Raw genomic sequence first — 144179 nt, forward strand, 5'->3', positions numbered from 1 at the left:
CAACATTTAGCTTGGTCAGTGCTACCAGCCTAAATAATCGAAGAAGGTGAAATCAGTCCTGTATCAAAGAGTAGAAGCTAACATTGTCAGATTTCATCCTGTCATATAACCCTTCTTTCCTGTCCTGCCGTGTTCTTGTGTCTCTCAGGGTGTCTGACCTGCGGCACTTTGTGGTGGCGGCCCGGCCCGCCATGGCTGCCAGAGAGTTCGTCCTGATGACCACCTTTCCCAACAAGGAGCTGATGGATGAGAGCCAGACGCTGCAGCAAGCCAACCTCCTCAATGCTGTAATCGTCCAGCGGCTAAAGTGAGGATGAGAGAGGAAGATCAGCCCCATGAACCCTCTCCCTGTCCCCCTCCTCCAGCTGCCCTCCCCCCTCTTCCACTCCTCCCTCTCCCTGTGGTGTGGCTAAGCAGCTCTTTGAAACCTGCTGCCCTATCGAGGGTGGAGAGAAAACAGACTTATGTATGGACTTCTAATTTCTCAGTTTTGTTTTTCTAAAGTGAAACTTAACACTCTGCTTCACAGCCCTGTCCCCCCAAATTCTCCCCCCTCTCCCTGTCTGTGAAAGACGGTAACGGGGACGAAACTAAAAATCTTCCAGACTGGAACAGAGTTCATGTAAGAGCCTGTCGGAGCCTGAAGATGCAGTCTGAACGACAGTTTAGTTATAAAGGTGTTCACTAAAGATTTGTTTGTTTTCCATTAACCCATCTTTTCTTTTTCTATAGACCTTAACTCAGCCCATCAGCTGTCAGTAGCCGGTGCTTTGGCAGATCCACACCGTGACAGATTCTCACTTTGATTCTGTCTCAACAGCACAGACCAGAATCACATAACCAAAGCCAGTTTATTATCGCATGATGACGTGGCTTTGTACAAGTTTCCATTTCTCTCCACACATTCATGTTGGAGAGAAATGGGTGATGATGTAACAAAACATCAAGGATTTTTCTCTCTCCAAACAAACCTGTACCAGTAGCCTTACTCTTCTTTACGCATCTCCACAATCACACCTGTCCATTTGTTTAAATGAAGATGGAATAATTTTTTTTAAATCAACTCCTTTTATCACTTCCTTCTCTTTTTTTTTTTTTTTTTTCACGCCGATTGTAAGATTGTCCCAGTTAGACAGAGGCATTTTGATATATGAACACCAATTACACATGGCTTTATTATTAAACCAATGGTCGAGCAAAAGAACATTTAGATTGTAAACACTGGTTTGTGTTAGCGGAAGTTGAATTCTTAAGATACACTGACATCTTCTATGCATCCTGGGGCAACACAAAAATATGTTTGGACCTCTGGTGAAATAAATCCATTTTATGGTTGATGTATAAAGAAATGATGGTCTTGTGTTTTTGTTATTGTTAGTGGGATATCTGCTGCTTTTATAAAGTGAGAAAACATGAATTATAATATGCTAGATAATGTTAGCATTTCACCTGGGGGACATCAGTGAGTTTATCAGTGACGTAACCACATTTCATGTTGGTTTTCTAATGTGTAAATCCCTCCATTTGTCAGACTTCCCAAAAGAAATTACACATGGACCCAGCAAAGGTGTGTATACACCTTATTGCCAAATACCGCCATTTCCATTGTCAGTCTGGCACACAGACTGTATCTAAAAGAAGGATGTTGTCACAGGTACGTCGCCCTTCTGGATGTTTTGGCTGTCAGAATATTTGGTTTGTTTTCAGGAGTGACCATATTTGGACAAGAGGCTGGAAGCCTAAGTTATTGCATGCTAGCATGTTTGGTTAATAAGGTGCATCAATGAACTGCATGAATGCAACATTAAACACACATCTGCTAGCAACTACTAAGTAGCAGACTTATCAAATACTAAGACTGAACTCACCAAAACTGAAGCAAACAGATTCTCTGCATCTGGCAGCAGGTTTTATTGTTTGTCCAACTGTAATTAGCAGAGGTAAAGCTTGGCACACAGCTGCCGGCTATTCAAAGTGGCTACCTTCCTTAACAAAACAAAGGCATTCTAAAAATATTTACCCACTGTATAGCACTTCTTAAGAAAATATCTGTAGAGTCTTGGTTTCTGATTATTTCTGCTGTGAGGTTGAAAATTTTAAAATGTAAGAATTGAGAGGAAGGCAGATGATGTGGTTTCTAATCTAGGGGTCCTCCTTGGATTTGGGCATGCCAAAAGGGAGGGAGACGATCCCAGCTGGACATGAGATTGTCAGTTGTGTCTCTTGGCTGGCTTCGTTCCTAGCCTCTTAGTGCCCCTTTGGAGAGTGTTGTGTGGGAAGAGGGAGGTCTGAGCAATCTGCAACACATGGTAGATGGATTTATGGAAGTGTCAAGCTTTGTGTAATATCTGACTATTGATCAGATCTGATGGGCCCCCTTTGTTCTAATAGTGTTTTATTGTTTGTCTTACGTGACTCACTGTATAGTGTTTAGATCTAAGAAACCTAAAATCATTCTCATGAATAAAAAAAGCTTCCACTTTAAATATTTCCTTTCCTGTTCTCACATACAGTTTAAGCTTACTGTATTCTGAATTAAGATGAATTAAGATCTCAGAGGCCACACACACACATCCACGTGGACTCGGTTGGCATGCAAATATTTTATAGTGACTTTAGCATAACAGTCTCAACTACTGCGCTACAGTTTAACGATAATAATAATAATAATACATTTTATTTATAGGTGCCTTTAAGACCCTCAAGGTCACCGTAAAATAGTACAAGAACAATAGCAACAATAAAATAATATTTTAATAATAATATAATAAACATGGCAAGATAAAATTTAGACATAAGGTTGAAAAAAATGAACCATGGAGAATGAAAAAACCTAAGAAGCAGGTCAGTTCTGATTCTTCTTTCAGTCAGAAATGAATGGCACGTAACTTTTTTAATTTCTTGCTACGTTGTGCTTTTGCATTTAAGGAGCACTTGCTGGTGCCCAGAGTAAACCCAGTGCGCTGTGATCGGTTTTTCCTTTTTGAAGGCCTGTTTTTCTGTTATTTGCAAACTTTTTTAATCTTGATTTTTTTTAAATCACAAGATAATATCTGAACAATATATTATTCACTTTTAAAACTGATTTTATTTATTCTAATAACATTCATCTAAATATGAAAACGGGTGGCCTGTGGCCGCCAGGGGTCCGTTCCAGTGATTTAGATTGGGTTTTGCGGAAGTGTTGATGTGAGCCATTGACGCTAGTGTGTGTGTGTGTGTGTGTGTGTGTGTGTGTGTGTGTGTGTGTGTGTGTGTGTGTGTGTGTGTGTGTGTGTGTGAGAGAGAGAGAGTGAGTGAGTGAGTGAGTGAGAGAGAGAGAGAGAGAGAGAGATGTGGAACATCCGCCGGAGGAGCGCGCAGACAGACTGACTGCGGGAGGAGTGTTGCCGTGTTCAGGGACAGCAGCAGCAGCTCCAGGACGCACAGCGCTGAAATGGGAGTCGAAATCGAGACCATCACCCCCGGTGACGGTAAAGCCTGCTGTACATTTTAACGTGCTTGCGTGCAGCCATAGAAACAGCGCCTTAATTGCGTCATGAGCATGTTATGTTGAGCTCCCTTTTGGCTTCTCCACAGGACGGACTTTCCCCAAAAAAGGACAGACGTGTGTGGTGCATTATGTCGGTGAGTTTGACGTGACAAACTTAAACTGTACGTGCACGGACACACTGTACACGTTAGGCACACCGGCGGGTTCACGGGAAGGCCGTCCGAGTGGAGTAACGGCTGTGGGCACTGTGTCCTACACCCGTTCTGAAAAATAGCTCAGCGTGATAATCCTGAAAGTATCGCAGGAGATGATGAGAATCCTCGCAGGGACGCTGTGAGGGTTGGATTAAGAGCAACGTGCAGCCGGACAAAGTGTGCACAGCAGACATATTTTGTGCCTCAGACCTTTCCAGGCAGTGATTTCTCAGTAGGGCAAAGAGGTATTACTGTCAGTCACCGACCGAGCTGCGTGGAAATTTAACCCCTTCGTCGCGTTTCTACTCCCCGCACATTCGGTGTGTTGGGTAGGTGAAAACGTGCAAAGCAGCATCAGCAACAGTAGGTGGAGTTGGTGGTGGAGGTGGTGGTGTGTCCCGGGGACGGTGCTCTAGATTCACCACTGCGTAAAATAATGCGCGCCTCAGTCTGGGGCCGACCGCTCCATTACAGCCTCATGAAGATCACTGGATGAATGTGGTCATTTGTCTTGTCTGGATAATTAACAAATGAGGAGGTGGAGGGGGGACGCAGACTGATTCCGCCGCAGGGTTCACTCAGAGGACCAGACAGACAGACCAGAGGAGCCCAGACAGCACGGTTTTAAATCCCGTCTGATTTCCAGCGCTTTTCTGTCTTTGTTGGAGTTTCTCTGGGGTCGTTGGGGGGTTGGGGGTTGGTGGCGTTTAGCTGAGCCGATTATAACCGTCTGGCTGACTGTAATAATAGCAGGCTTAATCCTCTACTATTTTCTGGAGAATTGCACGTTATGTGAACAACACTGAATGTTGGTCACTTCGTCACTCTGAACAAGAGTTAGCAATATCAGTCACATCTTTTATTTTTAACCCCTCCTTTGTGCCACCAGGATAGAGCTGTAGGACTGATGTACAGCACAGTCTGTGGCTAAGACTTATTTTCTGTGTTAATTAATATCTCAGTTGTCTTTTGGTGGGGTTTTTTTGTGTTTTTTTTAAGAAAAAATGTTTAGAAAGGAAGAAGCTTATTACAGTTCACTGGAGTCAACTTGGATGGCAGCATAAAATGTTTTGTTGTCTAACTAATAATCCAAAGCCACAGGGTGCAGATGAAGACTGAAATGGTTCAATTTATTTAAGTTTTAATTATATAGTGCCAAATCGCAACAGCAGTTGCCCCAAGGTACTTTATATTGAAAGATAATGATCCTTTAATATTAGAGTAAAACCCAACAATAGAACAACCCCTTATGAGCAAGCACTTGGCGACAGTGGGAAGGAAAAACTCCCTTTTAACAGGAAAAAACCTCCGGCAGAACCAGGCTCAGGGAGGAGTTGGGTTGAAATTGAACATCATACTGTGTTAAAAAAAGTCTAAAGTAGTGACTGGGGCGATCGTGGCTCAAGAGTTGGCAGTTTGTCTTGTAACTGGAAGGTTGCCGGTTCAAGCTCTGGCTTGGACAGTCTCGGTCATTGTGTCCTTGGGCAAGACACTTCACCTCCACCAGTGTGTGAATGAATAGTGGAATTGTAAAGCGCTTTGAGGGCCCGAAAAGCGCTATATAAATGCAATCCATTATTATTATTGATAGCATAACTGATTGGCAAAAACAATAGTGGATAAAGAAGGATTATCCAAAATATGAACACTCGTCCATGACAAATTGTCGACATTAGCAAATTGGTAGCACCGTTTAATTGACTAATGACGTATACTTGACCTATTAATATTAACAAGCCTATGAGTATAGAGTTATTAACTAATAAGCACGGGGTTTCACAGTCAGATCCAGCCCTCACTCGTCACATCTGGTTTCAATACACTGGTGATAGAGAAAAGTGACTAACTATCCAGTGAGTGACTGTGTCCATCTTTTATACTGGCTCTCATTTAAACAGACTAAGTTTTGGCAACATATACCCCCCAACCCCCATTAATCTCTAGTTGCCGATCAAGTCACACATCACTTACTAGATCCTTCTCACTTACAAATCCCTCCATACGCTGGCCTTCAGTATCTGTCTGACCTCCTTCACCCGTGCACACCGTCTCAGATCCTACGATCTTCAGCCATGGGTCTGTCCCTCGCTCTAACCTCTGTACCGCTGAGCTTTCAATGTGGCAGCCCTACCCTCTGGACTCCTCTCCCATCTGAGCTCCGCAACGCTAGCAATGCAATGCTAAAACCGTATGTTGAGGTTTAGCAGTCGGTTGTGTGCATGCTAGCAGAATTTGTGCAATCAAATTTGTGGCTTTTTCTATTGCCAAAGTTTTGCATAAATTAAAATTCTCCTCAGATAGTGCTATATGAAAAACTAATTTATTACAAGCCACTCATAGTGGAGCATGAAGTTTGTGGATCAGCAAAGTCATTGAGAGTTTTCTTGTGGAAATTGCACACTACTTCATGGAAATCCTTCCTCGTGTTGCTGTTGAGACGTAAAAGCAGTGGACAGACTGACAGATATCATTAGCATGCTTTGCAGTGTATTAAAAGGGAGTAACATGTAGATCATGTCGTGCAGTTCCCAGCATACTAGACTACATATTTGTCTGCACCTGTTTTTAGTTTGGCAAAGCGTGTTGCCTGGTGAGACAGACATAACTCACCCTGTAACACAAGCCTCTTTGCTTCGAGATTATGTAACATGAAGTCAGAGCTCATTTGGGCTTTGCAAGGCAAAGCATATTTTTTAAAACTTGTTTTTAGGCTTGAGACTGCATTCTCTCCTTTTTAATAACCCACAATCTGCAGGATTTCCTCTCTGAGCCGTCTCCCTTCCTGCAAGCCTACAAAGTTATCTTGACATGAAACAGGATATTCCGTTACACAAGCGAGTCTTTTTTTGATGCAGACATCTGTATGAAGATCAAAACTTGGTCTGTCTGGGAGCAGCTCTGCATCCAGGAAATGATCAGCGTGTGAGAAAGTCATTATTGGGTTCTTTGCACTGCAGTGCTCGGATCGAATGGGACCTTTAGCTTGTCCAGATAATCTGATATCTAGATTTCCAGAAGAGGACAGGACACCCCACCGTGCCGCTGGGATTACAGGCTGCATCTTACCAGCTCGCCTCCTGATCTGCGTATCGATATGTGTTATGTTGCATCAAGCAACCACACACACAGACACACACCCTTCCACGGTGGTGGTAATAACAGTAATAACGATGGCGGAAATGGTATTGGAGGGCTGCTATTCTGTGCACCCATGCCTGCATCTTCCTGACTCACATTCAAACCCACCATGCAGACAGCTGCAGCTTCTATTTCTGAGATGCTGAGAATCCCTTTATTTGTGCGCTCTGTATAAACACAGCAGAGATGATGGATGCCAGAGAAGCTTGGAAGACATCACTGTTTGCAATGGTTTTATGAAACAACTTGTACACGTTAGATATTAGCCGGCCTGAACATTCTGTGAGTGATTAGTCCTGTAATTGTTCATGTTCAGGGGTAATGGCTGGCTTTTTCAACAGCAGGATGAGGGTGTGCACCAGCAGCTGTTTCTGTTTCTCTCACACACTGTACTTCCATCTTACCGTTTCCTTGTTTGCAGGCTCTCTCACAGACGGACGGAAGTTTGACTCTTCTCGTGACAGAGACAAGCCTTTCCGGTTCAAGATTGGCAAGCAGGAAGTGATCCGAGGCTGGGAAGAGGGTGTAGTGCAGGTAGGCTGGAGAACTTTGGGAAAAGGTAAAAAGGTTATTATTAGTAGCGTTACATTTTTCCATCATAGACTTTACATGGTGGGTTAGCACGTTTTAGTTTTATATATTCATCCCTCCAGTGATACCCACCTTCAGTTTACTAGGCCATAATCTTCTCACTTTTATTTGGGAAGTTAATTTGCTGCTAACCATTTTGTATTTTCCCTACTAGCTGAGTCACTGGGTAGGTTACTGTTGTGGCGGTCTTCAATATCCATCTGCTGCTTTGTAGGAAGGATCTAGTCCTGTGGTTGGAAAGATTCCAACTCCACTATCTTGGACTGCTGCTGGTGTTCATACTCCTTACTGGAGATCTTCTGCAAGCTGGAAGGCCACCAAACTGGCTCATGTGCTGCAGTTCTAAGCTGTACAACAGAAGAAAGCTTACTTCACCAGCTGCAGTCCAAGATGGTGGAATTTAACTACAACATTCACTGAAGTTGATGATGATTCAATAAAACATGGATACATCTATGCTCATTCAGCCTATTTTCAGTCAGGTTAACAACCATCGACTCTGCTGAGAAGATGGAAATAACAAAGCTGACGTGTTCCACTGGTTTTGTAGTTCTTTTGGAGCCGGAAATAATAATGGATTGCATTTATATAGCGCTTTTCGGGCCCTCAAAGCGCTTTACAATTCCACTATTCATTCACTCTCACACACTGGTGGAGGCAAGCTACAGTTGTAGCCTGGGGCAGACTGACAGAAGCGAGGCTGCCATATCGCACCATTGGCCATCACCAGTAGGCGGAGTGTCTTGCCCAAGGACACAACAACCGAGACTGTCCAAGCCAGGGCTCGAACCAGCAACCTTGCGATTATAACACGAACTGCCAACTCTTGAGCCACGATCGCCACGAGAAGTGACCATATTTACAGCCGAGGATGGTGTGCTAAGTTATCACCATATGCTAGCTAGTTTGGTTAGCAGACATGCTGTTGCTAATTAGTCTGAACACTAAAAAAAAAAAAACAAAGAATTTCAATCAACAGTTCAGGGACTCTGATTAACTGTCTGCTAAGCGGCGCATGGGCTGGACACAAAAACAAAAGAAAAAAACAGTTTGACCATGAAAGCAGATATATGAAAAGAGGTAGTGCGAAGTAAAATTCTTACCGGGCAAAAAATGAAAACTGAGATTGCATTTTGCAAAATGTCTTTTGACTTCCGCTTAGGCTATTTGCAGACTTGCAGTCTAACAGATTCATTCACGATTAGCCAAAATGACCCAGACTAAAAACAGCCTAAAAAAACTGACTTTAGAAAGGCTCCAGGACCAAAAATCGTGCCCTTTAGAGTTTGCTTGTTCAGACGTGTTCATTGTTTCCTGTTTATAAACAGTATCATTATACCTGGAGCAAATGCCATAAATGCCATAGTTTCTGCTACTTGTCTGGTTCCAGGTCATGTAACTAGTTAGTTGTATTACTGTCAATTATGAAATTCAGCTGGTTAAAATGAGGTGGTGATGTCAGTGATATCAATGTACCCGCTCATGTGCTTTGTAAATACAGTGGGGCAAAAAAGTATTTAGTCAGCCACCGATTGTGCAAGTTCCCCCACTTAAAATGATGACAGAGGTCAGTAATTTGCACCAGAGGTACACTTCAACTGTGAGAGACAGAATGTGAAAAAAAAAATCCATGAATCCACATGGTAGGATTTGTAAAGACTTTATTCGTAAATTAGGGTGGAAAATAAGTATTTGGTCACCTCAAACAAGGAAAATCTCTGGCTCTCACAGACCTGTAACGTCTTCTGTAAGAAGCTTTTCTGTCCCCCACTCGTTACCTGTATGAATGGCACCTGTTTGAACTCATCATCTGTATAAAAGACACCTGTCCACAGCCTCAAACAGTCAGACTCCAAACTCCGCCATGGCCAAGACCAAAGAGCTTTCGAAGGACACCAGGAAAAGTATTGTAGACCTGCACCAGACTGGGAAGAGTGAATCTACAATAGGCAAGCAGCTTGGTGTGAAAAAAAATCAACTGTGGGAGCAATCATCAGAAAATGGAAGACATACAAGACCACTGATAATCTCCCTCGATCTGGGGCTCCACGCAAGATCTCATCCCGTGGGGTCAAAATGATCATGAGAACGGTGAGCAAAGATCCCAGAACCACACGGGGGGACCTGGTGAATGACCTGCAGAGAGCTGGGACCAAAGTAACAAAGGTCACCATCAGTAACACACTACAACGGCAGGGAATCAAATCCCGCAGTGCCAGACGTGTTCCGCTGCTGAAGCCAGTGCATGTCCAGGCCCGTCTGAAGTTTGCCAGAGAGCACATGGATGATACAGCAGAGGATTGGGAGAATGTCATGTGGTCAGATGAAACCAAAGTAGAACTTTTTGGTATAAACTCAACTCATCGTGTTTGGAGGAAGAAGAATACTGAGTTGCATTCCAAGAACACCATACCTACTGTGAAGCATGGGGGTGGAAACATCATGCTATGGGGCTGTTTTTCTGCCAAGGGGACAGGACGACTGATCCGTGTTAAGGACAGAATGAATGGGGCCATGTATCGTGAGATTTTGAGCCAAAACCTCCTTCCATCAGTGAGAACTTTGAAGATGAAACGAGGCTGGGTCTTCCAACATGACAATGATCCAAAACACACCGCCCAGGCAACAAAGGAGTGGCTCCGTAAGAAGCATTTGAAAGTCCTGGAGTGGCCTAGCCAGTCTCCAGACCTCAACCCCATAGAAAATCTGTGGCGGGAGTTGAAAGTCTGTGTTGCTCGGCGACAGCCCCAAAGCATCACTGCTCTCGAGAAGATCTGCATGGAGGAATGGGCCAAAATACCAGCTACTGTGTGTGCAAACCTGGTAAAGACCTATAGTAAACGTTTGACCTCTGTTATTGCCAACAAAGGTTGTGTTACAAAGTATTGAGTTGTATTTTTGTTATTGACCAAATACTTATTTTCCACCCTGATTTACGAATAAATTCTTTACAAATCCTACCATGTGGATTCATGGATTTTTTTTTTCACATTCTGTCTCTCACAGTTGAAGTGTACCTCTGGTGCAAATTACTGACCTCTGTCATCATTTTAGGTGGGGGAACTTGCACAATCGGTGGCTGACTAAATACTATTTTGCCCCACTGTAAGTGCTGAGCTTATTGTTCCCACTGGTTTTACATTGGACTGACTTGATTGCAGAAAGGAAATAAACATTTTATTATGTGTCTTAAACAGTCTTAAATTTGTATCTAGTACCCCATACGGAAACCCCAATACAGCACATATAAAATAATGATCAAGCAATGAAGCTAAAGCTGGTCTATAAGCTGTGTGAATTTATTCAGATGTCCTCAGAGGACATTCTGCAGTGTATTGTATGCCACTGGATCAGATTCTGGGGGAAAAGTCATAAAGCTCGGCAGCTTCAGCAGTCATGATTTAGAGGCAAATGTAACTGGGATGGTTTCAAAGAAGATGTATTTTGCTTCTGTAACACATAAATTTATTGACATGGTTCCATTATCGAGTTTTCACTTACCAAGCTCTCCATTAACTCTGTTCCTCTGTGCACCAACACAGCAAGGACACAGCTCCATATCTCACCCGCTCAGCCGTGCAGCATTTAGATGAGGTGGCTGGTGCTGCCTGTGTGGACATCCTGTATTTTTAATGGTAGCAACTTCAAGTTCTCTGTGTGCTCAGTGTGATCTTTAATATACCCACAGGGCATTTAGATTGATTTGCTATTGTGCAGTAAAGCAGTCAGAGTAGATGCACTGTGGATAAGATTGAGGAAAACTGAAGCATCATTAGTAAACAAGATATTTTTACTGTCCCCTGTGGCTTATTATCTAACTTCCACTGCAGAGACTACATTATGATCCAATTAACTGTATTTTCTAGCAGAACAAGTGCTCAATAACAATCCATTGCCTTTGTCCTGTTTCTGTCTCCTCCTCTTCATCCTCCTGCATCTAGATGAGTGTTGGTCAGAGGGCCAAGCTGACCTGTTCGCCTGACTACGCTTACGGAAACAAAGGCCATCCGGGCATCATCCCACCTAATGCCACCCTCATCTTTGATGTAGAGCTGCTGGGTTTGGAGTGAAACAAACCCGCTGGCTTTATTTATTTTTTTTAATGTTGTGTAAGTAGTCTGTAAAAAGTCACAGTCTGATATACATTTAGCTAGCTTACATATTAAACACAGGGCAGCACAGCAAGTGATGAATGGACTGGTTCTCGTATCATGCATTTCGACTCTACTTGAGCACTTGGAATGCTTTATACCCATTCATGCAAGCACTTTTTTCCTACACTTAATTGCTTTCCATCTAAACACACACATTCATACTCTGACGAACACCCTGGAGAGCAACTTGGTGTTGCCCAAGGATTCAAATAAAAAATCAGCCACCCAAAAGCCCCATAAACTCATAAGGCTAGAATACAAGGGTTGTTGTTATTGAGAAAATAACTGGTAGCACACTCACAAGTTCAGGCTGTCCTAGAGCTTTCCTCTCACCACAGATGAGCTGTTGTTGTTGTACCTTTGTCATTTTAATTTTTTTCTTTTTGTCCTGACAGGACACAACTAGCCTACTTTAACACAGTACCATAGCATAACAGTTGGCTAGCTTCTTCAGTAGCTAGTTTATTATTTCACATTACATGACATATTGTAGCTGCAGCATGTATTGAATTCACTCACTACCTATTATTATAGCATTTCATTATGTTACAGAACTAACATATTCACACATGAATATGAACTGGCTAAATTTGGGTTAAAAACTGAGCTAATGTAGCTATAGTTATAATGTAGCTAGTTATGGCTACATTCTAACTTTCTTTCTGGGCTCTGTTAGCATTGTTTTCTTCTACTTCAGTGGGTGTTTTTTTTTTTCTAGCTTTAGTTTTTAGCTGACATTCAAAAGCTTGGTTTACAATCTCCTAAAACTCTACAGGTATAACACAAAGACATAGATACCCCATAATTAGTGTAATTAATACTAAAAAAATAGAATTTAATGACAGTGAATCAGCTTAGTGGATGTGACACCAGACAGCTTTGGGCCACTCCCCTAACTTTAAGTGTTATTAATGTGGAAATTAGCTATAAAGAACAAAACCATTTCTCCAGGTTGTAATGTTACAGCTAAAGCTCTGTTTGTAGCCAGTTTATACTGGCCATTAGAGGAAATGAAGTTTTTGGCTTTTAATTCTGTAACCTAGAAGTTGATACTTGTTTTTAATGTTCATATATATCCTATATTCCAAGTTACCGTCTCAGTTAAATCCAGTTTGGATCCCAGAAGTGCACCTATTCAAATATGTTTCACAGCATCCATTTAGCATTTATGCTTAATTGACTTCCTACACTCCTTGTTTTTACCCATACCCCTGAATTGGTCGTGGCAGGAAGTTTCATCCTGTTTAAAGGGAGTGTTTCCTTCCCAGTTGCCAAATAGGCGATTGTCTGGTTGATGTGGGGGGTTATCTTATTCCATTAAGTGCCCTGAGTGTATATACTGCTGTTAAACACTTAAGCTTGATAAGATGACTCTTAAATCTCAATCCAAACTAAAGTGTCAGAGGTATCTCCATCTGTACATCCTAAAATGTTTTTAAACAAGATGTTCTCCTTCATGTTGTCATCACAGGGGACTTCCTACACGGGCGACCAGGAGAGAAGCTAGGAGAGTCTGCACTTGAGGCTCAAGTCAATATTCCACTACTTATTTCATCAAACTATGACAGTTTGTGTTATTTTGTCTCTGTGACTGAGTTGATTCTGTTTTTCCATCTTATTCTTCCTCCTAGAAAAACCATGGGTCATAGCCTTAAAAACCTCCATGTTCTTAATCTTAAAATGCTAATTGAATTGCTTTTCTTTGTGTTTTAGAAATGTTGTGCATGGTTACGCTGAAAAGTACATAACCAATGAACCACTAGCCGAAACATTCATCTTTATAAGTCCAACCCATACTGATGTTATATGTTTGACAGCTTGTTGTATTCCAAAAAAAAATAAAGGAAAAAAAAAAAAAAAAGTACAAAAACATATTAAAAGCACACATTTTTATCCCTGCCCAGCTTCAAATTGGGTTAAATAGGCATAAGGTTAAATTTAATGGCTACTTGTTGTGAAAGTCAGGGAAGGCCTTAATGGTGCGACACAGGAACGTAGTTTCTGTAAAACACCACTGTGTTTACTTTTTCATTGAACTTGCGAATTTAAGCTGGCACAAAAGAGAACAAGTAACAGTTGTAGATAGCTCTCATGTGTGCCTAAATCTTCTCACCAGATACACGGTTACTACTTTACCCTATCTGCATGTTGTAGGCCTGATGGAAACTTAGTGCGTACATGCTGAAAGCTTTGCATCTGATTTTATTATTACTGCCTTCTCATCTTGCCAAGTCTTTAAACCCCATTTAAAGCCATACACAGGTCGAACGGTGCAACAACGGGATTTGTGGGAGCACGTGTCAATTGGAAGTTTGGTTATTTTTGTCTTATAAAAATAGGATGGAAATGTTTGAAATCAAGGGGAGGGTGTCAGTCAAATTGCAACCTCCCTGATTTATTTTGTGGATCAATTACAATTGTGTATTTTTTCAGATGCTCACTTTCTATCTCTAGAATCAACATGGCTGATGTTCAACCTATGACGATAAATTTTCTTCTTTTTTTAGTTATATTTTATTTTTTTGCCACTGTTAAGTACCACACTGCCTAACTGAAGTCTGTGTTGTCATAAAAAAAGTTGCTGACACACAGGCGTCCTTGTGGTTTTTGTATCTAAAAAAAAAGTAGTAGTTTTAAATGGAGTTTAAATGAAGGGATTTGCTGGCCTGGCTGTCTGATATTGACTGTTGATGTTGCACATTGGCCAAGCTGCAACTGGTGTGACAGCAGTCCACCTATGTACTGTGTAGTTCTGTGCTGATGCATTACTGTATGCAGGCTAAACCAATGAAGACATATTTAAAATAAAAGAAGTACTCTCCACATGCCTATGAAGTTTATTTTTGGCTTTTTTTTTTCTACTCCACTGTATTTGATTTATTACCATTTGGGGCGTGACAAAGTGCAGACCAATCATCATGCTTCAGAGGCTGCCTCTGTTTATTGACTGCTGCTCACTGACCTGCAAGCCAAGGGTGGGGTAACCTAGACAACTAAACTGATGAGCAGCTTATATAATAAATTGTATTAACATTAGATAAACACTTTAAAAATCAATAACTTGTGAAACTATTTTACCACAAGTGCCTACAAGCTAATCATAAATACCAGCTTAAATAAAAGCTTTTGTGCATATTTTTTATCTCTCCTAGAATTCCACTTGGTGCCATCTGGAACCTTTAAAAGGTGCTCAGGATGCATGAGCTTACTGGGGGGGAAAGTAAAAATGTGCTGCTTCAAGCTGACTGGAACTCTGTATGAGTTACTGCACTGCAAAAAGACCACTTGGATTAATACTGGATGAATACACATACATTGTTGGCTTAACCTTGTTATAACTGCTTTCATCTAGACAGCAAGCAATACCATGTTCTTAAAATCTTTGAAGACAAATAATGAATTAACGCCTGAATTCATGTTAAGTAAACCTTTTGCCTTCTGTGTTTCTGGTTATAGTTATTATTGACAACATATAGGCATATAGGGAATATAGAAGGATTCTAAGTATCACATTACTTCTAAAGGTCAAATAAGTTAAATCTTTAATAAAATGTCTTTTATCTTTAAAACTATGCTTAAAATGCTGCTACCTTTGTATTAGCAACATTCAGGAAATGACACAGGAATATGGGGATTCAAAATATCATGTTCTAGTTTGCGTCTAAGTATCATGTCACCTCTGACCTCAATTTTAAATTTCACATCTGTGTGGAGTTTGCATGGTTTGGGGTTATGTAAATAGGTAATTCTAAATTGCCCATAGGTGCGAATGGTTGTCTGTCTCTATGTGTTAGCCCTGCGACAAACTGGCGACCTGTCAGGATAGGCTTCAGCCCCCTGCAACCCTCACATGGATAAGCAGAAGAGAATGGATGGACAGTTCTGATCTTTACTATGCAAATTACAGATTCTTTACTCTTTTCAGTCTGGTTTTCAAAAGTACTCCAATGAGACTGCTTTCTTGAAGATCTATAATGATCTTTAAATAGCTTCTGATGCAGGGAATTATTCTGTAATAATTTTGCTTGATCTCAGTGCAGCCTTTGATACCATTGACCATAAAATCCTACTTAATACGCTTAAAGTTTTCACTTGTGTATTTTGGTTTTTCCTTAGGCTGGGTTTCTACTTATCTCAGGGCTGCCCAATCCCAGTCCACAAGAGCTACTATCCTGCAGCTTTTAGATGCATCCCTACTCTAACACAGCTGAATCAAATGGTTTGATTGCCAAACATGATGGCATGCTGAAGAGGTAAAGGCCTGATAACAAGCCATTCATTTGATTCAGGTGTGTGGGAACAAGGATGCAAAGCTGCAGGACGGTAGCTCTCGAGGACCGGGATTGGGCACCCCTGACTTATCTGATAGGACCTTCACTGTTAGAGCAAACAAGTTCACCTCCCTGACCTGCAGGTTAGAGTTCAGTTTTGGATCCATTATTATTTTCTTTCTACATGCATTCTCTAGTTGGCATTATTCAATCTTTTAATAACATTTCTTATCATTTCTATGCCGATGACAATCAGCAGTATATGTCTTTTAAGCTTCATCACCTAAACATCACCGAATTTAGGATCTTCTTGCTGTGAGGCAACAGTGCTAATCACCGAGCCATGGTGCTGCCCAAGAACTAATTTTCTACAATTGCTTTGTAATAATTTATAATAATTTGCTTCTACATGGCAATTTTGAAATAGGCAAATAATTACCAGTAGAACTTGCATCAAGATTCTGTTTCTTCAGAATCTGTTACTTCACAGTTACCTTGCCTCAGTATTAATGAGTCACTGTTAATGACAGACAGCAATGTGGGACCATTGCTGGTGAGTCCCAGAAAGGACAGAAGGAGGTAATATATCTAAGGATATTATGACAAGGATTTCATTTGACCTGTTACTGAAGTTAAACCATTCATTGTAATTGGAGAAAAAGAAGTAGATGATCCAGGGCACCAAGGACCATTTTCATGAGGGGAGCCATTTGAGGAGATTTTTGATCTCAAGTCCATCAACTTATTTACAAAGTGATTGAGAAATGTATTGCAATCATCATCATCAGACAGCTGAGTTGGAGAATAAACAATACTGTTGATAATCTCAAATAATACCCTTGGATTATTCTTATGACAATTTACGAGATTATTGAAATAAGAGTATTTAGCCTCTTTCACTGACTTATTACACTCAACAAAAATATAAACGCAACACCTTTGTTACTGCTCCCATTCCCCATGGGATGGACGTAGAGACCTAAAATTCATTCCAGATACACAATATAACCATCCCTCCCAAACAGTGGTCACAAATCAGTCCAAATGTGTGGTAGTGGGCACATCTGCTATATTGAGATAATCCATCCCACCTCACAGGTGTGCCACATCAGGATGCTGATCTGACATCATGAGTAGTGCACAGGTGTACCTCAGACTGCCCACAACAAAAGGCCACCCTGGAATGTGCAGTTTTTTGTTCTATTGGGGGTCTGGGGACCCAGAACCGGTCAGTATCTGGTGTGACCACCATTTGCCTCATGCAGTGCAACACATCGTCGCATGGAGTCTATCAGATTGTCAATTATGGCCTGTGGAATGTTGGTCCACTCCACTTCAATGGCTGTGCGAGGTTGTTGGATATTCGTGGGAACTGGTACACGCTGTCGTATACGCCGGTCAAGCACATCCCGAACATGCTCAATGGGTGACATGTCCGGTGAGTATGCTGGCTATGCAAGAACTGGGACATTCTCAGCTGCCATCTGCTCTGAACAATGTGAACCATGATTCATCCGTGAAGCGCACACCTCTCCAACGTGCCAGACGCCATCGAATGTGAGCATTTGCCCACACAAGTCTGTTACGGCGACGAGCTGGAGTCAGGTCAAGACCCCGATGAGGACGACGGGCATGCAGTTGAGCGTCCCTGAGATGGTTTCTGACAGTTTGTGCAGAAATTGTTTGGTTGTGCAAACCAATTGTTCCAGCAGCTGTCTGGGTGGCTGGTCTCAGACGATCTTGGAGGTGAACCTGCTGGATGTGGAGGTCCTGGGCTGGTGTGGTTACACGAGGTCTGCGGTTGTGAGGCCGGTTGGATGTGCTGCCATATTCTCTGAAACGCCTGTGGAGACGGCTTATGGTTGAGAAATGAACATTCAATGCACGGGCGACAGATCTGGTTGACATTCCTGCTGTCAGCATGCCAATTGCACGCTCCCTCATTGCTTGTGGCATCTGTGGCATTTTGCTGTGAGACAAAACTGCACATTCCAGGGTGGCCTTTTGTTGTGGGCAGTCTGAGGTACACCTGTGCAGTACTCATGTCAGATCAGCATCCTGATGTGGCACACCTGTGAGGTGGGATGGATTATCTCAATATAGCAGATGTGCCCACTACCACACATTTGGACTGATTTGTGACCACTGTTTGGGAGGGATGGTTATATTGTGTATCTGGAATGAATTTTAGGTCTCTACGTCCATCCCATGGGGAATGAGAGCAGTAACAAAGGTGTTGCGTTTATATTTTTGTTGAGTGTATATAAGCCAAGAATCTCTGAATTATTGCAAGATGAATATGAGTAGGCCCTGATACATGTTGAACAAAGTTAAAAGAGTCTGTAATGCTCAGGAATTCCTTAGTGATACTATTTGATGGATCTTCTGCATGAATATAAGTCCCTAACAGTGATGACCATGCCAAACCTAATAGTGGGAGTTAAAAAGACTTGAAATACTGACAGAAAAGATTAAGCAGACCCAGGAGGTGGAAGATAAATTAAAATATCATACATGAGCTGATCTCTTCCAATTTTGATCATAATCATCTCGAAAGAGCTGTAAAAGCTCGAAGAGATCACCTGGTATAAAAATGTATTGCGGGGCATAGCTATAAAAGATAAAGATGAAGCTGACGAAGTAGTACAAGGAAACCGTCTCTCTTCCCCCGCTGCCTCCGATGAGTCCTCCAAAGCAAAGGTGGAATGACCGGCAAGAGTGGAGATATGCTGGGTGCTGCGACGCACTCAAGCATTCTGTGCTGGCACGCGATGGCGCTAAACATGTTTAAGACATTTATAGCACTTATTTAATTCAGCTTCACAGACAGAGTTACATCTATGTCAGTTTTTGAGAGTAGGATTTTGTAGTGTAAATTAGCCCTTATACTAATAGTATAATGCAAATAAATAAATCAGCGATCTTTTACAATATATACAAAAAGAATCATGTTTTATACTGATCCAGAGTCAGGGTCAGCAGCAGACATGTACTAGCAACCTACTTTTTCAAGGGGCATTTAAGTCACCTTGCTTTTCAATATTTACAACCATATAGGCACACTACATCACAGAGAAATGTAGTCACAGTAGTCAAAAAATGGTCTTAAATTGCAGAGCGAAGGCAGGAGCCAAACAGGAGACATTTTATAAGTAGAGAATGAACTTATTATACACTAGAACAGTTGACTGTGAGCACACAATATCGCCAACACATTTCCAATTTCTTTGCAATTTTCATGCTTTGGGGGGGGGGGGGGTCATGCTTAAAAACTACATGCAAACGCAGAAGAATGTCCTCTTTTTAGTTTCAAAGATTCATGAGGGGTACTCCCCAAAGTCTGACCTGAATATGAGATATATATATATATATATATATATATATATATATATATATATATATATATATATATATATATATATATATATATATATATATATATATATATATATATATATATATATATATATATATATATATATATATATATATATATATATATAGTTGTTTAACTAACTAGTGATAGTATGTCAAGAGTGAGCGAGACGTCGATTCACTGATCCACACTACTAGAATTTACAGCAATGACCTCTGAATGTTCATGTCACGAGATGGTAAATAAGAGAGGGAAAGTAGTCAGAACTGAGGGAATGCACTCCCAGGAGGCAACATTGCAGACATCGAGGACAGCTACAAATATCTGGGAACCCAGGGACTAAGCATTTAGTATTGCTCCACTCTTTCCCTGACTCACAAAGCATCACATGATGTCACAAAATGTTATTGATCAGTTGCAATGATGGTCTTAGAACAGTATTAATCAAGATATTGTTAGAATAACACCAACACGGGGATAGCTGACTGTTAGCGGGACATCCATTCGGTAATTCCTCTGGCACGTTTGTCCTTCTTATTAAAGTCAGCTGCTGAGAGCTCACACTGTTCTCTGTGTACAAATCAGCCTGACTCGCCAGATGTTTGGATCCATATTTGACTATTAAGCACATTTTGGCTATAATGTTTGGTCTTCTGTAAAGTGTCAGCTACCTTTGTAGCTTATCTATGACATGTTGTCATTTATTTGACACAATGTAGCTCCATGGTTGACCAGCACTTTAAGAAGTTGTGCAACTTGTTACTAAAATGTTCTCTTTTTATGTTGGGGCCCCTTATTATTTATCTTAATTTTTTTACAGTGCACAGCGATCCAGCCAGATAAAAAGACAGCCTCATGGCACTGTGACGTTAAGCTCCACTGATCTCCCCTACACCCCTTTGATGCATATTTGCTTTGTGCTTAAAATATGGCACTCATTAAATTATAAATTCTACCCTTCCTGTGCATCACTTTAGGTATAAATTCAAATGGTTATTATCTCTTGGCATAAGCACATTTGCAATACTAATCTATCATCGAATTCCCAGGGCCTCCATCTGTACCAGCTGAGAGGCTGCCAACAAGGACAAACCAGTCAATAAAAACAAAAAAAACAAAAAAAAAAAAAAAACCCCATAAACATTTTAGTGCATTCTTTTATCTTTACAGTGCCCCCCCCCAAAAAAAATAAAGCCCACAAAATGCGCAGGGTACCAGGAAAACACTCCCAAAACAGTTCAGGGGGCCGGCCTTGAGGTCGACGGCCCAAGAGTCCAGAAAACAGCTCAGGGGGTTGACCATGAAGCCAGCGGCGGCGACGGAGCAGGTCTTAACAGTCTTTGATTTAACAGTTTTCACAGTCTCAGACTTTACGTGGCCAGGTTTAGAAAAAACAGACTTGGCAAAAGTGAGTTTTAGCTTATTTCCACCACGATGAACAGTCTTAGGACTAAAAATCTCAGAGGAATGTATATTGTCATTAACTAGCTCGTGAGGAGCTAAACCAAAACTGGCCTCCCAATCCAAATCATCATCGAGAAAAGAGATCCCGAAGGTGTCTGAGGTGAGATTATAGTCATTTCTGTTTATTGGCTCAGGAGTGTGGGAAATGTAGTCATTTCGACTCACCACCACAAGTTGCTCAGAATTGTCCTTATGACGGCAGCGTGGGCACCGCTTTCCTCGGGAGGAGCAACGCTGTGGCTCCAGCAAGGAATGTGTGTCCGAAGTTAAACGAAGACCTCCCACTTGTAGTGTAGGTAGCACAAGTGCAGGCGAAGCAGCAGGTGAAGCAGCATGGCAACTCCGGGCACCCCCCAGAGCTTAACGAGTCCCATGAAAAATGTGCCCATAGTGGGGGTGAGCCATGGCCTCCACCGGAGCTCCTCCTCTAGCTGGGAGAGAGCTACCTGTCGGCGCTCGTGCAGTTCAACGTCTGCTGGGTCCATGTTCTGGTCGCGATCTTCTGTTATGAAACGGCTGTGTGCAGGCAGGAGTGGTGATATGAAAGACCCAAAATGCAGACTCACGGAAATCAAAGGTGAAGTTAAATACAGCTTTAATGCTGAACTCCACAAAAATGTAACAAAACTGAGACTCCAAGGTAAACTTTACACAGACAGAACACACAGCAAAACAAGGGTAGATCACAACACGGACACAGAGAAACACAGGGCTTAAATACACAAATGGAGCAATCAGGGAATAGGTAACAGGAGGGAAACAGCTGGGGCAAATCAGGCCTAACGAGACAAAGGAAGCAAAACCAGACACATTTACATGAGACACGGACTTTCAAAGTAAAACAGAAAACATAACACAGACTGAACTTACAGACTCACAGGCAGGCACTACAACAGAGGGAACAGAGACGTGGGACCAGGGCAGACAGACACTGACTGGACACGGGGATATAGCAGACAGGGGAGACTGCAACTAAAGATTACACAGAGACATAAACCATAAGACAGAGCTCTAACAAAGAAACCAAAGACTAGAAATGATAAATAATATAATAAACTCAAAAACCCTGGGTCAATGACCCAGGCATCCTAACAAATATACATTATGCACACCGTAGATTTATTCATGTCATAAGTGTAGACACTTCTGAGACCCTGTGTTTTAACCTATGGCATAACCTGATCTGTACCTCCAGTGCAGAAAGCCAGTAAAAATAATAACAAACTGTGTATTCATTACAGACTGTTGAGGACATTGTACTGTGATGTTTGATGTGTGTTGGCTCTCCTGCACGCAGTAATAAATAGCTTGACCACAGCTCTTTCTGTGTTGCAGACTTTTTTTTTTTTTTTTTTTTACAAAATTCCACGACAGTAGACACACATTTTTCCCATACCTAAGGACTCTCCAGCTAACACTTCAGTGAAAAAATTTGGGTAAGACACTGAAACTAGACTAGACTAGCAGATTAGCCAAAGATTGAACCACCAACCTTCCAATTAGAAGAAGCCCTGCGCTACCTCCTAAGCCACAGGTTCCACCAGTCACAGGGTGCTCCGGTTAGCATTTAATTGGAAAGTTGAATTAAAGAAGAAAATGTGGTACAGTAGGAACATTATTGACAGGGCCCACCAGTAAAGTCCCTGTGCTCCCTCAGCTGAATTCTACTGATACACTAATTCATGCAGTATGGTAATGAAAAATTTAAATACCCATATCACTGTTAATGTATTGAAATGCAAGCTCAATTTAATTATTTAGTTCACAGTAGTTTAGTGCTTCTGCAGCATAAATGGGAACCAGCATGAATGAGGGGGACACTGAATGGATGGGCCTGTGCAGGTCAGTCTTTGAAAAGTACTCACCATGAGTCTTTCAAACTAAAAAGAGGTCATCTACACATCACTTTGTGCATTTAGTTTTAAAGCATGGCCCTATTGGAAAACTGCAAAATAAATGGAAACGTGTTGATGATATTGTCTGCTTACAGTCAAATGTTCAAGATTGTGATGAGTTCATTGAGCCAGAGAAAATGTCTCCCCATTTGTCAGTTGGTTTGCTTCTAGAATCTAAGACATATACTTTTGCACATTTATAACTATGGTTACATTCCTCTGAGTGTACAGTCTATGCCTTTGTAAATATGCATAGCATTTGCTAATTATTTATTTCATCATCATCATCATCATCATCGTTTATTTATATAGCACTTTAAAAACGCACCAGGCAGACCAAAGTGCTGAACAACACAAAAACAAAGAAAAGCAAAACATAGTATAAAATAATAGGAGGGATGTCAGTTTCCCGCAGAGTTAAAAGCCAGGGAATAAAAATAGGTTTTCAATCTGGACTTAAAGAGCTGCACTGAAGACGCTTGTCTAATATGAAGGGGAAGGCTGTTCCAAAGCTTCGGAGCCGCAATTGAGAAAGCTCAATCTCCTCTGAGTTTCAGCTGCGACTTAGGGACTGGCAACAGCAATTGATCAGCTGAACGGAGCAAGCGAGTAGGAACATGAGGCTTCACCAAATCGGATAAATAAACAGGGGCCAGACCGTTTAAAGATTTAAAAAAAACGGATCCTAAAAACAATAGGAAGCCAATGTAGTGAAGCCAGAACCAGAGTGATGCGGTCAAATTTCCTTCTACCAGTTAAAAAACGTGCCGCCGCATTTTGCACTAATTGCAAGCGTGACAGGGTGCCTAACCCAACCCCAATTAAAAGGGAATTGCAATAGTCCAAATGTGAGGTAATAAAGGCATCAATAAGAGTTTCCAAACTGTGTTTGGAAAGGAAAGGCTGGACCTTCGCTAGGTGTCTGAGGTGATAAAAAGCCAATTTTACCACCCCATTTACATGACCATCAAAGGTAATAATAATGGATTGGATTTATATAGTGCTTTTCTAGGCACCCAAAGCACTTTACAATACCACTATTCATTCACTCTCACATTCATACACTGGTGGAGGCAAGCTACAGTTGTAGCCACAGCTGCCCTGGGGCAGACTGACAGAAGCGAAGCTGCCATCGGCCCCTCTGGCCAACACTAGTAGGCAAGTAGGGTAAAGTGTCTTGCCCAACGACACAACGACCAGGACAGAGAGCCCAGGGATCGAACCGGCGACCTTCCGGTTACAGATGCGATTCCCAACCCCCTGAGCCACAGTCGCCACGGTAAGTGCGGAATCAAAATTCACACCAAGATTTACGATTGAACTTTTCAGATAGGAGGTCAAAACACCAAAATGAGCATCTGGAGAAACAATAGAGCAATGCGGGCCAAATAAAATTGCTCCCGTTTTATGATCATTAAAATTTAAAAAGTTATTTGCCATCCACACTTTAACTTCACTGAGACAGTCAAGTAAAGATTGACAGGGAGAAGTAACCAGGTGGCTAAAAGGTAAATAAAGCTGACAATCATCAGCATACAAGTGAAAAGATACTTTATGTTTTCGAAATATCGCACCAAGAGGGAGTAAATACAGCGAAAAGAGTAATGGCCCAAGGATAGATCCCTGGGGCACACCCCAATGCAGAGGAGCCACAGAAGATGCAGCTAACCCCAGCTTAACACAGAAACCTCTGTCAGAAAGGTATGACTTTATCCATATCCAGTTAAATATATCTTATAGGAGACACACACAGTGATATTTGAGAAGTGAAATGAAGTTTATTGGATTTACAGAAAGTGTGCAATAATTGTTTAAACAAAATCAGGCAGGTGCATAAATATGGGCACTGTTGTCATTTTATTGATTCCAAAACCTTTAGAACTAATTATTGGAACTCAAATTGGCTTGGTGACCCCTGACCTACATACACAGGTGAATCCAATAATGAGATAATTTAAGGGGGTCAATTGTAAGTTTCCCTCCTCTTTTAATTTTCTCTGAAGAGTAGCAACATGGGGGTCTCAAAACAACTCTCAAATGACCTGAAGACAAAGATTGTTCACCATCATGGTTTAGGGGAAGGATACAGAAAGCTGTCTCAGAGATTTAAGCTGTCTGTTTCCACAGTTAGGAACATATTGAGAAAATGGAAGACCACAGGCTCAGTTCAAGTTAAGGCTTGAAGTGGCAGACCAAGAAAAATCTCGGATAAGCAGAAGCAACGAATGGTGAGAAGAGTCAGAGTCAACCCACAGACCAGCAAAGACCTACAACATCATCTTGCAGCAGATGGAGTCACTGTGCATCCTTCAACCATTCGGCGCACTTTACACAAGGAGATGCTGTATGCGAGAGTGATACAGAGGAAGCCTTTTCTCCGCCCACAGCACAAATAGAGCTGCTTGAGGTATGCTAAAGTACATTTGGACAAGCCAGCTTCATTCTGGAATAAGGTGCTGTGGACTGATGAAACTAAAATTGAGTTATTTGGGCATAACAAGGGGCGTTATGCATGGAGGGAAAAGAACACAGCATTCCAAGAAAAACACCTGCTACCTACAGTAAAATATGGTGGTGGTTCCACCATGCTGTGGGGCTGTGTGGCCAGTGCAGGGACTGGGAATCTTGTCAAAGTTGAGGGACACATGGATTCCACTCGGTATCAGCAGATTCTGGAGACCAAATGTCCAGGAATCAGTGACAAAGCTGAAGCTGCGCCGGGGCTGGATATTTCAACAAGACAATGACCCGAAACACTGCTTAAAATCCACTAAGGCATTCATGGAGAGGAACAAGTACAACGTTCTGGAACGGCCATCTCAGTCCCCAGACCTGAATATTATTGAAAATCTGTGGTGTGAGTTAAAGAGAGCTGTCCATGCTCAGAAGCCATCAAACCTGAATGAACTAGATGTTTTATAAAGAGGAATGGTCCAAAATACCTTCAACCACAATCCAGACTCTCATTGGAACCTACAGGAAGCGTTTAGAGGCTGTAATTTCTGTAAAAGGCGGATCTACTAAATATGGATTTCATTTCTTTTTTTGTGGTGCCCAAATTTATGCACCTGCCTGATTTTGTTTAAACAATTATTGCACACTTTCTATGAATCCAATAAATTTCATTTCACTTTTCAAATATCACTGTGTGTGTCTGCTATATGATATATTTAACTGACATTTTTTTTTATTGTAACAACCAATGATTTATATAGGAAAATGATAACTATTAATAAGGTTGCCCAAACCTTTGCATCCCACTGTACATCCATTTCTGCAGCATGGTCAGGCCTATATGGTAACCCAACCACAATCATAAGAAAGGCTGCTGATTTGACAGTTGTTGATCATGAACAACCTCCACAAATTGGGTAGGCCATTGAAGGACCTTCAGGACTGGCTCTTACATAGTGCTTTTCTACTCTGCGTGAGCCATCAAAGCACTTCATAATACAAACATTAATCACACACATTTTTCCTATACCTAAGTGCTCTCCATCTAACACGTCAATGGAACAACTTGGGTAAGATACTGAAACTGCAACTCCTTGGAGACTAGAGCAGCCAGAGATTGAACCACCAACCTTCCAATTAGAGGATGACCAAAAGAGAGTGTGATCCACCAGTCTATATCTGCTGTGATTACAGCCCGGTACAGGTATAAATCCACAAAAGCACCACGAGGTTCCCGCACAAACTAATGAATCAGATCTAGCTGCTAATCGTTAGCGTCACGGCTAATTCACATCGCTACCAATAACTTATATACTAATGACACATAGTGGGGATCAACGGCCAACTTTCCCACATTCTCTGCAACCCCGTGGACTCATCTGTAGATACATTTTAAGTTATTTACCATCTTGTATCTGCTTACCTGCAAATATATATATATTGACATAGCACAACGTTACACACTTATCAAGTCTCACACAACTCTCACACAACACACAACTCAAGGCGCACATTATATAACATTATATATATACATTATATATATATATATTATATATATATATGTATATATATATATACTATGCATGTGTATATATATATATATATATATATATATATATATATATATATATATATATATATATATATATATATATATATATATAATGTTTTTCCTCTACACCCCCCCCCCCCCCCCCCCCCCCCAATTTTTTTGCACATGTCGAGGAGCGTGTCAGGCTACATTTCACTGTGTGTTATACTTGTATAACTATGCATGTGACAAATAAAGAACCTTGACCTTGGGGGGTGCCCTGTTTTGTCCATAATGTCTTTCTTGTCCTTACACCTGTATTACCTCCTAAGGCACAGGTCCCAGCTTTGAATTTTGTTCCAAACAAAAATAAAACAAAATGATGAAAAGAAGATTGGACTCTTTGCCCTTAATACCAAGAGTCATGTCTGGAGGAAACAGGCACTGCTCATCACCTGACCAATACCATCCCTAAAATAAAGCATGGTGGTAGCAGCACCAAGCGCCAAGCAATTTTTCTTCAGCAGGAATTAGAAGACTAGTTGGGTTTGATTCAGGAATTTATAGAGACATGCTTGATGATAATCTGCTCCAGAGTGCTCTGGATGTCAGACTTGGTCAAAGGACAAAAACCCAAAGCACACAGCCAAGATAACAAAGCAGTGGCTTCAGCACTCTGTGAATATCCCTGAGTGTTCCAGGCAGAGCCCAGACTTAAAACCTCTGCAGAGATCTTAAAATGGCTGTGCACTGACACTCCCCATCCAACCGAGGTCTTCAAAGTCAGCTTAACTAATTCAAAATTCAAAATTCAAAACTAGTTCAAAATTCAACAAAAGTGCCTTATAACTTAGAAACTATGATTCTTACAGCATATGATTCTTAAAGCATGTTGTGTATTGTCAATATGTAGAACATACTGTATAGAAGTTTAAAACATCATTGTCACATTTGACCTCTGACCTCTCCTTAACATGGATGTATTGACAGCAAGAATGACAGACAGAATTTTAAATTCTACAAACGATATTTTAAGTGTCCAAAAAGGACTGGATTGATTATGATGTAGAACACAGAGTATGTTTAAAACTGCTGAGTCATAAAGCCTCTTGCAAACCAGGTGATTTCTTTATTTGATATATTCTGCTGACTACAGGCTATTTACGGACATAAGGAAAGATATCAGACATAAAAAACACATAGAAACATTGTAAAATCACTTTTTTTGGCTGATGATTACTGTTTGGCCCTCCCTCACTTTGTACTCTGGTAGCAATAAGTCTGACTCCTCTTCTACAACTATGAGTAAAGTCCTTCCTTCCTCACTCTGCCCTCAGCTTACTTAAATATTGACATGGGTGGAGGTATTAGTAAGACTTGTTGTCCACTACAAAGGACACTGAGTGAACGTTTAGTTTTGAAAGAAATGCCTGTAACCTGAAGTTAAGAGTGTCATACTGAAGAAGAAGTTTGCAACATAATCACTTAACCTCCTTTTTTTCCTATGAGCTACAATGACGTCGCTCTGAAAACAAAGTCCATGTTGTCTTTTAGCTTAACCCAGCATGGCCTCTTCACAGTACAGTAGGATTCATTTATACTGAATTGCGCTTGAGTTAAAAGTCTTAGACTCATGTTCCCCAAAGAGAACAAAAATGAACAGTTGTCTTATCATTAATTACCGATGATCACAATGTTTTCGTATAATTATGGTCCTGGTGAGTTAATATTCATGTGACCGGTACTGGGCGTGGCTTACAACGTCAATACTGATTGACGTGGTTGGCACGACCAGGAAGCCAGGAGTGACATCACTTTCCAGAAGTCCCCTTCAGGTTTGATCGGCGGAGAGCCACAGCGAAGCAGAGACAAGAAAAAAAAAGGCGTTCGCTGCTATCTGAAATTCAGGAGCGTTTAAGCTGACTTTTCAACCAAAAATTTAAAAGGTAAGACGGCATTTACCAAATTGTTGTAGCAAAGCCTTCCTAGTATTAACTGTTACATCCTGACTTCGTGTACCTTACAAGCTAACGTCGTTACGGCTAGCTCTCTGCGTTCCTGCTGTTTATGTCGGAACAAAGGGGGTCTGCTTCTCGGCTCCTCCGCTGCTTTTCTCTTGATATGCACACCTCCCAGTGTGTTCTCATTTCAGCTATTTTTTTTTAGCAGCGTTATGACTGCCCAAAATGTACCCGTCGTCTTAAAGCACCTCATTAATATTTAATGGCTGTGCGGTAAGGTTAGCTAACGGTTATTCGCAACACTTTAGTGTCGTAAAACTTAATGATTGTCATATGATTTAGACGCAACTGAACGACCTCATTAAAGTCATAAAGACGCTTAGCCATTATTAGAGTATTATGGCAATGGCGAACCTGATATTACTAACCAGTCGTCTGAAAAATGCAGTTCCTGTGTTGTTATAGCGTTAAAACAACAGCCTAAAGCATAACGGTATGCTAGCTATCTTAAGTCCTGTAATGTAACGTGGTACAGATAAATAGGGCACATTAGCAAGGGTGTGGGCTTTTTTTTTTTTTTTTTTACCTTTTCAGTCCTTCTCCCTCCCTCTTTCGTTTTCCCAGCCATGTCAGTAGACCGGAATAAGCTGCCAGGAAGACCACATTCTTAGATCGAACCAATTCGTTCAGGCTTACTGAAGTTGGCCTTCTCTTTTCTTTCCACTATCCATCCAAGCTTTTTGCTTCGCTGGCTCCATATTATCAGGCTGAATAGAAGTGATGAAAAGTGCTTTAATTCAGTATTTTAGTTTTTGGGGAACTTGGACTTTGCTTGCACTCTTCTATTCGATCCTGCTTCACACTCCCAGGACAGAGTTATTGTTGTTTTGTCTATTTTGTCTGTTTTCGTTTTAATTTCTTTTCTTTTTAAATATTTTCTTAGTTTCCACAGTGGGTCTGCTCTTTAGTTTTGTGCTTTTTTTTTTTAAAAATATACTTTTACTAGTATTGTATTAGTTTAGTTTTTATTCATAATAAGTGAAGGGTTGAGGGAGCATATTTATCAAGTGCAAGTCATAACAAATATATAAGGTATAACAATAATATAAATGTAAAATAATGTAAAAGATGGCTGCTGCTACTGTAAAGCCACCTACTGTCATGCTTAGTCATTCTGTAAAGAATACGCTGCTTTATCCAACTTCTTGATTCATTTGGGGACCATAATTTCCAAAATAAACATTGTATTTTATTCAAAACTAGTAATATAGAACATGGATTCAGGAAATAGGAAAGTGTTTATTGAGGTCATGGATTAGGTCAGCAGTACGGTTATTTTCCATGGACTAGATCGACCATCGACTAGATGTTTGTTTTTATTGTGAGGAATCTCCCCCTGCAGACGATTAGAGACATTTCAGGTCTCAGGCACTCCTGATTTGGCTTCACTTTTCAGACTTCAAAGGTACAGCTGTTTTTTATATGCAGTCTGTGTACAATACATGCCACCTTTGACTTTCAGTTATGACCAGTTTCAAAAAACATAGTTAGTTTTACATGCCCACAAGTTAATAATAAAAGACAAATTACTTAAAATTAAACTTTTTTTTATTACCTGCTTGTAGTTGTGTTTTTTGTGAACTATAATAAGCTTTGTTCCTGGCCATGTCTTATTCTAGTGTATGCAGATGAAGATTTGCTTTAAAGCCATGTGATATGGACTTTTTGTGTTGTGTAAGTTTTCTTTGAAATGGTTGCCTAGTCACAGCCCTGTAGGTTTCAGATGAATGTCTGAGCTATTTCCCCTTTGGCTTTTTTTCCCCACAGGGTTTCTTTATTTCGAAATTATCTTAAGATCCCAAAAAAGCAGAGTAAAAAAAAGAAAGAAGTTTTGTGAATTGTGAAACTTTCACAATACAGGCTGGGGAAATGCTCCTCACAAGGGTTATAATCTAACAATCTTAGATTATAACCAGCCACAGACAACCTGCAGTATAAATGCTTTTACTTTAGCGCATTTAGCTGATGGAAATATCAGCTGCCCACTTCTTTTAAGCTGCAGATGCAGAAATGAGTCAATGATGGGATTGTGTCATGGCAAAAGTTGGTCAGACTCTCCTTTTTTTCCACCACGGTTACTCCCTTATACCTAAAACCTGCAGATATGAAGGAGGGATATAAGGAGAGCAAACAAACAGAGCTGAAAAGTAAACAGTAGAAGGTACAAGAATGTGCCTCTGTATCCACTGGCACAATGATGCACTTGTATGTGAGGACTGGGAGGAAGAGAATAGAGTATTGGCTGGAGTAGCTGAGAGAGTGAGATGTTATTGTGGTCAAGTGATTTGCTTACTTTACGGGCTGAGTTCAAGTTTTATTCACTGGTGTTAAGCTCGGTGTCTGACTGCATGTCTTGCCACAGGATTGTGATATATCGCACATATTAGTACAATAATTTGGTAATGCATCATACAGCGAGTTACAAAGCATTTACCATGTAATGTTTGGTATTTAAAAATACTCACAATACATTTTACATTTACAAGTATTTTAGGTACTGCAAAGTAGTTTCAGGTACTGAAAATATAACCCTTATTTCAGAAGAATCATATGACATATGGACATTACACCACAAGTCATGTGCTGTATTACGAGTTGCTAACAACAGGGTTTTTTTTGATTGGCTATATTTGCCTCAGTATGTGGATAAGCTTTCTTTGGGAAGTTGTTTGTGATGGGTGCATTAGCAGGATGGAGAGCAAGTCATTATTTTTTTAACTTGACTCCATTTAGTTTTTCCATTTTGTTGTCTTTCTTGCTGAACTCTGTTATTCAGCTTCAGTTTTGGTCCTAGTTTGGTCCTAGTTGTCCTTTATCCTCCTCACCAATTTCCTGTTTTGTTTTGATAAATATGTGTCCAGATGTCTTGTGATCATGACACGCAGTTAGCTGTCACGATGTGACAACTGAGCTTGTAGAGAAGTAGAAAGTCCAGAGTTTGTTTAACATTAGCACTGCTAGCACCAATAGCCTTGGGTTTTTCCATGTTAACGTCTACATCCTGGTGCAGAATATGGTTACACGTCTCTTCAAATGCTTCGTTATTTTCCAGTTTATTCTGACAAAGCCTACATAGAGTCGCTCTTTTTTATTTATTTTTTTATTAATTCATTTTCATTTAACGTCAAAGGTTTGCAGAACAGCACTGCTTAGCACAGCTGTCATATATTTACTTTCCTCTTTGCTCATTTACAGCTCACATTCATAAAGAGCAAGAGAGAGAGATAAGGGTGCCTCGATCTGCAGCCCCAGGTAGTGAATGTTGGCCTTTTAATATCAATGAACCATTAACTGCCATTGCACATTCATAAAATAAAAATAATTTATAGAGCCAGATAGAGCATGGCGATATGGCCAAAAATATTTATCACGATATATATTTGAAAATTTGCGATAACGATATAACCGACGATATAATTGATGCGAGACAAAATACAACTCCACAACATTACTAGCGCAAAAAGACAACCTTCCATTTATTTTCACTTAAACAAGAAGCTGGTTTTTATGTACATTAAAGCTTTATAAAAATGTAACAGTGCAAATGCAAATTCCTTGCTGAAAGTTTAACCAAAAGGCATTTCCAGTAGAAATGGGCTGACATATCCTGAGCATAACCATGTATAATATCCACTGAAGTTAAAAAGAGGTGCTTTGCAACATTAAACTGCAGTGTGCAGTACGCATTTTTCGGACCATAAGGTGCACGGGATTATAAGGCACATTAAGCGAAACAAAGCAGTCAGATAAATCAAACTTTATTAAACTCATTCTTCTTGCTTCCTCCACTTCTGTACCATTGATTCATTAATGTTGAATTCTCTGGCAGCTGCTCTATTCCCATGTTGTTGCAGTATATTAATGACTAACCTCGTATTGTGGATGGATTATCTCAGTTGTTCTCCTGACTGAAGTTTGGTCCGTTTACAGCATCCTGCCATGTGATTGCATTTGTCTCTAACCATGAAGAACCTTCACGTTAACTTTTATAAGTGGAAAAGTGTTAGTGTTCGTCCTCCAGCTTCACTGTTTATGTTATGCTAACATAGCTGTGTCGGTAGCGATCACGTAGCACATCATTATATACCAGCTAGCCCAACTTCAGTAACCCTACAAACGTCACTGCTGTTTAGTTTCCTGTCTTCATTTATGTTGGAAGTGATAGCAGAGCTGTACGTTTGATTTTTTTCAGAAATCTCTCAGTCAGAACATGCTATATCATGCTTAGGTAACTAGCTAAACTAGCGAGCTAACTTCCGCTAGCTTCCTGCTAACTTCTAACTCCGTTAAATGTAATAACTTTTGTTTTCATGGATGCCTGGAAGTTAAACTTCATAGTTACAACCTGGTAAAGCAGCAATGCTGATCGTTTTATTAAAGATGAAAGAATTTAGACAGTTTTTAACTCTCAGTGATGCTGCAGTGTTGTTTGACCTGAAGAATACGGAGTTTAGGACCCAGATTACTCCCAGATTTAAGAGCATCTTAGTCCGACAAATACGACAATAACAACGGCCGCTTGCATGTTCTGCAAAAAAATGTGCTTTGTTGTGTATCTGACGGACAAACACCAAACCAGTTCCACATCACGGAAGTTGCACCATTTTTACAAACCAATTCTGGTTCATCTGTTTCACTCAACAATCGGCCATGTGCGTATGAAAACAAAGACACTGCGCATGCGCGTTTTACTCCCATTCTATCGCGATATTTCATTTTCCTATCGTTGCCTAACATTATACCGGTATTACCGTGAACGGTATAATATGGCCCAGCCCTAGAGCCAGATAGTGTTTTGGTAGTTGAGAGCAGTGGGTATTTAGTAAAAAAAAATGTATTCATATTATGGAAACCAAGAAATCTTCATTAGGAAAAAAAACAAAATTCTGTTGAAGTCTTTGAGCTCTTCAACACATTACAGTCTTTCAACTGAATTAGAATGTATTTTTATTGCCAGGAGGGGCATTGACGCACACCACTGCTTTTATGAATACAATTATAAACTGTAATATATTTATCATTTGTAGCAGTAAATAATCAATAGTGAGCTGCCTCTCCAGTCAGTTATTCATCCTGTCCATGGACGCAGACTCCAAGATCTTGGACCAGCAGCTTCTGTGAACTTAGTGTGGCGGCACCTGAACCAGTTCTCCAGCTGCTGGAGGTTCTGATCACTGTGGTTGTCTAACTTGCAGCGGGTTTCCAGAGTATAACAAGGATTACTGTCACCAGCTGCTGTCGACAGCAGTACAGTTGAAGTACGTCTCACTACAGGATGACGGATTCTCCAAAGATAAATTATCTAATAGCTGGTCATAACAGTGACCTCATCAGCTTGCTGCTGGGGGAGATACAAGACTGGAATTGTAAAAGTACAACTACCTTTGAAAAGGTGTCCAGTGCAAGATTTATGTCACAAGAGATAAACACCTTTCATTCCTGTCAGTAAATGCCATCTTAGTGTTGATGTCATAAACAAGACTTTTTCCATTATGTAATGGTACATATTTGATAATATCCGTGATACATAAATAGCTACCAAACTAAAAAGAAAAAGATCATCATGTTGTACATCCATGAAAGTCTTTGAAAGCCTCTCATGAAATACAGTAACAATTAAAAAAGTAATTTTCACAAAGTAGTTGGGTATATGCCACGAGTGCCCTCTGTGTGTGAGTGCATGATTGCCTATCACAGGCAATCATGCACTGTAGCTGGAAAATGAAGAGGTTTAAAAAGTTCATCCATTGCAACATGTTCCATTTGTAATGCGCTCTGCTTTTCCCGGTTCTTTGCTGCTTGTTACCTTTCATGTATGAAGTCTGCAGATTGTTATCTGGAAACTAAACAACAACAAAACATCACAAGCTGAAAAGCTTAATTGTTGTGTAGTGCAGCGGTCCCCAACCTCCGGGCCTCGGACTGGTACCGGGCCGCGAGAGTTGAGGCTCAGGTGTGAAATGTATGGTTTTCCATGTTTTTATCGGTTTTCAGCGTTATTTTGTTATATCGTTTACTCGGTTTTCCTGGGTTTTTTCACGTGTGTTATGAATAAATCTTCTTTTTTTCGGTACCAGTACTAGTTTTATTTTGTTGTATTTATCCGCGACACCTTAAAGGCCGGTCCGTGAAAATATTGTTGGGCATAAACCGGTCCGTGGCGCAAAAAAGGTTGGAGACCGCTGGTGTAGTGTACACCTCAACACAATGTGGGGCAAAGAAGTTTTATTTTCAAAAAAGGATATCTGTGCTTTTCCTTAGTGTTCAGATACAGTGGTCATATTCAGTAAAACTGATTTACTTCCACCTTCCACACTTCTTTTTTACTGCTCACCTTTTCCAGCTACTAATGATAAACTATCGATTAAAAAGAGATAGTTTATGAAGTTTGCAATATAGATCCATGATTACGTTTGCCCTCATGCAACTGGGGCTGAACCAGTGTGGGAGGGGTTTTGTGGACCAAGAATAAAATATGAAGTGAAACTAAGGTAAATATGAGGATATGGATTTTGTATGGAAACCAGGCTTTGCTATTGCTGTGGTATTGACATTTATAGTCATTTTTTAGATCAATACTTTTGGTGTATGTGGCAGCAAATCAGCTGCTGAAGTGGGCAGATAAAGTTTATGAAGCTCCGCTTTTCACTATTATATATTCCCACGTGGTAATGTGTGGGTAAGTGTGTGTTTTCTTTTTTCTTTTTTGTTTTGGGATTTGGTCAAGTACAGTGGAGTTGTTGCAGAGTTCTCTGGGTTATTTAAAGAATGCAAGACCAACAAAGGTGGGGTTTTCCAGGGTCAGAATGGGCTGCTGAGCAGTGACCATAAATAGAATTAGTGAATATACAGTTCCAGCAGTGAGTCTGTCACAAATTCCAATTAAGAAATCTCGTTAGCAGATTGTTTTTATTACAGAATGAATGATTGGTTTTGGATAAAATCTCTTTGAGAAAAATTGTGCCTAACAAGAAAAGTAGATTATGATGTTAATATTACTAAGAAGAAGATATAAAACTGTTTTCAGGAAAAATAGCAATTACAGTTAGCTATTATTTATAAAACCAGTTTTGCAAGAAACATTTGGACAGATGTTCAGGTTTCAACTTATACAAGTATCTTTTGCTTTTAGGATGCTATGATCAGGGGTGCACATAAGTTGTCCGCACGTGTGCATGCACTGTCAAAATAAAAGATGCGCACCAGATAAGAAGTTGCAACGCGTGTTTGCGTGCATAAGATTTTCTGGAGGAGGACAGACATGATGGGAATATGCACCACATCTCTGCGTTCATCATTTGTTTGAAGGCAGCTCACTTCCTGCAACCACTTTTCCGAGAATATGCCCTTCTTTTGCGGTTCGGACTCCTTCTGACATTTCTTTGGAGGTGGAGGAACACCAAAGTAATCGCTTAAAGGAGCTTGCTTCTTCGACATCTTTAAGAGTTCTAAACAAATGTCTGTCCTCCCCTGGCTATGACAGTAAACTGAAAAGAATGGGTCAAAAATGGAGTCTGGTTGATATACGGTGAAGGTCAGCACTTAATTCAATAATGATAATAATAATTGTCAATAGAAAATTGTACTTGGTAGTCAGTATAATCTTTTAATAATATAAGTTTACATATGGTAGTGATAGGATGTGCGATCCTCAATAGTCTGCAAAGGCTTTGTGTGCATTCCAGAGTGCTCTGGCATTCACACCCACATCCTGGGAGCATGGGAAAGGTTGTACCTTCTTTTATTGTTTTACGGTAGGATAAACGTAGCTATGTCAGTATTAGTCTAAGTGCCTTTTTTACATATAGATGAACTGTTGAATTTTCCAGACCAGCAGGTTTAGGGAAGTCGTTTATGGGGTCACACTCTGACACACGCACGCACACACACACACACACACACACACACACACACACACACACACACACACACACACACACACACACACACACACACACACACACACACACACACACACACACACACACACACAGACACCTCCACATTCCAATGTAAGGAACAAACACCCACTGATGTATAAATAAAGACCAGGGCAGTCTCAGAGCTGCGAGTCTCAGAGCTCTCACTCTCAGTGCGAGTGCTCTGTACTGCCCTTGCATGCAAGTAAAACTGTGTGTTTCTCCTCTCTGATTCTCAGCTGAAGAAGTGTTTTAGAATACATCTCTTGACAACAATAATAATAAGAATTATAATAATAATAACAATACATTTTATTTAAGAAAGCGCTTTTCAAAACACTCAAGGACACTGTACACAAGCAATAACAACAACAAACATAACAATTTGCAAAATAATAAGGATAAAACGTTGAGCAAATAGATAAAATAAATTAAAGTAGCAGGAAACTCTTGAGAATCTGTTTTGTGACAATGTCCTGGTGAGATGAATCAGCATGGGAACCCAAAGAAACCTGCTGGTTTGAAGCCAGGACCTGAGTCAACATGCTACCTGAGCATGTTACCAGAGGATGCTATAGTTTATTTTACATAAACTTTGGACAACCAACTTTTTTTTTACATAAGGTGTTGTCCTGTAGAAGCATCCATGAACTTTCTGTTGTGTCAGATTACCAGGCACCAGAGTACAGGAAAACATGAGCATTATTGTATAACAAAGCAAATGAGCGAGCAGGTTCTACAGTAACATACACCAGATGCAGACATGCTTCCTTGTAATGCGTAACCATGCCACTGCATGTCTTAGCCTGTTCTGCTGGACTGTTGACTGTCTACTACCTCTCATTTCCTCTTCCTGTTGCACCCAGCTGTTTGTTTGTGTTCATGATAATGTCTTCTGGCCTGAATTTTGTTTAGACTAAAACCGCAAAGGAGTCCAGGTTGCATTATAATGGTTTTTGCCATTGTAGGATGCTGAGAGCTAATACTCTCTGCTTATGTGTTTCTCCATAAGTCTTTTTTCCTCCACCTGTGTTGACTCAATATTATGTTGTGTGGCAAGCCGCATGTGCTCTGTACAACTCATTTATATTTACAGACCTGAGTGTTATTCAGTGCAATGTTGTTGAACCTTAGCAGAGACCTTCATCATTACCACAGTTCAGAGGAGATGATTAAAAGACTTTCTTATATATTGTCCTACTTTTGTGCACTGTACACATTCTACCAAAATACCTTGTGTCATGTCTACTTTGTCCAGAATACGTCATTTACGGTAATGTGAGTTCAAAGTCAGCACACACATGTGCACACCTTCATTCATCCAGTGTTAAAACAAGACTGAAGAAGATAACTGTGTCCCTAGGTGACACACATTGGAATAAGTGACCTTGTTTTTTCTATGGTCCTTTACATATATTGACAGTGCCTGTGTGTTCACCTGGCCATTCGTTGCCAGGTTCTTCATTTCTGGAGCTTTGCTGCTAATGTTAAACTATGGAAAACTGTTCCATGTACTGTCTGGACAAAAGGTCACCTTAGCTTGGATTTATTCACCGCCTAACACAGATTTAGAAACACAGATTTAGAAATAGCCAAATGCTATTTCTAAATCTGTGTTAATGTGCTTACGGTTTGGCAATACAATAATAATACAAAGTGAGAGGTTGCTAAACAGTTATTTTCTGAGGGTGAAGAAAATGTATTTGATTTGATTTATTTCATCTCGATATACAGCGACAGTTGAATTAGTTGCTAGAAGAAGTCTTTAAAACATGTAAAAAGCTCACTGAGTGTGCCGAGGTGGAGACCAACCACAAGATGAGGGACTCAATGGAAAAGCAGCTGGTTATTAGAGCAGGGCGATATGACCAAAAATATTTATCACGATATACATTTGAAAATTTGCGATAACGATATAACTGACGATATAATTGACACTAGACAAAATACTTTACATCTCCACAACTTTATTAGTGCAAAAAAACCCATCAACGTATTTTCACTTAAACAAGCAGCTGTTTTTTTTGTGCATTAAAGCTATATAAAAATTAACAGTGCAAATGTAAATTCCTTGCTGACAGTTTAACCAAAAGGCATTTCCAGTGGAAATTGGCCGACATATCCTCAGCATAACCATGCATAATATCCACAAAACTTAAAAAGAGGTTATACACACACAATACGGTAATTGAAGCACAGTACGTATCACTCCGCGACGCTCCTGCCTACGATAGCCGTAATGCTCCGACAATCCATCAAGCGGTGCGGGTTCGTAGCTTAGCAAAGTCATACTGAAACATTTGACAGATTTTCGAGCGCCATGTAGGGCTGCTCGATTATGGTAAAAATGATAATCACGATTATTTTCACTGAAATTGAGATCACGATTATTTGACGATATTTATTTAACCCTTTAAGACCTACTATAGAACCATATTTCTACTTGGAGAAGTTTAAGAGGTTTATCCCTCAAAACTTTAAATACAATAAAGTTGCAAAAAATAGTTTCCCACCACAGGAAATTTATTTTGAGTGTCTTCATAGTTTTATTTTGGAGATACAGCAATTTTTATATACTGCAGGAAAAACAAAAAACAATCCTATGATGCAAATTTGCAAAGAAAACAGCATGTGCATCATTTCACTGTGGGAAGTGTTACGAACAGCTGATAGGAACGGCAAAGCGTGTTTCTGGAATATTATGTTTTTGTTGCTGCAAGCGCTTTTTATGCAGTTTTTGCAAAGCTATATGTGGAACGAAACCGTGACCGAGGACAAGCTGATGGCATCAGATGTAAGTACAACTCCTCCGGTTTCATATGCAAAACAAATTATTGCGCTAGCTTACACGGTTCAGGTTCTACAGGGATTTAAAAATAGTTACGCAAAACGGAGCGTGCTGCTCTGACCGGCTTTAAAGGGTTAACAATGACTTTAAAAAAATAATATAAAATAGTGTGCAACACCACTGAAGTTTTTTTTTTTTTTTTTAACTCTTTTCAACCAACGGCAGTCACTCTCCAAATAACTTCTGCTTAGCTTTCCGAGCTTCCCTCGGGTCCTCTTAATCAGCGGTCTCCACCCTTTTTTGCGCCACGGACTGGTTTATGCCCGACAATATTTTCACGGACCGGCCTTTAAGGTGTCGCGGATAAATGAGGGAGGGGCTAATAATCGGCTCAGTCATTTTTAATGATCGTTGAAAGCCCAGATCGTAATCGTGATTAAAATTCGATTAATTGAGCAGCCCTAGCGCCATGTACCACATAAAATCAATTCGAGGTCAGTAAACACAACCAGAATTCATACATAAGGCACACGGGATTATAAGGGGCACTGTCGATTTTCAGAAAAATCAAAGGATTGATTTTAAGTGTGCCATATTTTCCAAAAAACACGGTAATAACGACGGCCCGCTAGCATGCTCTACCAAAAATAGTGCTTTGTTGTGTATCTGACGGACAAAAGCTAAACCAGTTCCACACCACTGAAGTTGCAGCATTTTTACAAACCAATTCTGCTTCATCCGTTTCATTCAACGATCCGCTTTCGCCCTTCTCATTCTCCGTTGCCGCCATGCTTTTTCCGCCATGTGTGTATGAAAACAAAGGCACTGCACATGTGTGTTTTAGCCATATTCTATCGCGATATTTCATTTTCTTATCGTTGCCCAACATTATAACGGTTTTACTGTGAACGGTATGATATGACACTTACTGGTTATTGTGCAATTATTTACTATTTTATGTGCTTCTAACTATCTGTAGTGTTGTTTTAGTTCATTATTTTAGAAAGCATGGATTTTGCTCCTATTGCCCATGCACACACACATGCCATGTTGCCCCAGAAAGTTGCCAGAAATACAGTTTTACTCAGTGGTGAAGTGCACAAGAGCAGATGAACACACCCAAAACTCTGGCTGATTGGGACCCACGCCCAGTTTCCCACCTTGGCTCAGGCGATTAGAGGATCATCAGGGGGTCCTTTTGTCCCTCTGTGGGGGGTCACTCCCACTAGGTTTATATCTGGGACTCCCCACCATTTGACCTTAGAACTGAAGAAGCTTCTCGGATGAGAGGTGAAACGTCTTCAAGCAACTTAAAGAAGTCCAGACGCTTTTCTTTGCAAGCTCCTTTGACTACGATGACCTGGATGACTGAGAACCTTCACAGACAAGAGCAGAGTTTCTTACTTTGGCTTTCTGAGTGTTTGACTGTGTGCATCATTCACTCTTAATCTGTGTTATTACTCTTCGTTTCAAACACTAGCATCGAAATTACATTAGAGAGTTGTAATGGATGACATGAAGACAGTTTTCGTCTGGAGCTGGTGATGCTTATCTGGTTGGGTTGTTATCTTGTTATTTCCACTCACAGTTGGTTGTGTTATCTCCACAGCATGTCTCTGTACCCATCACTCGAGGACCTTAAGGTCGACAAGGTCATTAAGGTAAGGGTTTTGAAGTGAATCTATATTAAATGTGGTGCTGGCTTTGTAAGTAACAGGTCATGTAAAATATACAAATATGTTCCCAATGTGGTTTTCATTTTCAAAATGAGAAGTCTTACTGATGTTGTAGAGCCTCTTTGGAAACTCACTTTAGTCACCATAGCTTCTAAAGCAGTGAATGGGACCTTTTTGGAGGTAATTTAATAAAATGGTTTGTAAAACTTGTCCCTCCTCAGGAGGTTTGGATATTCACCAACCTTTAACCTATCCTTTGTGCCTCTGACTTTAATTTAACTCGGTACTTGAATCAGAGAGAACAGAAAACATAATAATAATAAACATATAACACTCACATGGCATCGCAATCACTGAGTGCTAAATAACTTTGTGATATCAGTATCAAACCTGCCTGCCACAGAAGATGTTCAGGGCAGTGTAAAAGTTTAAGAACCCCTGGTCAAAATTTCTGTTAAGGTTGTTGAAAATGGTATAAGCCTTAAAATTAATAATTCTTTTTAACTTTTTTGAGTTAGCAGGAATAGCAGAGGTCAAGCTGAGCTGTATAGCCCAGTAATACCACATTAAGTTTGAACATTGTAAGAAATCAGGAAATTAACTACTTACAGTAATGGAAATTTTTGCACTCCAAAGCCATTGATATTTGTTGTAGGCAAAGAAATCCTTCAGTCAGTCTCCTTACCAGCAGTAAAATACTTATGTATTGGTTTGAGCCCAGTTATCTCTAATTCAGTATTTAAAAATCACTGTGTGTTTGATTGCTTTTTAGGCCCAGGCCCAGTTCGCCCAGACTACCACACCCATGCCAGCCATCACTGAGGGAACCTACCAGCCCCAGGCTGCCACTGCTGGGATGCCAGGATCAAGTGAGTGTCACTTACACTGTTAAAAATCTTTAGAAAGTGTTTTTGTTTTGTCACCTAAAAACCTTCACCACCACCTTTTTTTCTTTGTCTTTTGGTTTCTCTTTCTCTTGTTTCTGTTGCTTGGTGTTTGTGTCTCTGTGTGGGGGGCCTGTGTTTCGGAGCTTTTAGTTAAGAACTTTGCAGTTGTATAAGGGAAAGATAAAGGACTGGGATTGGTGTTAGGAGTTATTTAGGAAAATAACTAGAGTAAAGGGGCCTCACACATTCTATTATTTGTCTTTTTGTGACTTGTTTCTGTTTTGTTGTGCATTTGTTTTTGTTTCTCTGTGTTTTTGTCTGCACGGAAGCCTGAACTGTGCAGTGGGTTGGATTTAGATGGAAGCAAGGCGAGAGAAATGACGACCCCACAAAAGATTAAAAGTGGGCAAAAGGGCCTTTGGAGATTAGAGAAAACCACTTATTTTCACTCCCCCTTATCCCATTCTCCCACTCATTCAATTTCTTCTTTCTCTGCTTGGATGCAAAGTCCTGTGGGCTTTTCCGTCTTTTGTTTTTACCTCAGCATAGCTGTCTATGAGTCACCATGGAGACTGGCTCTGGCAGTTGTGGTGGGACAGGGCATGAAGGGAAAAGGGAGAGGAGGAGGCGGAGTTGAAAAGGAGGGAGGAAGAGGAGGAGGTGAAAAGGGGGCAGTATGATCGACATAAGCCTAGTTGGATATACTCATTTTGTTCAATAACAATATCAGGGTGTCTTGTCATTTCGATTGAACAAACTGAACAGAAACAGTTCAGTTCAATGTAGTTTTATTACTATACTGCGGAATCACAACAATTCCCTGAAGGTTTTTTATATTCTAAGGAAAAGACCGTACAATAATAGCCAGAAACCCCCAACAATCAGATGACCTCTTTTGAGCTAGCATATTTATATTAATAGTAATTACTATTAGTAATAACTAATATTAAATGAGAATGAAAAGAGGTGAGTGAAGAAAAAGTGCTCAGTGCATCATGGGAAGCCCTAAACAGCCTAGGCCTATTGCAGCATAACTGCAGGGTTCAGGGTCACCTGATCCAACCCTAACTATGTGCTTTAGCAAAAAGGGAAGTTTTAAGACTAATCTTAAAGGTAGGGAAGGTGTCTGTCTCCCAAATCCAGATTGGAAGCTGATTCCACAGAAGAGGAGTCTGAAAGCTGAAGGCTCTGCCTCCCATTCTACTCTTCAAATAACCAAGTAACAGACTGATTATTTTTCAAGCGCTTATATGTGAAGAGACAGATTTTAAATTCGATTCTGAATTTAATAGGATGCTCTCTCTTTCTAGTCCCTATCCCTATTACAGTAGTCAATCCTAGATGTTATAAATGCATAGAATAGTTTTTCAGCTTCTCTCTAAGACAGGAGATTTCTAGTTCTAGTAAAACAGGACATCCTTCATGCTCATCCTAATCATCCCTGGGAGTGTGGAGATTTGAATTCAGGTCCTTGTTTACAGAGCTCACAGGTTGTTACTGTTGATACTTCACCCCAGTAGTCTTTTCTTTGCTTTGCTAATTTGAGAGGACAACGGAACATCATTGAATAAAAAAGGAGAAATCATTATCATTCCTAATACTTGCCCGTGTGGGAGCATGTGAAGCAGGCATGTGTGGGAGAGGTGAACCAAAGAGATAAAATAAGAGAGCATAGGAAGATAGACCAGGAAAGCAGAGAGGACAGGCCAACTGTTATGACAAAGTATTCTCATTTTCTGATATAGCAGAGCACATTCAGTGATTTTAATTAGGACCTATTGTAGGATTGCACTTTGAATTAGCATATTTTGTTGTTTGCTTAAGGCTTGACCAACGAGTTGTGGGTGCTTCTCTGTCTCTATGCTTCTCTTCCATACCATGATCAGACCTGCCATTTATTAGTGTGCCTTGGGGGATTTCTGAGTGTGTAGGTGGAGTGTATATTTTATTAAAATGGCATATTCAGATCATGTTAAAATAAGAATATGATACTAAGATTTTGTCTCAGTGATGTATTAATAGATCAGAATCATTAAACTACTCCCTCCTGCTGTCCTGTCATACTCTCTGGTGCGCTCAACATATACCACCTATCTACTGCTTAGTTTGTTTCATTTCCACTTTTGTCCTCAGTAAACCGACCTCACTGGTTTTCAAAAAAGTTTCTGTGATTATAAAACAGGAAGTCAGAATCCAATAGCAACAACCTTTCACAGAAAAGGTAAAAAAGCAATGAGTTCCTGTCAGACCTTCCTGATAAATTATAGGGTCAAACACAACTGGTCACAGACCATTATTTAAAAGAAAAAAAGCCACTTGCCCCCACACAGGCAGTACAGTTTAAATCTCTTTAATCACTTCCTTATTGAAGCTGTAGCTTTTCTGGTAACTGCGGGTAACATGTCAGCAGTGAGTAAATTACTTCAAGAATTACACCACCAGCTACCAGTTGTTCATTATTTTCCTGTTTAATCTACTAATAATTTTAGCTACAGAACAGGTAGACATATGACTTAATTTGCTGGCAATCCATTCTGGGTGTGGTTGCATGTGCTTTCAAAGTACATAAGAACATCATACATGGGGATTAACTTGTAATTAAATGGCTTTCATTCTTACTTTCATAGGTGTTTAGCAACTTGGCTGATACCTATTTCCCTCCTCTGAATACTACCATACACATTCTTCCTTTTGCTTTTTCCAAAATAAAGAAATTCAGGCAGGCATGTATCATCACTTTGCATGAAACTACATGGTTATATTTTTATATCTTTGGGATATTTACGTAGGCAAAACAAGAACACACAATGGACACATACAAGCAACAAGCAAACCTTTCCATAGCAGGTTATAGAGGGCTTGATGTCATAACACGGAGCTCAGTGCTGATGTCTGAATGGTTGTACTGCACAGCAACACAGGCCGCTCATTATCAAATTTCTTCAGCGGAAAGCTTAATAGCTCAGGCTGTGCCCTTGTAGTGATGGATGGCATGAATAAAATATAAAGTGTTGGAAAGAAGGTGGTCGGCTAAACAAACTTAAATCGTTTAAAAACCTGTGACTGCGGGAAACCTGTCTTCATTGTTATGTTTAGAGGTAGCACTTCTTTACCTTCTTTACTTCTTTTGCATTAATTAGAAAAATATTAAAATGTATTTGTATGGGATTTCATCAAAACCAGTGCTACAAAACACAGTGCACATTATAATCATTTCAATCACTTCAAGGATAAGTTACCAGTGTCTCAGCAAGAGTCAAGTGCAATGTCCAGAATAAATTATAGTGGGACTCAGCAGTCAACAATAAAATAACCTAAAAAAGTGTAAATAATTTAGAAGCAGGTCTGCTCCTAAGTCGTTAAAAGGGGATTTTAAAAAAAGATACAGATGAAGCGAGCTGGAGTATGCCAGGCACATCATTCTGCAACTGAGAAGCATGAAGTGGGAGAAATTAGCAGACTGTACACTGGTGGGTACAGGGACAGCAATTCCAGTATAGTGTAGTCTGGGTCCAGGCATTCAAGGGCCTTAAAAGCACTAAGATAGAGTAAAATTGAGGTATTATGTGCACTCTTCCTGGTCCTCCTAGATTTTGCTGCCACGTTTTGGGCAATGTAGAATTCACTAATTGATTTCTAATCGATACCTGTTAAAAGGCTATTACAATAATCTAACTGAGAGGAAAGCACGAATGATCTTGAGTGTGACACTAAAACTTTTTATTGATTGTATTGCAGCAATCTTCCCTCAGTGTTCTTGTTTGTGTGTTTCTCAGAAGTGAGATCCATATCATACCAAACAGACTTCGGACCACTGATTGAACATTAATTTCTAAATGAGGACCAAATGAGGTCCCAATGCTAGGATCTTTCAGAACCACTAACATCTTCATTTTGAGTTTTATCACACAACATTACCAGATTTGTGTTGGTGGTCATAGAGGTGTGGTCACAGACATACCAGTGGATCAAGATGATATTTCTCTATATACTGTGGCTAAGTGGTAGCATATTATGTAGAAAGCTCGTTTTTTCCTTCCTACTCACCACATCAACCTCCTTCTACCTGCTCTGTCTGCCTCCAACTGCTCCCTTTATTTCAGTTCCTTCTTGACCTTGTTTTTCACCCACTCACCTCCTTCTCTGTCCCGCCTGTTCTCCCAGGCCTGTACCCAAATCTGGAGGAACTGGGAGACTACATGGGGCTGGCCCTCAACAGCGATGAAGTGCAGAAGAACTTGGCCCTGGTGCCTGTTGCTGACAATGTAAGCATTATAACTGTGTGTGTTTTGATCTTCATGCTACCCCATTATGTGTGGATATATGGCATGTTTCGTTTTTTATTTATTAACAGTTGTGACTAAAAGATATAATAATAGGCATTTTGGCATTTTATTTACACTAAATTCTGGTCACATTTAATTTAAAACTTCATAATTAATCTCACATCAAACCAGCAACATTTAAAGACTCAAAACCTGCTTTTATTGGATGTAGGAGTTGTGAGAGTGCAACAGTACTGTGTTCCTGGAGCTCCACATTACTAAATGACTCACTGCAGGCCTGGAGCACTGTGTGGGAGGGTGTGAGCTCTTCACTCCCCTCCAACACTGTGTGTGTGTGTGTGTGTGTGTGTGTGTGTGTGTGTGTGTGTGTGTGTGTGTGTGTGTGTGTGTGTGTGTGTGTGTGTGGAGGAGCGGGGGGGCGACGACACATTCCGCTCAGTTTTGTCACCTGGCATTTAACCATCTGAGTTCTTTGCCATTTGCTGCTTCTCTGCACCTCCACTGTTATTTTCCTGCTTTTTAAAAAATTAATTTCAAAGCATATTAACGACAGAAGTTTTTGAAAGAAAAGCCTAAAGCGTGTCATTCTCTGGTGGAGGAGGAGATGAAACCGAATCCTCCCACTCTATGTGATACAGCTTTCCTTTTTATGTTGACTTGAATATTAATGTAGCCTTGCTCTTAAATCTGTTTTAAATCACCCCTGCTAGTTCTCTTTTTTTTTTTAACCCACGTCTTTCAACCTTTTCACCTTCCTCGCTGTTTGCCCTTTCCAGCAAGTGGCACTGCCCTCTGGCTCAGGTGTTGGAGGGATGGTGCGGCCGGTTACCGGAGCAGACATTGGCATCAGGAGGGCAGAAATCCGCCCAGGACTGCGGGAGATCATCCTCTGCAAAGACCAGGACAAGAAGGTTGGACTCCGGCTCAGGGCCATCGACAATGTGAGTCAACAGCCAAAAGCCAACTCCTTCATGAATTATTCAGCACAGGCTGACTGTCATTAACAGCCCTTTGAAACCATACCAGTGACTGAGGAAATCCACACTAACATCTTGCGTTCTTAAGCACAGGATCACAGTTGTGATGTGGGTCAAACTGTCTGAAACATCTTTTCTTCCAGCGAATAGATCACTAGTGTCAGCTGTTTGATCTACTTAAACTAGAGCAGAGCTTATTCAGGGACAGTGTAACTCTGAATATTTTTATAGCAGATGTCCCCTAAGTGTGCCACATGCAGGCACTCATAAATAGTGTTTTGAATAGAGGAAAGCTGTAAGGAAATGCTTGCTGAATGCTTGTTTGTGTGTTAAAAATGTGGCTGTGCCAAAATCTGCATGGAGCCATAAAACATAAGGTGTAAGCTTATCTTATAGTAGTATGTTTATGTCCTTTAAGGTGTTATTTGGCTAAACAGAGAGGTACAGAACCTACACAAACTTGCGTGTAGTTCATGCAGATGATGCTGCATGTAGAAGACAGCCTGCAAAGCTGTAAGTCAGCTCAGCTTAGGAACATCCCAAAAGCACGAAGGCCAAAATAATGAAGGGTGACAGCTTATAAGTATAAATAAACTTAGCAACATTACTAGTGAAAACGGGTTGAAATAATGACTTTAGCTAACTTTTAATTTCAAGTAATATCTACATAAAATATTTAAATGAATAATTACGCTTTTACCATGTGACTACTCTGCAGTGGGCTATTTTTGTTGTTGTTGTTTTTCTACCCTTTTCTGCATTTATTTTTTCATGTAAACATGTTTATAGCCAGATTGGAAAACCCTGGCTGAAGTGCCCTTTTTTAGGGTAAGTGAAGCCGCATGGGGAAAAGATATCCTTGGTTTGTTGGGCTTGCTTTGTAATACAGACCCTTCTCTGAGAGAACATTGTGAGGCTTATCAAGATTTTTTTAGGTCAGGTTGAAGGTCAGTGTTGACACTGTATGATTGAATGGAAAATAATTATTATAGGTTCAAAAGAACAAGGTCCTGTTCTCTGCCCAAGTAATATGAATTGATAAGAAGAGGTAATTATAGAATTCTGCAGCATGGCAGAGGGAAATGTTTGAATTGCTCTTACCTTGCAGGGGCCCATAGAGCAGGGTTGTGTGATACTTTGCATCAGAAAAATAACTGAACACGTCAGTGAGTAACACAGAGATGATAGTGTCGGTCATCTGAGCGTGTTTATGAAGCTGTCATATGAGTCTTGTGTTGACATCAGCTCTATGATACAGAATAAACTGGTGCCTTGTGTCTGTTGGGTAATACTGTTATTGTGCTGATTTCTTTTAGTCTGGTGTTACAGTTCTTTTAAAAATTATAGGTTCGTATTTCTTTTTAAGGTCTAGTTACACATTTACTTTGTAAGTGTGGCTGTGCTACCTGAAATCATATGAGTAACTTACTACTGGGCACAGCATTTATGTGTTTTGACAAAACTCATAAAGCCTCTATTGGAACCACCTGCTTTTGTGCTTGTTTCATTTTTAAGACAGAACCATTTTTATGGGCATGATGGGATGCCGTGAGTGAATTATTAGAATATCTAAACCTAAAAAAAAGTCAGCAACAAACCACAGATGGAGTGTCAGCTCAGGTAGCTTGAAAGTGCTAACAGGCTCCTAATGTAGTTAAGTTATCATGTACTTTGTGTTCTGATACAATGAGCCCTATGTGAAGTAAGCTGAAATAAGTGTGTTGGGGATCATTGTGGACCTGAAATTAAGCACTCTTGATTTCTTTCTGCACCAAGGAGTATAGTCAGCTTTGCATTCAGGTTAACATAGAATCCAGAGAAGAGACCTAAGAATAGAGATTATCAAATGTATTTTTATATCGCAGATCCATCAAACAAAACATTTTCATTGGATAGTTAGAACATAAACATCCTGTTTACCTTTTTATGGCCCATTTCTGTGTCCTTGTCACCTTCTTTTGTATTCTTTCCACTACCTGCATCTGTTTTCTGTCTCTTCCTCCATTCCTCACACTTTGAATGTTTTATCTGTTTCTCTCAGGGAGTGTTTGTCCAGCTGGTGCAGGCTAACTCCCCCGCTGCCCTGGCTGGGCTGCGCTTTGGGGACCAGGTCTTGCAGATCAACGGGCAGAACTCTGCTGGATGGAGTGCGGACAAGGCCCACAAAGCTCTGAAGGCTGCGTCTGAGACCCGCATTGAGCTGGTGGTCAGGGACAGGTGAGGGGACTTGTAGTGTGCAGCAGGGCTTGTCAAACCTTATATCAGGACTTGATGCTTCAAACATAACAGATGTCATACAGCTGGTCCATATTCTGTCCATGGTTGTGTTTAGCTTAAGTGGAGTGCTTTTCTATATAAATGTGCATGTCGGTCGTGAAGCCATGAAGCCAGCGCCTTACACCTGCATTCTTTCTGTAGGCCACCAGATGGCAATAGCTGTAGTTGAAAAAGACTTCTGGTCTCATAGACCTGCGGAGTTCTCTGCTACCCATTTTCCAAGAGCAGAAATCCTGAACTCAAGCATTACATTTAACTGTGAATTTGAAATAATAATAATATGGAGCTGGAGTTGAGCAGACTCTGTCCATTTTAAGCTAGCATCTACAGTGTGCTGTTGGTTCTCACAAGATCTCCAGTAACTGTTTGAATAATAAGCTTTTCATGAAATGTTTTTCTTGTCATAGTTTTTCTGTTCGTCCAACTTTGACTTTCAAGGGTGCTCATTAAGTTTCAGTGTTCATCATAAGATGACTTTTTATTTGGTTTCAGTCTCAGTTTTGTTTCAGAAATGAGAGTCACCAAAAATTCATTTTCGACTGTGGTAAAACGGTTGGACACCTATGTTTGTGAATGTGATAACTTGAGAATGAGGCGACGTAGCATTTTGAAATTGATACCATAAGTGTATCCTACGGTGTTCCTATAGGAGGCTAAGTGGTAGCACCATTGGTTTAAGAACAAATTGTTGCGAACGTCTTAATTTCTCTGCGGGCTTGCAAATTATAAATATTACAGTGCACATTAAAACTAGACACATCAGAACAGAACAGACACAAAAAGGATCAAAGGATCTCTGACTACTCGGCCGATGTATTATTACCTTGCCTTTTATACAGAAGTGCTACACTTTGGATTTTGAATCTGTAACAGGATGTGTTCGGTGATATCGATGTGTGAGCAGATTTCCAATGTAAAACTGTAAAATATTTAAACTGCTGGGGTATTGTTGCAGTATCATAGCCTCTGTGGAGCTGAGATCTTTGGCTCCCTCTTCTGACTGTTTCACACATGTCATCTCTCCTCTTAGTTTCTGTTTTTTCGACTGTTATGAAATGCTTTTTTCTGAGTCACAGTTCTGTGATGACAGGCATGTTGTATGCTGCTTTATAGCAAAAGCTCTAAGACTTTCTGCATATGGATTATTGATGTTTTCCTGTGTGTGTCTCTAGGCCATTTCAGCGCACCGTCACCATGCACAAAGATAGCTCTGGTCACGTGGGCTTCATCTACAAGAATGGGAAAATCACCTCATTGGTCAAAGATGGCTCAGCCGCCCGCAATGGCCTGCTGACTGAACATTACATCTGTGAAATCAATGGACAGAATGTCATCGGACTCAAGGTCAGACTCTCACTCGTGCAAATATCAGGCTTTTCATCTAATAGTTTGGTAGGATATTTTGTCATATTGTGTGTGTTGTGGAATCTGTATTATGATAGATGAAGTTCAGTATAGAGAATACCATGGACCGAAAATGACAGTGACTTCAGAACGTTTGCAATGCTCATCAGATGTTTGGTGACTGATTTTAAAGATTGCACTGAGATGGCTGCTTCCATAATAGGAGAACGTAATAAAACACAGGGACGCCCAGCAGTGTTAAGTAAGTGCAGTGCTCCCCAGCTCTGAGGTGTTTAATAAGTGTTGAGTAGTTTGCTTCCAGTGGGTGCGTAGTTTCTGTCTACCCTGTGATGCAGGTTTGCAACATGTTCTTATCTCGGGTTTGTTTGCACATCGATTTGATGCACCTTTGCAGTGCTCACGGTTATGGAAGCATTCACTTTGCTTTTGAAAATTTCTGGCTTTCTGCACCACTTGACCTTTCATAGAACCATGATTCACCATGTGAGAGTATCCAATGAGATCACGGCAAGTTGGTTCTGTGGATGTTTTAAAAAATAAATAAAAAAACAAACAAGCTGTAGTAAAATGTGAATAAAAGCTGGCAAATTTCATACAGTATATAAAAGACAGATGTAGCATACAGGTCTGAAAGGTCTTTGGGAGAATAGCCTTCAGCTCCCCTGATATGTCTATGTGACTGCAGTAAACACTTCAGTGATGAGCTAATGAGTTTAGTTTGTAGTTTAAAGTCTGGTCATTTAATAAATAAAGATAAATAAAGACCTAGATCAGGTCATGCTTTATCATGGGATTGATAAGCTGCTAGTCCTTGAGCATGCAGCATCACGTTATGCGGTTCCTCAGTTTTATCTGCCCCTCACACCAGTGTTAAAACAAGATGATGATGACAAAAAAACTCAGATTGAAGCATCACTCATTTGTGGAAGATGTCACAATGCAGTGTTCATCTTTCATGAGTAATTCAATTTGATTTATATAGCGCCAAATCACAACAAAAGTCGCCTCAAGGCCCTACAATAATACATACAGAGAAAAACCCAGCAATCATATGACCCCCTATGAGCAAGCACTTTGGCGACAGTGGGAAGGAAAAACTCCCTTTTAACAGGAAGAAACCTCCAGCAGAACCAGACTCAGGGAGGAGCGGGGCCATCTGTTGCAACCAGTTGGGGTGAGAGAAGGAAGACAGGATGACAGACATGCTGTGGAAGAGACCCAGAGATTTATAAGTATGAATCAATGGAGAGAGGTCTATTAACACATAGTGGGTGAGAAAGGTGACTGAAGAAGAAATACATAATGCATTATTTAAGACCTTGTATGTGAGGAGCAGGATTTTGAATTCAATTTTGGATTTAACAGGGAGCCAATGAAGGGAAACCAATATCGGAGGAATCTGTACAGACAGTTTTAGCTATCCTGGAAAGTAACTAGATTTTACTGACCAGATCTTATTACATTCTGATTTTTCAATGTAAACCCCCCCCCCCAAAGCAAAATATGTGACAGTGTGGCAAACAAATTAAGACAGTGACCTACACATCTGAATGTCCACTAGCAGCCAGCTGCCAATTACAAGACCATTTATGATGAACACAATGCCTTATGTAGTGACTGGGCTTGAGCCTAAGTTCATCTAATGAGTAGCTTAGCTCAGCAGAGCAGCAGCATGTGCTGTGCCTGCATCCCTTGACTCTGGTAGAACAAATATGTAAACCCCTGTATGTAACGAGTCATCTATTGCATTCAACTTGTAGGTTGTTTTTAAAGGTCTGAAAATGACAAAGCGTAAAGGCAAAGTTTCCTGTCGCACTTGTATACCTGGTAGTTGTTTGGTAGTCTTGAAACAACAAACCCCAATTTCTCAGCTACTCCTGTGTTTGTGTTGCTTCCCTCGGCCTTCGTAGAGCAGTTGTGCTGTATTTCAGACCATTTTTTGTTTGTTTGTTTTCTTGTTTCCTGGAATACGTCTAAACAACAGAGTGAAACTGTGAAGCGAGTGTGTTTGTTTTGCACTGATTACACAAAGCCTTTACATGTGCCTCTGCCTGTGTGGAAATTTCCAGGACTCTCAGATCAAAGACATCCTGACCACCTCTCCGACAACCATGACCATCACCATCATGCCTAAGTTTGTCTACGAGCACATGGTTAAGAGGTAGGACTGCAGCAGAGACTTTTTCTGTCCATGCATCAGTTATTAACATCTGATCTCAAGTCAAACCCAATGTGTTTGGCTCGATCTGTGTGGAATAAGCCATAGAGTCACATTGAGTCACCTCTCGCCTGACTAGCCAACATTATCTTAACATACTGCTTACCACCCTTGAGCAAATTTAAAGGTTTAAATGAGTAATTAATAGAGATGTGTACTGAAATTAGGCATGAAATGGACCACAGGGCTTAATTATCGAAGACCAGAATGCAGATGAGCTCCAATGCTATCAGTGCTGCTTTTGGTACTGGAGAAAAGAAAAACATAATGGTTATTATTTCCACAAGAATTTTATCTTCAAGTCCCTTGAAGGTATTTATCTGTGAGGCATTTTTGCTGTTCCTGATCCACAGACAGCAGGGCCATGGCGCAGGTCTCTCATTTGCCACACCGTGCAGATGAACACAGACCCTGGTTTAGTGATGGTGGGGTAGAGAATTAAATGCTCAGAAGTGTGGTTGCACTGATTCAGACAGTGCTTATTGTCACAAGTGAAACAGTGATGCCCTCTAAAGAGTAGCTGAGTGCCCAGCTCAAGAGATCAGGAACCCATGCAGCGTTTTGTTGACAGGTTGTGTGCTTGTGTTCCAGGATGTCCTCTGGCCTGATGCGGTCAGCCATGGATCACTCTGTCCCAGAGGTGTGAGGACCAGGAAGAGGACTAGAGGATGTCAAGATGTCTACAGTGCAGATTCTTTCTCTCTGTTTTCCTTATGTCTTTTTCTCTATTTCTGTCATCAAACCAAACCTCCTCCTACATCACAATCACCAACCCTGCCCTTGCTCATCTCTAACATAATCTTAAGATGCCTTTTTTTCTATTCTTTACCTTTTCTACATTTCCCTCACCTGCTGACATTAGTATGTTTTATATGTTAACCTAGTACTCTGATATGTTTTTTTTTTCTTGTTTTGTATTTGAGATTAAGGACAGTAAAACAAAAAAAAAATGTTTTTAAAAAAAAGCCATGCATACCATCATGAGTCCAGAGCTTCCTGCTCAGTGTGGAGATGAATCATTCACCTTTTCATAATGCTGTAAAAGCTGACGGACAGCCATCAGAGCCGTCCACGCAGATATTCAGCTGCCCTCCTGATCCCTGCACCCAACCCCTAACGTGTAAATAATCTGAGCTGAATTAACACCTGCAGACTCATATGAAGAGGTGTGTTGTGGGTTCCAGTGTACAGTCATTTTTACATGGCCAGTGAAAGTGATGGTGGTGTTTACTATTCTTTCTTTTTCTTTCAACATTAAAAAGAATCCCAACATTTCACCACCCAGGTCTGAGTAGCAGTTTCCGCTTTTTCCAAGAGATGGCGACATATCCTTGTAACGCATTTTCAAGCCTCTGACATTAAGTTTGCAGATAGTGCGTGTGCACATTCTGCGGAGCAAGTGTAAGGAAAGGGAGCAGCAGTACATTATCATTAACCTATGCAGCTGGGACTGTCCACAAACACTCTTTAAGAGCTATGACAGAGTAAAAAAACATGAGTTAGCAGGTGCCCAGCGCACCACAGGCTGCAGGAGTCCTGTGAGGCTTTGTGCTTCAAAGAATCGAGGAAACAGTTGGTGTTTGAATGGAGGGGTCGGCGCCAGGCGGACCCACTAAGTGCACTTTCCATTAACCTTATAAGAGGTCCTCTCTCCTATATTCATTTCAAGTTCCAACAATTTTTTTTTCATAATTGTTGTGTTTGTGATGCTTCATGTTAACGAGAGAAAACTAAAAGCTTAAATTTGATGCTGAAAAATCAATCGGTCAAATGAAAGCATTTAAATTACGCGTCATGGGTTTATCCAGTGAACTGCTGTCCTCTGCTAAGTTTTGTTAAAGGCCTATCCTCTTTAAAATTCCTTCCTTGACTGATGAGCACAGCAAGACTCACAGCAGAGCTCACAGTTGTGAATTTCTACTTGTTATATAAAATTTCTCCTTTTAATGCTGTTCATGTTCGGATGCATGTATTCCTTTAATTTTCTAGGTATGCAATCTGATTTAAAAAAAACAACCGCTGTCATTCTGTAAAAACAAATGCTAGAAAAATCTAAAAGTTTATATACGAATGTAACCATGATAATGTTGTAAACAAATAAAGTCTTTCTGCTCACATTCGTGTTCGGTCTCAAAGCATTGCATTTCTCGTGTTGCTTCAGATCAGCTGGTGTGGGAATAAACACAAAGGCAAAGCAGATGTTTCCTCCATGCTCTTTAATATAGGGGCTTTTGCTCTTTCTTTATACAGTGTGGTGGAAGATGTAGCCTACTGATGTCTGTACCTGTACACACTACTGTTGCTATTAAAATAGTTCATTTACGTGATATTATCTGGCAATATTTATGATGTCAGCTAAATTTCTACATGAGGCATTGAATGTCCTCAGTGGAAGGATGTTAAATGACTCCACCTCTGTTACATTAGTTACTATTACATAGGTTAGGGAACACACACAGTCAGACAAGGACTAAAGCGTAAAGTGACAGTACACATTCAAATATTGTCTGATTTAAAAAAAAAAAGAAAAGCCAAACATCCTCCGTAGTCCTTTTCATATGCATTTAAAATCACATGTGTCTACAGGGGACATGTATATATAATCAGTCACCCCCACGCACTGTACACTGACATAACAGCACACTACAACAGGAAGTTCAGGTGTATCTTGGGACAGTCGGGTACAGCTACATTTTTCAGCACACCTGTAGTACCAGCGTAGGCATTCTCCTTGGCTTTAAAGTTCCACATGGTAAAAATACACCACAGGAATATTTTAATGCAATAGACTTAAAGCTGCTAATACGGAATCTCCAAAGTCCCAAAATAATCTTTAAAAAGTGACCATTGGAAGATATTACTATAGCTGCATAAAAAAAAAAAGACGAATGCACAAAATACATTTTATCATGCTCAAGAATGGTACCTTGCATTCCATTTTTTTTTAAAGTAATTAAACAAGAAGATCAAATATCCACATCTAATTCAAATTGTGCATGTGAGACTAAAAGTCATTATCAAAGCAGCTTGCCAAATCTTCATTATCTAGCATTGTATTTCAATTAAACATTTCAGGAACAGGAGCCTTGAGAATAAACATGTGCCCACCTAATGGTGCTAAACCAAGACGGCTGAGATGGTTGCTACTACCATTAACAATTAGCTGTTTGCTAAAGAGCTACTTTTGAGTGCTCCTTTGTTACAAGGGGTCACCAGATGATATGGCACCAGATATTTTACACCAGGTGACCTTTCTGACGCAAAGCACATTTGTGTTTGCCTGGAATCAAACCAGCCACCTTTCATTTGCTGCTTGGTAGATGTACCCTTTGGTCCTTCTGTCATCCTGTTTCCAAAAATCAGCTGCAATTAACAGCGGGACTGTCACATCAAAGTACAGTGCAGGTTTACATCAGTAATCACTTACATGATTATTATAGTAGACATTTTGGTACATAATACATTAATATTGAGAGGAGGAGGTAGCTTTCCACATTGTCACACCAGTTCCCTCACAGATTTATGGCTTTTGGTAAAACAGGGAATTGTTTTAGCCTCTTCATTATTTTTAGCCAAACCTTTCCCACAATGCAGCTGGATGATGGGCGCACAGCTCTTGCACAAATCATAACAATGCAAACGATGCTGAGAAAACCTCGTGATTGTGTCCGTAAGGCATTCATTCGATCTTTTCATGGATAGCAATGCATTAATTCAGATTATCATGATTGTCACTGACATCTGACAATTACATAATCGGATCACACAGTATGAGAAAAAAAATTATGTTTTTGAAATGAGAGCTTTTTAGAAATGTTATGGCATCTATGTATGTTAATACATAGATGTATGTAAATGTGAAGGGCTTAAATAAACAGTTCTTATTACATGAGAGAATACTGCTTTACAGCATCCACAGGAACAAGCCATACCTACATGTCTGTAGTATCTTATTTACGCCTAATTTTTGCTTCAGCTGTACTTTAAACTATCACTGCAGAACAGAACAATCAGAAAATGCTCAGTGAGCTCACACACACAGTGCAGCTCAAAAAATTTGGGTTGAAAATTGCGTCTTTCTTTCTTTCTTTCTTTCTTTCTTTCTTTCTTTCCTAAAGAAACACACATTTGTTGGAATTTAAAATCATATATTAGATTTACCAGAAATATTCTAAATGACAATAAATTGTTCAATAATCATAACCGAGTTAGTATTACATGAAAGTATTGCCAGTCCGAGTTCAACTTCAATTGCTATTTCATCAACACAATGCTTGGTTCTGTAACCAGAATAAAAAGTGGAGTTGAAGGTAAGAGGACCAGTACATCAGAATCTGTCATTAGAGAAACAGATGTCCACTCATCTTTTCACTTTCAACTTATGTTGAAAAAGTTATGACTTTTTATGAAGAGCATGAAATTCTCGGGCTAACCTCAAACTTGCCAGTGCTAAATTACAATCTCAACTTCAAGTAATTGCTTAAAATTCATAAAGTGAACAATAGTGCAAAACATATAAACCAACTGGTGAAAAGAATAGAATAGAAAAAAGAACAAAAGTGTTTTTTTTTTTTTAACGCAGAACAATTTGAGTTGCTGTTTTTTTGCTGGTTGTGTTGGAACATTTTTCATTCGACATTTAAATCGGGACGGACAGATTTAGAGTTATTCCATGGAGGGATTTATCAAACACGCCCCCTGGGCACAGGAGTTTACACTGAAGACCAAAACATTTTGTAGATACTTTGTATGATTGTTTTGTGTCACTTTATAGTAGTTTTGCACCTGCTTGTAACTTTACATTCCACTAACACTGGGGTCGGCAACCTGCGGCTCTTTAGTCCTTATAGTGCGGCTCCGCGTGGTTTGGGAAAATAAAGTATTTAGCTGAAGTGTATTTTATTTATGTTAGTTTGTTTTTAACTTGTAGTTCTAAATTGGAAGATTATTGTGATATTGAAATATAAAATTAAAATTATATTCTATTATTTTTTCATCGCTCAAAATAAGCGTCACACTCGCGGAAGCCGGTATACCCGCCGAAACGCCGTGCATTTATCCAGACTTTCAACCCATAGACCAGGGGTGGGCAATTCCAGGCTCCGAGGGCCAGTGTCCTGCAGCTTTTAGATCTCACCTTGGGTCATCACACCTGAATCACATGATTAGTTCGTTACCAGGCCTCTGGAGAACTTCAGGACATGGTGAGGAGCTAATTTAGCCATTTAAAATCAGCTGTGTTGGTTCAAGGACACATCTAAAAACCTGCAGGGACACCGGCCCTCGAGGCCATAGCCCAATTATGGATCTTCGGATCCACATTATGTCAGCAGCTGTTCTCCACCGTGAACTATGTTAAAAACAAACACCGCTCACACCTCACAGGTGACAGCTTACAGTCCTGCGTAAAGATGAAGTGACTTCGTACAGCCCCGATTTGCAGACGCTGTGCGCAGAGGTTCAGGAGCAGAAGTCCCATTGTAAACATACCACAGCAGACCCGACGATGCTTCCATGAACACGCTTTTCAGCATCTCTTTATTGACCACTTTTCTCACACACGGTCGCTGTACGCATACAGCCGGCTGTAGCTTTTCAGCTCACAGCCCGACACATACCAACACAACAGCACAGATAGCACGGACGTTAAGGCAGCGAGGCGTGATTGCGGGTGCCGCTCAGGTGCGTCCGCGTCCCCTGCAGCGGCGCAGCAGACCACGCCCCGCAACACACATTAACCAGGTAAAATACATATTTAGGCAGAATTTTGCAAATATCTATTTTTCTGTTTTTAGCAGCATAGTGCTTTTTTTCCAATTACTTTTTTAAAAGTCAGGCCAAGGCTCCAAAAGCCCAAAGGCGATATAAGGATGGCGGCTCACAGCAGTTTTTGTTTGCTACATGGATCATTTTAGTTCAGCTGGGTGTCTTTCCTTTTGTTATATTTCTTTAAGAGTTCAAAATATGTTAATTACATAAATAAAATGTAATTTTCTCTGTAGCACTTCATGGATTTCATAAGCAACACACCTTAGTTGTTCACACAAAGCATAAGAGTAAAACACTATATATACACAATGTTATATTCATTTTAGATGTCAAAAAGTATTTGCAGCTCCCAGTGTTTTCTTTTCCGTGGAAACCAGGTCCAAATGGCTCTTTGGGTGTTAAAGGTTGCTGACCCCTGCAATAACATCTTGGTGATTTTGCGCTGCTTTGATTTCCCTCTGTGGTTGATTTTTCTTTTATTGGTCACTGTGGTTCTCTTTGTGGTTGTTCCACATGTATTTGAAGTTCTTTGGCGTGTCTTTGTAGTTGTATGCAGTTGTTTTAAGCATCTTTGTGGTTGTGTCTCTGTGTCATTTTGTGGTTTTATGTCTGTGCAGTTGTTTTTCTTCTTCCTGCAGCCCTTTTACATCTTTTTGTAGTCATTTAGATATAATTTCACATCTATTTGTATTTACTTAAGCTCTCTTTGAAGTCATTGTTTTATATTTTTGTAGCCACTTCAAATCTCTTGGAAGTGATTTTGCATCTCTTTTAAGTATTAGACATCTCTACAGTTGTGTTTTCTCTGCATGTTTTTGTTGCTTCAAAGTCATTTAGGAAATCTCTTTGAAGTCATTTTAATCTCTGTACAGTTTAGGCACCTCTACAATTGTTTGTTTTATACATCTTTGAGGTCATTTTATATCACTGCAGCGACTTTCTCTTTCTTTGTAGTTGCTTTCTGTTTTTTTATCCAACTGTCTTGCAGACCTTAGTATTTATTGTCATTTTCTGTCTCTTTGTAGGGTTCTTTATGTTTTATTTCCTTGTACATGACTTTGTAGTCACTTTAGGTCTCTCTGAATTCATTTTGAACCTTTTTGTAGACATTAGACATCTCTTGCATTGGTTTTACGTTTCTTGCAGTTGTTTTGTGTCATTTTTGTAGTTGCTTGGTTTCTTTTTGGAATAGTTTTAAACTCTGTTTTAAACTCAGCCACCTATCAGTCATATGTCTATTGACATATGACTGATAGGTGGCTGTAGGTCAGGAGGTAGAGCAGGTCATCTACTGATTGTAAAGGTTGGTGGTTTAATCCCTGGCTCCCCTTAGTCTGCATGCCAAATATTCTTGGGCAAGATAATAACCCCAAGTTGCTCTCCCATCTCAGCATCAAAGTGTGTGAATGGTGGTTAGAAAACATTTAAAAACATAGAAGACAGTGCTTGGGTGAATCTGGCATGTTGTATGGAGTGCCTTGAGTACTCTGGGAGAGAGTATGTAAGTGTTATGTAAGAATTAGTCCTTTACATAGCATTTTTGTCTGTTATCTACTGGCAATTGTTTTCCACCCTCTTGCAGCCATATTGCTCTTTAGTGAGCTTTCAGATCCCATTCCAACTTCTGGGAAGCTTTTTGTTTTGTTCTAGCAGTCTTAGCAGTTAGATCTGTGCCCAGCAGGCCCATTCAGTTATCCAGCCATGATTTGCTTATTTGTTCATTTACACATTCATCTTTCATCACAGTCCTCTCGTGATGCACACATTCAGACAAATGAAAAAATACCCTGATGCTAAGTGCATTTAAAACCCAGACATCTTATTAATGTACATCTGAACTGTCGACTAAGATGTAGCACACGATGTCTGTAAATGCCTTTCAGAATGATCTGTTAGACAAGTTAAGCGGAGTTATTAGCAGTGACTGACTAGCTCTTGTACAGTTGACTTGGAATACATACTACCAGAATGACAGTTAAAACTACACCACAAGAGCATTAAGTTTAGCAGAAATATACAGCACAGATCACAGACTGAGCACAACTCATTCCATTCAGAGCTACACTAAGATACCAAAGTGAGCCGGTGAGGATCTACAAACAAAGTGTTTGATCGTGACATGGCATTTCAATTAGATTTAATCAGGTGACTTTAAGTAACACAAACTGAGGTCTGTTATTTTCACCAAATGTTGGTTCTGGCAACTTTGCTTTGAATACAAGCTTAAGCAGATAAGGCCCATATGAGACAATATGACTGAGTATGGAAAATATTCCACCCTAAAATATAATGTGCATGTTATTATTATTACCTTCCCAAACAAGTAGACTGCCCCAATAAATAAATAGATACATAAAATGAAAACAACAAAAACAAAAGCTCTCATATGGATTACAGAAACAAATCTAAGATTTTATTTAGAGAGCTTTGCTTTTTAATTTTTGAGTTTATCTTTGCAAAGACTCAGGCTGGCTCTCAACTGAGCTTCATTTTTAGTGTATAGTTATAAGTGTGGTATTGATCTTAGTTTGAGTTTAATAAATCTGAATAGCTTTATTTATTTAGGAGAACTAATCGTAATGCTCTCAGGGTAGAAACACAACGAACATGGCAGAATAGGTAAATCACCCATGGACTTTCTATAATAATTAACATCTCCTTCATTATTAATGAGATTCTGGCTGGCCTCCTGGGGATGCAGAGGTTAAGAGAAATTAAAGTGCACATTCTAACGTCAACATCAAGTACAGGGAAATTTTTAAGCAGTCTTTAGAAAAAAAATTGCAGAAATCAAACAAGGTACTTGCCTTTATCAGGTTAATTGGCAGGTTAGACTAAATAACTGCCTACAAAAGGCGCAACATGAAGACTTCATTCAACAAGGACAAAACCTGTTTTTTGTTTCAAGTGATGGTTATGCATATTATAAGTAGATGAGAATGATTGACGACATATGCAATTTTATGGCCTAAATCAATGCATGTATCTGTGTATAAGAGAAGATAAGATAACCTTTATTAGTCCCACAGGTGGGAAATTTGTCTCTTATCTTTTATTATAAAGTAATTTTAATCTAAAAAAATCTACATGCTGCTAATGGAGAGATGCCAAACAGTCTTTCATTGTTCTTGTAACAGTGACAATAAAGATCTATCTTATCTTATCTTAAAAACAGTCTCATCCTAAGTGTGATGGCATCATGGTTTTTGTTTTTAGATGCCTCAAACTGCTAAATGCATGAAAGAAAATTAGAAATCAGCTTCTATGCAGTTGATGTATACACACCTCAGATTAACCTACTGTGTTTGATTAATAAACATCTACATAGGATTTTTGGCAGAGGTCATTTTAATGATGAACAACATTCCTTTGGGGGGTTGAGCTCAACCAAAACGCTTCTTTGGCCAGGAGAGAGAACTAAAACCTTAATACGATTAAAAGTAAGTAGAGTTTAACTTGGCAGCACAACTGAACTGGCCACAGCTGGGTGTTTATGATTTGAAGCAAATTTAATAGGTTTGTGTGTTTCTACCCTCGGAACATCCCTGAGTTTTGTGTCTACGTCATGATGGCAGACACACTCTGAGATTTCAGTCTTGAAGATCAATGAAAACCGTCTGCAGTCGTAGAAACATGTAAATTCTGATTTAGAGTGGATTTTCCCCTCAGCCATTGCTTAATGACTTGGTGAAGCTGTAGCTTTTTGTAACTTGGTTACACATGTATACAAGCTCTTATACATATATGCCACATATACACACACAACCAGTCAAATGTGTTAGAATTCATAGGTTGAGTAGTCAATGAATCTTTTACAGTTTTCCCTGCATTTAAGATCAAAAGAAACAATCAGCATAAAAGATTCAGGCATCATTCATTTCAATCAGCTCATTTACTTTTCCACAAGCCAGTAGAGCTGGCAGACATCTCGGTAGCAAGGCTGAGGAACATTGGGTGACAGACATTGCGGAGCAGAACCAAAACAAGGCAGAGCTTGTCAGTCCAAGAGCTTCACATTTCCTGTTTCTTATACCCCTCTTGCCTATTCTTGGCAGAAACTGCAGGACAGGAAGTCCTTGTCTTCTTGCACTTGAATCTTCCAAGAGAAAACCTATACAGGAAAGGTCGTGGTTAAGGGCCACAGAGGTGCTGAGCAGATTTTCCTCTTATATCTGTGATCCTCCTAAGTCTCCCCCGCCTGCGGGGTAGTGCCTCAGCCCGCCTCCCCTGCGCAGCGAGTGCAACGCCACAGTGCAACAGCCTCTCAGCAGTGATCCTATGTGATACATTGGCTGTCCTTCCCGGACTGGACCGCGGCAGAGCCACGCCACCGTCGGCACCACAGGAATGGCCACCGCAAGCAGATCAACTAGGAAGTGACGACTCCAGTAGCTTTTCTGAATCGTCCCAGAGCTAGATGATTCTCCGTTCTCTTCTGCAGTGTCCCCTGTGGCACCGTGCTCTTTTGTTTCACCGTTATCATTGTCCTCATTGTGCACCTCCACCACTGTAACACCACCTATCTCCTCATGGGAAGTAGACCTTCTTGGCTGGATTGTGTGAGGCTGTTCTATAGCTGGAGATGATCCCTGGTGACTCGGACTCAGGTGAGGTGTCTCTACCTGGGTTGATTCTTGTAAAGGACAGCTTTCTTGCTGCGTGTCCACAACTCCGAGGTTTTCAAATGATGTCCCACCCTGCCTGCCTTCTCCACAGCATCCTCTTAACTTAAGCTCACCCTGCCATGTTGCTGGCATCGCAGCAAGATCACAGAGTTTTCCTTGAGCCGGCTTCTCTTCAGCACCCTGCCCTCCTATCTTCTCTCCCACTGAACCAATCAGCGTCTGTTGCCTTTCTTCTGCCAGTTTGATCATAACTATCTCCACCTGCTCTTCTGCCACAAAAGCTTCCTTCTCTTTTTCCTCTTTCTCCTGCTTTTCCTCCTCCTCTCCATACTCTTTCTCTTTATGCACAGGACTTTCCATGGAACACGCAACAGTGGCGGACCGTGGTAAAGATGGGACCACTGGAGTTTTGGGGATTGGCTCTGTTGCTGTACTCATGACTGTTGCTGTGGTTACTGAAGTTGTGGTGGTAATGGAGTCCAACTCCTCGTCCCCTTCATCAGACATCCAGGTTGAAGTGGGGCTACAGGCCTGGGACCGGAAAGTACGTTGCTCTGCGATGGTGTCCAGATCGGAGGGATACCCTGCTGTTGTAGGGATGGGGCAGCTTTCTGTCTGAATGCCAGTCTCCCTTAAAGGGTGCAGGTACAGATGGTGGTGGGAGAGGCAGGGGTGGCTCATGCAGCTCACTCCACCCAGACCACAACGAAAGGGTGCCAGCCCCTCCCCTGTGCACAGCTTCTCATACGTAGAAGAGTGTGGCATAGTATGCGGCACAGAGTGGGACAAATTGTGAGGGAAAGAATGAGGTAAGGTATGTGAGTAGGTGTGAGACAGTGAGTTTGGCAGAGAGTGGGGATGAGAATGGGGAAGAGAGTGGGAGAAGGTTTGCGTGTAGGAATTAAGTAAAGATGCTGTTTCCTCAGAAAGGAATGCGGCCTCCAGCAGAAGGTCAGCCCGGCTGGGGATGTTACTCTCCCCACAGCACACAAAGCCGCTGTCCTGGGTGCCGTCGCCTGAGAGACAAGGAAAGTCCGACCCGTTGTCATTGCGGTCCGCCAGTGCCTGATCACTCAGCTTTGTGTAGGTGGAACTCCGAGTTAAAGACCGGGCTGGGGAGCCATCACAAGAGCAAGACCCTCTTCCTCCTACAGTAAGTTTGGGTACTCTGCCAGGACTTTCTCCTGAAACAGATGCTGGTGCTGAACCCCCAACGCGGGTCCGACAGCCTGGCATGGCCTCCGCCTCCTTTGCTAATCCAGCCTGGGCCAACTCCATACTCAGCAAAAGGTTCTCCAGCTTGTGGTTCTGAGCGTTGATATCCTGAAAGTACTTCTGGACCCCTACATCTCCACTGAGGCCTCCGGCATCGCTCAGCCTGGCACGAACAGTATCCACAGCCTGTTTGAGCTGCTGGATTTCCTGACGCGCCTCCTTCAGGGCCAGCTGAGCCTCTACGCGGTGGCACTCTTCTTCAACCCAGTCCTCCTGCATTCTGTAAAGCCGGCCTCTCAACTCATCTATTTCCGTGTCCCTAAGAGGGTGACAACAGAGAAAGGGTTAGAACCTTTGACGATAAGAAGCACAGACCAATATACAAGATCTAAGAAGAACTAGCATAAAACCTTACTTTATAGGACCTGCCAGTCTCTCATCCTGTCTCAGTATCTCACCTGTCTTGCAGGGTGTTGATGGTTTCTTTTAGCTTGGCCCGCAGGTGTCGGATACACACCTCCTTCTGCTGAAGGGGTGTGAGGTACTGCTCTGGTGGAGGAGGCCGAATGCCATGGTTGTCTGTACATGATGTGTACTTCTGATGGCGTCTAAAAAAGACAGGACTTCAGTTTATGAAAAGAATAAGTGGTGTTTTCCATTTTTTGAGATGTTAAGAAAGAAGTGATGGAAGGAAAGTTAACATCACTATTATAAGAATTAAGAGTTTCAAACACTCTTAACCTTCTGAGGTCTAGGTCATCGGTGATGATGATATCACAAATAACTTTTTGCTTATCTTCAAAATAGTAGGTTGGGGCTCAGAGCTGCTGTTTTATCAGTAATGTGGGCTTTTTTCCTTTTTAACAGCACTCACCATATTTTCATTCACATATTCAACCAATGAGCATAAACTGAAAAAAGAAGAGACTGCAAATGTGCTCTTTCATACTTTTGGAAAGCGAACTGGAGTAAATAATTTTTTCTTGTGTCATATCATCACTAAAATTCTGATTAAATTTGATTGAATTATTTAATCAAAATTTGATAAATTTTGATTAAATAGCTAATTAAGGTAATAAGACAGCAAATCATATTAAGTTCTGTTTTCACTGAGTTGACAAAGTCACAAAGAGTTCCATTTTCTATCCCAAGGCATTAACGTTATACCTCTTGTCCATCAATGCAGTAGTGCGGCAGAGTTTGTGGTGCACTGCTGTTAGAGAACAAGCCCACAATTTGACAAGTTAGAGAAGTCATTATTTTGCAATGTTAGTGTTGGAATTTGGGGAAACATTAGTAGGAAGAATCAGAATCGGTGGCCCGCATTGCAAACATATTTAGCTCTAGCATTGGGACTACGCTGGTACAAGAGCTAGTAGAAATGTGCTACACCTCTTACCCTTTGGTTGGGCTGCATTCACTGCCTTTACATGAGCCTGAGTTGCTGCTGCTGCTGAGAGAAGCGTTTCCATAGGGATCTCTATTACTGGCCGCAGCCGGAGTGCGCCTGGTACACAGTAAGAGGAGACATGTTAATGTGTTCCTGGCAACACCATGGAACCACAGTCCAGACACTAAGTGAGCTGCTAAGCTAAACCATGACAAACGGATCCACAGTGCAAACAGAAATGAATGGAAAACCCTTCAATCCAGGTCCACCACCATGCTTATACAACACAGGTCTACACAGATACACAGAGTACAATATTTCAGCATGTCGGCCTGAGAAACAAATACACACACTCCTCTTGGCACTCACAACAATGCTGAAACTGAAAAGGACATCAAATTAGCGTTACTCAATGAAAAAAGAAAGTTTTCACCAGAAGGGAACTAAAAGAGAGCAATCGGACAGAAAAGAAGAAGAGAGTCAGACTAGACAGGATGTTTTCTAGAATGTGGCGTCACAAAACATTTACAGCAGTGCAAAACATCTTGCCATTCCCATGCTTTAAAGGATCAAGACTGATCGGGAGGAAAAAAGAGTGAGTCGGGACAGACCGGGAGCGAGGGGTAGAGGGAGAGTTTGTTGAACGACCGTGGCGATCCGGAGACTTGGTGGAAGTGTATCCCTTGGTCGGTGACTTGGTCGATACATAGCCTTTAGTTGGGCGCATTGACACCATACAGCTTGACTCCATGGGCACGTAGTCTAACTCTATGAACCTGCAGTAGTCAAACCTGACCAGAGACAAGAGGGTGTTAAATCACAGAGGGTGGCAATGTGCCTGCTGCACACTGAAGGGAGGTAAGGTTGGTTGACATTTAGCATATCTCAGCATAATTTTAAAATGTAAGAACTCAAACAGTGAAGTGGCTCAGGAGAGCTTGCTTTCTAAAAGCCATGCTTCAATGTTGAGGCTCCTCTGTTTGGCTTCCTATACTGCACCGCTAATAGGAGCAGTTTACTGCTATGAGGCTTTTACTGGAATGTAAACTAACACTGCATCCTGAAACACAATTTACAAGTGATAAAATGTTTTAGGTCTTCTAAGAGCAACATGGAAGCAGCTGCAACAACAATAATTCATAAACGCCCCATTTTAACTCGCAACACACTTTCACAAAACTATCTCAGCAAACTTATAGAAATTTCGCCCCACTTTTGATGACAAGTGCAAACTAGCTTAGCTAAAAAAAAGTTAACTTTAAGACAACTGACACCTGTGCAAAACCACTATAGAGACCAAGTAAAACCACATAATATCAAAGAGTAGAATTGGTGGTGTATATATATTTTCACCTCTAGGCATTTTTACTATCCAGCAAAACATGACACAGTTTGTTAGTACAGTTTAATTATATCAGTGGTAGATAGGGGGGAAAAAAAAGGGTTATCTGTGATTGGCAACTTCTGTCAGCGTCTGTGTGGTTTTAAAGTCTATAATGAATGTTCACCAACTGAGTTACTGTTGTTCTTTAACAAGGACATAACTGTTGCCCAATCACTGGACACCACACTGGGAGGGGAGGACAAGCAGGGTCAATCAGAACAGCCATGATGGTATTGGACACAGGACACGAAAACTCCACACTAAACATGCACATAGTCTTGTATATAACTCGTCTCTGTCTTTAAACTTTTTGCTGTTCATGTCATATATATGTATATATATAAATATATATATCATACTTGATGATAGTCAGTGTTTCCCAGAAATACATATCTTACTTATTTCACCAACACAGAAAAACTAATGAAGCACAATGTTTTTGCAATTTGGCTGAATTTTTTTAATTGCTCTTGAGTTCATTTCACTCTATTTTGAAAGTACAGTTGTTAACTATGTCATGTTTCCATGATGGCAAAGTGACGATCTCACTGTTCGGGGGGTCCTCAGCTTCTTCTTCTGTTAGCTTTTCTTTCTCCAGCTCCACCATCATGGACTGCAGCTTACAATGCTAATCTTGCAGATCTGGAACAAGCTGGAGGTTCACTTTAAACCCAAATGCACAGCTGCTGGAGAACTAGTTCAATTGCTGCTATGTTGAACTCCCAGAAGATCACGGTTGCCAATTGCAGGTCAAAACTGTTTGACTGTTGTCACAGGATTTTACTAACTGAGGAAGTTGCTAGATAAACAGCTGACGACTGAATTATTAGATATTGGTAAGTGGCTGTCTTAATCATCTTAGAGTTCAGCTGTGAGCTTGAGGGCCACATTAATCAAAACTTCAAAGACTTTTGGAACTAATGCTGCTAAGCTGACTCCACCAGGGCTCTAGAGCAGAACAAGGACTGCTATGGTCTGCTGCCGTCTAAGACAATGGAGCTGAAGTCCATCGACACAATGAGGAAGTTACAGGAGAAGAAGCTAATTACTGTCCTGTTATTGTCACAAAGCACCTATGGAAAAGTTTTTAAATTTACTTCTAAAAAAAAATTAAGCAATACACCAAGTCCAACTAGTGGTGTATGAAATCATGCATGCACATGTGTGCACAAACAAATGACCAAACAAAGAAACAAACTAAAAACTCTTGCAACACTATAAATGAAATTTTGAATTTTGAGTGCCCTGTAAAAGATTAATAATAATTTTACTCAGGGTTTATTTGAGCATGCAGCTAAGGTTCAGCAAAGGTTCCAAAAAGTAATTTTACGCATGAGGTCAAGTAAAAAGAACAAAAACCTTAATCACCTGGATTATGTAATAAACCGCTGGAGACAGTTTGTAATAGACAGATACATTATATTTAAACTATTATTGAACGCACGTCTGTTGTTTCCATTTTCTACTGTATATTTTGCTACTGAACTGAGTCACCGTGTCCTGTGTTACATAATTAGGGAGGAAGCCAGATATTGACAGCTCAACACTTGATAGCACAGAAATGGGGAGAAAGAAGCAGCAGAAACACTGAGCCTGGAAAATACACAGTACAACAGTGTTTAGGGCGTGACAGTTCATCCCAGCCATCTGCTGGGATGGAACTAATGTCTGGGGTGTGGGTGTTGTCTGCTTGAGGCAAGCATTTCCCAGTTGTCAGGTGTTAGCATGAGTGGGTGGAGAGGAGTGAAGAGATATTCCTTTACGAAAGCAACTTTGCTCAAGAGGCTGAAACTGATTTAGTAAACAATATCTCGATAAACCAAAAGCACATTCGCATTACAGGCAATGCTGCTGCACATGAGTGTTTCACACAGTGCTGTTGAGTGAGTGGCTGCGGTCAACCAGTGATCACAGTATGCACATTAAACGTGCCATTTCTACCGTGCATGTAGCCACTAAACCTAATCCTTGAAAGATTAGCACCAATTCTTGCGTTTAAGTGCATGATAGTATCACAGACTCTGTATTCGAAGGTGATGTGACACAACAACACGCACACAGTTCTTGCCACTTTCTGTGCTCCTTACAGGCCACAGACTGTATACATGTGTTGAAAGTAGCCACAATGACACTACCCTCTGATTTGGTTTGAGCATTTTCCACATTACCATTCTGATTTTTGTACACTTCAGTCAGGACTTATCATATCCATGGTAGTCACACAAGGCGTTTATGTTATTGTTGAATCTATTTCTATTTATATCTATCTATATCTATATCTATATCTATCTATTTTAAAAAAGTACATCATGTTGTTTTGGATAAGTCTTGAAAATAGCAACCGAGGCCACAACTCCAATCAAAAAATGTTTATAAAGATATCATGAAGTCAAACAGAAGTCATTAGGCTATAGCCCTATGTATAATAGACTCCAGGCATGCCTGCTTTTTTGGGACCACATTTTTACATTACAATGCACCAAATAGGCATGCTCCCCAGGTGAAGAACAAGCAGGTGACAAAGTAGTATAAGAGGAATGACTACTTGGCCTACGGGTCTCCAGCAGTCCATGTCTGTGTCCACAACGGAGGATAATCTTGGCTTGAGGTTTTAATGCACTATAAAGAACTATGCTAATTCCGCACTAAACTAATCATAAACCTTTAGCCTTTATGTTAACAGTAGCATGGTGCAGGTTTTCTTGTAGCAAACATCATCTAAAGTAAATGAAAATATAGCAGATTTTGGCAAATTCAATACATAGACCTCCCTTTGAAAGTCTCTTGTTGCTTTACATAGTTTAAAGCTAAATCTTAATGAATAACAGGACTACCTTATAAGTCATCAACTAGCTCTACGCTGTATAACAAGAATAAGTCTTTTAGCATTGATTGCATGCAAGTACCCATCTAGTATCCAGAGGTAATGTTAGCTAACTAAACAAGCTAGCTACTGATGGTAAACTCTTCAGTTTACCTGCACATACATGTCTGTGTCTGCTAAATTATTCTTATCTATGCTGGGGATGAATATTTATCCCAACTTCTGAGTTTCAGTACTGCGTCTTAGATAAAGTCTTCAGTGCAAACAACAGTCAAATAAAAAAATCGACTTTTACTTTTGGCAGTTGTGATCCTATGACACCGTTTACAGTAGATCAGGATCTGTTCTGTTGCAACATTTTATTAAACTCACAAACACATGTTTTTAGCATGAAAACTACCAAATAAAAGAGAAATTAACTAGATTCACAGCATTAGGAGACTCAAATAAAAAATCTACTTTGTGCCAACCGCTTGCCTGATCGTTGACATTGAAATTCCCTAAAATGTGAGCTGTGCAGCTTTGCAACAGGTGATGTTGACAGGAGAAGCCACACACCTGACTGCAAAGATTAATCCTAACCTGACCACGTTTCACTGCATCATTCACAGGTTAGAACCTTAACTTGCCTGTGTGCTGTTGTTTATTTTTCCAACATTTAATTTCCAATTTTGGTTTTAGTGGCTACAGTGCATGCCAAAGCTACAGCTACAGCTATGGAGCATGCTCTCTCAGACTGTAACTGAAGTGTGTCTCACGCAGGGGGCGCGGGCACAGGAATGGCCACTGGTGCTGTGGCGGTTGGCACAGCAGTCCCCGACCCAGACGCCGGCTTGGGTACCGGCACGGGCGAGGACGCCAGTATTTGCTGCAAGCGACGTTTGGGCTGCAGCACCTTCAGAGGGTTGAATCTGAGGAAAATAAATAAGAGAGAGGAGGACACCACAACTATACGTTGATCCGTCTGCAGTTACACAACTTTTCCTGTAAAAACATTAAACCCTCCAGACAGATTCAGCTTGGTTCCAGTTTAAGAGACCATTTATCAGTCTGTGCCCAACACATACACCATAGCAAGCAACAGCTAGATGACAGCAAAGACTATTTAACACATCAGCTGAAAGAAACGACACATTGGCTTTCTGTGGTATTAAAGTACTGGTAGTGTCAAACTGGACCACAGAAGAAAAGCAATGTCCATCACTCATGCATTAAGTATATAACAACACATTACTGCAGCATTCACATTCCGAAACAAGTTAATGGTTGTGCGAAAGTCAACAGTGGTCCCTACAGACAAGAAATACATCTTATCCTTTATCCTGTGTCCAGTAAACAGGCCAGGTTAGTCCAGTGGCTAGAGGAGAGAACATCAATATACTCAATAAACTCTGTTCAAGTCGGTTGCTATTTACAGCATTTAGAACATACACTGCTATGAAAACAGTATTTGCCCCCTTCCCAATTTCTTCTTGGCACACTCACAGCCTTCAAACAAATGTTAAAATTAGACAAACAGACTGAGTTTATATAAAAAGAAAAAAGTTATCTAAACCTAACTGGCCTTGGTGGAACAATAATGACGGGTTACGCCACCCTTGGCAGTAAGAACTACAATCAAGCGTTTGCAATAACTGGCACTGAGTCATTCACATCGCCGTGGAGGAATTTTGGCCCACTTAATTCAAAAAAGAGGTTAAGATATTTGCCAAAACATCTTAACTGGACTTAGATCCAGACTTACTTTGAACACTCCAAAATTATAGTTGGACTTACTGTTTTGGATTAGTGCTGCATAAGGTTCAGGACACAAGCTGAGGGATGGACTAGTGAAAGTGAACAATGTGGTTGATCACAACAATTTCGTAAATAATAAAGAGCTATTCTATTCTATTCTATTCTATTCTATTCTATTCTATTCTATTCAATACATTATTTAATTAGGGAGAACAATTACTTTTTCCGTGTAGGGCCAAGGAGTTTTGAATAACTTATTTCCTTTAATAAATGAAATCATCATCTAAAAACTGCATTTTGTATTTATCTTTGTCTAATATTAAAATTTGTAAGATTTATTGTCATTGTAAGAACACTGTGAGACGGGATTCCAGAGTGCTACCTCATTTGGAAAGGGCACAATGAATGTGGAATGTGTGATGATCTCAACATGTAAATGTAGTAAATAAAAAAAAAAAGAAAAAAAAAAAGAAAAAGAAGGCAGCAAATACTTTTCATAGCACTCTAGTTCTCAATTTTAGGTCCATTTATTCATCAACAAGTCTTAGACGAGTTATTTACAGGAAGTACAGAAACAAACTGAGCATGGTGCCACTTTTTAAATAAAGACAGATATATTTATATGATATGTTGGTCTTTTACAATTTGACTTATTATAAAGCTACAATACAAAGTAACACATGCCAGTTTTTCCTGGTTTGCAATCAGCAGTTTCCTTAACTGTTTATTCAGAAGATTTTTACACATTCTTTACTGAAAGTACTGATAACTGAGTTTCAGTGCTAACTGCAATGCCAGCTTGCCATTTGGTGGTGTAATTTTGTAAATGTTTAATTATTGCTGCTACAAATCGTAGCAGTAACAGTAAATGTTGCCTTAACTTTTCATTTATATTTTTTTAATCCTTCATAAATACTGACAGCTAACCGTGTCGGAAAAAGCTCAAGTCTCGCAGTTCCCACTGCAGTCTTAAAGGCGCACACCCCACCATGTCATTAAATCGCTGCTGAAAATTTTTAGAATTTATAAAAGACTCATTAATGGAGTTAAATTACTTATTACTGTTTAAAACAACTGTCAATTAATTTTAAAACACCCTATTTTCTCTCACTTATTAAAAAGTGGCACCACATTGACTATGAATATTTGTTAAAGATAAACACACACACACACACACACACACACACACACACACACACACACACACACACACACACACACACACACACACACACACACACACACACACACTGTTGTCCCCCCCCACTGACACCGGGCAAACCTCCACCAGCCCCACTCCTGCAAAACAGGTGAAAACAGACTTAAGAGCGACAGGAGTTAGTGCCGCTGAATCTTGTTTATTTATTCATTTATTTTATTTATTTTTGCTGTGTTTTACTTGCATCTATTTGAAAGAGTGAGTGTAAACGCAAAAAAATAATTTTATTTTATATGCTGGAATATGCAGAAAATAGGTTTAAATGTTAAACAAATTTCTTCAAGTCAACGACGGTTGCATATGATTTAATTTTTGCTTGATGCAATGTGCATAAATTAAAAGATTAAACCTAATAAAAGAGACTCTTTCATTTGATTCAATTTTATATGATGGATTATGCAGAAATCCAGCTCAAGGCCACTTATGGTTTATTTGGTTAACTTGTGGCTGACATTTAGCTAATCTGTTGCCCACATATGGGGTGGCTGTAGCTCAGGTGGCAGAGCAGGTCAGCCACTAATCAGAAGGTCGGTGGTTCGATCCCAGGCTGCCTCCTGGCTGCATGCCAAAATATCCTTGGGCAAGATACTAACCCCGTGTTTGCCTACTGGTGGTGGTCAGAGGGCCCGGTGGCGCCAGTGTCCGGCAGCCTCGCCTCTGTCAGTGCGCCCCCAGGGCAGCTGTAGCTACAATGTAGCTACTATTGTAGCTACAATGTAGCTTGCCATCACCAGTGTGTGAATGTGTGGGTGAATGACTGAATGTAGTGTGAAGTGCTTTGGGGTTCTTAAGGACTGAGTAAAGCGCTATACAAATGCAGGCCACATATGGCTGACATTAGGCAGCCAGGATTGAGATGCCCATAGGTCATCGCACCATATGGTTTGTCTTCAGAACTGAGCCAGAATACGGCAATGTTTCTGTCTGGGAGTAGTAGAGATAATAACTGTTGATTTAAATGTGCTTTTGTTGTTTTTTTGTTTAGCATGACCTTATTTTGGATACTACAGCAAGATTAGAAAGGAACATTATAAAAAGGTGATATTTTGAGATGTATGTATTGTGATGTAGTCCTAGCTGTGTATATTATTATTATTATTATTATTATTATTATTATTATTATTATTATATGTGTATATATTATTATCATTGCTGGAAAGCTGCATGTTTTTGGGGAACCATATGTTCGCCAATCCATCGTTCTACAGAACATGTTTCTATTTCTCCTTCCATTTCACGATGGTTCCTACATATTATCAGAGACCGAGACTTTGGTCTCTGATAACAGAAAAACTTAAAGTTTTAAACTAACAATGCGCAACTTGTAGATCCCAAAGATGGTCCTAAGTTAAAACTCTTTGGAAACTTTTTTAACCAACCAGCAAAGATATCAATGACATCCACGAAAAGCAAGTGAGGTCATGTGATTCACTTTATACAGTTAATCCAGCTTTCTTTTTTGACTTAAGACGATTTAACAACAATTCAAAATGGGGTTTTGACAGGATAATCTGTCCCGTAATCTGTTTTTCATCAGTGAAACAGAAGAAAAAAGTTTTTCCAGTCTTTGACACTTGTTTGTACTCCAAATTTATTTATTTATTTATTTACACAAAAACATTTACTGCGGAGCAATTGAGCATAATGCCACACTTGTAAAAATGCACTGATGGGAGTGGAAAGTTCTGTGGGTGACAAAGCCAGTTCATTTCAGTAATGACCAGGGCAATCTACCAGGAGAATCAAATTAGTGGGATAAAAATGAGCCGACAATGTAAGCGCAGGTTCTGTGTTTAAGGGGAATCAGTATATATTGATATAAAGCCCAAGTCTCCCATCACAATTTGATAGGGAGTGTGTGGAGTCTCAGAGGCCAACAAAAAGCTTCTTTTCTGGATAATTCTGAAAGCTCCTGCAAAGGAAATACAGCTTTGCTTTATATGAAAAAACTGGAGAGCAAGGACTGCACCAATAAGCTGAACTCATTTCAGCACAATATTAATTTTATCTCTTTATTATCTGCTACTGGTAAGAGTAGATGTTACAGTTAGGCAATGAAGAGGTGAAACATGCATAATAAAAGCACCAACACTATTATCACTAACATTTACAGTGATGCTGGATTCAATTGCATACACACAGGTTTTTAAAGTAGTGAAAAAAAACAGCTGCCTTTAAAGTAAAAGCAAAAAAGCTGAATTATGATTTCTCACAAAATTGCAAAAGACAGGAGATGAGGAGTTTATTGAAGAGTGTTTGGTGTCTGAAATGAGATAAACTGCAAAATGTGTACTTCTTTATGTTTGACCTTCACGCACACCTCACACCTCACCAGGCTGGGCCTGGATGTTGCCTGCAAGCCACACAATACTCAGGGATGGTTTAGTATTTATACTTTTTACTCTGTTTAGATCGTGAGGCAGGACACTTTAGACTCTTGTGGTCGAATTGAGCACAATAAAAAGAAGTTACTGGTTTTTAGCAGATGAATCTCATTTTTTGCTTCTTATTTTTTTATTTTACAGACAAAAAGTATTTAAGAAACCATGAATCACTGAAATGAATTTTTCTCTACTTATTTCTCAGGGCTCTGAGACACTACAGTACAATATGACATACTTATTCCCTGCAGACTTTTCAACCATGGTTACCTTGCAGTGCACAGAAAGCCCATAATTATCACAGGTGAGCACAAAACAGGTATTCACTCTACTTACCGGCGAGAGACCGATGTAGACCTCTGATTGGGCGGGGCAGGGGCAGACATGGAGCCAGGCAACGTCTCGGGTTTCTTGTGCTCTAACCTTTTCTCTGAGTTTTTCAGCTCTATACTGAGAGCCTGCAGCCTGACAGAAAACAGACATAAGCAGTGAGTGAACACAGAGTCACACAAAGAAAGAGAGGACTGTTACACACTCAAATAAAGCGTGATTTCTGCTGACTGCCCATGTGCACCGCTATAGATGCCTTCATCAGGCTCCCTTGTGCTACTGACACAAGCTGACACTTAGCTTGCACAGAGTGGACATCAGCGTTCAGCAACAAATCACATTTCAATCATGTGGTACAACTAGCCACTTCTTTGTCTGTTTCCAGGTCAAATAACAGTGGCAGAGGTGAGCAAAGAGAAGTGAGAGTTGCATCTGCATCTGGACAGATTTGGTTCAGTTTTATTTACATAGCACCAAATCACAACAACAATCACCAACAATCACCTCAAGGTGCTTTATATTACAGCCCCCTATATATGAGGAAGCATCTGGCAACACTGGGAAGAAAAAACTCCCTTTTAGCAGGAATAAATCTGTAAATGTACACATATATACATGTTGCAGGTTTCTGCCACAGCTGTAGTGTAAGTACGTCCAAAAATATTTACAAATAACATCCTGCTGAGTTGTATTGTGAGAGAGAAAGACAGGCTAAAAGAGAGAAAAGCGGATGAAAGAAGAACTTAGAGGGGGGAAAGAGGAGGATTATTCTCATCAATAATACACCACAAACAATTTGGTGGGCCCTTGAGAGGCAGGTTTCTGTATGTGTGGAAACGCAGGACGCCTGCTGTCAGTCAGCTTCCTGCATTAACACTTCTCTGCTGTGTTGTTTTCCTATCAACCATGACTGCCTCGCTCATATTCTCTTCTGCTTCTAAAGTCGGCGAACAAAGACAGCTGAATGAAAGACAGTTTTTCAGTCAAATCCTGTCGATACTAATAATCTACCTACTGTAGAACCTCATCCACATCTGAGCTCTAACTTTAAATCCTCTTCCATTGTTCCTCGGCTCTCTATCATGATTTTAAAGCTGGTCTAAGATGTATTGTTGCATAGTTAGCAGTGAGCAAACTAAACCACAGACCCGCGCAGTGGCACAAATCTCTATCCTAATGAAAACACACACACGATCCTTATGATAGTGTTTTTGTATAAACCAGAGGTCGGCAACATGCGGCTCCGGAGCCGCATGCGGCTCTTTAGTCCTTATAGTGCAGCTCCGCTTGGTTTGGGAAAATAAATTAGTTTTTTTAAAGTATTTAGCTGAAGCGTATTTTATTTATGTTTATTTATGTTCTTTTTAACTTGTAGTTCTAAATTGGAAGAGTGTTGTGATATTGAAATATAAAATTATATTCTATTATTTTTTGATTGCTCAAAATAGGCGTCATACCCGCGGAAGCCGGTATACCCGCTGAAACGGCGTGCATTTATCGAGACTTTCAACCCCAGGTAGGCCAATTATGGATCTTCGGATCCACATTATGTCAGCAGCTGTTCTCCACCGTGAACTACAGTGGGGCAAAAAAGTATTTAGTCAGCCACCGATTGTGCAAGTTCCCCCACTTAAAATGATGACAGAGGTCAGTAATTTGCACCAGAGGTACACTTCCACTGTGAGAGACAGAATGTGAAAAAAAAATCCATGAATCCACATGGTAGGATTTGTAAAGAATTTATTTGTAAATTAGGGTGGAAAATAAGTATTTGGTCACCTCAAACAAGGAAAATCTCTGGCTCTCACAGACCTGTAACGTCTTCTGTAAGAAGCTTTTCTGTCCCCCACTCGTTACCTGTATGAATGGCACCTGTTTGAACTCATCATCTGTATAAAAGACACCTGTCCACAGCCTCAAACAGTCAGACTCCAAACTCCGCCATGGCCAAGACCAAAGAGCTTTCGAAGGACACCAGGAAAAGTATTGTAGACCTGCACCAGACTGGGAAGAGTGAATCTACAATAGGCAAGCAGCTTGGTGTGAAAAAATCAACTGTGGGAGCAATCATCAGAAAATGGAAGACATACAAGACCACTGATAATCTCCCTCGATCTGGGGCTCCACGCAAGATCTCATCCCGTGGGGTCAAAATGATCATGAGAACGGTGAGCAAAGATCCCAGAACCACACGGGGGGACCTGGTGAATGACCTGCAGAGAGCTGGGACCAAAGTAACAAAGGTCACCATCAGTAACACACTACAACGGCAGGGAATCAAATCCCGCAGTGCCAGACGTGTTCCGCTGCTGAAGCCAGTGCATGTCCAGGCCCGTCTGAAGTTTGCCAGAGAGCACATGGATGATACAGCAGAGGATTGGGAGAATGTCATGTGGTCAGATGAAACCAAAGTAGAACTTTTTGGTATAAACTCAACTCGTCGTGTTTGGAGGAAGAAGAATACTGAGTTGCATCCCAAGAACACCATACCTACCATGAAGCATGGGGGTGGAAACATCATGCTATGGGGCTGTTTTTCTGCCAAGGGGACAGGACGACTGATCCGTGTTAAGGACAGAATGAATGGGACCATGTATCGTGAGATTTTGAGCCAAAACCTCCTTCCATCAGTGAGAATTTTGAAGATGAAACGAGGCTGGGTCTTCCAACATGACAATGATCCAAAACACACCACCCGGGCAACAAAGGAGTGGCTCCGTAAGAAGCATTTGAAAGTCCTGGAGTGGCCTAGCCAGTCTCCAGACCTCAACCCCATAGAAAATCTGTGGCGGGAGTTGAAAGTCCGTGTTCCTCGGCGACAGCCCCAAAACATCACTGCTCTCGAGAAGATCTGCATGGAGGAATGGGCCAAAATACCAGCTACTGTGTGTGCAAACCTGGTAAAGACCTATAGTAAACGTTTGACCTCTGTTATTGCCAACAAAGGTTATGTTACAAAGTATTGAGTTGTATTTTTGTTATTGACCAAATACTTATTTTCCACCCTGATTTACGAATAAATTCTTTACAAATCCTACCATGTGAATTCATGGATTTTTTTTTCACATTCTGTCTCTCACAGTTGAAGTGTACCTCTGGTGCAAATTACTGACCTCTGTCATTATTTTAGGTGGGGGAACTTGCACAATCGGTGGCTGACTAAATACTTTTTTGCCCCACTGTATGTTAAAAACAAACACTGCTCACACCTCACAGGTGACAGCTTACAGTCCTGCGTAAAGATGAAGTGACTTCGTACAGCCCTGATTTGGAGACGCTGTGCGCAGAGGTTCAGGAGCAGAAGTCCCACTGTAAACATATCACAGCAGACCCGACGATGTTTCCATGAACACGCTTTTCAGCATCTCTTTATTGACCACTTTTCACACACGGTTGCTGTACGCATACAGCCGGCTGTAGCTTTTCAGCTCACAGCCCGACACATACCAACACAACAGCACAGATAGCACGGACGTTAAGGCAGCGAGGCGTGATTGCGGGTGCCACTCAGGTGCGTCCGCCTCCCCTGCAGCGGCGCAGCAGGCCACACCCCGCCACACACATTAACCAGGTAAAATACATATTTAGGCAGAATTTTGCAAATATTTATTTTTCATTTTTTAGCAGCATAGTGCTTTTTATCCCAATTATTTTTTTAAAAGTCAGGTCAAGGCTCCAAAAGCCCAAAGGTGATATAAGGGTGGCGGCTCACAACAGTTTTTGTTTGCTACATGGATCATTTTAGTTCAGCTGGGTGTCTTTCCTTTTGTTATATTTCTTTAAGAGTTCAAAATATGTTAATTACATAAATAAAATGTAATTTTCTCTGTAGCACTTCATGGATTTCATAAGCAACACACCTTAGTTGTTCACACAAAGCATAAAGGTAAAAAACAATATATACAGTGTTATCTTAATTTTAGATGTCAAAAAGTATTTGCGGCTCCCAGTGTTTTCTTTTGCGTGGAAATCGCGTCCTAAAGGCTCTTTGGGTGTTAAAGGTTGCTGACCCCTGGTATAAACACAAATCAACCTTAGGAGCACATCACAGAAAAATGTATCCACAGAGAATCTACTGTAGTACTCCGGCTTCCTCCCACAGTCCAAAGACTTGTAGTTAGCAGGGATAGGTTAAATGGAAACTCTAAATTGCCCATAGGGCATGTGAGTGTGAATCGTTGTCTGTATCTGTGTGTTAGCCCAGTGACAGACTGGCGACCTGTTCAAGGTGCCTGTTCACCCTGCCTCTCACCCTAAGACTTCTGAGATAGGCTCCAGCACCCCCATGTGACCCTGTAGGTAGTATTATTGCAAAGTGGAAGCATTTATGAACCATGGCAACATAGACACAAAGTGTCAGCCCATCTTACATTACAGATGCAAATTTTATAGTATGTAGTTTAAATCTCCTCCAGCAGCAACATCAGCACAAAAACTATGTTCCAGGAGCTTCATGGCATGGGTTTTTATGGCTGAGCTGCAACATGTAAACATACATTGCCAAGCACAATGCCGTGTCAGATGGAGCGGAGTGAAGCACACCACCACTAGACTCTGGAGCAGTGGAAATGTGGTCTGTGGTGTGATGAATCATATTTCGTTATTTGGCACTATGATGGACAAGTCTGGTTTGGCAAATGTCAGGAGAACATTACCTGCCGGAGTGCCAACTGTACAGTTTGGTGTTGGAAGAAAAATGCTATGGCATTGTTTTTCTGGTTTCCTTCGACGCAGTGAGGAGAAATGTTAATGCTTCAGCTTACAGAGATATTTATTCAACTAGCTGAGTTTAAATAAGCAAGAGAACTTATTCTGCTAGTAGATACCGTTTTTTCTGGACCTTTTATATTAATTATTAGTTTTGTATTTGTAATTATTAGATTTGTATATAAACGATGAATTTAGCTGGTAAGACACCTTCTTTGTGTTTGGACTCTGAAGCTCCTCTAGATAATGAATGTGACTTGTAGATCTGAAAAGTGAAACCAGCATGGAAGTGTGTTTAATCTACATTAAATTATACCATTTGGCTAAGATCCTTGACAATTTAAAACCTTTTCTCTTAACTTCACTGTTTTTGACTTTTTAGAGCAAAAGTTTACTTAGCTTATAATTCATATCTACCAATCTTAGCTGCCTTAACTATCTTATATCTAACTACAAGTCAGCATGTCATCCTGCTTTGGTTGCTGTCACCACAGATCAAACCACACCAGACCACATGATGCAGATGATTTATTAAGTTAGGCCTGTTATGCAACACCATACCCAGCCTGAGTGTGCTGAACAGGCAAGCAGCTTCTGTGCTGACGACATGGAAACACAAAACTGGAAAGAGAGGAGGTAAGAGACAAGAGAACGTGAGGATGAGAGGAGGAAAGAGGAGCCAATGAGATGAAAGGAGAAGACAGCACGTGTTGCGAGAAGAATAGTAACTAAGGAAAGGAAGGAGGTTTGAAAGAAGGATGATTCTGGACACACAGGACTATGGAATGGCATGATTACATACACACACATTCACAAACTCCGGATTATTCATACCCCCATGTGTCTGGAGCAGAACACACAGTGCATTGTCTCTCATGAAAGACAGCGTGTCCTTGTTGTCCAACCATGATGTGCCCTTGATGAATCTCAGAGCATCTGCAACAAATGTTCTGCAGTGTCAGTACGTGAAAGTACTTACAGGCAGTACTAAACAGTAACAAAGATCTGACTTATTCCAGGATGCACAACATAATTTGTGAGAGGAATGCAGACTCACAAGTCTGCATTTAAACTCCTCCTTTAGTCTTTCATCTAGATCGAGCAGACTGCAGTGGTAACATAACTCACGACTTGGGGGACTGGAGGCTGTGTGTGTGTGTGTGTGTGTGTGTGTGTGTGTGTGTGTGTGTGTGTGTGTGTGTGTGAAGGTGTGACTCACACCAGTTACCAGAGCCTCCTGAATGCATAATGCAAGCCTATCTAATAAACAGGAAAATGCTGGAAACCAGAGGTTCATAAACTGCTTGATAGCCATAGGGTCTTGAACACTGAGTCACTGCTGCTATTCCAGAACAGCCATTCAACACCTCTGGTGTGTGTTTGGATGTGCTTGTGGGTGAGTGTTGATCTTACAAAGCAACTGTGGTTGTTCTGTAACAATTCAACAATTCTCCCGCCCTTGAGGGGGTCAATGTACGGAGCACCGCAGGGGACATGGGAGAAAAAAAAATTAAGACTGACTTTTGCGAGATCTCGCAAAACTATCTCGGGATCTCGCAAAACTTTTGGGATCTCGGGATCTCGCAAAAGTCAGTCCTAATTTTTTTTTCTCCCATGTCCCCTGCGGGGCTCCGTATCAATGATCAATGAGAAAGATCAAATAAAAGACAAACATAGACTGTAAATAAAAGATGGCGTCCTGGGTTTTAAACAGAAACCCAATTTGGGGGAACTTTACACCTGCTATCTTTCTAAGGAATGGCTCCTTTAGTTTTAAAATGCTGTTTTGTTTCATAGACGTCTATTAATAAAAAAGGCCTCTGTCTCCCATTGGTTGATTCCAGTAACAACTGAAGTCATAGTTAATGGTGCAAATCAGGATAAATCAGCGTATAGTTTAAGGTGGCCTATCAGTATAAAAGAAGCTGGGCCCGAGCTAAGCAATGGATGATGTCACAGTGGTGACATCCATCCTTTATATAAGATATATTTTTATATAGGTCAAACTCCAGCAACAAGTGTTCTTATATAGAACACAGTCCTTTACTAATGTGTTTCAGCTTGTGGTCAGGGTTGCTATTACACACAAAAAGAGACCATGTTAATACATAAGCAATCCTTTCTGTAATTATTTTAAATTAAAGTCTTTAGCATTTCAATGGATGACAATTCTTCATGGAATAATACCTTAATGTAATTAAAAGGTGGCAAAATAAAGCAGATCACAATGAATGAAACACCATCACTGTGTCCATTTGAAGTATTAGAAATGTATGGCTATATTTTAGGCACCAGGAAGTTCTCCAACACAGCTGCTGGCTCCGGCATCACAGTGTCAGAGTTAGATATATTCCGTGTGTTAGGGGTCAAAGGTTAATTATGTCTTATTTGCTACACTATTCCCAAACTAGTGAAGGCGAAGAATTCACAAGCAGTGAACTCCTCATCTGATTTCAATAGTAAATCTGTAGACTGAATGGAACACTGCGGCTCTCCGAGGTAAACAGTCTCTATCGCACTGGATGATGACTCATTCTTTTATCTTAACATACAGCACAGTCAGCCGCTTCTAGTAGCATCCTACCTGGGGAAACATAACAATATGACCCTCCACCATAAGTGCTATAAATACCAAGTCTTACACAAGAAAAACATGGTTATGATGTTGATGGTAGAGGTGCTGGTTTCCTGGATTTTTCCTACAAAGGACAAATTACATGTAAACACTACATAAAACACTGGAAATAACTAAAAATCTGCTGGTTGATCTGTTTGTTAGCCGTCGTCAGGTTTGGTCTCTGCAGTCTACAGTGCAGCTAAAGGAAAAAACAACAAGACACTTGGGACTTTGTTTCATAACAATCACAGAAGTCACTAATCCTCTGCGTTTCTTTGTGGAAGTTTTATACAAATGCATCCAGTGCAGCACTTATTTGATTTATGCTCTGCCCAGCTCTGCTTGGCTCAGCTGGTTGTCATGTTTGTGGCATTCCAAACATATGTTGCCGACAGGGAAGTTGCAGAGTGCACTCTGGGGAACAAACTATGCAATGGAAACACTCGTTACATGGATGAAGGGTGTTTGTCTCTTTTTTATGTTTTTAATTGGTACTGGCATTTGCAATGGCAAATAGCTGTTATTGACCGATAAAATCTTGAATTGAGGTTTCCAGAGAGGTGCAATTAAAAAGAATCAATTTTTATTGCCCTTTCACAATAGAAAGTGGTATAAACCTACCCACAGCAAGTCTCTATAGCAGCAGCTGATAGTGATGCAAATACACACTGCAGTAAAGGCTGCACAATGTCAGTTTCTCAAAACAGATGGCAACGTGAAGACCAGCTCCTCTTTCTTACAAGCCTTTCCCCATGAACATGAGCCATGAGCATATACAAACTTATTCACACATACAGTAAGGAGGTCAAAACGGCAAACGCAGATCAGGCCAGTCCTGCAGAGTCACCCTATTGCCGCAGTGCATGCAGAATAAGGTCCAGCAGAGCACAGCAATAAAGCTGCTACAGCAGTGCTCTTACTAATTAACATAACAAAGAAAAAATAATAATGTTCTAATCCTTGAACAAATATAATCAATCAATAATAACAAGACTCTGTTTTTTTTCTTTTATGCTCACCAGGGTTAATGGTGCTCTTATAGTTTCGTTACATCAGGCATTTATTGGACTTTTGCCCTCATTTGGCTTTGGTTAAAAAGCACTTCTGGATTTCTAAGGGGCTGTCTGAGCTTAATCAGGTCAAATGCTCAAAATATCCAATACACCATAGGTTTGTCATTAGTGAGCCAAGCAGCAGCAAATGAAACCACGCCAGAGTGCTGCAGCCTAAATGATCGTGCTAATAGCGTGTGTGAACCAAAGAGCATTGATAAAAGCAGGAAATCAATAATCACATTATTACAGTGTACAACTCAGCACTGCCTACATGAATCTCTTTCACTGTCGATTGACATTGCTTATCTCTCCTGCCTATTTCAGGCATGTATCATCTGAAGTGGTATTTTTGTGAACACTGGATGGATAGAAGAATATCTGCTCTCTTTTTTCTCTGTGTTGGTCTCCACCATCTCCTGAGTAACGTATGTACTCAATTCTTCACTGTGAACAGCCACGAAAGGGCGAGAGATGGAACACAGAAAAGATCGTCAGGACCAAAATCAAACATATAAAGTGAAAAAATGAGAGGAAATTGTTTACAACCTTTGCTTTTAGCTTCTGGTTTGACTTCATTGTGCAGCAATAATTGCAGCTAATCTTTTGAATAACTGTTGATGAGTCCTGCATCGACTTTGGAGGATCTTTTGCCCATTTCATAGTTTATAACATAATTTAATGTTGCTAAGTTTCCTTCCATAACTTTAAGGTTTGGACTTGAACTTGGCTGTTCCAAACCATTATTTTTATTCCTTTATTTTTTTTTTTTTCTGTGTTCAGCTGAACAACTTGGAAGATTTCATGAGATCATAAGAAATCTCACTTGTGTATTTCCACCAACATGTTGTGAAGACGAGACTTTTTTAATCTCTGTTTTTGTAATGTAAAAACAGGGGTGCATACTCACACTTGATTATCATCCCAGTGACGGAAAATACCTTACAAATAACAATTTGTAATAATGATTCAATTTGTTAAATTGGTTGTCTTTATCTACCTGTAGCAACATTTAGCTTCCAGTTACACAGGCCTAAACACCAGTTGGTGACCAGGCAAACACTGGCCACTAGAGAAACCAGTGGTGAGTGGTTACTGGAGGTTGCTGCCATTCCCTGTTAAGTCCTTTGCTAAAGTAAGTCACAGAGGCATAGAGGCTGGTCGTTGACCCCCTTGCAACCACCAATCACTAGTCTTGGTCTCTAAGTGATGGTGAATTTTGTGTGAATGCAAAAAGAGACTGTTTGTCTTCATAGTAAAAGTTGCAGTGTTTGGAAATGTGTTGGTTTCAGCAGTAAGACATACGTTGCATTAAAGCAAACATTCTCAGTTTCTTTGTGCTGCACTTTTTCAGGTTTCACTACTGCTTGGTGGTTATTTAGCGAGTATCTGGTAAATGGGCTGATTGTCTACCTGAGCACTAAAAAGTGTTTTATACAACTTACCTCATTCATCCATTTATACATGTAGTTTTTCTACCTAAAAACACTCACATGGAAGCACCAGAGTTCATACTCCAACAGATGTACTGGAGTATGACTGCAGCAGTAACAGCCAGGAATAGATCCACCAACCTTGCGACTAGCAGATGACCTGCTCTACCTCCTGAGCTACAGCCACCCCAGTCTGCAAGCAAGTCATCATCTTCCATGCACATAACAGGTGACTGCAGCAATCTAGCAACCAAAGCAATTATATGAAGGTTGCTTGTGCAGTATTGTCTTTACGACCAGGTTCACCTAACAACTGCTACTAAAGACTACCAGCAACCTTCAGCTACAAATCACTATCTGCTCAGGGAGTACACATTCTTCTCTAGAGATCTGAGGGCCGCAGACCGGTCTCTAGGTGTGTAACTGAGGTCTGAAGAGCCACTTATACAATTAAACTTAGTATTGTGTAAAATTAAGCTTTCTGCTATTTCCCCTGCTCTTTCTTCTTTATAGACACTAAACCTTATCTCCAGTTACTGTAGAAATATTGTGCAAACAACTGAAATTCAAAGTGACATGTTTTACTGCACATGTGGGCTATACCTATACTAAAAGGGAATACCCTTTCTTCCTTTGCAGCATTCATGGATTTGAAGGTTTGATTGACACTACAACAAATAGAACAAAGAGCATTTCATATACTGAGAGACCACCGGAGCAGTGCCACACTTGAAGGATCAACAATTCTGCTTGTTGTTCCTAAAATTTACTCTCCATGAGTGCATCTGGATAAATGGCACACATTTTTGCCTGGTGACTACGTCACCATGGCAACGGTCAGTCCGCCACTTGTTTGGAACGTGACCAGAAGGAGAGTGGCTATTGGCTGGGTGCACTGAGGAACAGGATGAAGGAAGGAGCCTGCTGCTGACAAGATGGCAATGCTGCAAAGGACAGCTCAGTCTTACAGCTTGCAGCAATGCATTGGACTTCTGTTTCAGACAGCGTACTGACCGTATGTGGCCTCATAAATTAATTAAGGTTCATAAGTGTGGCTGGAGAACTGAACAGTCCTAACGGAACAGGCTCAGTTCCCCAAGAGCCCCTGTGACTCCTTGGGTGCCTGGGTCTGGTAGCCCCTTTCTGAAGGGTATCTAAAAAGAGATTCAAAATGAAAGGATAAAAGAGACTCAACAACAAACAATTTAAACATGAAAATAGAACTTAAAATGGCAACGGAAATGGAATGGCTTTAAAATTAAGTGCACAAATACACACATTTCCTTAAAAAGGCAACAAATGATTCAAAACAATTACAAAGACCCAAAACAACTATGAAAGATCCAATAAAACAACACCTAAAACCATTCCACAAATATGCAAATTAAACAAAAGTAGAGGCAAAGAGACAGAGAACAACAAAAATAAAATTTCTTACATATAAAGATCAAAAGCCTATAAACAGAGACTGAAAACAGTTTTACACAAAAGTAGAAAACTCAAATCTAAAAGACAATCACTACCAAGACATGCAACATGGCAACACAAAAAATGCAAAAGCTGCTAGAGATGAAAGAAAATGGGCTCAGTGTCTCATAGTGCATTAGTGTCCAAATGTATTTAACAGTCTTTGCTTGCACACATGTACTTCTCGGTGTCTACCTACTTAACTGTAAAAAACGTTGAGCATTTATGATGACAAAGTGGAGGAAGTGTTCTTTCAGCACTGGCACAGAAATGCACAATATGCTTTCTGTGCCAAGAATATTCAGGGAGATCCTTGCGCCAGAATCTTCAATCAAACTCCTTTCATAACTCCATCCATTCACTGACTACGCTTCTCTGCCACTCTATTAAAATCAGGCTTAAGCCTGACAGAAAACCCGTAAAAGAAAACTGTGCGCAAATGAATTTGCTCACGGAAACTAGACTGTTCTGTGATATGATCAGAGTAAAAGCCATGTGGACATGAAAAAAGAGCTCTGGCTCTGTCATCTGTCAGGCAGGACGTTACGTTAGTGGAAAAACAGGAATGCTGCAAGGTCAAACTGCAGCGCCAGGCAGCCCGTCACGACTCTGCCGCCTGCAAACATGGATGACACTCACTTTGAGTGTGAGCTACTTGTGCATGCGGAGCCAGGGGTTTTAAAAACTGTCTGCTGTGACGCTGCGTGGACAGTGTGTACTATATCTGACGCCCAAAGGCCCGTGAGAGTTCAAACATGGACGCGCAGGATGACCAGACGCGAAAACATCTGCCGGAGAAAGCGCACTGCGCATCAACATCATCATCATCATGCCTCCATCAGCTGCACCAAAACAAACAGACAGGCCAGAAAACAGCCTGACCCGACAACCAAGAGCTTTACTCTCCACAAATTCCCTGCACGGGGGCTCCATTCACTTATTATTTCTAACCGCTGTTGTGAGCCACTCGGTTCACTACACGCAGACTCGTTCTCCGCACTGAGAGAGCTCTGCAGCATCCACGGATGGCACCGATGATTTCCATAAACGGGCTTGACCCGGCCCCGCTTACCTGTGCCCGGCTTCCCGTATACCGCTGTTAGTCCGTCCACAGCTCCATCGCCATGGTTGTTGTTGTGTCCCTCATTTCTTCCACCAAGAGCTCCGCCTGATGGAGCGGCGGCACGTCCGAGGAGGCGTGGGGAGGAGGGAGAGAGGGGGCTGAGTCAGGAGGGATGCAGGGAGATGCACTGGATGGCTGCCGCGTGAGGAGGAGAGGCACAAGGGTATATGGACGGAAGCATCTGCGTCACGTTACGTCAGATTGATCTTTTTAAAGGGAAACACTGCTTCATTTGTCGGGCTTCAGCTCAGTGCAAGCTACAGTGCAAGCTTCTTTAACACCGAGAATACATTAGAGACAGGGCTGCTGTCACTGCAAGTAGAAAGTGGTCTGTTACTAGGTAACACTGCAATAAATATATAATTATGGCTATTGTGAAGATGTAAAAATATTTGTTGGGAGTGATCGACAGGATTTTAAATGAGTAAATCAGAGGGACAAATATATGCTCGGACATGTGCAGAGGAGGGGAAGTGGACATTCTGTGTGAATGATGTTGAGGTAGGAAAAGAGGAAGATCACAGAGAAAGTTCGAGGATGTTGTGAAGGAGGACATGCAGAGGGTTGGTGTGACACAAGGGGATGTTGGTCAGAGGATGAGAGAGAAGTAGACAAGTAGCCAGTGTCCAAACAAAAACTTTGAAAGACCTCCAGAAAGACTTTTGTACAGCGTTCAAGATAAACAAGAGTTAGTGAGTTTTCATTGTCCTCATTTAAAGTGCTATTAAATTGTTAAACATTTCTTTGTTTTACATAGACCTGTAATAAAACCTGACTTCCTTTTACTTATTTTTAAAGACTTTGTGCCAAATCTCAAAATTGTCCTATACTGACCGTCTCAGCCATAGTTCAAGAAACAATAACTTTTACTAGAAAAAAAATCTTAAAAATGTTAATAGGCACTTCTGGCATACCTTTGTGTCTTTTTAAATGTGTATATTTCTAAAAGTAGGAAGTTGATCCTATATATCATTACTGAGAACACTGTCCTATGCTCCATTATGTCATATTTGGATTTTCTTCTTTTTTCTGATTTTATGTGGATAGCTATATTTAGCTGAAGAAACTCATTTAAGATCATATACCTGATATACCCCCGTCAATTATTCATGGTAAGTTTTTCTATTAGAATTGTGCAAATATTTAACCATGTTTACAGAAAACTGAAAGTGTTGAGTTTTATTTTCCTTTGGTGTGTGAAAATGCATGCATATTTAAATATAAACAGTATTTTAAATAAAATAATTAGGGGTCATTGTCATCTTATCAACTAATTATGAGAGTTAAGTTAAACCATGCTTATTAACTGACACTAAAACATAAAAGTCCACTGTTGTGATGCCTTTGGGATGTCACTCCAGATGACAAAGATAACACACAAAAGAACAACATATCTTTAAGAAGCTTTTACACAACTAAATAAAATAAGTATGCATCTTAATCTCAATCTCTTAATTTTCATATTTACCAGTCTCGGCAGATGGCCCCGCCCCTCCCTGAGCCTGGTTCTGACGGAGGTTTCTTCCTGTTAAAAGGGAGTTTTTCCTTCCCACTGTCGCCAAAGTGCTTGCTCATAGGGGGTCATGTGATTGTAGGGTTTTTCTCTGTATGTATTATTGTAGGGTCTAGCTTACAATATAAAGCGTCTTGAGGCGACTGTTGTTGTGATTTGGCGCTGTATAAATAACACTGAATTGAATTGATATGTGGGCAACTGAGCTCTCTTTTAGAGCAGAAAGAACTGAGGGACAGATGAATAGGACAGATCCTCACAGAATGATGCTCAGTGTAAATTAAACAGAAATGCCTTAAACTGAAAGAAAAACTCCCTTGATAATCCCTGGGACAATGACGTCAACAAAATCTTGGAGATTCACGCAACACTTTCATGCCTTTAACCATCACTCAGATTCTAATCCATGGCTCTGGGGGAAAATTAGGAGTTATTTTGCCCGAGGACACTTCCACATGCACGTACAAGATGGGGTTTGTGTCACTAAAACTCTACCTTCCGATACAGCTGCCACAAAGTGATCAAACTAAAAGAATCTTGAACTGATAGCCACCATCTTGCTACTTAGGTTGTGGTAAAAATGTAAAATGTGGCATTTTTTAAACTCATGACATTTGGTTGGTAATTGTATCTGTGCAGTTTTTGTGTAATTTAGAATTTATTTCAAAATAACTTCCTGAAAACTGCCAGGTGTGTCTCAAGAGCTGACAGGACTTGATGGTATCATCCCATACCTAAAAGCGCTGCCTCTTGCCTGATGTCTTGAGTGAGTTTGAAAGGAGTTTGATTGTCAGGTGGGCACTGTTCATCGTCAGCGTGTCGTTAATTTAATCCAACAAACACTCCAGACTGCTCAACAGCGACGTGTGGTGTCCCAAGTGTGTCACCTCTGCTTAATGGTCATCTCGCTGCCCAGCTTTAGTCATTCCTCTTGATTTACAACCATTTGGTGGATATGGATGAAGAGGACAGCTGCAAAGGGTTGGCGCTGCTTTAACTTATCAAAAACACTGTATTGTCACTCAACCATGTGAGGTTTTGTCATCATCGATAAAAACACTTACAGACATTCAGAATATCTCAGTTTTGGGCCTTTTTTTTTTTTTTTTAGCTTTTATGACAAAACAGTGGAGTGTGAAAATGAAAGCTACCAGAGAGAGCAGGAGAAGGCGAAGAAGATGTATTGGTACTGTGTCTGTTCTCTATTGGAAACCAGCTAAGATGACTCCAAAGGAAATAGCTAACGGCTAAAATAAGTTATTAGATGCCCACAAGTCTAATACATACGAGCTGCCCAAAGACCAGATATGACAAAAAATGTTACTTGAAGTTTACAAAAGAACACTGAGGCTTAGGAATAAAATAAGTTCAACTAGGGTCATCTATCAAGTCATGTTCCAGGGAAATGTTAGGGTTTGGCCAAGTTAAAGCCCAGATCGCAACTCATGTCTTTAACAGTGGCACATCACATCTCATATCCTGCAAATGTGGCAATGCTGAGCAAATTCTGACTGTAGAACCAAATTTTCCCCCAAATTTTGTACATCAACATTTTGAGCTTAATGCTGTCTATAGATTTAGATGAAGATCAAATCACTTTGTGAATAATTAACAGGGAAAACTAGCTAATTCCCATGTAGTCACCTTTTCATGAAATAGATTTAAACCTGCGGAGGTCATCAGTGCATCAAAATTCAGGGGTCGGATGTGAGTATTGATTGTTAATGCTGAAGTGGTTGCAATTTTTCTGCAGCAATGCAGTCTTTATTTTCTGAGGCACTGCAGGGCATTGATAAAAAATTATAGTTACCTGCATAGATGTAAGTAAATAATGATCAGTGTTTCTTGGCTTAGGGACAAAACAATCAGTGTTCACTCATGATAAAGAATAAGAAAGTACATTTCTTGAATGGAATTACAATTACAGGTCTCAGTATACATTTGCAAATAAAACTGCTATTATAATACTTTCTACATTTTTATGGATCTGTGTATGTATGGCTGAACATTGTTCCTCTCAATGCTGCTCCCTAGTGGGAATATTAAGAAAACACCAATTCAATTCAATTCAATTTTATTTATATAGCGCCAAATCACAACAAAAGTCGCCTCACGGCGCTTCAACATGGCAAGCATCATGAAGAAAGATGAAGGATGTGCACACATACAGTACGAGTTATCTTTCCTTATATCAGTAAAGCTGGAGTGCCTTTGCCACAGTTGGTGTATGAAGATAATTAGCTGATCGCATATTCAGTTCATATTTCTATTTGTGTTTATGTAAAAAAAATACACATACATTGCTGTGAAAAAGTATTTGCACGGTTTCACTGTTTCCTGTTAAATTTATCATGCTTACGTGTTTAGGGTTCATCCAAAAAAAAAAAAAATAAAATAAAATAATAATAATAATAATATTAGTCCTAAAATAGCCCGAGTTATGATAAAATAAATTTTTTAAATAATGGTTTCATTTATTAAGGTAAAAAAAGAAAAAGCTGTCTAACCGTACCTGTCACTATGTGATAAGTAATCGCTACCTAGGGACTACAATAGAGCATTTGCAATAACTAATGATGAGGCTGTCACATTGCTGTGGAGGAATTCTGGCCCACTCTCCTTTCTAAAAGTGTTTAATTTAGCCACACTGGAAGGTTTTCAAACATGTACAATCTGTTTAAGGTGATTCTAGAACATTTTATTCACATTTAAATCTGGACTTGGATTAGGTCACTCTTAAACCTTAACCTTATTTTCATTGTTTTGACATGATGTGGACTTGCTAGTGAGTTTTGTCTTGCTGTGTAACCCAAGTGCACTTTTTATCAGGCAAGAACTGATGGACATTCTCCTTTAGGAGAGCAGAATTCATGGTTTCATCAATTATGTTGGATCATCCAGGTCCTGAAGCAGCAAAGCAGCCTCAGACCCTCACACCCCCACCATGTTTAACTGTTCTTTTTTATGAAATGCTGTGTTAGGTTTAAGGTGTAAGGGATGCAAACCTCCCAAAAAGTTCAAATTTTGTGTCATCAAACCATAGAATATTTTCCTAAAAGAGACCATCAAGATATGTTTTGGCAAATGTGAGTTGAGCCTTTGTGTGTTTTTTTTTATTTATTTTAAACTCATAGAGCTCAGAAGGTTTGACAAGGTTTATCTTTGACCCCTCTGCAACCCTGAATTGGATAATAGGATGGATGTTTGCTTCTTTGGTGTTGGCTTTTTTTCCGTTGTTGTTAAAAATTAACAAGAAAGAAGCAAACTGTGCAAACAAATGGACCTGGAAGTGTGACGAACAAAACGGTTGAAAACACCCTTGATCACAAAATATAAAGAGAAATAAATCATTCAATAGACTAATGTGACATTAAATTAACATAAAATATAACCATTAATTATTTAGAAAATATTACAAAGATGTTTTGTTTTTCTATTGCACTTTTTAATCTCTTAATTTTCATATTTGCCAGTCTCGGCAGATGGCCGCCCCTCCCTGAGCCTGGTTCTGCTGGAGGTTTCTTCCTGTTAAAAGGGAATTTTTCCTTCCCACTGTCGCCAAAGTCCTTGCTCATAGGGGGTCATGTGATTGTTGGGTTTTTCTCTGTATCTATTATTGTAGGGTCTAGCTTACAATATAAAGCACCTGATGCAACTGTTGTTGTGATTTGGCGCTATATAAATAAAATGGAATTGAGTTGAATTGAATATTACATTCCCCAAATGAAATGACTCTTCGATGTAATACATAATTGCATTTTTCACCTTATTTTTCCCAAAGTTTGTTTTTCTTTCAAAATATCTTCAGGCATTTGTGCTTCACTTGCTCGTTCACTTTTCTGTTATGGCCTACCGATGCCTGTTATAACACTGTTCATGACATTTTATGTTGTCTGTTAATAAAATTCACATCATGGTATAATGTTTGAATTTACAGAAAGGGAACTTGATTAAACACAAATATGTTGGGTGGGAAATTCACATTTATTTCTGCATGTCTGCTCCAGCAATTGTTCAAAGTCCAAGTAAAGTAGGAGTATCCTGCAAAGGATACACCTGTGCATCCTTAGTCAACAAGCCTCCTCTCTCCTCTGTCCTCCAGATAAATTTCTGGGTCACAGGCAGGAGGACGAGGAGACACAAATAGACAAAAAGAAACGTGCTGGAGACCTGCCTCGTTCACAACAGAAAACGCTCCCTGCAGTGAGAAGATCAATGGAGAACTGTGGCGGCTGTGGGAAACAACAATGTCATTATTATGTAACTGAGACTGGAGACAAAAGCAGCCCCTGAAAGTCCCTGACTTAAATTTGCTTTGTGAGTACATTTGCATTTGGGGTTCATTCACACTGTTTAACATTCCATTTCTTTACTTCTGCCTGTGATACTGGAAACAGTCAGAGGCAAAATGACAGGCTGTTTCATACATCATAAATATGACTTCTGAACTCATGGAACTGCATTTCAGTGAGCATTAAGAGGTAAGAGGCGGTTGCAATAACCTGACAATCTGATGCCTCTCTTTTGCCGTTTAGAAAGGAAAAAGTGTGCATGTGCCCAAATCGATAGCACTGACAATTCTTCATCTAAAACACCTGAGAAGCTCAGCTGGGTAAGGACAGAGCGCACAGCAGCAAAGTTCTCTGTTTAATTTGCAAAAGACTTTAGGTTTAGGATAGGAACAAATTTTATAATTTGTTTACAGCATATACATATATTATTTCTAAAAGTTAATGGATCGGTATTTGCACATTTTGAGTTTTTCTATCCACCCAAAGCCCTTTTCCCAGGCTTCATTTACCCATTCACACACCTCTTTATTATTTAAACCTACTTATCTCTCACACACAAATGCATCAGGGGCACAGGGTCATTTACCATTTGAAAGTTTGGTGATTCATTTCCCAGCTCCTCCAGTCTGCATGTAGAAGTATCTTTGGGCAAGATACTGAGCCCTGAGCTGGCCCAATGCATCCATCTAGGTGCTTAGATACAGAAAAAAACTGCGGGTATAAATATGAGTGCATGTGTGAATGATGCTTGTAGAAAAAAGTGCTTAGTGCTCAGTGTAGAAAAGTGCTAAATAAGTCCATGGACCCACTTTATTAATCAATATTAGCATTATTATTTACACTTAAGTGATTTGAATTCTCATATACCATTTGCACAAAAATTTTGTCAATTCATAATTTCATTATACTAGCCAAAGAAACTAGTTTCATAACAAGATGATCTCATGCGTTTCCATTTTTAATGCTGGTTGTGAATAACAAATAAAACTGTCATTCCCCTTTGAAGCTTAAACCATGAAATAATTGCCAGAAAACTCAAATAGTTTGATATTGGAGCATTTATTGAAAAATAATTCAAAATTAATTTGCATATATGAGTTTCAGTTTGAATCATATTTGCTATTTGCTGCATTTTTAAAAATATATATTTTTTTAAGGACAAACACCTTAGAGCAAAGAGTAATTTCATTTTATAGACAAGTGCACTAACACTTCCACTGTAACTCAATTATAATATCTAACAAGGAGGACTCCAGAAAGCACACACTGTAGTATTTTACCAATTAAAAGTACAGTCTTTTGTTTGTAGGGTAGCACTCCTGTTCATTCATGCAATTAGCAAATCGTATCATTAAAGAAAAAAAAAAGATGCAGCCGGGTTCAGGTATAGTGTCTGTGGAATAGCCAACAAACAGCCAGTAATGACAAGTTAATTACACAGGTGTAAGGTGTCAGGTTTTTTTGGCTGTTTCACAGCATTAGATTAGAGATAAACCAAGTAGTTAGGCTTAGTTTAGGTATCGAAGTACATATGATGAACTGACTAAGAAAAACTATGATACAACGAATTCTGACTAAAAAAAGATGTTTTCCCCAAGAAAATGGGTAGATAAATGACAGGAGGCTATTTAACCTTCAGCTTTGTTTACCTGACAGATGTTTTTCTTTTGGAAACAGTTACAAACTGTTATAAAGACAATTTTCCAGAATGTTGACTGTATAGTGCAGGGGTCCCCAATCCCAGTCCACAAGGGGGCCGGTGTCCCTGCAGGTTTTAGATGTGTCCTTTATCCATCACAGCTGATTTAAATGGATAAATGACCTCCTCAACATGTCTTAAAGTTCTCCAGAGGCCTGGTAATGAACTAATTATGTGATTCAGGTGTGTTGACCCAGGGTGAGATCTAAAACCTACAGGGACACTGGCCCTCAAGGACTGGGACTGGGGACCCCTGGTATAGTGTAACAAGACTAATAATGAAATATGCTGTTGGATGAAGTCTCAGTGCTTTGCAAACCCGTAGCAGAGATTTCATGCTGCATACATTGGGAAATGCATCTTTCAAGCTGAGTACTTCAAAAATATTTTCTAAAGCAAGCGAGAAAATTCTCAATTTGTTTGACGATTTGCTACATCATTCATACACTAGATGGCAGTATTGCCCTTGAGCACAATAACTATATTTTACTAGGACTGTGCATCTGCTTCTATGTGTTTTACTGAATTCCAAGTAATTGCCATTGATTTATTGTGAGAATTCTCACCAATCTGGCAATCCAGCTCACATGTGTGGGAGCATATTAGGTAATTTATTCTAACACTAATAGGTAAGCAGAGGCGGTGGTGTGTGTTTCATGATCAACAACAGCTGGTGTGATTATGCGAACGTGCACCCGGTCAAATCCTTCTGCTCACCGGACCTGGAGTACCTGATGATTAAGTGCCGGCCATTCTGGCTACCGAGGGAATTTACAGCAGTGATTATTACGGCTGTTTACATTCCCCCACAAGCCGACACTGACCGTGCACTCAGGGAACTGTACAGCGCGATCAGCAGCGAGGAAACCGCACACCCAGAGGCAGCGTTTATCACAGCCGGAGACTTTAATAAGGGAAACCTGAAGAAAGTCTCACCAAAACTCCATCAACACATCCTTTTCAACACACGTGGAAACCGGCTACTCGACCACTGTTACACCTCTTTCCGGGATGCGTACAAAGCCCTCCCCCGCGCCCCATTCGGCCAATCAGATCACTGCTCCATCCTGCTCCTGCCCGCCTACAGGCAGAAGCTGAAACAGGAAGCTCCAACCCGGAGGGCGGTGCACTGTTGGACGGACCAATCGGAGTCTGCGCTGCGGGACTGTTTTGATCACGCGGACTGGGAAATGTTTCACGTGGCCGCCAGAGACATTGATGAATACACAGACTCAGTCTGTGGATTTATCAGGAAATGCGTGGAAGATGTCGTCCCATCCAGAACAGTTAAATCCTTCCCAAATCAAAAACCCTGGATTAACGGAGATGTTCGCGCGGCACTGGCGGCACGGAGCACCGCCTTTGCCTCCGCGAACACATCGGACTACAAACACGCACATTACCAGCTCCGGAAGACGATCAAAGCAGCCAAACGTGAGTACAGGGACAGGGTGGAGCAACAGTTTGACAACCCTCGGAGTATGTGGCAGGGACTAAACACGATCACAGACTTTAGAGGGAAAACCAGCACACCGCAGACCACGGCCTCTCTGTGTGAGGATCTAAACGTATTCTACGCTAGATTCCACACAGCGAACACCATGAGACCGGACAGTGTGCGCACCGCGGATGACGTCAGTGCGCACACTGTGTCTGAGGAGGATGTGCGGAAGTGCTTCAGGAAGGTGAACGCACACAAAGCTACTGGTCCGGACGGGATTCCCGGCCGCGTCCTCAGGTCATGCGCGGCTCAGCTGGCTGGAGTGTTCACGCACATCTTCAACCTTTCCCTCTCTCTGTCTGTAGTCCCAGCCTGCTTCAAAATGGCCACCATCGTCCCTGTACCCAAATCCTCCACCATCTCCTCATTGAACGACTGGCGACCTGTAGCCCTGACCCCCATCGTAAGCAAATGCTTCGAGAAGCTGGTCAGGGACTTCATCTGCTCTGCACTACCCGACTCACTGGACCCTCTACAGTTTGCATACCGCCACAACAGGTCCACTGATGATGCCATAGCCCTGACACTACACACTGCCCTGTCACACCTGGAGAAGAGAGACACGTATGTGAGGATGCTGTTTGTAGATTACAGCTCAGCATTCAATACCATCGTTCCCTCGAAGCTGGACAGGAAACTGCAGGATCTAGGACTGAGCAGCTCCCTCTGCAGCTGGATCCTTAGCTTCCTGTCTGACAGACGCCAGGTGGTCAGACTGGGCAGCATCACCTCATCCCCCATCACACTGAACACTGGTGCTCCACAGGGGTGTGTACTGAGCCCTCTCCTGTACTCACTCTACACCTACGACTGCACAGCCACTAACAGCTCCAACATCATTGTGAAGTTTGCGGACGACACTACAGTGGTGGGTCTTATCACCAATGGTGATGAGACGGCTTACAGGGAGGAGGTCAGCGCCCTGACCCACTGGTGTCAAGACAACCATCTCACCCTCAACGTCGCAAAGACAAAGGAGTTGATAGTGGACTTCCGGAGGTGCAGAGAAGTACACACCCCCATCACTATCAACGGCGCTGCTGTGGAGAGAGTGAGCAGCTTCCGGTTCCTTGGAGTACATCTGGCTGAGGATCTTACGTGGTCAGTACACACAAACAAAACAGTGAAGAAGGCGCAGCAGCGCCTCTTCTTTCTCAGGAGACTGAAAAGATTCGGCATGAGCCCCCGCATCCTCAGGACCTTCTATCACTGTGCCATTGAGAGCATCCTCACTGGATGCATCACCACCTGGTATGGCAACAGCACCGCCTACAACTGCAAAGCTCTCCAGCGAGTAGTGCGGTGCTCTGAACGGATAATTGGAGGTGAGCTTCCCTCCCTCCAAGACATCTACAGGAAGCGCTGCCTGAGGAAAGCGGGGAGGATCATCAAGGACTCCAGTCACCCCAGCCATAAACTGTTCAGACTGCTTCCATCAGGAAGGAGGTTCTGCAGCATCCGGTCCCGTACCAGCAGACTGAGAGACAGCTTCTTCCATCAGGCCATCAGACTGCTGAACACGTCATAGACACCTCAGCTTCACTACTGGAACTTTAACATTATGCACTCCATACTGTATATAAATGCCACTTGTTTTGCACATATTCAACTCTGTATATTTTATATATTTTATTATTATTATTATTATTATTATCTTTTTTTTTTTTTTTTTTTTTTTTTTTTTTTTACTATTTAATTTGTAAAAATGTGTACACACACACACACACACACACACACACACACACACACACACACACACACATAGGAAAATATTTAGTATACACATCCAGAAATGCATATACTATTATATATTGTACATATATTTATTAGTTTCAGGTTGGCCATTCTTGTATTTTGCTCGTTTGTGTTGTTGTGTTTGCACATCTCTGTTGCTTGTGGGGCTCGCACACAAGAATTTCACTCGCATGTGCTGTGCCAGTGTGCCTGCACATGTGATGTGACAATAAAAGTGATTTGATTTGATTTGAACAATGAGACTGATTGCTTTGTAGAAAGAAATAAGAATGTGTTTGATGGATTTGTATCTTTTTTTTCTTTTTCTGCCTGTCCCATTTGGTTCTTTAGCCGTCAGAATTGTTGTCTGAAGACCAACAAGGATACCCAATGGATTTACTTTGCCAAATGGATCATCACGGCCTTGTCGTATTGGTCCATTTGATCGACCTTTGTTGTTATTATTTATTTTATTTTCAGTTGTTACAGACGGGACAGACATGACTGAGGGATAGGAAAGGGAGAAAGAAAGATGAAGGAAAAAAAACAGAAGTGAGAAAGGGCACTTAAAAGGAGAAAGAAGAGAAAAAGGAAAAAAAAACTCCTGGATCACCTGTTGAGAGAAAAAGAAGAGAAAACAAGCAAAAAAAACCATACTAAACACAACACCATCACGTTAATCTAGCTAAGTGTAAACAGCAGTAAATACTAAATATTGAATGTTGTTGTGTAGCAAGCAAGACCGACAGCGCACAATATGCTTGGAAATAGCAGCCAATAGAGGTGTAGTTTATGTCTATGAACAGTGAACACCTGTGTGGATCAGCGCGCTTGTATTCAAAAGGTTTCCCCATGTAATGGTCTGCTAGAGGGTGTAGAGAGCCATAGCCCCGTCCCCCAGGGCATAAAGCAGGCATGGAGGAGATCCAGGCCCCAGACATCCAGAGGCCCCAGAGTGCGAGAGCCCAAGGAGGACCACCGGAGGGGCATCCATGCCACCCTCCTGGGAAGAGCTGAGGCATCCCAGATGAGGCATCACCCAGTAGCCACCCAGTAGCCACAGAGCCAGAGGGGGCTGCAGTGGCGTGCCCGCCAGCTCTGCCGGCAGCCAGCTGTGCCAGAGTGAACCAAGCTGCAGGCCCGGAGGCCTGAGGGCCCCCTTTGCCCCGGAAGAGGCCTGACCGAGCAACAGGCACCAGGCCCCGCCAAGTAGTCACCGGGAGTGAGCTGGTACATACCTGAGCGCCCAGCCCCGGACACCAAGAACCACCAACTGTTAGGATGCCTGGGTCGTTGACCCAGGGTTTTGAGTTTATTATATTATTTATCATTTCTAGTCTTTGGTTTCTAAGAGTTATGTCTTATGGTTTATGTCTCTTAGTTGCTGTCTCCCCTGTCTGCTATATCCCCGTGTCCAGTGTGTTGTCTGTGTCTGCCCTGGTCCCACGTGTCTGCCCTGGTCCCACGTCTCTGTTCCCTCTGTTGTAGTGCCTGCCTGTGAGTCTGTGTCTGTAAGTTCAGTCTGTGTTATGTTTCCTGTTTTATTTTGAAGGTCCATGTCTTATCTTAATGTATCTGGTCTTGCTTCCCCTGTTTCATTAGGCCTGATTTGCCCCAGCTGTGTTTCCCTCCTGTTGCCCATTCCCTGATTGCTCCCTCTATGTATTTAAGCCCTGTGTTTCAGTTTGCTGGTGTTGTGATCTACTCTTATCTACCCTCATGTATGCTATGTGTTTTGGTTTTCCTGCCTGCGTTAATGTTTGTACTTTGGAAGTTTGTTACTTTGAGTTCAGCATTAAAGCTGTTTTTGAGTTCACGTCTGTCTCCGGAGTCTGCACTTTAGGTCCTTTTCCTGCCTGTACACAGCCGTCACATGACACCAATGCACCGACCCCTGAGGGCATCAGTTACCAGCAGGAAGTGTGGTGAGGGGAGAAAGGCCTTTGGAGGGCCTGAGAGTTTCCAGAGAGGTGGAGTGTAAGACCCGACCTGACATATAGACACAGACAAACAGGCACACACAGACACAAACATGCATTCCCACCCTCATGCACACATATACAAATACTCAGCCCTCACCCAACGTAGGGATAGACATACATGGACACTGTACACACAATCACACTCCCCAAACAAACTCTATACTAGTGATGGCCAAATGAAGCTTTCCGAAGCACTGAAGCTTGTATTGAAAAACGGTTCATTACTCGAAGCTTTTCAACACAGTCCTCTCTGGTGACATCTGGTGGCGAAAATTTTGAAGAGCAGCTTGAATCTGCAGAATAAAACGGACTGCTCAATTATCACTGCTCACTGAAGAGTGGAGTTCTCTCCGATATTGGTCCACTGTTCCGTTGCTTTGAACATGTAATTGGTTTTGTTTTCTCGATTGGGGGGCTGAAAAAAAATGTAATGCGTATTTGCGTAATACATTTTGATCAATAAACTTTCCCTATTTAAACATGCACTATGGTGTGGCCTTCCTTTGCTCATAACTCCTTGATGTTGGTAAATACAATAAGTGAGCAATATATATATTATACATATGATAATGCACAGCACATTATGGAGTATGCCCCTGCTGTGAAGTCCTGCCTCCATCTACTTGTCATTTAATCACTGGACAGCTGGACAGGTTCATACAAAATATTAGATTAGGCCAATTGTCCTTTACATATTTTTGACCTAGGGGTAGGATTGATTGTGAACTGGAAAGGGAAAATGCTTAGGGGGCTGAGTACGGCTGCATCGTCACTGATTTGTAGAATCATTTGTTAACTGGAAAATTTATTTTCCAGTGTTAGAAAATCAGCACTGCTCAGTGTTAGCCATTGTTAATCTTCAAAACTGACTAGGTTACTTTTAAACATATAACACTGTCAAAAGTGTTAATTTAACACTCAACAGTGTTGTATTTAACACTCAGAGGTGTGGACCCATATAGACACTCTCCAGTGTTAATTTAACACTGGAGATTTTGCTGTGTACCCTCGTCCCTGGAGGGGGAAACGGCACCTAGACCCAGGAGATGTTACCCTTTCCTCCGGGGTGGAGGCAAGCAGACCGCCCCAGGCTCCGCAGCAGCAGGGAGGCCCCGCATCCCAGATCCCAATCGGATGGCCAACACCTCCTTCCAGCCCCCCTGCCCCGATGGCCAGCCGAGAACAGGGGTGTGTGAAGACCCCAAACCTCCCTCCTCTCGCTCATGTGCAGTGTTGTTGCGTGTTGTTCTAAGGTGCATTTAAAATACGGGAGAGCATGGTGCTGCTGCCAGAGAGCAGCAGGTGTTAGCATGGCCCCTCTCGAGAAATCTCAATGTCTACATGGATTTAAAATCGAGAGGTGGGCACCGGCGCCAGAGGTGGGGCTGAATACACAGACCGTCCACTGGATGCCGTTAACGTGCCCACCCTCAAGGCCCTATATGTATGTGTTATGAGAGTGTGAGTAATGTGGATGTCTAAGTTGTGGAATAAAATTGAGGCACAGATGGCCAGAAGGGGACGGGGGGGATGCCTCCCCTGCACCCTGGTGACACACCCGCACCCCAAGGCCCTACTTGTGTGGGTGGGTGTGTTGGAGAGGGAAGAGGGAGGCAGCCGGGGATGGGGAGGATTTGTTTCTTTAACTTTTAAAACAAATTATCCCTTTCTCCAAAAAATTGCCATCTATTTGTCCAGGCCATTTGTCTGCACCACTGACTGTATTTTCACCCAAACAGAAGCAGACAGCTTCTGCTTCTGTGCAGACAGAAATGCTCAGCGACGCATGAATTTCCAGAGTCTATCAGGAAAATATTTCCGTTGGATAAGAAGGTCTTTGATTCTATCACATCTTTTTAACATGTCAGCACCTCCCACACTCTCATTTGATCTTTTTAAGGTTTGATATGATGCTGCATCAGTGTGTAAGCCCACTCAGGATGGCATGTCTGCCAACAATATCATTCATACCTTAAAGATGCCTCCCACCATGGAATGGCAGGACTCGATTTCACGGCTGATGTGAGCCTGAGGAACACTTCTATGATCATAGGTCTGTGTATAGGTGGGTTACAAGAGCCATCAAAGATATGATGGAAATTGCCATACCATTACAGCAGATGGACTAGGTGACTTAAAGTCGTGCCTAAGGGACATGAGCTGTGTAGCAGAAGAGCTGCAAGAATAACAAGTTTCCTTTCTTTATATCATTTTTCGCTCTTTTGTTCTGTTTAGCTTTAATGTTGCTGAATGCCTTTGCAATGCTGCTCTCTTTTAAATGACAGACTTTATTCTGAGACAGACATTCAGAGATCAAGATGCATTTAGAGATACACAGAAATAATGAATCATGATTCAAAGCCTATAAAAAAGCTTAGCAATAAGTAGGCGTAAATTACTCTATAAGATTTCATATCATCTTATTGTCATGTTTTCACACCTTTTCTGACAGTTGCACTCGAGATGCATGTAAACCATGAGTTTGTCTAACGCCTTCTATCCTTTGAGCAACTACTTCATTTTGACACATCAATAAGGTTTAGGTTTAAGTATTTAGGCATTATGTGTTGGATGTTCCCTGTGATGCCAGCAATATAATCTTTTATCTTTTAGTAGATCTATTAAACATTAGGGTGTGTCTGGTCTGATTGATCAGACACATCCTAATAAATCCTGTACATCGAGTTTTGTCACTTCTTGTACAGGTTTGAGCAAAACTCCTCTAAGCTTGCTTAATTGATGTTACACATCTGTATTTTTCTCCCTACACACACACTGTTTTGGTATTGCATCGATAAATGCTTTCTGCTGTTTTGTGTAAAAATGTTTAAGCCATCCAATGTATATAAAGATGGATGTATTGTAACATTACACAGATTTTGGAAAACAGAAATCTGAAGCCTGAATGATTTCATTTTGGCTGTTTTTGACAGAAAAGACAGAATCCTAAGCAAGGTTTTGTAACAGTACTTTTGATTCTAAAATAGCTAGCATTTTAAAATGGTAATCTATGGGCAGTAACGTGTTTTGGTTTTGGGCTGGGTCTCCGGATTTGGCATCATTAGTTCAGGCCCCTCTGGATTCAGGGGCTCAGGATAGAATACATAGGATTAACAGCCTCTGCTAACAGTCTCAGGGCAAGGCCACCAAAGCATCTTTTTTGCTCCGTTGTGGCTGGGGCATAGTCTCTAAGGAAGCCTGTCAAGACTTAAATGGCACTATCTCAGTCTCTAAAGAGATCCTGTATGGAGCAGTCTCATGTGAGACACCACAAGGATGGGTGAGGGCTAGAACTCCGCTTCCTCATGGCAGAACCTCCACTGGGCCAGGTATGGAGCTGGCCTGAAGGGTTGAGAAAAATGTCACAAAAGGCACAAAAGACTGAAGAATAATCAGAAAAGTCAAAATCACACAGTCACCCTGGACCAAAACCAAACAGATTGTATATTTCCATACAATCTGTTTGGTTTGGTCCAGGAACTCTGAAAACAAACTCACAGCTTATCACTCAGGACCATGACACTGTGGTCTTATAGGCTTAAGAAAAGTCAAACAAACTCCTTTTAGGGATGAAATAATAAAGGATGCAATGCCGGTTTGTACAGAAAATGGATAAAATTCAAAACAGTGTTACTAACAGAAAACTTCCACAACATTTAGACCCTGTGAACCATCACACTTAACAATCTCTGCTTTGCCATTGGGTTTGCAATGTCTCTGATGTCAACAGGCTGAAATGGTCAAAAGAAAATGATGGACTTTGGAATAATAAGAAACTCTGAAGATAAAAACAGGTTCACTGCACTGTGCAAGCGTCCAGATGGTCTGCAATGTGCTAGTGTTTAGTTTCCCTTAAAGTAAGTGGTCATGACCCTTATGCAATGTGCCCTCTGGCAATGTTTACACAAAGAGAAAGAAAAAACAGAGTGAAAAGACACTCACTACTTTCCACATAAGAAGCAGCAGTTTACTGTAAAAGGTAATTTGTAAATTGAGTTTTTATATGCATCACCTCCCAATGATGAGTGCAGTGTTGTATCATAATAATTAAGTATTGATGCAGCATAAAACTGGGTGCTGGACACAAAAATGGAACCTACACATTAACAGATCACTATCTGTGTAACAGTTACTCAGATAGAATCTGAGTAAGGTCTTAGATAGTTACTCAGAATCTGAGTAACAGATAGAATTCAAAAAGAATGCAGCCACTGATGTTTACATATAGTGTTTGAGTGGCGGCATGGTTGGAACTGCAGCTTGGTCACAGACTCTGGACCCTATAGAGAGTATCAGTATTGCCACAGCAGCAATCTGACCAGACTGCCTTTACAGAAAAACTGGATGGGAATGACTGGAGTTGGCTGGTTAACAACTACATGTTCAAAACAAGTGCAAGGGGACTGTCCTGTCAAGTAAAATTGATGAAAAAGATGTAAATTAATTGGAAGATTTTGATAAAATTTGCAATTTTGTTAGATAAATGGCAAATTTTGGTAGAAAAAGCAACTTTGTAATGATAGGTCTTAGATGCTACCCAGAATATTTTGTGTGGACAAAGTAATAGTAGCCTTTGTTGGCCAAATATTTATTAAATATTAAGGATTTTAAAACGATGGAAATATTTAATATTTTTGAAAGTGTGCTTTAGCAGCAGAGAACATTTATGGTATATTAAAACCCAAACCCCAAACAATTATTGCTAATATACATAAACAGGGCCTTACAGCTCTGTATATAAAACTGTAAAGCTGATGTGCCAAATATGATGTAAAAGGAGAAATCTGAGGTTAAAAAAACAGACAAAAGCTTTTTGCCTGGGTGTGCTGTTTTACCTTAATGCTTTGCTTAAATGTCATTTACATGCTCAGGCAGAAATGGCCTTGCACACCATGGGACAGATCTTTAAGTTATCTGGAGAAGAAGAAAAACCAACCATTAACAGAGCAGCTAGAAGCCTTTTTTACAGTGATGTAACTGGCCATGAATCTGAATAGGGGAACAGTTTTTATATGCAGCCTGAAAAACAAGAGATTCTACAACAGATGGGCAGGCTGCACAGTGTCCTGATCTCTGGAGGGTTTTCTGTCTCTACACGAGTTTCCAGAATGAAGCGTAAACGTGTTAATATATATACTTTTTCCTCAAAAGGGAAATCTAATTGAGGGTTGTTTCTAAAGTAAAAGAAAGCACAGATTAGAAAAAAAAAAAAAAACCCAGGAAGCTGCACAACCCGAGATTCTAGCATCAACATTGCTGGAGGACAAACAGTAAAATAGTTCCATAAGCTGTTGTTGGAGACGAATCTCTTCTCAGTGCATGAAGCATGTTATTGCAGTCAAGTGGCTCGAACAAAACGAGTCTGGTACATTTAATTTTCAGTGTAAATTTTGGAAGTAAAGGAGTGAAACTGCCCAAGGAGTCTAGGCAACTTTCCAACCTTATACCAAAGGACCCAGAGCAATGAGATTATATCCTCTGGATAATTATAGCCACACATTAACCCAGTGGGCTAGTACATACATTACCAGTCAGAAATTTGGACTCACCTGCTTACTCAAGTAGCAGAACAATGCTGCAAGCATGTAACATGTAAACAAAAAATACTCCCATGACCTGGATGACTGAGAACCTCCACAGACATAAAAACAAAGATACATGCGAAATATAAAAATATATAAAATATAAATTCTTTATTCAGATTGAATATCTTTAAGTAGAACATGAGCAAAAAAAAGAAGCAAGGAAAATAAAACATATATTATATTTAATATGTATTTTCTGTTGCCTACATTAGAGAAGGCGACTTGTCATAGCTCCACGGCTCAGTGGCTGAGAGTGCCCAACTAATACTAACTTATTTGATATGTAGTTGCACACCACGAACATGTTTTGAGAAACTCTTAAGGAACTTGAGCATTGATAGCTTCTAAAAATAAAGTGAGCATTCTTTGTGTTCATGTGGACTATCCTGTGTGATTACCATTATTTTCTTCTAACAAGGTAAATTAGCCTTTTTACTCCCATAGTTGCAAAATTCACATTAAAACAGCAGAAAAGTGGACATGGCAGAATAAACAGATACAGCATAACCTATAACAATGATAATACACAACGATGGAAAAAAATGTGTACTTGTGTAGCTTCTCTCTGTATCGTATTGTTTTGCCGATCTTCTCAAAGGTCATTTGGGTGTTTTTTCAGCATTTGTTTGTGTATTTTTCTCCTTATTACCTGTTTGATTTGGTTCAATAACATGGCAGCGACAATCCTGGGCTCTAATAGGTGAGATTATAGCACTAATAATAACAGCCTTGGAAACAGATCAGGATCAGTCATGAAAACATATCGACCTCTCTTTGTGAGCATGTGCGTATGAGCTGGCAGGTCTTAGCATTCCTTTGAGGTCCTCTTCTAGCCGTGTGCTCTCACCAGTTCCCAGTGGATGTCTGACTGGTACACCTGCATTCCATTGGCTCATCTCCCTCCTGTGCACTTAAGTAGCAGCTCATTCACTCTCTGCTTGCCAGATCATATAGCCAGCCTCCTCTCTGGAAAACCAAAACACCCGCCTGCCCACTCTCCACCACTCCATGCCAAATTAGACATTAATTTGTTCTTCTGGGAGGAAAGTTATTCAGATTTATAATATAATAATATAAAATTTTGAACTAACCGAAATTCCATTGCTACAAAACTGCTCAAAGAAGTCCTGCCATTAATTAATTCTTTGATCTTAAATATGATCAACCTATCTCTAATAATCGGCTATGTACCACAGGCCTTCAAGCTGGCTGTAGTTAAACCTTTACTCAAAAAGCATCTCTAGACCCAGCAGTCTTAGCTAATTATAGGCCAATCTCCAACCTTCCTTTCATATCAAAAATCCTTGAAAGAGTAGTTGTCAAACAGCTAACAGATCATCTGCAGAGGAATGGTTTATTTGAAGAGTTTCAGTCAGGTTTCAGAGCTCAGCACAGCACAGAAACAGCTTTAGTGAAGGTTACAAATGATCTTCTTATGGCCTCTGACAGTGGACTCATCTCTGTGCTTGTCCTGCTAGACCTTAGTGCAGCGTTCGATACTGTCGACCATAATATCCTATTAGAGCGATTAGAACATGCTGTAGGTATTACAGGTACTGCACTGCAGTGGTTTGTATCATATCTATCTAATAGACTCCAATTTTTGCATGTAAATGGAGAGTCCTCTTCACACACTGAGGTTAATTATGGAGTTCCACAGGGTTCAGTGCTAGGACCAATTCTGTTTACATTATACATGCTTCCCCTAGGCAGTATCATTAGAAGACATAGCATACATTTTCACTGCTATGCAGATGACACCCAGCTCTATCTATCTATGAAGCCAGATAACACACACCAATTAGTTAAACTGCAGGAATGTCTTAAAGACATAAAGACCTGGATGGCCGCTAACTTTCTGCTTCTTAATTCAGATAAAACTGAGGTTATTGTACTCGGCCCTGAAAAGCCTAGAAATATGGTATCTAACCAGATTCTTACTCTGGATGGCATTACCTTGGCCTCCAGTAACGCTGTGAGGAACCTTGGAGTCATTTTTGACCAGGACATGTCCTTCAATGCACATATTAAACAAATATGTAAGACTGCGTTCTTCCATTTGCGCAACATCTCTAAAATTAGAAATATCCTGTCTCAGAGTGACCCTGAAAAACTAGTTCATGCATTTATTACTTCCAGGCTGGACTACTGTAATTCATTATTATCAGGATGTCCAAAAAACTCACTGAAAAGCCTTCAGCTAATCCAAAATGCTGCAGCAAGAGTGCTGACAGGGACTAGAAAGAGAGAGCATATTTCTCCTGTTTTGGCTTCCCTTCATTGGCTTCCTCAAATCCAGAATTGAATTCAAAATCCTGCTCCTCACATACAAGGTCTTAAATAATCAGGCCCCATCTTATCTTAATGACCTTGTAGTACCATATCACCCTATTAGAGCACTTCGCTCTCGCTCTGCAGGCCTACTTGTTGTTCCTAGAGTATTTAAAAGTAGAATGGGAGGGAGAGCCTTCAGTTTTCAGGCCCCTCTTCTGTGGAACCAGCTTCCAGTTTGGATTTGGGAGACAGACACTATCTCTACTTTTAAGATTAGGCTTAAAACTTCCCTTTTTGCTAAAGCATATAGTTAGGGCTGGACCAGGTGACCCTGAATCCTCCCTTAGTTATGCTGCAATAGACGTAGGCTGCCGGGGATTCCCATGATGCATTGAGTTTTTCCTTTCCAGTCACCTTTCTCACTCACTATGTATTAATAGACCTCTCTGCATTGAATCATATCTGTTATTAATCTCTGTCTCTCTTCCACAGCATGTCTTTCATCCTGTTTTCCTTCTCTCACCCCAACCGGTCACAGCAGATGGCCCCGCCCCTCCCTGAGCCTGGTTCTGCCGGAGGTTTCTTCCTGTTAAAAGGGAGTTTTTCCTTCCCACTGTTGCCAAAGTGCTTGCTCATAGGGGGTCATATGATTGTTGGGTTTTTCTCTGTATCTATGAAGCGCCTTGAGGCAACTTTTGTTGTGATTTGGCGCTATATAAATAAAATTGAAATGAATTGAATTGAGCAGCACGTTGGCACGGTGGTTAGCACCGTTGCCGCACAGCAAGAAGGTCCTGAGTTCAATTCCACTTCAATTCCAATGTCCCTGTGTGTTGGCCCTGCGACAGACTGGCGACCTGTCCAGGGTGTACCCCACCTTTCGCCCTATGACAGTTGGGATAGGCTCCAGCGCCCCCCGCGACCCTGAAAAGGATAAGCGGAAGCGAATGGATGGATGGATGAATTGAATTGAATCGAAAATCCTATATTAATACAGATTTTTCAATACATATTACTCTGAGTACACCCTCAACAAACTTGAATAATACATATTTCACACACATGAACCAGGCAAACAGATCATCATGCATGAAATGAAAGAAAATTAATTTGTATCGAACTTTTTTTTTGCAATGCTAGTAATATTTGCAGGTGAATACTGCATTCAAAATCAAACACAAGGTTTAACATCAAAATATCCCAAAGGTACCTTTAGTGAAAGCAATCATTATGTAGAACAGCCCATTTCAGAGCTGCACACATTATGCTGTGTTTATAATTTTTGTAAATGTATTTGGGGAAGATGTCCCTGAAGGCAACACACAAAACATTAGCATGCACTGCAGCTGAATATAAGCTACCACAATGTAAATAAGATAAGACAAGATAAGATGACCTTTATTAGTCCCATAGGTGGGAAATTTGTTTCGTTACAGCAAAAGTGCAAAGTTTTGTAGCAGAAATTAGAAAACACTGGAATGCAATAAAATAAAATAAAATACTATATACAATAGAATAAAATAGAATACCAATGCTATATACAACTGAGTAAGAAAATACAAAAGTACAACTTTGTCAGAAAAAGAATTGCACATATAGCAGCCTTATTGCACATGTGTGGGTTTGATCAGCTGCAAAAGTCTTTGTTGTAGAGTCTGACAGCAGTGGGGAGGAAAGACCTGCGAAAACTCTCCGTCCCATATCGTCCCCCGGTCCGGATGGGCCTGGGCCCCCTTTCCCTGGTGGGTCGCGGAGTATGGGGGTGCCTACTGGGGTCAGCGGGGGAGCTGGCCCCAGGGAGGGGTCACCTGCCCCTCCCTTCCTTCCCTCCCCATCTCCAGCTGCCTCCCACTTCCCGCTCCACCACAACCACCCACACATGCAGGGCCTTGGAGTAGGGGTGTGTCACCAGGGTGCAGAGGAGGCTACCCCCCCTGTCCCCCCCCCCCCCCCCCCCCCTGTCCCCTTCTGGCTGCCTCTGCCTCAATTTTATCCCACAACTTAGACATTCACATTACTCACACTCTCATTACACATACATATAGGATCTTGGGGGTGGGCACGATACATGGAGTCCAAATTACCATCAGGGTGTACACCTCACCCCTGGCGTCGTTGCCCACCTCTCAATTTTAAATACACGTAGACATTGAGGGCTAGCAGGAGGGGCTATGCGCTTACCTGCTGTTCTCTGGCAGGTAGCTCCATGCCCTCCTGGGTTTTAAATGCACCTTAGAACACACATGCATCAACACTACAATGAGCGGGTGGAGGGAGGTTTGGAGTCTTCTCTCACCCCCATTCTCTGCGGCCTGCTGGAGCGGGGGGGCTAGGACTAAGAGGAGGAGTTGGCCGTCCGACTGGGGTCTGGAATGTGGGGCCTCCCTGCTGCTGCGGAGTCGGGGCGGTCTGCCTCTCCCCACCGCAGGGAAAAGGGTAACACTACCTGGGTCTGGGTGTAGTTCCCCCCTCCAGGGGCAAGGGTACCTAGACCCGGTTTGTAGAGTACGCTTGGGGAGTGTGATTGTGTGTACAGCGTCTCTTTATGTCTGTCTCCACGTTGGTTGAGTGTGGAGTAAGTGCATATGAGAGCATGAGGGTGGGAATGGATGTTTGTATCTGTCTGTGCCTGTATGTCTGTGTCTATATGTCAGGTTGGGTATCAGACGCCACCTCTCTGGGGACATCTCAGGCCCTCCAAGGTTTGGAGGCCTATCTCCCCCCACCACCACTTCCCCTGCCGGTGGCAGACTCCCTCAGACATCGGTGCGTTGGTGGTTCTTTGTGTCCGGGGATGGGCGTCCAGGTACACACCGGCTCACTCCTTGGCGGCTGCTTATCGGGGCCTGGAGCATGGGGCTCGCTCGGGCCACTTCGGAGGTGGGGTGCCCCCGGCCTCTCGGCCTGGGGCTCGGTCACTCAGGCGCAGCTGGCTGCCGGTGGAGCTCACGGGCGCGTCACTGCAACCCCCCCTGGCTTCTGCTCCGCGGCTGCTGAGTGAGCCCTCATCTGGGACTCTCCTCAGCTCTTTCTGGGACAGTGGCGCGGCTGCCCCTCTGTTGGTCTTCCTTGGTCTCTTGTGTTCTGGGGGCCTCTGGATGTCTGGAGTTTTGATCTCCTCCATACCTGCTTCATGCCCTGGAGGATGGGGCTGTGGCTCCCCACACTCCCTCTAGCAGATCATTATATGAAGGAACCTTTTTAAAAAAAACAAGCGCGTCCATGCTCACAGGTGTACACACGGGTGATCACACACACAAACTACACCTTTTTTGGCTCCTACCTCATAGCACATTGTGTTCTGTCGATCTTACGTGCTGCACAATAATGTTTAATATTTAGTATTTACTGTCATATTCCCATATATCATTGTGATGTTGTTTCTTCTATTACTCTTGTTTTCTTCTGCTTGTGTTCTTTTTTCTTTCTCAACAGGTGATCCAGGTGATCGATATATGCATCTTTTTCCCCTCTGCTTATTCTGTTGGTTTTTGTTTTTTGCCCTTCTCCCTCGTCCCTCTTCTCAGCTGTTTTTTCTTTCCCTCTTTCTTTCTCCCCTTCTTTCTCCCAGTCAAGTGTGTCCCGTATTCAGCAAGTGAAAATAAAATAAACAATAAAAGGTGAATCAAATGGACCATTACGGCAAGGCTGGGATGGTCAATTTGGTAAAGTAAATCCGTTGGGCATCTTTCTTCGCCTTTAAACAACAATTCTGATGGCAAAAGAGCTAAACGGGACAGGCAAAAGAAAAAAAAAAAGATACACAACAAAGCACTATTTTTGGTAGAGCATGCTAGCGGGCCGTCGTTATTACAGTGTTGTTTGGAAAATACTGCACACTTATAATCAATCCTTTGATTTTTCTGAAAATCGACAGTGCCCCTTATAATCCCGTGTGCCTTATGTATGAATTCTGGTTGTGTTTACTGACCTCGAAATGATTTTATGTGGTACATGGCGCTCGAAAATCTGTCAAATGTTTTAGTACGACTTTGCTAAGCTACAAACCCGCACCGCTTGATGGATTGTCGGAGCATTACGGCTATCGTAGGCAGGAGCATCGCGGAGTGATACGTACTGTGCTTCAACATAATATTACCGTATTGTGTGTGCATAACCTCTTTGTAAGTTTTGTGGATATTATACATGGATATGTCGAGGATATGTCGGCCAATTTCCACTGGAAATGCCTGAGCTAGGACCAGCCGCTCCAGGGTCTTCATCAGGTGGGATGTCAGAGCCACCGGCCTGTAGCAGTTGAGGTCCTTGGGGCGTGAAGTCTTTGGCACTGGTACAACACAGGAGGTTTTCCAGAGCTGTGGGACTCTTCCCAGCCTGCTGTTGTTGGTGGTGGGGAGGAGTGAGCAGGATGAGTAGAGGAGGTGTGAAGTGTCTGAGGTGTCAGAGGTGAGACAGCAGTAGTGGGGGTGGGTGAGTCTGCAGCCGATGTTGAAGACTGCCTCATGGCTGAATCAAATCTGTTAAAGAAATGATTCAGTTCATTTGCCCACCTCACATCCCTCCCAGGCAGAGAGTTCTGACCTTTGTGGCCAGAGATGGTTCTGAGGCTTTGTGTTTGTCTTAGTTAGTTTTGCTTTTTACCTCCCGTGTCTGTGTGGGGCGTACTTTGTGTGACTGGCTTTCTTTGCTAGATTATTACAATAGTTGACTTATGCAAGACTAAACCACTCCAAAGGGAAAGATTCCAGTCATGCAACATAAAAGTAGATAATGGAAATGCAATTGAACTTTTAGATAAAAAAATATAGAAGGTTATGTAATGTTGTAACTGGACAATCCTTGAAACTGATTGAGATCTGTGTGTGGCCTTCTGTCTGCCTCTCTGATTCTGATGACTTGTCACAGAAAAATATGTTCATTCTAAAGTCTGAAGACTTTATCAGTTTCCATGGTAATGCCTAAAAAAGTGTTATTTCTGTCCTTGAAAACTCCGAACCATCTAAGCGAATTGCAAATGTGAAGTGAAAATAGAGCTTAATGGTGAACAGATGTGCTGATTAATCAGTGTATCTGTGCATGAACCAGTTTGTCTTACATCTTGGCGGACTGCGGGCTTTTTGGCCTTAGGCTTATGCTACATTAAATCTTAGTGATATAATATCATTATTATAGTATTTTGCTAAAATTGCTGGAGGTCCTCTAACTCACCTTTTTCCAAATTAAAGGCGGTTGAAAGGTTTCAGTCCAAAGTGGAGAAGACTTAATCGCAGGTCAAAAAAAGCTTTTAAAAGCACAACAAACAAAACTTTAAACACTGAGTTAATACAAGAAAGCAATTGGCAATAAACTAAACTAAGAGGTAGAGGACAAAAACAGTCATGAAAAAGCACAGACTAGAGGTATCATAGGTCTGGATTACAGTTTATTTAGCTCACATGGTATAAAAAAACAGTTAAATGATAAAACAACCCCTCTCGAAAAAATAAATAATCTAAGAACAGACAAGCCTTTATCAGTGCATGCATATCCCCAAAGGTTATTTCCAAAGCTCCAATTTACAACAGTCACCTCAAGGCACTTTATACTTAAAAGTATATTAAAGACAGACCGCTAAAATTCACACAATTTCTTAAGATATGGTGCTTCAAGCTGATAGAAAGGCAACAATAACTGAAATAACTGTATATTATAACTAAACTATGCAGAAGAGCGTCTCTGAATGGACAACATGTCGAACCAGCAGAAGGTCACACTGGAAGCCAGTCCTGACCATGTGTGGACTGGCTACCCCCCAACAATAGCTGTCTCCCAGGTGCCCTCCCTGGCAAGACTCATATGTTGGTAATAATTTTAATAAAAATGAGCACAAAAGAGAGAAAGACACCCTACAATAACTCGAAAAATTAACTTGTTACTTATTCCTGCATATACAGTTTTTGTCATTGGTATTGTGTCACTTTATATGTCCCCTTGATTAGCCATCATCACCCCTCCCCTACGCTGGACCCCTGTACTGTTCTGTTTTGGTGTACCAACCCAATATTTTTGGTGGCCCCCATATGATAAAATTCTGGAGGCGCCCCTGCTCCGAAAATTGAGGCTACAATTTACACAAACTAACCGAAATTGGAAAAAAAAAAGGGAGACTGGAAAAACATTGTCTGGTTTGATGAGTCTCAGTTTCTGAGAATTTGGCTTAATTCAGTCAGAATTTGGTGTAAACGACATGAAAGCATGACTATAGGTGTTATCTAAAAGGAAAGCCTAATCATGAAAGTAGAGAAGAGTCTGGGGTGAAATTTGTTGGCATACTGGAGTCTTCGCGTGTAGAATTTGCATCTCTCTCGGCTTACTCCCACAGTCAAAGGACAATTGCTCACAGGGGGTCATCACATTATTTGTGGTTTTCTCTCTATTGTTTTAGCATGTCATACTGAGGTGACTGCTGTCGTCATTTGGCCCTATATAAATAAAACTGAATTGAACTAAATTATCAAGGTTTGCTTTGGTTTAGGGTGGGTCTTTAGGATATGAATGCAGGAGAGTGAAATTAGCTCTAAAAACTATGTTTGTGAGAATTTAAACAAGAATAAGTAGAACAGACCAGCTCTCAAATGCTTAGGTGCACATGTGTCTCAGGTTTCTGGGATGTGTGTGAGTGTTTTGAGATATAACAGCTGTGTAAATCACCTCTGAGCATAACACACTCTTTTTTTATGAAGTGGGGGATGTTAAATAGTCAGTACATGATATTTTACCTTTGCGTGTGTCAATGTGCGCGCGTGTGTGTGTGTGTGCGCAGGCACATTTGAAATGGCATGTTGTTTGCTGTTTTTGTCACTCGGCTGTACTGAGAAGTGGATTTTCTCACATTTTTCATTCACCACCTTTGCAACTTCAATCGAAAAACAGGTGCACACACACATGAAGTGAAAACTTTGCAGATGAATTTGAATCTCAAGTCTAATGTTTGCTTTGACAACAGAAATCATATTTGCACATGTTTGGAACATTGTGATTAAGCAATGGAAAAATTAACTGTGAACTTTGGGAGTAGGAGATAAAACAGACTGATCAAAGGTTTAGAGAAAGAGAAAGTTGAGAGAAGCTAAAACTGGAATCCCTTTTATCTGGTGACATCTTTTTCCACATACAGCAAGGAAAAGACAAACCTATGTCTAATATGTAAGAAACTGAAGTAAGTAACTAGTAAACATATTCATAAAAATCCAGTCCCAATATGCATGCAGTAGTAATGCAGTAGTGGCAGATTCATTATCTAATAATAATAATAATTCCTGGTATTTCTTCTGCTTTGAGATTGTTTTTCTTTGATTGCTGGCTCTCATCAGTTTTACAGCTGTAGTTTTGTAGCTAGACAGCTAATTAAACTAACATTAGCTCCAAAAGCTGTTTTAAAATGCACTTTGCTTTCATTTTCCAGCTGGCTCTATAGAAGACGTAGCGTTAGAAGCATCACCCATATCCTCCTTTTTAAGCAATAAGTCGTCATTGTGAATGGCCCAAACATTGCGCCTACACCAGGGGTGTCGAATTCCAGGCCTTAAGGGCCTGGAAGAAGGGGCCCTGATGTGTGGAGTTTGCAGGTTCTCCTTTTGCCTGGATGGGCTATCTCCCTGAAAGGCGAACTTGGTCTCTGGCTTAGCGCTGAGATAGACTGGCCACCAGGGTGACGAGATTGTACCCCATCTTTCACGCTATGAAAGGAGAAATGGCTAAGAAAATGGATGGATGTATGCTGTGAGAAAAAATAAGCATACTCATAAGACAATGATTTTACTGTGATTTTGTCTATACTGTATATTGTACTATATGTTGTAAAAATGTTGCTGCAAGGATAATATAAACATTTCTTTTATACAACCTTCTCTATGCTAGATATAAAATCTAGGATCTAAAAAGGACATCCGATAGATTTCAAGTGTTCTTTTCGACCACACTGAGAAAAGACTAACATTTGAAGGGGTACTCCATGTAGAAATGTATGCTGGTGTTACGTTCCCCCCGAAGGGGTCTAGGCATATGAGTGAGGGGACCAGTAACAAATGAGTCCGGAATCAGAATGAAAAGGAAAACAGACAGAGTTGTTCTGTATTAATAGAACTTTATTACGAAATGGTACAGGTGGATTACAAACGACATTAACATTAACTTAAAGGGCCGGCAACGCCGTCTTACCAACAACGCCAAAGAAACAAAGAAAACGCTCGCAGCCACGAAAGGCAGGAAGACTACCAAACAAACACAATAAAAAAAGGAGGCACTTCCCACACTTCCTACCCTACTCCCCACCACGGGGAGACACTCTCAGGGCCCACAAGCCCGTCTGCTCACTGGTCAGAAAGAGGCTGTCTGTCCAACATCTAGCACCGAAACGCGTAGAGCCACCGAGGAAAAAAGCCACCCTGCTCACAGCTCATCCCCAGTTTAAATAGCCTCAGAGGATGATTGCTGACTGGAGTCAGGTGGCAAACGAGGCTAATCAGCAGCAGCTGTGTCCTGGGGAGAGAGGAGAGTGAGAGAGACAGAGAGGGGTAGGAGTGGCAAGAGGGGTGGAGGCGGGGAGAGTCGGCAAACACCCCACCCACACACTCCCACAGCCTCACAGAACGTAACATTCCCCCCCCTTACATTGAAGCCCTACCAAAACAACAACAACAACAACAACACCCTATTGCGAGCTGCGTGAGAGTGCATCAGCCACTATATTGTCAGTACCTTTCTTGTGTATGATCATCAGATTGTAATCCTGGGCCAGGAGTGCCCAGCGCATCAGTCGCTGGTTGTGATTGTACATCCGGTTCAGAAAAACAAGGGGGTTGTGGTCTGTGAACACGGTCACCGGGGAAGCGCTGGAGCCCACATACACTTCAAAGTGCTGCAGAGCTAGAAGCAGAGCTAAGGCTTCCTTCTCTATGGTAGAGTAGTTCAGTTGATGGGGTTTGAACTTTGCAGAGAAATAACAGACCGGATGGCACACACCTTCCTCATCATCCTGCAGCAGGACTGCCCCGGCTCCGGTGGCACTGGCATCGACCTCTAGCTTAAAGGGGCGAGAGAAGTTTGGAGCTGCCAATACAGGGGTGCTGCACAGAAGAGATTTTGCCGACTCAAAGGCATGCTGGCATTCAACTGACCATTCAAAAGGCACCTTTGGGCTACACAGTTTGGTTAGCGGGGTCACGACCACAGAAAAGTTCTTACAGAAACACCGGTAATATCCGGTCATCCCTAGGAACCGCCTTAGTTCCCGTCTGGTGGCTGGACTCGGGTAGTCCAGGATTGCAGCAACCTTCGCCTCCACTGGGCGGACCTGCCCAAACCCCACCTGCTTACCTAGGTAAGTGACGGTTGCCTTACCAAACTCACACTTAGCGAGATTGAGGGTCAACGAGGCCTCGGCTAGCCGCTGAAACACTGTCCTCAGAAGGGACATATGATCTGCCCATGTGTCTGTGTATAGCACCACGTCATCTAGATACACATTGCACTGGGGCACATCTCCCAACACCAACTGCATCAGTCGTTGAAAAGTAGCTGGGGCATTTTTCATGCCAAAGGCCATTACTGTGTATTGCATGAAGTGGTCAGGGGTGACAAATGCAGAAATCTCTGAAGCTCTGGGAGTGAGAGGCACCTGCCAGTAGCCTTTAAGGAGATCGAGTTTGGTGATGAATTTGGCAGGGCCGATGATGTCAATGCAGTCTTCCATACGAGGAAGCGGAAAAGAGTCAGAGACCGTTACAGCGTTTACCTTCCGATAATCTGTGCAGAAACGGGGTGTGCCATCAGACTTAGGTGTTAGTAGACATGGGGAGCTCCAGGGGCTACAACTAGGTTGTGCCAAGCCGTTTTCTACTAAGTACTCAACTTCTTCTTTCATGACCTCACGTTTGGCGAAGGGGCAACGATATGCATGCTGCTTGATTGGGATTGCGTCTCCAACGTCAATGTCATGCTCACAAACGTGGGTACGCGAGGGTACGTCACTAAAAAGAGACAGGTAGGAGTGCAGCAAGTCAAGTACCTCTTTACACTGGGACGGAGGAAGGTGAGATAGGTTGGCCTCGGCCTTAGCTAAAAAAACAGAATTTGACAACCGCCCACATTGCTGTCCCTCAGAAAGGGTACCCAGATCATCATCACCCTTAACTCCAACACTTAGCAGGGCAACAGGGACTGAACCGGGGACAGCCGTCCCAGCAGTGTCTGATGATTCTGTCATGCTGGTGTCTCTGGTATGGTATGGTTTCAACATGTTGACATGGCATAGGCGAGTCTTCCTTCTGCGTTCTGGGGTGTTGAGAATATAGTTGGTGTCAGACACTTTTTTCACTATCACATAGGGGCCTGAGAAACGAGCCATGAGGGCAGAACTGGGCACGGGCAACAACACAAGAACTTGGTCCCCAGGCTGGAACTGTCTTTCCACTGCTTTTTGATCACATCGTTTTTTCATGTTTGCCTGGGATACACAGAGAGCCTCTTTTGCTAACAAAGTAGCCCGTTGCCACCTGTCCTTGCATGTTTTTACAAACTCCACCACAGTAGTTTTAGGCACACAACCACTGAGAAAACTCTCCTTCAGCACCTTTAGCGGACCCCGCACGTCATGTCCAAACACCAGGGTAGCTGGGCTGAACCCCAAAGACTCCTGCTTCGCATCACGTATAGCGAACAATACAAAAGGGACCCCTTCATCCCAGCTTTTTCCGGTGTCGTGGCAATACTTACTCAACATCGCCTTGAGAGTTTGATGCCACCGCTCCAGTGCACCTTGTGACTCTGGGTGATAAGCACTAGACACAGAATGAGAAACTCCAAAGGACCGTAGAGTCCGATTAAAATCCCTGGACATGAAATTGGTACCCTGATCTGTCTGCACGGTTTTCGGGAGGCCAAAGGTGGTAAAGAATTTGACTAGTGCTTTGGTAATGCTTGCTGTCGTGATTTTCCGCAGAGGAATCGCCTCTGGGTATCGAGTGGACACACACATTATGGTTAACAAGAACTGATTCCCTGCCCGCATCTTTGGTAAGGGGCCAACACAGTCTACCAGGATATGCTCAAAAGGTTCACCGACAGCAGGGATAGGACGTAGGGGGGCGGGGGGCACCGCCTGGTTCGGTTTACCCACAAGCTGGCAAGTGTGACAGGTGTTACAAAACTGCACTACATCTGCTTTCATTGCCAGCCAAAAGAAATGCTGCAGTATACGGTCATATGTTTTAGTGACACCCAAATGACCTGACCATGCGTGATCATGTGCTAACTGCAGCACATGCCACCGCAGACTGGTCGGAACCACCAACTGCCGCACTACGCTCCAGTCTTCTCCAGGCCTTGGGGTCCACTTGCGCATCAATAAACCTTCCCAAACGAAGAATGTCTGCCTCTTGCTCCCCTCACCTCCCTTATCCTGAGCTGCTGCGGTAAAACACTGAACTAATGAAGGGTCTTCTTTCTGAGCCTTCACAAGTGCTTCCCGGGTGAGCAGAAAAGGAGCTCCAGACACAGGAGCTGGCTCAACCACACTGTGAGCTAACTCTAAGGCTCCATTATCTCCCTCATCGGTGCAGGGCATCACATCCTTCTCTAGAATAGAGCCGATCACTGATTCTGACAAATCAACCCCCCACCTTGTTGCTGGGCACGTGAACGAGTCAGAACGCTCACCGGGAACACATCCGGGTGCTGCAGGCTGAGGGCATCTAACACAGGCTCTATAACAGGATTGTTGGTCACCTCAGGGGTAGGGTAAACTTTCCCACCCGCGATATCATTTCCCATTATAAAATCCACCCCATTAATCGGGAGAGAAGGCCGCACACCCACTGAGAAGAAACCACTCACCAGCTCACTCTGTACCCAGATACGATGGAGGGGAGCAGGCACAAAACTCATTCCAACACCTCTTACAATGATGCTAGAGTCACAGTCAGACTTCTCATTAAATTCAAGCACACTAGCTAGTATGAGGGACTGTGAGCCACCAGTATCACGCAGAATGGTCACTTCACGCTTATCCTCGGTCTTACCAGAAAGCGAAACTATCCCCTTAAAAATGAAGGGCTTAAAACACTCATCCGGGGTCTCAGGGGAAGGGGGCCTACTGACAGGAGGCATGGTTTTAATCAGCCCAACCCCTTTTGGTTTACGTGAAGACGAGACTGATTGTTTCCGTCTGTAAGCTTCACAATCTGCGATCAGGTGGCCAGACTTAAAACAGAAAAAACACTTTCGGTCTGCCTTGGGACGAAACACAAGTACCTCACTCTTTGGGTGCTGTGCAACTGGCACCTCGCCAGCCTTCACTGGGGCATCGCGCCGGTCATACCTACTGACACTGGTTTTATGGACGAGCGCGAACTCATCAGCCAGCGTCGCAGCCTGCTGTAGCGAGGAAACCTTCTGTTCATTAATATATACCGCGATGCGCTCAGCAATGCAGTTCTTAAATTCCTCTATGAGCATTAGTTCCCGGATCGAAGCCAGGTCAGTGGCTTTGCAGGCCGCACACCACCGATCGAAAAGAACACCTTTTTCCCTGGCGAAATCAAGATAGGACTGACCCTGACATCTTCTCAACCCCCGGAAACACTGCCTATAGCCTTCTGGGACCAGCTCATAGGCCAGCAGGATAGCCCTTTTCAGCTTGTCATAGTCCAAGCTGTCCTCAGCTGACAACGAGGAACAAACTTCTTGAGCCTTACCCACCAGCTTACATTGGAGCAAAATGGCCCATGAATCCCGTGGCCAGTGCAAGGCTGTGGCTATTCGTTCAAACGACTCGAAGTAGCTGTCGACCTCAGTGTCACGGAACATCGGAACCAGACGACTGTTTTTCCCTACGTCAAACGGGGTGTCTGCCTGACGAATGGAGGCAGTCGGAGGAAGGGAAACCTGCCGGAGTTCCAGCTGTCGCAACCTCACAGCTGTCTCTGCCTCCACCTCCACCTTCCTCAATTCGACCTCTCTGGCTCTAGCAAGCTCTGCGTCTAAACGCCTAAGCTCCAGCTCTTTCTTTAGCTGGAACTCCCTCTCACGGTCCTCCTTTTCTAACTGGAGACGAGCCAGGCGTACACGGAGCTTAGCATCCTGCTTCGAGCCTTCACTTGATTCAATGGAGAGGGGTTCGAAGCGAGGCAATGTCATGGGTTTGTCCTCAGGCAGCCCCTGATCAACAGGTGTCGACACCAATGGACCTACAGCTTGAGCTGACGCCTGCGGAACAGGCTGAGACGCTGCCCCATGCTCAAGTGGACTGGCAGATACTGGCAAGGCCACTATCCCTTTCTCCACCAAGCCAGACACAAGAGCAGCTTTCAGCTCAGCCTTACGCAGAGCTGTGGAAACAGAAATGCTATAACCTGATGCCACCTCATGCAAATCCCTCTTCCTACAGGCGTCCAGTTGGACAAGCGAGGGGTTTTTCTTAAACACGGCAATATCAAAGGTAGCCATCAACTCTAAAAACAAAAAACTACCCGAGGCTAACAATAACAACAAAGAAGCACCACCTCCAATACACAAATGAGAAAACAGGCGGGAAAAGTGTGGCCAGAGGTTAACCAATAAATAAAAGTACCGCCGACCCTCTCCCCAGACCTGCCTACTAAAATCTTAGCCTAGTTAGCTTCTGGAGTGTACCAGGCTCGAGGCAACTTTAAAGGCTAAGCATCAAGTGCACAAAGCACCGACAAGCCTACCCCCGACAGGGAACTAATCCCCACCCGGGATTACTCCGAAAATAATAAAGGAAAAATAAAAAATGAGTGCCTGAAGGAGGAGCTTACGCTCAGCTAGACACTCCCCTTTTGCTAACTGGAGAGGGAGCGCAGCCGATACAATACAACTAACCAGGCCACCGGCAAACAACTCACAAAAACTCTATTTTCCTTCCATTCATATCCCGGACGAGCCCCCACATTGTTACGTTCCCCCCGAAGGGGTCTAGGCATATGAGTGAGGGGACCAGTAACAAATGAGTCCGGAATCAGAATGAAAAGGAAAACAGACAGAGTTGTTCTGTATTAATAGAACTTTATTACGAAATGGTACAGGTGGATTACAAACGACATTAACATTAACTTAAAGGGCCGGCAACGCCGTCTTACCAACAACGCCAAAGAAACAAAGAAAACGTTCGCAGCCACGAAAGGCAGGAAGACTACCAAACAAACACAATAAAAAAAGGAGGCACTTCCCACACTTCCTACCCTACTCCCCACCACGGGGAGACACTCTCAGGGCCCACAAGCCCGTCTGCTCACTGGTCAGAAAGAGGCTGTCTGTCCAACATCTAGCACCGAAACGCATAGAGCCACCGAGGAAAAAAGCCACCCTGCTCACAGCTCATCCCCAGTTTAAATAGCCTCAGAGGATGATTGCTGACTGGAGTCAGGTGGCAAACGAGGCTAATCAGCAGCAGCTGTGTCCTGGGGAGAGAGGAGAGTGAGAGAGACAGAGAGGGGTAGGAGTGGCAAGAGGGGTGGAGGCGGGGAGAGTGGGCAAACACCCCACCCACACACTCCCACAGCCTCACAGAACGTAACAGCTGGGTTATAAACTTTCTTACCCTTTGTTCTGAATGCACAGCCTCCATGTGGGTGCATCTGATGCCAGAGAAAGCAATGGGAGAGCAATGAAAGCAAGGCAGTGCTGCCCATAGAGTTTGTGACTATAATTCAAATGTCACTGGGTGTTGAATTGGTGATGGTGGTGATGCTATAACCAGATTTGTACAAAAACAAAACAAATAAATAATACATGACATACATACCCTGTCATGCATTTATGACAGGGTATAAAAAAATAATACTAGAGCTACATCGCAACATGGTCATTAACATGGTAGTGCCTCTGCACCTCACTGTACAATACCTTGTGCAATACTTTTTGTAAATAGTCAACAGTGCAATAGACTCAATACTTGAAATGTGCAATTCACTTGTATTTTTATTTTTTTATTCCTATTTATTCTATTTATCCCCTTTGTATATTTTATTTATATTTGTCTCTGTATTTATATATGTGTGTGTGTGTGTGTGTGTGTGTGTGTGTGTGTGTGTGTGTGTGTGTGTGTGTGTGTGTGTGTGTGTTTAAAATGGAGCACTGTAACAAAAAATAATTTCCCCCAGGGATCAATAAAGTATTCTGATTCTGATTCTGATTCTGATATATATATAACAGTTCTGTAACTGTAACTTTGGTCGTTGCTGTGCTTTTTTTGGAAGTCGAATTTCCCAGAGGAACCCACCCGAGGGATTAATAAAGTTCTATCTTATCTTATCTCTTATCTTAAGCCAAATAATGCTTTCCCAAGGTAACATACCTTGTGTTACTTTATCATCTTATACAAAAATAACTTCATCTGTGTGCCAAAAACTACAATTCAAGTTTGCTCTACTTTCCCAGCTTCTCACTTTCTCGTGTCCTTTCCCATTCTTGTTTGCAGCTTTTTCAGCTGTACAGTGACACGTTTAGTCTTTTGTTTTGAAGTGCAATCAAACACAACGCGCTGCAATGCCCGTAGATGTGTGAAGTCTGTGTGATGACAAAAGGCAATGATGTCAAGATGTGAATCACCTTCAACTGACATATGCATAAAGAAAAATATGGACACACAGGCTAGACACAGATATCAAGAGAAAGAACACCTACTCTCACGAGGGGAGTAAATTGGGTTTTTCCCCCCCTCCAGTTTCTATTCAACAGCTGGGGAACATCAGAGACAGGGACATTATTTTTTTTATTGAACGGTGGATCAGTCAGGAATGCAGCTCTGGGCCGTTACAATGATCAATGTGCTGACAGCTGCAACTACTGTCCTTTTATCAGATTTCAGAATCTGTCCTCTCTTTGTTTGAAGCATTTTAAATCTTAAAACTTAATAATCTTAAAACTTGAAATCATTAGATTCCCTTCATTTGTTTCCCCCACCTCATCCTATCTCCATATTTAACATGGTTTTTGTCAGTTTGTGACCCCTACTCTTTTTGCCACCTTGAATGTTGATTTATCTTTGGAGGAAGAACTCCCTTTGAATAGGAAAAGACCTCTAGCTGAACTGGGCACAGGGAAGGACAAGCCTCTACTGCAATCAGTTGAGGGGTGAAAGAAAAGAGACAGAAGTGAAGCACAGCATTAAACAGGAGAAAACACAAAGTACAGAAGTAAGTAGGCAAGTTAATGACATGCAATAAGGGAATAAAGCCACACAGTGAAAAAAAGATTGAAGTGCTCAGTGGATCGTAGAAACTCCCGAGCAGCTTGTGCCTGTAACAGCATAATTAAGGGATTAATCCATGATCCAACCCTTACTACAACCCTAATCTTAAAAGTAGAAAGGATATCTGTCTCTTGAATCCAAACAGAGCAGGATCCACATGAGAGATCTGATAGCTGAATGCTCCCCCTCTCATTCTACTTTCAGAATCTCTAGTTCATCCATCCATCCATTTTCTTCCGCTTATCTAATTCAGGTTTGGGGGGTGAGGGGCTGGAGCCTATCCCAGCTGCCATGGGGCGAAATGCTGGTTACACCCTGGACAAATCTCCAATCTGTTGCAATGGCTAACACAAAAAGTCAGACAACCATTTGCATGCACTATGGGCAATTTAGAATGGGATTAGGCTGTAGCTCAGGAGGTAGAGCAGGGCATCTACTGATCAGAAGGTTGGTGCTATCACTTTCTATTAGTTCTGGTGGATTATGCAATGTGATACTCAGAAGCAGTGCTGCTGTGCACCATCTATGCAAAGAGTGTGGCACAGGTGCTGTTTCAGGTCATCTCCTGAGTCGGCATCCTGAAAGAGATACTGACTGATCAGAGTACATTGTTCATGTCTGGCATACTAAAGGAACTGTATGAGTTATTGGGCATTAAATCTTTTCGGACGTCTACCACCCTCAGACTCATGGGCTGGTGGAGCAGCTGAGTCAGACGTTAAAGTCCATGATTCTCATAGAGCACCATTTTGTGTTGACTGCCACAAGGTGAATGAGGTGTGACAGTTTGATGCTTATCGCTTGGCACTGCTCGCTTTTTTACGACACTGGGTTTAACCAAGGGCTACTCCCAGATTCCCTTGACTGCAGAGTCCAAGGAAAAAATTGCCTGCTCCACTCCATATGGTGTGCACCAATTTGTCACACTTCCGTCTGGCTTGTTTGGAGCTCCGGCCACATTTCAACGCCTCATGGACCCAGTGCTGCGTCCTCATGCTGCATATGCTGCCGCCTAACTGGATGATGTTATCATCTACAGTGAGACCTGGGTGAAGCATGTGCAGCGGGTGGCCGTGGTCCTGGAGTCCCTGTGGAAGGCGAAGCTCACAGCCAACCCGAAGAAGTGTGCAGCTGGAGGCGGGCAAGTGCATACAAAGGTAGAGAAAATGGCCGCCATTGCATCCTGCCCATGTCACAAGGCCAAAAAGGAAGTGAGGCGGTTCCTGGGGCTGGCTGGCTACTACCAGTGATTTCGCGGACCTGACCAGACCCTTAACTGACTTGACCCAAAAGGATCTGGTCCAGTGGATGGAGGGGTGCCAGGTGTCGTTTGTGCAGGTGAAAAAAAAAACTTGCTCCCCACAGAGACTAACTTTTCCCACCCTGCAGACAAATGCCTCAAACAGAGGTCTGGGGCCCATTTTATCCAAGCAGGTAACAGGGACCACCTGATCCTTAGAAGTTAATATTACATCCAATTGCCTCGTGGCCTTATGACATCCTCTACACTATGCACTTGAACATATAACAGTGATGACCACCTCTTTCGTTGAATTTTGAGTGTTTTAATCAGCTTTGTTACATCTGTGGTGTTCCAGGTCAAAAGTGGTCACCATAGAAAGTTAAAACAGACTGGTCAATTGTGACCGGAACACTGAAGTAAGGGGGTGGGGGTGAACACAATAGGCGGGTTAAGAGTAATGAATAAGTACACAATAAGTTCTTATCTTAAAAGGTGCACTAGAATGTAAAGTGGATTGCAGAGGAGGTTAAAATTATTCATTAGTTTTTCCTGTGTCTGAGCTAGGATGAATACCAGGGGTGGTGGGAAGAAAAAGTCTCTCCTGTTTTCTTATTAAAATTGTGTAACACTGTCCTGGTAGTTATTTTGGCTGTTATTTTATAGTTATTTGGGCACAAGGTGTCCCAGGGTGTCACAGGTGTGAAAAATTGTGTGGTACATAAATTAAATGGTAAATGGACTGATTCTTATACTACACTTTTCTACTCTCCTGGAGCACTAAATGAGCTTTAACCCACTTAATAGAACCCCTGTTTAAATTTACAGGTAAAGGTAAATTAGGCTGGATTCAAAAGAAGGCTGGAGTGCTGACGGAACACACACTCTGATGACTTGAATCAGCAAGTGGAAGTGTTTGGTTCTAAAATTACAGTATCAGAGAAAGAAATGGCAGAATGAGTGAATGACGTCCTGACAGAAATTTGAGGATTAATATTTGTATAATATTTGTTCTTGCTGTTATCATTATTTCTTTGTGCCGATGAGATTCCGTAAAACAGAACGTAGAAATGATACAGATTCCAAAAAGCATTACTTTTTACTGCTATAGTTAACAAAATGAAAATGTGGTGGTCTGACACAGCAAAAAAAAAAAAAACCACTGTAAAGAATGCTAATGGTGTGAAATGGTCTTAACCCTTTCCCAAAACAACGTATTATTCAATAAAAAAATCAGTCAGTACACAGGGATGCACCAAAAGTAACTGCTTTGTATCCAGGGTATTGCATTGTTGTCAGCTAACTGGCAGGAAAAAAAGGAACAGGTGCACCTGTAAGAAAAGATATAACACCTGGAACAGCAAAATATGAAAATGCACAGATACATAAATCTGCAATTTCCCTGTGTTGTTTGTGTGTGTGTGTGTGAGAGAGAGAGAGAGAGCGAGAGAGAGCGAGAGAGAGAGAGAGAGAGTGTGTGTGTCTGTGTATGTAACTTTGTCATGAAATTCACCACACTGAAGCCACAATGCCACCCAGGTCAGATTCACTTGTTCTTAATGCAGACATTCACACCGGCCACGTAATTTAGCTGGACAGCATTATTTTTTTGAACCATGCTTGATTTTTCAGATTTCTCAGATGAGAATAAACAGATGCGACCAATCAGATCACTGCATTTGCCAACACATGAGCTCATAGCTCAAAAGTTGCACTGGTATGGAATATACAATGATATGGAAATAGTAAATTAATACCTCGGATACACTGCTAGACACTGCACCGGGTCAATCAGCTCTCTGAAATTATTTCTCTATCTCCTCAAACAAGGTCCCAACTCTGCCAACAAGATTTCAAACTGCCCCACTGACATCCTGAAACATGTGCGAAAGTAGTTGAGATACAGCTTCAACTCCTGGATCAAACAAAGGAATTCTCCCTGCAGCTGCCTTCTTGTGAGAGTGGATAAACCCACAATCTCCTTTTCTTCCTGTTTAGAAACATCAGGACCACCTCAGAATTGCTTGATGTTGATTGAATCTGTCATGGTTTGGCATGGCAGACCGTGGGGATGTGGGGAAGGAGGACCCAGGCGCGGTGCTCTGTGTATCCGGTTGTTCAGTCTGATGTCACTAGCCGTGTCTGGACCTAAACTCCGCTGCAGGTCCATATATCAAACGATCACTATGGCATTACTGAGAGTTGAAAAACTGTCTAAAGTCTTTCATCTTTAATAAATCGATCAGCGTTCTGCTCTACCAGGTGTAACAATTGAGTTTAGCATCCAGGCATCCATGAAAACGGAATTTATGACATTTAACGGAGTTAGAAGTTAGCTGGGAGTTAGCTCGCTAGCTTCTATCTAAATACAATATAGCATGTCCTGACTGTGGGGTTTTGGAAACAAATTAAAACGTACAGCTCTGTTATCACTTCCAGCATACAGTGGGGCAAAAAAGTATTTAGTCAGCCACCGATTGTGCAAGTTCCCCCACCTAAAATGATGACAGAGGTCAGTAATTTGGACCAAAGGTACACTTCAACTGTGAGAGACAGAATGTGAAAAAAAAATCCATGAATCCACATGGTAGGATTTGTAAAGAATTTATTCGTAAATCAGGGTGGAAAATAAGTATTTGGTCAATAACAAAAATACAACTCAATACTTTGTAACATAACCTTTGTTGGCAATAACAGAGGTCAAACGTTTACTATAGGTCTTTACCAGGTTTGCACACACAGTAGCTGGTATTTTGGCCCATTCCTCCATGCAGATCTTCTCGAGAGCAGTGATGTTTTGGGGCTGTCGCCGAGCAACACGGACTTTCAACTCCCGCCACAGATTTTCTATGGGGTTGAGGTCTGGAGACTGGCTAGGCCACTCCAGGACTTTCAAATGCTTCTTACGGAGCCACTCCTTTGTTGCCCAGGCGCTGTGTTTTGGATCATTGTCATGTTGGAAGACCCAGCCTCGTTTCATCTTCAAAGTTCTCACTGATGGAAGGAGGTTTTGGCTCAAAATCTCACGATACATGGCCCCATTCATTCTGTCCTTAACACGGATCAGTCGTCCTGTCCCCTTGGCAGAAAAACAGCCCCATAGCATGATGTTTCCACCCCCATGCTTCATGGTAGGTATGGTGCTCTTGGGATGCAACTCAGTATTCTTCTTCCTCCAAACACGACGAGTTGAGTTTATACCAAAAAGTTCTACTTTGGTTTCATCTGACCACATGACATTCTCCCAATCCTCTGCTGTATCATCCATGTGCTCTCTGGCAAACTTCAGACGGGCCTGGACATGCACTGGCTTCAGCAGCGGAACACGTCTGGCACTGCGGGATTTGATTCCCTGCCGTTGTAGTGTGTTACTGATGGTGACCTTTGTTACTTTGGTCCCAGCTCCCTGCAGGTCATTCACCAGGTCCCCCCGTGTGGTTCTGGGATCTTTGCTCACCGTTCTCATGATCATTTTGACCCCACGGGATGAGATCTTGCGTGGAGCCCCAGATCGAGGGAGATTATCAGTGGTCTTGTATGTCTTCCATTTTCTGATGATTGCTCCCACAGTTGATTTTTTCACACCAAGCTGCTTGCCTATTGTAGATTCACTCTTCCCAGTCTGGTGCAGGTCTACAATACTTTTCCTGGTGTCCTTCGAAAGCTCTTTGGTCTTGGCCATGGCGGAGTTTGGAGTCTGACTGTTTGAGGCTGTGGACAGGTGTCTTTTATACAGATGATGAGTTCAAACAGGTGCCATTCATACAGGTAACGAGTGGGGGACAGAAAAGCTTCTTACAGAAGACGTTACAGGTCTGTGAGAGCCAGAGATTTTCTTTGTTTGAGGTGACCAAATACTTATTTTCCACCCTGATTTACGAATAAATTCTTTACAAATCCTACCATGTGAATTCATGGATTTTTTTTCACATTCTGTCTCTCACAGTTGAAGTGTACCTCTGTTGCAAATTACTGACCTCTGTCATCATTTTAAGTGGGGGAACTTGAACAATCGGTGGCTGACTAAATACTTTTTTGCCCCACTGTAAATGAAGACAGAAAACTAAAAAGCAGTGACATTTGTAGGGTTACTGAAGTTGGGCTAGCTGGTATATAATGATGTGCTACGTGACCGCTAGCGACACAGCTATGTTAGCATAATATAAACAAGCTAACTTCTTTTCCACTCGATAAAAGTTAACGTGAGTGTTCTTGGTGGTCAGGAATAAATGTAATCGCATGGCAGGATGCTGTAAAAGGACCAAACTTCAGCCAGGAGAACAACTGAGATAATCCATCCATAATACGAGGTTAGTCATTCATATACTGCTGCATGGGCTGGGCTGTAGTTACATCCTAAGGTTTTAAAAACTGAGCTTAAATAAATGATTAGCGGTAGTAAAAGCCGAGAGAGGGCAACAGTGATCACTGACTGTTTTAGGAGCTTTTTGAGATCAAATAGAAGAAAATACATAACATTAAACATGTTAACAACACAAAAGCCATATTAAACGCAGACTACTTTAGGCCCGGAAGTAGGATTCGTCGCGTCATCACTGAACAACCGGATAAACAGTGCGTTTATTTACAGTGTCTGGAAATAACAACAATAAATCCCCGTGGTTTCCCCTGACTCCCGTGTGACAGCAACACCAAATATACATACAATAATAATATAATTCATAACTGCTCAGGGATCCTGGGTCAATCCGACCCAGCTGACAGAATCTTGTTTTGTGAGGGAAAAATTTCCATAAAACGTGACACATTCTGTGTTATGTTACATGAGAGATTCAGATCTGGAAAATGTGGGATTTTGTGTCGTTTTTTCACACATGCTTGGTGTATAATGGCTTCTACACTGGGAGCATCTGTTGGCTTATGTGAGTGTATGGGGTGTAAAAGATGAGTATGACTGTGTGAAATCTAGAATGCTTTTGAAATTGAGGGGGCAGTTCTGGCATGAAGACCTAACTGATTGTCAACAGTGCTCATCCACAGCTTCCCTGCAAAACCATCAACGTCTAATATGAAGATAAAATTGAGGGAGATACAGCAGTGAAAAGGTGAGTAGGAGGGGTGGCTACTTCTAAATGAGCAAATGTTGCAATGACTTGCTATAAATGACACTGACCACAACTGTCAAAGGTGTCAAATTTACAGCTGTCAGATGTAGCTCAACACAGTTACATTTCACAGATGGAGGTATAAACATGTTGTACTTACTGAGTTAAATGTAGAAGAGGCAGGCAAATAAAGCTTAACAAACACAAATAAACAAAAAACTTTTTTGGTAATACTATTCTGCATTGTAATTGTCAACAATAAGCCTGTGTTACAGAGGAAATACCATCAGTGTAATTGTGCGATTTACCTAATCAGTATACACTACCTATAGCTATATAAATATCCACCTTTGTGGTTTATTGAGGGATCCTGTGGGTCCTGTGAGTTGCAAATTGGAGTTTCCATGACTGATGTGTTTGCAGATTTGATAGGCTTAGATCTGATGCCTCAACAAAGTACTTCTAAAATGTAATGCAGACACTGGTCCATTGATTTTATATATATATATATTTTCTTTTCTTTCTTTTAGGAGCCAAAGCCAGAGTTAGTTTATTGTATCAGTCCAAAAGGGAATGAATCTGGATGCAGCAACGAGGTGCTTCGGCTGGCCATGCTGGAACAGTGGAGTGGCACTACAAGGGTGTGCAGTAGCCAGATATCCCATCTGCTCACACTGGACTTGATCCCTGTATGGTTGACAGACTGCTGCACAGCACTGATGAGGTTTTTGTATGTGTTGATATTTTAATGACTAGACTCAAAAGATCAGAGGAAGGAGGATGACTTTGAACACGATTCACTCTTGTATTTCAGTTATTTCAGATCAAATTTGTTGTCCTTGCTGTCTTCATTTGATTAAAGGAACTGTGCAGTATCTTTACATTGGTCTACTTTTGCTAATTTTAGTGAAAGAATCCTTAATGTATAATATATATTGAACACTGTCACATCTGTAATATTAGAATACGGCTATTTTTTATATTTATTAGGGATGCAACGATGGGGTGTGAAATCAATGAATAGTGGGAACACATATTCATTGTGTTCCCACTAGTGCTGTCAGCGTTAATCCCGTTAAAATGACGTTAACGCCATAACGCGGCAAATCTCCCTTAACGAGTTACCACGGATCGCCCGTGCGTGGGGCTGGATGGCGTCAAGACGTTAACGAGCTAACTGCGCTAATGCACTAAAATGGTAAATAAATGGTAAATGGCCTGTATTTATATAGCGCTTTACTAGTCCCTAACGGTGTGTTCACACCGAACGCGATGGGCGCGTGAAAAAAGCCCCAAACGCCCCTAACTTGACGCGTGCACATTCGCACCTCTACGCGTGTCCAAGAAAAATCCATCGCGCCCCAAAATATCATATTTTAACGCGCGTGAACCGGAAATGTGGGAGGGATGTGGGAGGAAGTTTTGCAAGACCGGTATCTTTGCAAGATGGCAGGTGTCGAGCTAGCGCTTGAGGAGAGAGTCTCCCTTCTCTATTTACTGTGGAGAGCAGAGCAGCGGCGTAAAAGACGTCCTCGCCGTACCTGGGTCCATCAGGTCCTCGAGACGCGTGAGCAGTTTGGTGAGTTTCACCATTTGCTACAGGAGCTGCGCCTGGATGACGGCAGATTCCAGCGATATCATCGTCTGTCACTCGGCCAGTTTGAGGACCTGCTTTCCCGCGTCGGTCCCAGAATTGCCCGCCTAGACACCAATTACAGGCGCTCAATCCCACCAGCAGAGCGCCTGTCCATCTGCCTGAGGTTAGTAAAAGTGTTTAATACGGTAGTCCTTTATTGATACCTGTGCTAATATATGCTAAACCATCCATTTATACACTGATAACATGGATGTGCTATGCTAACAGTGAATGCTGTCGGCGTTTACTGATAGCATAGCACATCCATGTTAGCAGTGTATACTAACATGGATGTGCTATGCTAACAGTGAATGCTCTCGGTGTTTACCGATAGCAAACTGGTACGAGACGACTTCATAATATTTGTAGTGATACTCAGACGGTCTCATCAAGTCCCGATTTAATTCGATTTATGCTGTTATCAGTGTTTGAATGATAGCATGGCTGTGGTGTCATAGGTATGCTCTCGGTGTTTGCTGATATCAAACTTGTACTAGGACCAATGTGGGTTAATCTTTGTCGTGATACTCACTCCTTTTTTCATTTAGACCTGGTTTAATTCTGGGATAGTTGAATATTTGTTTATGATCACGGCAGATTGTTCTAGATTATATCAAATATATATCATGTAATTATCCTTATAATTACAAAATGTTTTATGTAAGATTTATGTTTTGTAATTTTGTAATTTCTATAATGTATTTTGTAACTGCAGTACACATAATAGGGTGCCATCTCCAACAACGATGAGGCGGCCTACATGGATGAAGTGAAGAATCTGGCATCGTGGTGCCAGGACAACCACCTCCAGCTGAACGTCAGCAAGACCAAGGAGCTGGTGGTGGACTTCAGAAGGGGTCAGCACAGAGACTACAAGCCCATTATCATCAATGGAGCTCCAGTGGAGAGGGTGCAGTCCTTCAAGTATCTTGGTGTCCACATCTCCTCAGACCTGACATGGGCTGCCCACATTCAGGTCCAGACCAAAAAGGCTAGGCAGCGCCTGTACCACCTATGACAACTGAGGAAGTTCAGGGTCTCTCCAAAGATCCTCAGGATTTTCTATACAGGCGCTGTGGAGAGCATCCTCACACAGAACATGACATCATGGTATGGGAACAGCTGTGTGAAGGACCAAAAAGCTCTCCAGAGAGTGATCCGTACAGCAGAACGCTGCTGCAGGATTGCTCTCCCCCCGCTTCAGGACACCTACACCAGGAGATGCCGGACTAGAGCAGCGCAGATACTGAAGGACCCGTCCCATCCTGGCAACAAACTGTTCCAACTTCTGCAATCTGGTAGAAGGTTCCGCATCTTCCGGGCAAGGACAGAGAGACTCAAGAGGAGCTTCTATCCCCAAGCCATCCGTGCCCTAAACACACACACCCGCCCTCTCACATCATCTATAATTGACTGAGACAGGACTCTCTTCCAGACACTCTAAACCAAGGCACAATGTACATTTCAATTCCTTTAATTTTAAGGCAAGGCAAGGCAAGGCAAGTTTATTTGTATAGCACAATTCAACAACAAGGTGATTCAAAGTGCTTTACAGAGACATTAGAAACAAGAACAAATAAAAAGCATGATTTAAAATTGATTAAAACAAGCAAATAAACTAACAAACAAACTAACAAACAAACAAACAAAACAGTATATAAAATCAAAACAGATAAAATCAGAACAGTAGATAAAATCAGTAGTTAAATGTAAGTTTTGAAATTTAAGCTTAAAAGTGTGGATTTGGTGCTTTATTCAAATGCAGCTGAGAACAGGTGAGTCTTCAACCTGGATTTAAATAAACTGAGTGTTTCAGCTGATCTGAGGCTTTCTGGGAGTTTGTTCCAGATATAAGGAGCATAAAAGCTGAATGCAGCTTCTCCGTGTCTGGTTCTGACTCTGGGAACTGATAAAAGACCGGATCCAGATGACCTGAGGGATCTGGAAGGTTCATACTGGGTCAGGAGGTCATTGATGTATTTTGGTCCTAAACCATTCAGAGCTTTATAGACCAGCATCAGAACTTTAAAGTCTATCCTCTGACGGACAGGCAGCCAGTGTAAAGACCTCAGAGCTGGACTGATGTGGTCCACTTTTTTGGTCTTAGTGAGGACTCGAGCAGCAGAGTTCTGAATGAGCTGTAGTTGTCTGACTGATTTTTTTAGGTAGACCTGTAAAGATGCTGTTACAGTAATCAAGCCTACTAAAGATGAATGCATGGACTAGTTTTTCCAGGTCCTGTTGAGACATCAGATCTTTTATCCTTGAAATATTCTTGAGGTGATAGTAAGCTGACTTTGTTATTGTCTTAATGTGTTTTTCTAAGTTTAGGTCTGCATCCATCACTACACCCAAATTTCTCGCCTGGTTTGTGGTTTTTAGATGTATAGATTGAAGTTCTCTGGTGACCTGTAATCGTTTTTCTTTGGCGCCAAAGACTATTACCTCAGTTTTGTTTTTGTTTAGCTGGAGAAAATTGTGGCACAACCAGTCATTGATTTTCTCAATGCATTTACCAAGAGCCTGTACAGGGCCTCGGTCTCCTGGTGACATTGTGATATATATTTGTGTGTCATCTACATAGCTGTGATAGTTTATTTTGTTGTTTATAATCTGTGCCAGTGGGAGCATGTAAATGTTAAACAGAAGGGGTCCCAAGATGGAACCTTGGGGAACTCCACATGTGATACTTGTCTGTTCAGATGTGAAGTTACCTATTGATACAAAGTATTTCCTGTTTTCTAAGTATGTTTTGAACCAGTTTAGTACAGTTCCTGAAAGACCTGTCCAGTTCTCCAGTCGTTTGAGTAATATGTTTTGGACTTTTTAGGGGGAGGTAACAATGTTTAAAACGATAACAATAATATTTATATTTATAACAAGGTGCAATAATAATTAATGTGCAATAATAACAGTGTGCAATACACATACACTTATTCTTCTTTTTTATACTAAGTTAATATACTGTGTTGTGTTGTTTGTTACGTTGTGATGTGTCATATCGTGTCGTGTTGTGTTATATGTAGTGCCGACGTAGGACAGTTTTTCCAATTTCATTGTACTACTGTACTATGTATGACTGTGCAATGACAATAAAGAGTTATCTTATCTTATCTTATCTTATCTTATCTTATCTTATCTTATCTTATCTTATGTTGTGGTCAACTGTATCAAATGCTGCACTGAGATCCAGTAAAACTAGGACTGACATTTTTCCACTGTCTGTATTCAGACATATGTCATTAAACACTTTGGTCAGAGCGGTTTCAGTGCTGTGGTTCTGTCTAAAACCTGACTGGAAGGCATCGTAGCAATTATTCTGTTTTAAGAAGTAACTGAGCTGTTGAGAAACTGCTTTTTCAATGATCTTACTTAAAAATGGGAGATTTGAGATCGGCCTGTAGTTGTTCATTTGTGTCTTGTCAAGATTGTCCTTTTTCAGTATAGGTTTGATTACAGCAGTTTTTAGTGATTCTGGAAACACACCTGATAATAACAAAAAGTTGACGATCTGTAACAGGTCTGATTCTAAAGTCTTTGAGACCTTTTTGAAAAAACTTGTTGGCAGGACATCTAAACAGCAGGAGGAGGAGTTCAGTTTACCTAAGATGTCCTCCAGGTCTTTGCTGTTAATAGGGTGAAACTGTTTCATGGTGTTTAAACAGTTTTTTGGTGGACACAGTACATATCCTGGATCTGCTGTTGATGTACCAATTGCTTGTCTAATTTTTTGGATTTTTTCTGTGAAGAATTTGGCAAAGTCATTGCAGGCCATGGTCGAATGAAGTTCAGCTGCCACTGACACAGGAGGGTTTGTTAGCCTGTCAACTGTAGAAAATAAGACCCGAGCATTATGGCTGTTTTTAGTGATGATGTCAGAGAAGTAGGACCTCCTTGCATTCCTCAGTTGTAAATTATAATTGTGAAGTTTCTCTTTATAAATGTCATAATGAACCTGGAGGTTTGTTTTTCTCCATCTGCGCTCAGCTTTCCTACACTCTCTTTTTTCATTTTTCACCAGTGTGGAGTTTCTCCATGGAGACTTTTTCCTTCCAGAGATAACCTTCACCTTAATGGGAGCAATAGTGTCCATTACATTTAACATGTTAGCATTGAAGCTATTGACGAGCTCATTGACTGACCCTCTGGACAGGTCAGGTGTTAATGGGAAGACCTGGTTAAAAATTGCACTACTGTGTTCAGTTATACACCGTTTTGTGATCACTGTTGTTGATATATTTGTGTGGGCTGAGATTTTACTTTCAAAGAAAACACAGTAATGATCAGACAGGCCCACATCAGACACAGTAACCGTTGAAATGCTCAGGCCTTTGGAGATCAGTAGGTCAAGAGTGTGTCCTCTATTATGTGTGGCCTCTGTTACATGCTGAGTCAGCCCAAAGTTGCCCAGAGTGTTACTCAGGTCTTTAGTCCCTTTGTCCTGAGGGTTGTCCACATGAATGTTAAAATCCCCAACAATAATTACACAGTCAAAATCAACACAGATCACAGACAGCAGTTCACTGAGGTCATTAAAAAAGTCTGTGCAGTATTTGGGAGGCCTGTAAACATTAAGAAACACAACTTTGGATGGGGCCTTCAGCTGTAAAGCCACATATTCAAAAGACTGAAAACTTCCAGGAGATAGCTGCTTACATTGAAATGATTCATTAAATAAGACAGCAACCCCCCCTCCTCTCCTGCTCACCCTGGCCTCACTGATAAAACTGTAGTTAGGAGGGGTCGTCTCGATGAGAACAGCTCCACTGTTACTTTGGTCCAACCAAGTTTCAGTTAAAAACATAAAATCAAGGCTGTGCTCAGTGATTAAATCATTAATTAAAAATGTTTTCCCAGCTAGAGATCTAATGTTTAATAAAGCCAACTTAAGTGTTTTAGAGGTATTACTTGTCCCCTCGTGTTTGGGAGCAGTCTGTGGCACACAAGGTATGTTTACTATGTTTAAAGATCTTTTAGAGTGCAGCTCTCTGTGTTTTGACCAGGCCACATGTCTCCTGTCACCTAAAAGTACAGAAATTTTAAAACCTTCTAGTAAACAGGGTCCCAGCTTCTCCTGGGAAAAGTCACCACTGCCATAATCCTCACAGCCCGGACCCTTCACACATCACACATCAGACTGCGGAGACAGGGCATGAAGAGGAACTAAGGGGGGCGAGGCTGGGCAATGTGACTTCGATTGCTCTGTTGAGGGTGGGGCTCGATGGCGAACCTTTGGCCGCTCTGGTGGGGGGTTTATGGGGGACAAAAAGGGATTGGGACGGGGGGTAGATCTGAGCCCAGCATTGACCCGCTCCATCATCTCCTCAGTGAATTTCAGGTGTGGGGAGGAGGGAGAAAGGGAGGGGGAGGAGGGTGATGGCCTGTCAGGGGTTTGGGGGACTGGGGAAGGTCGTGGTCCCTTGTCCTGGTCGTTGGTGTTGTTGAGAGAGTTGGAGGCAAATAGGGACCCCTCTTCTTGCCTTAGATGTCTCTCCTTTCTGAGGCTCTTCCTCAGATGCCTTAGATGTCTCTCCTTTCTGAGGCTCTTCCCGGGTGGGGGCAAATGGAGCTCCTCCTCAAGGTTTCTGCTGGGCTTTGTCTGTTCTTGGAGTACTGTTTGTTCCTCTTTATGAGATAACTCCTCGTTTATCTCAGCCTTGGCACCAAGCACAGATGGATGACGTATGGAATAAAACAAGTTGGAGGTGAACAGTTTCACCCCTGACTTGTTAAAATTAAATCCATTTGCTTTGAACAGATGCCTGCGTTCCCAAAAAATATTAAAGTTGTCGATAAAATGCACTGAGTGGTCAGCACATGCTGATATAAGCCATTTATTCAGTGTAAACAACCTGCTGAATCTCTCGTCTCCTCCTCTGACCGGCGGTACAGGTCCACTGATGAATACAGCTGCATTCAGAGAGTTTACAGTATTTAATAATCCAGTAAAGTCCCGTTTCAGAACCTCCGACTGTTGTTTGGACACATCGTTTGACCCTGTATGCAGAACAATGTTTGTCACAGTTGGATATTCTTCTGCAATTTGAAGAATTCTCTCCTTCAGGTTGTTGACCATATCCTTAGGAAAGCAGAGGACTTTAGTGTTCTTACCGCACATCCTTTGTACATCCTTTACGGCAGAGTCACCCACAATCAGAGTTTCAGGCCTAGCCTTTAGCTTTCCCTGTGGTCTTTTGCTATTCAACAGATTTTCAGACCTTACTTCGCTGCTTTTAGATGGATGGTTGTCCGATATAGATCCAGGGTCCTTTGATAGTGGAGCAAATCTGCTCTGCAGTTTCACATTCAGTTGTTTTGGAGGTTTGTTGTTATTCTTCCTATTCACGGTTGTCCAGTCCTGTTTCCTCCCGTATACAGGGGTAGAAGAGCTTCTCTGTCTCATAGGAAGTGAAAGCCAGTCGGTTTCAGAGATTTCAGCTCACTGTGCCCTGCCTGTGGTACGTCCTCCCCCTTCCAGGAGACATGATTTATGTCTTGGTTTTGCACCAAGACAGTCCAAGGGGGGATTATCACTTGAGGATTTATAATAATGCACAGAGTCTACTTTCTTGGTCATGTTATCTGTGCTCCTTAGCTGTGTACTAGCTTGCTCATCGCCATTGTTTTGAATCAAAGGCAAGGTTGTTTCATTTCCACACAGTCCATTTACCTCCACGTTTACTTCTAAGCGATGAATTTTTGTCTCCAGTACTGCAATCTTCTGCAGGAGGCTGTGGTAGTCATCTGTGGAGAGGGAAGGCATCTTGTTGCTAGTTAGCCTAGCGGTTAGCCCCTTTCCAGGCTATTGAGGCTGCTCGGTGCCCAGACGCTGTAATCAGGCTTCAGCTGTGTCTAGGCCACAGACACACGGAGCGCTGAGGATAAGGTAACTATAAAAATGTTGCTGTTTCTGTTAAGAACACTTTAGTCCTAATGATCTATGAGTGTCCAGAAGCTATCGCAGGTAAGCTCATAAGGAAAAAAGGGAAAAAATCAGCATAAAAATCAATAAAATCAATAAAAGAAGCAAAGCATTAAAGAGCAAAGAGATGAAGCGTCCACACTCACAAAAGGGGAGGAGAAAGATACTCATTTTAAACACTGTTGTCCAGGTTCCTTGCCACCGGGGACTCCTTCAGGACCATCGCATTCAGTTTTCGAGTCGGTGTGTCCACGGTGAGCCAGATCATCCCCCAGGTAGCGACGGCCATCTGGGACTGTCTAGTGGACGATTTCATGGCTGTGCCTTCAACTGAAGACTGGCGGTCCATCGCAGAGGGATTCCAGGAGCGCTGGAACTTCCCTCTCTGCTGTGGAGCTCTGGATGGGAAGCACGTCCAGACGAAGGCACCCCCCAACTCAGGATCCATGTTCCACAACTACAAGGGAACTTTTTCCATTGTTCTCCTTGCGGTTGTGGATGCAGAGCATCGCTTCCGCGTCATTGATGTTGGGGGGTACGGGAGGACCAGCGACGGTGGTATTCTGGCCAACTCCACCTTTGGTCAGGCTCTTCGGGCTGGGACTCTCCATCTGCCTCCTGACCAGCCTCTACCTGGTGGAGAACACCGTGGAGCCCAGCCCCATGTCTTTGTGGCTGATGAAGCGTTCCCGCTGCGGCGTGAGCTCATGAGACCTTTCCCTGGACGCCTCCTCCCTTTAGAGAAGAGGGTCTTTAACTATCGCCTTTCCAGGGCCAGGATGATAGTGGAGGGTGCCTTCGGTATCCTCTCCTCACAGTGGAGGTTGTATCGGCGCGCCATAGAACTCCGTCCTGAAATTGCGGAGAAGTGTGTGAAGGCAACGTGTGTTCTCCACAACTTTCTGCGCTGTGTGGACGAGAGAGGGGCACCTGCTGTGAGAGGTGTGGCGCCTGCTGTGGTGGAGCCGTTGCAAGACCTGGGTCGTATGGCAGCAAACAACTCCTCCAGAGAGGCTGTCCTGGTGAGGGAGAAGTTCATGGCTCACTTCTCGGCAGAGGGAGCCGTGTCTTGGCAACCAAAGGAGTAGCCTGTTTGAAGTCTGAACGACTTCCCCACAACGGCTCTTTTAAGAGCCACCCACAAACCTCTAAAGAGTGTTCCTGTGTTTTTAACATTTTCTTAATAAATGGAGCTCTACTCCAAAATAAACTAACCTCTTTTTACTCTGCAACTTGTCTTCACTATGTTCCTATATACAGTGTGGTGCAAAAGTTTGGGCAACCTTATTAATAGTCATTATTTTCCTGTATGAATCGCTGTTACAGTAAAAAATGTCACTTACATATATCATATAGGAGACACACACATTGATATACACTACATATTTATGTTATTTCTCTTTTTTTGTGTTGCCAATTTATGCACCTGCTTGCTTTAGTTTAAACAGTTATTGCACACTTTCTGTAAATCCAGTGAACTGCATTTCACTTCTCAAATATCACTATGTGTCTCCTATATGATGTATTTAACTGACAATTTTTATTGAGACAACCAACAATTTGTACAGGAAAATAATTACTTTTCACAATGTTGCCCAAACTTATGCATCCCACTGTATTATGTTTTGTTATTAGTGTAATATGAAATAAATTCTACTTTTGTCAAGTCGGGTGCCAATATTTGCTGTGTAGTAGAACAAAGACATTTGTCATTATAAATGTTTATTTGATAAAATATATAAATTCAGTAACAAAAGGACATAACATAAATATATGAAATCTAACTATTTACAGACAGACAGGAATAAAAAGGACCCAGCTTGGAGTGGAAGAGCCTCAGGGAGAAGGAGGAGAAACATAAGAACATTGTTTCTGCCCTGGAGACCTGCTGCCTCATCAGAAAACTACTGATCATCAGGGTCCAATGTTTCCAAATTTAGCACAGCTGTGCTATTTTCAAAAACTGATTTAGAAATTTGGAATTTCACGAATTCTCGTGTCTGAGGCGGCATGCTCTCCAGAGCAGGAACAAGGCTGAGGAGAAAATATTCTGTTGCAGACGGGCGTGGCCTCTTTAGGCACTCCAGGATAGCCAGCTCCACCGCCGATGGACCGTCCTGGGACCCTTCCCTCGCCCGCCTTCGAGCTGTCCTCCTCTGTGGGCCTGTAAAACACAGCACAAAACACCACAAAGAAATGAGAAGGCTGCTACTAGATTTTCATTTTCAAAATTGAAGAAAACACAGACCAACACAGAGAGACTGAGGAGGAGCTTCTTCCCGCAGGCGATACGGTCTCTCAATCACACCACCACACAGTACTGACCCACACATATGGTTCTTACACACACACTGGACTTTCTGGACTTTGGTTTTGCACAACACTGGTCACTATATTCTTCATTTCCGGTTAATACTTGTACAGCTGCTGTTATTGTGTATATATTTATTTATATTTAGATTTCTTCATACATTCTTATATAGTTCTATATTGTGTATTGTGTATTTTGTTGTACAGTTATTTTATTTTCAACTTTAATTTATATATTTATCTTTATCTTATTCTTCCCAGTTAAATTTACCCTTCATTCTAATTTGTGTTGTACAGTTATTTCATTTTTAACCTTAATTTATATTTTATTCCTTCCTAGTTAAATTTACCCTTTTTAATTTTTCATATTTATTTCCTATCTTATTCATAGCCTTTTCCTTTTTTGTTTTCTTTAGGTCACGAGCAGTTGTCCAAGCATTTCACTACATATCGAACTGTGTATGACTGTGTACGTGACAAATAAAATTTGAATTTGAATTTGAATTTTGAATTTGAAAACCAGGATATGAACAGATTGGTTGTAGATATTTAGTAAAGGTGATCACAAGGGGATTCAAGCAAGTAAAAAGCTATCAGTGCTTGATGTTCATACCTGTGGGTGCAGCAGCAGGAGTGGAGGGACCAGGGACTGGGGAGTCAGGAGAAGCAACAGGGGAGGACTCTGCTGCATGATTACTTGACTCTATCAAGACAATATTAAATGTTAACAGGTCGAAGACAATAGTCATAGAGAATATTATATTATTATATACTTATTATATACTTATTATTATATACAGTGGTCTCTACAGCCTGTACATACTTATAGTTATAGAATATTCACAACATACTTCATACCGTGTACATTATAACATAATAGACCCATTTCTGTAATATACTTACATATCTATATTATTGCTAATATATATTGTAATATATCTATATCACTAAGCACTTCTGGATGGATGCAAACTGCATTTCGTTGCCCTGTACCTGTGCATGTGCAATGACAATAAAGTTGAATTCTATTCTATTCTATTCTCTCGTTTATTGCAGCACATGAACAGTAGTCACAGTTCTCACAAGTTGATTCTCAAAGTGCAAACCAAGTCAATTTTAAAACGTAAAAGTATGCCGCGCTTTTTCTCCGTCTGCGGCGCCACTTTTGTGCGCCTTTTTCGCTCCCGGTGCAGGTGCCTATTTCCGAATGAGGGTCATAGTTATGAGTGTTTTTGTGCTGTTTTTTTCTATTTGAAGTGATGGTTATCAAAACCAAACATGATAAGTTTGGCAAGCGCAGGAGACATGACATGGAGGAGATTTGTCATTTCGGCTGCAGAATGCAATGCGCATTGTTGAAAGCTGTACGGTGCAATAAAAAAAAAATCAGCGAAAAGGCGAGGCAGTGACGGATGAACAGTGGGACTACTGTATACTGTTTATTAATAAACAAAATATATTCCTGTATGACAACACGCATTAATTAACTGCCTACATTAATTCATTGTAAACATACCTTCTGACTGACACTCCCCTGCTGCCTCTTCGGGCTGTCCCTGGTCCTCGGGGGAGAAGTTCTCCACGGTCCGCACCATATTTCCGCTAGTCTCCCGCGGGGTGAGGAAGGGGTCCAGAAACCCCATGACCGCGAAGAACTTCCATCTCCTCCCCGATCCTGCTGCCGACCCACTCCTCTTCTCCTTCTCTGCCCTCTTCTCCTTATTATAGGTGTCCCTGAGGCTCTTCCACTTTCTCCTGCAGATGTCCTCTGAATAAACGCATTATCTGGTTAGCGGAAAGGTATTAGTGTGTGAATGTGTGTGTGAATGGGTGGATGACTGGATATGTAAAGTGCTTTGGGGTCCTTAGGGACTAGTAAAGCGCTATATACACTGAACAAAAATATAAACGCAACACTTTTGTTTTTGCTCCCATTCCCCATGGGATGGACGTAGAGACCT

The 144179-nt window shown here is 41.6% G+C and overlaps 6 protein-coding genes across 8 annotated transcripts in view; 4 read left to right on the forward strand and 2 right to left on the reverse strand.

Annotated features, from left to right (window-relative positions):
* Positions 1-1161, forward strand: part of nsfl1c (NSFL1 (p97) cofactor (p47)) — a 7778-nt gene extending 6617 nt beyond the window's left edge. For both annotated transcript variants that reach the window (XM_080898997.1, XM_080898998.1), the window contains exon 9: positions 149-1161. In XM_080898997.1, the coding sequence (XP_080755123.1) occupies positions 149-311 (163 nt within the window). In that variant the 3' untranslated portion in view covers positions 312-1161. The remainder of the gene's footprint in view (positions 1-148) is intronic.
* Positions 1162-3319: 2158 nt separating this feature from the next.
* On the forward strand, positions 3320-13431 carry fkbp1ab (FKBP prolyl isomerase 1Ab). The gene is made up of 5 exons (XM_080898179.1): positions 3320-3473; positions 3580-3627; positions 7247-7359; positions 11358-11525; positions 13042-13431. The coding sequence occupies exons 1-4, from the start codon at positions 3437-3439 to the stop codon at positions 11484-11486; spliced, it is 327 nt and encodes a 108-aa protein (XP_080754305.1). The 5' UTR covers positions 3320-3436; the 3' UTR covers positions 11487-11525; positions 13042-13431.
* A 14922-nt stretch (positions 13432-28353) lies between these two features.
* sdcbp2 (syndecan binding protein (syntenin) 2) lies at positions 28354-55093 on the forward strand. Its single transcript, XM_080899730.1, has 9 exons — positions 28354-28510; positions 40902-40953; positions 41741-41837; positions 46020-46120; positions 46918-47082; positions 49160-49335; positions 50568-50739; positions 52830-52921; positions 53570-55093. The coding sequence occupies exons 2-9, from the start codon at positions 40903-40905 to the stop codon at positions 53622-53624; spliced, it is 909 nt and encodes a 302-aa protein (XP_080755856.1). The 5' UTR covers positions 28354-28510; position 40902; the 3' UTR covers positions 53625-55093.
* Positions 55094-57116: 2023 nt separating this feature from the next.
* On the reverse strand, positions 57117-88295 carry snphb (syntaphilin b). Of its 2 annotated transcripts, XM_080898203.1 has the most exons (6): positions 88201-88295; positions 75859-75987; positions 66589-66768; positions 65987-66094; positions 65046-65195; positions 57117-64906 (listed from the first exon to the last, which is right to left on the reverse strand). In XM_080898203.1, exons 2-6 carry the CDS (start codon positions 75906-75908, stop codon positions 62914-62916), a joined length of 2481 nt encoding a protein of 826 aa, XP_080754329.1. In that variant the 5' UTR covers positions 75909-75987; positions 88201-88295; the 3' UTR covers positions 57117-62913. The 2 variants fall into 2 exon arrangements, with proteins under 2 accessions (XP_080754329.1, XP_080754330.1); XM_080898204.1 differs by lacking the exon at positions 66589-66768.
* A 44315-nt stretch (positions 88296-132610) lies between these two features.
* On the forward strand, positions 132611-140996 carry LOC308406689 (uncharacterized protein; the record flags this gene model as incomplete). Its single annotated transcript, XM_080897855.1, has 2 exons — positions 132611-133110; positions 140099-140996. The coding sequence occupies exons 1-2, from the start codon at positions 132758-132760 to the stop codon at positions 140994-140996; spliced, it is 1251 nt and encodes a 416-aa protein (XP_080753981.1). The 5' UTR covers positions 132611-132757.
* Positions 140997-141757: 761 nt separating this feature from the next.
* Positions 141758-144037, reverse strand: LOC308407658 (uncharacterized protein). Its single transcript, XM_080899444.1, has 3 exons — positions 143735-144037; positions 142832-142921; positions 141758-142072 (listed from the first exon to the last, which is right to left on the reverse strand). Exons 1-3 carry the CDS (start codon positions 143859-143861, stop codon positions 141813-141815), a joined length of 477 nt encoding a protein of 158 aa, XP_080755570.1. The 5' UTR covers positions 143862-144037; the 3' UTR covers positions 141758-141812.
* Positions 144038-144179: the final 142 nt, after the last annotated feature.

This window comes from Rhamphochromis sp. 'chilingali', assembly GCF_963969265.1.
Source record: "Rhamphochromis sp. 'chilingali' genome assembly, chromosome: 12".
NCBI classification, from domain to species: domain Eukaryota; kingdom Metazoa; phylum Chordata; class Actinopteri; order Cichliformes; family Cichlidae; genus Rhamphochromis; species Rhamphochromis sp. 'chilingali'.

Coding starts and splice junctions, on each gene's coding strand:
- sdcbp2 (XM_080899730.1), top strand. CDS start 40,903: ATGTCTCTGTACCCATCACTCGAGGACCTTAAGGTCGACAAGGTCATT. Junction 49,336..50,567: donor GAGCTGGTGGTCAGGGACAG/GTGAGGGGACTT, acceptor GTGTGTCTCTAG/GCCATTTCAGCGCACCGTCA. Junction 52,922..53,569: donor TACGAGCACATGGTTAAGAG/GTAGGACTGCAG, acceptor CTTGTGTTCCAG/GATGTCCTCTGGCCTGATGC.
- fkbp1ab (XM_080898179.1), top strand. CDS start 3,437: ATGGGAGTCGAAATCGAGACCATCACCCCCGGTGACG. Junction 3,628..7,246: donor GTGTGTGGTGCATTATGTCG/GTGAGTTTGACG, acceptor CCTTGTTTGCAG/GCTCTCTCACAGACGGACGG. Junction 7,360..11,357: donor GGGAAGAGGGTGTAGTGCAG/GTAGGCTGGAGA, acceptor TCCTGCATCTAG/ATGAGTGTTGGTCAGAGGGC.
- snphb (XM_080898203.1), bottom strand. CDS start 75,908: ATGTCTGCCCCTGCCCCGCCCAATCAGAGGTCTACATCGGTCTCTCGC. Junction 65,196..65,986: donor GAATGCAGCCCAACCAAAGG/GTAAGAGGTGTA, acceptor TGTCTTTTTTAG/ACGCCATCAGAAGTACACAT. Junction 64,907..65,045: donor ATCAACACCCTGCAAGACAG/GTGAGATACTGA, acceptor TCACCCTCTTAG/GGACACGGAAATAGATGAGT.
- LOC308407658 (XM_080899444.1), bottom strand. CDS start 143,861: ATGGGGTTTCTGGACCCCTTCCTCACCCCGCGGGAGACTAGCGGAAAT. Junction 142,922..143,734: donor AGGGGAGTGTCAGTCAGAAG/GTATGTTTACAA, acceptor TTGTCTTGATAG/AGTCAAGTAATCATGCAGCA. Junction 142,073..142,831: donor TCCTGCTGCTGCACCCACAG/GTATGAACATCA, acceptor TGTGTTTTACAG/GCCCACAGAGGAGGACAGCT.